Source organism: Toxotes jaculatrix, chromosome 12 (genome assembly GCF_017976425.1).
Source record: "Toxotes jaculatrix isolate fToxJac2 chromosome 12, fToxJac2.pri, whole genome shotgun sequence".
In the NCBI taxonomy this organism is placed as follows: domain Eukaryota; kingdom Metazoa; phylum Chordata; class Actinopteri; family Toxotidae; genus Toxotes; species Toxotes jaculatrix.
Genome location: NC_054405.1, coordinates 18,020,571 through 18,164,749, shown reverse-complemented (window position 1 = coordinate 18,164,749; position 144,179 = coordinate 18,020,571). Strand labels below are relative to the sequence as shown.

The following is a 144,179-nucleotide window of genomic DNA, read 5'->3' as shown; positions in this document are numbered from 1 at the left end:
GTAGGTGCTGACTGGAGAATGGTAAACAAGAGGCGGAGCACAGGAGAAGGTTGGCAGGTGTACGATGGAAATTGAACGACTAAGCTGGGATATTTACACAGCTGAGGAAACTGGCGTGGCAACAGAATAACTCACTAGAAAATCTTAACCTTGGGCTGCAAAAACATATGGTGAGGACCCCAGAGCAACTTAACAGAGGTCTGGCTGGAGACGATGCCTTAAATACTCAATGAGGAGGAGCAATGAGAAGCATCTGGAGAGTAATCAGGGAGATGTGGAGCAGCTGAGGCTGAGGCAATTCACTGTAAGATGACGAATTATCATGCACTGCAGAGGGGCCTCACCATGACATAAATGAGATTATATCATACAGGATGCAGAGTTTTCATCCAATAAGTCCTCCACCTTGATTTCCTGCACAGGCCACCCACATTTTATTAGTTTCTTTCCAAATGTGCAAGTTTTTAACTCAGGCAAAGAAGTGTTTGTTCCTCCCTCCATCTCAGATGGACCCCGCATACTGTACATCATCTGGCTGAGCTGTCTGTGTTGAAACATTGTCTAGCCTGAGGCAGGCATCCCACAAAGCCAAAACAGATGCTGAAGCAGCAGATGACAAATCTGCTTAAAAACAAAAAGCAAGGCTGATGTTAAGTTTTAATGAGTGCAGCTCACTGCATGTTGACCTTTACTGTTTGTTACTTATCACAACTCAATGCATAGCACCAGTCCTTACCCTAAACCTAATCTAATCTTAATTTAAACCCTAACCCTAAAACTAAGTCTTAACCCTCAAACAGCCCTTTAAAGTTGTGAGGACCGGCCAAAATGTCCTCACAATGCTAAAGTGTCCTCAGAACAATGGCTTAGAACCTAGATCCACCCAACCACTGACTTATACAGGCCTCTATTCTTGTTCTCTCTGTTTCTTCCTGTTTGCTTTCCTGTCAGTGTTCATCAGTCTCTCTCCTTTCTTTCGATCTCTGTCTCTCTCACATTAGAGAGCCTTCTCTCTCCTTGCAACACACATTCATTGTGTGTGTGTGTGCATGTGCGAGAGAGAAACATTGATTGATCCAGGTCCATGTCAAAAGAATAACAAGCATGCGCCCTATTGACAGCAAGCCAGTTCACCTGTTTCTTACAAACCCCTCTGCAGCTGCTGAATTAGTTTTGCTGCATATACAACAATTCAGCTAGAGGTAAAGAAAAAATATATTACATCAACATTGTTATTTGGTAATACAAGCACCTTACAGTACACAGCCCTTGGTTTTTCTGAATTTTGAGTTCAGGTTGTTCACCGCCAACAACAATTTTTAATTCAGTCTGCTTGGTTTAGTTGCTTTTTTTTAATATTGTAGTTAAAATTAACTTTTCTTTCACTGCATTTCTCCCACAAGAAACTAAATGGGTCATTTACCATGAATTGCCTCAGCTGCTCCACATCTCCCTTGCTCCGGAGTATTTAAGACACCGTCTCCAGGTCATTTAGTCCGTGTTAATGTCCACAAAGTATTTTCTGGCTAAAAAGTGTGAAAAATATAGAAGTGTTGGACAATACCAACACAAGGTGTTGGTAATGCTCTCTGCTCATTTCTGTTTAGTGAAGTTTTAACATCCTCATGAGTGGAGCTTTTGTACGACTGTGACAAGACATTGCAATTATGATTTTACAATTATGATTATAAGATTTTTCAATAACTTTTTCAAACAAAGCAAATGCAGCAAATACAACCAGATGAAGCAAAGCCATCACGTCTTTTTTATCAAAGTTTCTCTAACATTTCACACTACTTATGTGAGTTGAAATGCAGCTGATAAAGAAGTCATTAAGCTTGCCGTGTTTTCGGCTGTAAGGTTCTTCTACAGAGTCACACATCATTGTTTTTACCACAGATAATTACTCCCATTGCTGCCCTTTATTGTGGTCTCAGAGTGATGGATGCCTCTCTCCTTCTTTAGACAGCAACTCTATCTGGTTTCTTTTTTGCAGTATCGCCGCCATAATTCTTAAACCAAGTGATTGCAGCTCTGAAACAAGAAAGATGCATCTATAAAAGTGGCATGGGAAATGGTTGTGTGAGCAGCAGGATGAAAAACATTGAATGCATCAAAAAATGGAGAAAAGGCTCTCTCTCTCTCTCTCTCTCTCTCTCTCTCTCTCTCTCTCTCTCTCTCTCTCCACCTCTCTCTCCACCTCTCTCTCCACTTCACTGTGTAAATATACATGATAGATATGTAAATGATCTCCATATGTATGCAAAGCTCGGTCCAGTCATTTGTTTTAACTGCTTGTGCTGCAACAATAGCCGCGAAAAGACAGTACCAACCTTCCCCTTACCATCCACATATGTGCTATCTAATGCTGCAGTGTCAGTGTAGGTGTGTGGTGGGTCTACGTGTGGGTATATGCATGTGTGAAAGTATGTGTGTGTCTGTGTGGGCATGTGAGAATGTGCGTGCGTGTGTGTGACAGAAGTATCCCGTGCAATTAGGTCATTCTGAATAATTGGCCGCTGGAAGCCCTCATTAAAAACCGTCTCAAGTTTGAGGCCTTTGATCAGCCTACGGACCAAATGTAAATAGTTCAGTGAATGTATAGAAGGCAGAGGGAAGGAAAGTTCACAAGAAACATAACTTTGACTTTGTGGTCCTGAGCCGCATCATTATTAAGTGGACGTTTGGCTTCTTGGTCAGGTTTCTGTCTCAAGTTTTTTTTTTTTTTTAGAAGGGAGTTCAGTGCAGCATTGCCACAACTAGACCACTACAGTACAACAACTATATAGACCTGGTGTTGGAAATAATGCTTTTAAGGTGTTAAATGTAACATTCTTGGTTTCTGAAACTTCAGACAAGACTTAGCACTTACACCGTTTATACTTATCCTCTGTGCCAGGTTCCGGTATATAAGATAAGAGCAAACACCACTGCTTAACACAGGAGAACATACATTTCAACTAATATCAGTTTGCAACCTTTAAAGGATAAGGTTACTTTTTTCCAGTGTATCATAATACATCATGGCCATATGTACACTGGAAGAGTTCCTTGCTTCTCTAATTGTCTCTCCTGTTTATAGTGACCATCAAGAGATATCTGCCTAATGCATTTCCGATGTAAGTGAGCCCACTGCATCATCTAACAAATTTAAAGTATATTGTAAGTTATCACTCCCATTAAATCCTGCCTGTTTCAAATATTCCCATCTGAAAAGCCTGAGTGAAAACACCTCTGACTTTTCTCTGAAGGGTTCAAGAGGTCATGTGATGTTTCAAAAGTTTAACATTGGTGTAAAAGTAATTTCTAAATTGAATGTTATTGCAAATCTAATTTATATTTTCCTGGTTCCTCGGCTCGAGAGCACAAGAATAATAGTTACCCAGTTAGTTTGCAGCCTTCGATGTAGCTTCACTGTTGATAAGCATCATCATGAGAGAGATTTGCCATCACTAATTGATTTAATATGCTTGGAAATTAGCCTCATTTACTAGGGAGAAAATGCACTCTCACCACCAATATTGTCTGTTGCTGTATCTTGACATTGCTCTCACTTAGCAGTGGCTTGCAGAGTTGGTAGGAAGATGTTGTTTTTATATTATTAGACAAAGACTGCTCAGAAGCTTAACGGGGGAAGAACATTTGCTTTTCTTAGCAACCAAACTCACACTGAAAGGAGGTGTGATTGACACATATTTTTTACTACTTTACACCTTTCTGTCCATAAATTATTCTGCCTTCTACATGTGTTCTGGTCATTTAAAAAAAAAAGTACTGAACTAAATTTGCAAAACATGATCACAAAAAGGTTGTGAATGCACATGTAGCACGTGCACATGTGCAGATATGCTGTACATGGACACAAGCTGCAGCCAGTCTTCTAATGTTCTTTTCCTTAACACATTTTTTGCAGTAGTACCTTCACTAGTTGTGTAATTTTCCACTTCCTGTCTTCTCTCACAGTGGGATGTTGTGTGTGTCATCAAAACACTGGCAGTATCCTCATTTTTAGAGAGAGCTCACAGCTATTAGTTCCCTGCAAGTTCTCCTTGGGGAATCAATTCTTTGAAGACTGAACTAATAAATGAAAGCTGCACCACATCTTGCACTCCTTTCTTCCTCTCTTTCTCACTATTTCTCCTTCCTTTCTGCTTTTCTTTAGTGATGCACCTCAGCCCACACATATAGACAAATAAAAACCTCTGCCTAAACATAAAACCCCTTTTCACAAATATTGTGAATACTCATTAACATCAATACAAGTATTTAAGCATATATTTATGTTTTAGATATTTCCTCATTCTGGGCTGTTATTCATTATATATTATCCTTTTCAAAACTTTTTTCAGAAATTTAATTCATTTAAGAAATCACTGAATACTTGTTCTTCCCTCTGCATTGCCACTCCCATTGCTCCCCCTGCGACTGAAAATGCAGTAGTGAAAGGCACATGTAATCTCACATGTACACACAAATGCACACATACACAGTGCTGAAGACAATGAAAAAGTAAATTAAATTACATTTAATGTTTTTTTTTTTTTTAATAAAATAATCAGATTCAATATATCAAGATTTTATCAGTGCATGTGGATCTGTGATCTTCTGAGTGTTTTACTCTTAAGTGTTTAACTAAGAATAATATGAATGTGGTTAGGGCAGACACCAATGAGAAATCAGGACTAGAGCTGTCCTGCAAATGCAAAACACAAGATTTCTAATGTGCTATACAGATGGTTAAAGGCTGCCTTGCTAACACCTGCTGTGCATCAAGCGCCAGCACATTTAACAGCAAGTGTCACACCTCCTCTGTAAGAAAATTGTATAAGACTATTAAAGCTTTGGGAAGATGCAAATGTTTAAATAGTTCTTTATTTGCTGTAGGCATATTCACATTCAGTAATGGTAATATTTTCATAAACATACAGTAGTCATGAGTTTTATTTAAAAAAATTAGTACTGAGCCAGTTTATTCAATCATATCAGTGAATTCCTAAGACTAATTAAAAGGCAGTTATAGAGTTTCTTCATCAACCAACATGCATTTTAGTGAGAATGGGTGCTGAGGCAGCTGTTCTGACCACAGGCATTTAAACAGACCTAAACATCTAAAAACTTAAATATCAAAAACATGAATAGTTAATAATAAATTTCTTTAAGAAGCTGATGATTTCAAAGCTTGCACAGAGGATTTTCAGCAGCTGTAAACCTTCAAAGCTTGCAGCAGCTCTCTAGTGGTAGAGCAGATTACTATATTCTCCAGTATACTTCTACATAAAAGTAAGTCGCAGCAATATGCATGAAACAACCTATTTCCATACCGTGATTTACACTGTTTAATATAAAGCCAATCATCTGCTGTCCTGTGTCCCAAAGCCCCTGCCTCTGTCTCTCGGGGGGCAGACAGTCATCTACTGGCAAAGGACTAACACTGAACCGGAACAAAACATCACTGACAACAATTATGGGTCAAAAATGAGACTGGTACACCACAAAGTCCTATTTGTCTTGGGAGCTTCTCTCTGAGAGCTTGAGTCATCAGTCTGGCTGTCAACATTGAAAAATTAACTTTGAGTTTAAGAGTCAGACCATGGATAGAACCTGAAACTCTTTAAAATTAACACAGGCATGGAATTCAACTGGCATTCTGTGTCACTGAGACTTAAATCCACAACTACAGGCATTTGTGTTGACATTCAACACTTTAAGATGCTTTGATGGGTTTTTTCCCTCACAGCCTTCCAGTGTTCACTTACATGGGTGAAATTTACAGGACAGGCAGCGGATCCCAATCTTCGTCAACCATGCAAAATGTCCACCAACTATGAACCACCTCCCCAGGGAAGCTAATTAGTGAAATCACCTGGTATAACATTTGGTTGGAATGAAACCTGAGGTAATTGTGTATTCTAAGAGTGCCAAGTCAACACTTCCCTAAAGAAAGTTCCTCCTCAGTCATCTTAGGGGTCAAGGGAACAGAAGCATGACAAAGCATCTTTGCAGTTTAAGATGAGCTTTGTGCTCAAAATCGCACCATTAATTACACCACACAGGTGTTTCTTGCACCTGTTTTTCTGTGCTAATATACTATAGCTTTCTTTTGTCATATTGTCTTTTCCGCATAATGAATCTTGAGACCTCCCATTTGTTTTTCTCAGCTGACCTTCCATCTGATCCTACTAGGTAGTGCATCTCTATCTGGGCTCTTTCTTTGGCCGTCTGTATTTTGAAACCAGTTTTCCTTTCATGAAACATTCTCCCAAAAGCATCAAGGACACAGAAATTGGTGCTTACTAAAGAAGACTTTTGTATACCCATGTCATTGAGGGTAATAGCAGGAAAGAGCCTCGTGGTGATAAATTGCAATCTTTTGTGACATTGGACACTAATTCAACTAATGCGTGGATAATCAGCACAAGTAATAGTTATCTAATGTCAGGCTGTTGTGTGAGAGACAGACTTGATTGTTAACAACACTGCAAACTCCAATTACAGCCTAAAATGTAACCTAAAACAACCAAAAATCCTCTGACATTTTCTCAGTTGGTCGTCAGTTTAAATGTTACTCAAATATGAGGCGACCATAATTGTACTCTGCTGACTTATTTCTTACTTACTGGTGAGTTGGATACATCAGAGGTTTAAAAGGAAAATTGATTGTTTGAATTATTACTTGGATGTGTATTCATTTAAGTCTGTGCTTTCCACAAAAAAAAAAAAAAGTTAAAATAAACCCTTGAGACTTTGCAACAACATTCAGCCACTATCAAGACACAGAAGGATCAGTCTCTTTCTCTGTTCACCAATAAAGTCATGTACATGATACAAATAAAACACCTGCACTTGTGACTCCCCTTTTGGGAATACATCCAAGAGGAATCAATAGTTCCCTCTGAGAAGCACAGTGCGTATATGCAACAGTTTGTTTCAGAGTCTACAGAGAGAGCCTTTCTGTGCACATCCCACTTCTCTGGCACAGAGATCGACAAGGTTCCTCCCACAGCGTCTCTCAAATCACACACATAAAGGCAGGGGTTAATAAGGTGCAGGCTTTTTTGGCTGGACTGCTGCTGCTGTCTCCATTTACCAGCATTTGTCCCTTGTTCCACCAAAAAACATATTCACATCCAGATAAGACAAACACAGACAACAGCAGGACATTAGGCCATTTTAGAATCTGCTTTTGTTGTGTGTCTCCTTTTTGATGCCTGTCCTTTGCTCTCCTTCGCGCCTGCTATCATTGTGTTCTTCCCTCGTCGTTTTTCTCCTGTCCTTGCATAGCACCATCTTCTCTAAAAATTGATCCATTATCAAAGTAACCCCCTCCTCACTCCATGTTTATTCTCAAACAAGATCACACTCCTTCCTACGCACTGGTGTGTGTGTGTGTGTGTGTGTGTTGTACGTCAGTTTGTTCGAATAAATGTGTGTATTTAACTCTATATTCTTGCAAGAATACTTGTACCCCTGTTGCCATGGTGGCTTGGCTTGGTTAATTACCAAATCATTAACAGATTTTTTTTTTTTTTTTTTGTATTTTCAATTAAAAGTTAGTCTCAGTTGCCTAAGCAATGTCCTTACAGTATTTCTGATCTATTGTTGATATTTTCTCAGTTGTATTAATTGTTAAGGGTAAATCGATTTTGAGGATAATTTGAGGTAAGCAATGTGGCTTCTCAGAACAGAGAACAGCTTTTCTGCAAACCTTGGCACAGCTCATACTCTTCCACCCATGAGAATAACTCGGCAGAGGCAGCCCAAGTGTTCTGTTGCAGATAATCAGTCTTTTCAGCTTTAAGCTCTCTCCAGTAACGAAAGTGTTTTGTGACCGAAGCAATGACTGAACTACTGTGCCTCTTTCACTTGCTGATGAACCAATTGCCTGCTTTAAAAGTACCGAGAGCCAAGTGCCGTTGTCAAGTCACACAGATTCATCCCTTTTAAATTGGTCTCGGGGAGCGATGTGGCGAAGTGTCAATAAGTGTCAATGTGCATGCAGTCAGCTGTGGCTTCTTCTAGTGCATATGTAGCAAAGGTAAATGTTTAACCCACTTAAACGCCATTCTCAAGTGGGAAAAATGCCAGACCACCCACTGAAATGGTCGTAAGCTGTATTTGGCGATAATTTGAAATATGTCCTTTTTAATCCTGATGAAATATGATACTGGAGTTGCTAGAGAGGTAACAGGTCTTATAAAAGGTAAATGATTTTTTTTTTAAAAAGGCACTGCACATGTCTGTCCCTGGTTCTGTTTTCCCATTCAGGAGCTACCAGGTTTAAAGGACTAACTTCTCTTGTAGTTTGCCAAAGTTAATCTTCTTGGCTGTACAGAGAAATGTTTCTGGAGTCTGAGAGCATGTGTGAGCACTGAAACTTTGATGTTGAAGATCATACAGGGATCCTTGGAAGGCAGTATGCTCGGCCAAATTATTTTTGCACTGTCAGCAAAATTTCCAACACGCCATGGAATCTGGACACAGTTTTGATGCAGCAAATCCTGACTCATGCACATGAAAAGAATTCCATGAGTGCTATAATTTACAGTTTGAATTTAAATACTGTATTGTGGTGTTTAGGTACGAGCGTGACATGCAGTGTTTTCACGTGACTGCTAAAATTATTAAAAACTGTGAGAATTTTTTTTCCCAGTTATCCCTCCATCCACTAGTTAATCCACCCATCCATTTTCCATGGTTTATCAGAATCCAGAGTGATGGCTGCAAACCAAGCAAAGTAGCCTAGACATCCTTCAAATGCATCCTCCTCACTAAATTAAGTATGTACTCCTCCAGCAGATCTTCCCCAGGTGTCTTTTCAGTTGGACATGCCCAGAATGCCTCCACTGGGAGGCGTTCAGGAGGCATCCTGATCAGGCGCCTGAACCACCCCAGCTAGCTCCTCTCAATGCAAAGTGGCTCTAAAAGTTCAGTTTTTCACCGCTTTCTTTGTGGCCCCGAAATTGGAAGTGCTGACCCCCAACCGTACAAAATCATCTGAAAACTCTAGACAGCGTCAGCAAAAAAGAAAGTTACAAAATACTAAGGCCACCAAAGAGGACACAATTCAGTCTGTGCCTGCACCTTGATATTCTGTCCATGAAAATCACCAGCGGATTAAGTGGCAACACTGTCCTCGCTGACCCAACACATTCTGAGAATATGCTTGACTCAGTGCAAAGAGTGTGGACACAACTTTCACTTTCACCATACAGAGATCATGGACTATGGGATGCATCTCCACACAAAGCATATCAGTAATTTTTCCACCCCCTGATTCCCCGGCCTTTATGATAACATCCTCCCATTTCTGAGTCAACTGATGTTTTTGAGTACTGGTTTGTGGCAAACTCAAAGCTCAGTGTCTTCCTCCATGGCCTCTACTGGGACCTGTTTATCACACCAGGATTTCCTGAGCTTCTGACTTTCAGCCTGATGACTCTCTCCACATGTTCGTCCGTTGGCTGCTTCTTCTGGCCGCAACTCAGAGCAGCTGTTTCACCAAAGGAGGCTTTGATATAGGTCCACCTGGACTGCTGGCATAAGTGTTCCAGTTGAATGCTTAAAGCTTCATTTTATGATACATAACTGTGGTTTTCCTCACTAGATGATAAAGGAATGCATATAATAACATATCAGTACAATTTATTATATTGTATTTTGTAGTTAGGTTTATTTTTTGCTACATATTCTGTCATCAAACAAGACTGGAGTGGAAGGGAGTAGACCAGAGTTACTGCATGTGAGAGTTTGGCAACTGAACTCTGAAATAACCACAAGATAATCAGCCATCTGATTCTGTCTTGAAGCCAGCAGGTGTTCTTATTAAACAAGATCAATTTAAACTCTCCACTGGTGTGACCCTTATCAGATTGGGTGTGCAGGGTGGATATCTCCCCGTTAGCAGTCCTTAACGCAGAGTGATACTTGAATGACCATTACCCAGACATCAATCTCCATTCAATTGCCTTCTGGGGAGTATAGCTTGGTAATAAGTTAGGGAAATGACCGCTTTTGCCAGCTGATGGTAATTCACTACGTATGCAAGCTGTCAAATACATGGGCTGAGGTCTTTGATCAAAGCTTATGAAGGGTTTGATGGGGTTTGGTAAAGATAAAGGTAAGGGGAGGAGAGAGAGAGAGAAGGAGAGAGGTTTGGGTGGGTGGGTGTGGGGATGGAATTTCTCAAGTCACATGTTCCACACACGTGAATACTGTATTAAACATACAAAAAAAGACCCATTTTTAGTGGATGAAAGCTTAACTTTTTCTTTGAATTATGCCCAGATTCTTTCCAGCTGTTTTTTGACTCTGAGCCAGAATGCTCAATCCCAGCCGTCATTAATTTTATGATTTACTCCGTTGCTTCTCCTACTGGATTGTGTCAAAATGTCTTCTGTGAAAAAAAGGTCTACGTAGTATTGGTCACTGTCATTGAAGTGGATAGTTTACCAAAAATGTGCATAAGGTCAGTTAAAATATAACCTCAAACATACAATGTGTTATTCAGGCCAGTGGTGCAAGATTCAAGAGGCTGCTGGAGAAAAAAGGTTTTTCCCTTTGCCAAATATTTCATTTCTGCAGCATGTTGGTGTCACAGGTGCATCAGACCTCAAAATGTATCCCCCCTGCTTTCTGTTATGAATGAGTTTTGTGTTCAAGTGCAGGTGTGTTTCTGGTTTTAAGCTGTGCCTCAGTTATTTATTTATTTGCAGTTAGTAGGCGTATAACTTTTGTTAGAGTGGATAGCTGCTTTACTAGTTTCTAATTCACAGGCAAGGTCATATTGTCAGTTCTTTAAACAATGACGAATACATTAGTATGTGTGTTGTTGTGGTCACTTCTAAATTGCCACCTTCTGTAGCACACTTGCAAAGACGACTGTGATTACTGTATCACACAGATGCCATCCGTTTGGCACAATTTGAAATCCGTTTCTCTGTACCTTCTTCTCAAGAACCTCCTGTTCCTGTTTCTGACGAGACAATAAAATTGGCTTCTGAGTTGACAGTAAAAGCTGCTGGCTATCTCCCTCCATGTTTTGTGCACCAGCAAAAATCTATAAATACAACTCTCTAAGCCGCTAATAATCTCTCTATTGTCTGTGACAATAGAGCTGTCTGATCTCAATCATGTCTCAGTCTCTTTCTCTCTCTCTTTGTACGTCTGTGGTTCACCCATTTCTGTTGACACCTCCATACTTCGATAGCCACATTTAAATGCAGCGACCCATGGGTGTGTGTTGTGTTTATTTCGGTGTCACCATCGCTACTATTTGTCTTCAACAAGGACAGATCTCAGAAGATGGGTTTGTACTTGTGAAAGAAAATTAGGAAAGGATAAGGATTTTGGCAAAATCATGGGATGCATCCGGTGTCCTCAAAAAATGTAAAGTACGCTACTTATCACAGCTACAAAGACTGTACTACTGTGAGCCTGGAAAGTGCTGTGACGTTCACTCTGTTGGATAGGAACCCAAAATGAAAATGTAGTTCCAACACTGTTTGCAGCGTTTTGCGATTTATGTGATTGTTTCTAATTAACTTCACTTTCTCAATGCCATAATAAAAAACTGACAAGAAAGAAGAAGAGTGCCATCTGCCTGAGTTTGTGTAGCTTTGTGTGAAATGCTTACTCCCCCCTCTTTTTTTTTGCCTTAGAGTGAACAGATGCTTTTTCACAACCTCACTGGTTTTCTTCAAACGCTTAAATCAGTTTTCTGCCCAGCCATTTTTGACAGAACTGAATTATTGATGCATCTAGAATACCTTCTTGGGGTGCCTGCATTTAAATGGGAGAGATTTCCCTGTTTGTATTTCTCAAAGTTTATACAGTTTGGATCTTGCACATCCAGTATTTGCCACCTTGAGGAGAGGGAAAGTTTAAATACCTTATCTCATTACTGACATAAGTCAACACTCAGGTTCTACACATATATATAAGCCACACGCAGCTACTGTACGTTAATGCCAAATGAAGATAAGGGGAAATGAAACAGAGAGAATGGAATAAGACTGCCAGTTCTGTGATTAACTGTTGCGTTTGGACTCTGGACATGTGCACAAGTCCTTAGGAGGGCACTATATGAAAACTTGCACACAAAGGAGAATAAAATAAAGCAGAGAAAAATAAAGGGACATCTGGCCGAGGGAGCAGATCAACACAGAAGAAATAAAAGAAAGTCATGAACAGCACTCCAGTGGTCAAGCTAATGACCAAAAGAGCTGAGAGACAAAGTCTAGAGGTCACATAAACAGCACTTGTGCTTCAGTCATCTCCAAACGGCAATTAGGGCAGGAGAAATCAAACACATGCATATACTGACGTATAGTATACACATGATTACACAACAACAAAGGCACAAATACATTAATGCTACAAATAAGCTTCTGCATTTCTTTTTAGACACTGCTTTCTTCTCCCTTTGGCAATTCAGTTTCAAGAGGAACCAATTACAATTCTGTGGCCTGAATCTATCACATTATGTTGTCTCTAATATCAGAGTGATATCAGTGCCCAGGGGAAAATGAATCGGACAGTATTAAATATTGTATTTGTTCTGCTAGTTCAGGTAATCTCAGGATAAAATGTAATAACAAATCATTCAATCTCCATTTATACGCATCCTAATAAGAAATTTAAAGACTATGTATGGCCTTGAGTTATAATAGTACCTACAGTTTCCTTATCAAGGCGGCACTAATTCTAAGATCCTGTGTAAAACTAATTTGTTAACTTCCAACTTAGAATGTCAAATGAGCCATTATTTCAGCCTATGAGCGAACTTTTACAGAACAGCTACACAATCATGGCTTTAGTTCTATATAGTGAGTTGTATGTGTTCTTTCCAATCAGACTCCTGTAGACCAGAATGCAACATGAACCAGCTGCATATTCCATACTGTTTCCACATTTATGAGATCATAAGGGACAATGGAGGCAGAATAATGTGGGACACTGAGTTTATTCTGATGCTGTCATGTTTCTTGTGTGCTTTTGAGCAAATTATGTAAACCAATTTCTGCATGACTCTGATAACATTTGAAACTATAAACAGATTTTTTTGAAAAGCAGCATTTGTTTATTGATTTAGATGTTAAAAAGGTAGCTATTATTATTCATACATGAAGGATTTGTTTACATTTATATAACCATAAATAGAACACAATTAACAATTTTGGTGCTGTTGTGCTATTTTGCATTAATGCTTTGCTCCACCACTGTTGTCCAAAACTGAAATATCTTAGTAATTGTATTCTGGACTGCCAGTGAATTTTGTACAGACATTCATGGTCCCCTACACAAGGCAAAGCGAACCTGGACACTTTTAGTATTCTCTTCATCTGTGCTTCTTGCCCAAGGGTGTTAGCATTGACTTTTGCAGATCACTTTCTCTTGTAGAGAAATGATGGATTTATTTGAAGAGATACAAATAAACAGTGAACACAAACCTTTCTTGCCCAACCGAGTGTGATATTGTAATTGATATTGCAGAGTATTGCAAGGTGTAAAGGAGAGCGAGTGCAGAGATAGATGAGGCTTAGTGAGTGAGTGAGTGAGAGAAAGAAAAAATAAAATAATCTGATAAATCATGTTGGAAGCTTATTAAGATTCAGACTGATCAAAATGTGAAACTAGGGGTGTGAAGTTTCAAAAACAATCCTGGAAAAAAGGATGAGAAAATAGATGTGATCGGTATCTCCTCTAGAGACAAAATGCTTATTCATGCTGGGATGACCGCATATCTCTTCTGCAATCCAGTGTGACTTTGAAGAATCTTTGCAGACAGTGTTTTTTTCAGGCCAAACCGAAAGGACATTACAATCCAGGTCACAACGCCTTTGCACTTTACACACTCTGTTTCCAAAGTGTTTTCTAGCTCTGAGTCACGGCTAAGCTGACTAATCAAAAGGGACATTAAAGTGTTGCTCCTTTTGAACCAGAGTCATTAGCAGCAGCAACCTTAGGGACTAATTGCCATTGCTAAAAGTGCAGTGCCTAATCACAGGCTAGATTTAACTGAAATCAACAGAAGTTTGACAGTTGTGCGAGGTTTTACTCTCAGATTTCAGTGCACACACTTAGGTGTGGTGACCACCGCTTACCCTGCTAAAGCTATTAATATAGGAAAGACCTGATAAAAGCTCATTACAGTAGTCACAACAAATAGAGCTAAACCAGCTGTCATGATCATGCAGATTTGATCCCTTGAACATAAATTCAGATTCTTCCACAGATACAGGTTAGTTATTCCCGTCTCACTCATCTCGCATCTGGACTGGAGGGAGGAAAAAAAAAAGCTTGCTTCAGCCTTTTCCACTCAAAATGCTTCATTGCAGCTGTGAAAGTGTTGCCATCAACCTCAACTACTTCTGTCATGTCACTCATCCTCTACACCTTATCCACTGGCTGCTCACATCACTACTCACAATTGTTGTACAAGCATACGAGACCAGAAAAGGGTTTACTATATGCCAGCACATAACCGTGGCCAGCCCTGTCGTCTTCCACTTTAAAGCTCTTTGTTCTCCTTCTCACTTTACCTCGTTATGAATTATTAAATAATATCTCATCTCCTCTGCTGTCTGGACTCTACATCTTCATACTATTAGTATGAAGATGCACCATTAGTACCTGACCATTAAAGGTCTAACTTTCGCAGCTACTGTATAATGCATAGCTGCTTTAAGGGAATAGATATTTAGGGTCAGAATAACATGGTATTGTGGTTATTTTAAAAAAAAGAAAAAAAAAGGTAGAACTGCTCAGTTTAGGTTGGGGACCTATCATGGTCTCTTGCATCAAAGGATGATGGTATGTCGACCCAATCATCAACCCCAACCTCCTGCTGCGGCTCCATAACAGTGTCACGCTATTTCCTCCTTTTCACCCCCCAGGCAGTTAATATGCATAGAAAAAATTTAAGTGAGTCACTTATGATCAACCTTGCAAAATATATTTACTCTCAAATGTGACAAGAAACTTTTTTTTTTCTCTAGAAAGTGCTCATACCTAAAAGGCAAGATTTGTCACTGTCATTTGTCGGTATCTCCCAAATCGACCTGTATAATTGTTCCAAAAATGAATGTTTTCACAACTGCAGACTCTTTTGCAGCTCTGGTTTGGTTTTGGCAACTTAAGCTTAGGGACAGATGGTCTTCTAGTTCAAAGACATTAAGGAACTGTGTACCATTTTGTACTGTCATGGATGGTAAAGCCTCAACAGGTCGCTTGTCAAACATAAGCATGGGTTGTTTTAAGCTCTTGAATGATCATTTCTTTTTTCGTGTTGAGAGCAGCCTTGATTTTTCTGTTAAGCACACATTTCTCTAAAAAGTGGCAATTGATGACACCCTTCACGCTAAGAACTCATCATAATGGAGTCCCTGCACTTAATTTCCCGGAGATCACTTTTTTTTATCCACCGTAAATCAGTACAGACGGTTGTTTTAGCGTGACTTCCATCCAATTAGTTACAAGGGGTTTGTATAATTTGCTATTATTCCTCTTGCCTTCCCCTTGTTATTGGTCTTTCAGATGGAAATCGTTTCCTGACAGTGTCATTACACACCATTTTCCCCAGGTCAGATGAGTTCCTGTAATTATGTAAATCACCCCGGTTTCCAGGATTGGGAGTTCAAGTTGGTCAGGAGGTTAGAGAGAGGGATCATGGGTACAGCTGCGGTTCAAGGTACTGTCAATGCCAACTTTTTGAGTATGTATGTCAGTGTGTGTGTGTGTGTGTGTGTGTGTGTGTGTGTGTGTGTGTGTGTGTGTGTGTGTGTGTGTGTGACTTTGTATGAAAATCGTGTACTCTATTATTGTCCTGTGAGTGATGCACTGGAGCTAAGTACTGTGCAACATAAAACAGTCCTCAAATACATAAACAGGATCATTCATGACAGAGTTTGACATCTGCTTTTCTCACAGTTCACTCACTAAAAAAACATTTGAGCATCAGTGTCTGCGCAGACACTGTTGGATTATATGCTGCTGAGAAGTACTGGTGGTAAGAGGTAACTGTTCAGGTATAGTCAGATTCTTCCAGCTGAAAAGACAACAAAAGCTCTTACTCCACAGATGAGACAATAGCATCAAGATATTGGAGAAGCCTTGAGAAAGAACTGCTATTACTGCAAAAGTGAGAGCAACTTTTAAAAGTGAGAACCACTGTATACTACTGCCACTTAACACAATATCTGAAGCTAAATTAGTCAAATAAAGCATAATCTGTGTTGTACTGAACCCCATCTTCAAAGAAAGGAAGACATAATTTAAGCTTTATCCTGGTTTACAGTACAACTCTGTTTTCTTCTCTTTTTTTGTTTATTTGTTCACAATTTTGGCAGATCTGCAGTTGCTGTTCATACTGTAACAATCACCTGGATTAGTGTCGATAAGAGCTCTTATCTTTATCTCTCTTGCGCATCCCCTTCTTTTCTTTCAGTTTCTTCTTTTCTTCTTTCATTTTTGTCCAGAAACATGTAAAATCGTATGAAGAGTTCTGTCGTGGCGTTTACAGTAAAAGGCTGTGAAAGTGTTGTCATCGACCTTGTCATCTCTGGTCTGGCTCTCCCGCTGAAACCTCCCTCCATCTGTTTCTCAGGTCTGAATATAGGCTTGTTGCTTGAGCTAACTGGCATTTCGTCTTTTTCCTCTCTCTCAGTTTCTCAGTCTGCTTTTTTCTTCTCGCCGTATAGCCATTTTATAGCCCCACTGTTCAAATACTCCACTCCCTCAATAGGATTGAAGATAAAGATGAATCCTTGAGGACATCCAAACAATTCCATTCCACTTCTCTTAACTCACTTGCTACAATAAAGGTATTGTGAAACTCACTCTGGACCAGATTGATCAGACGTGTGACATGAGAAAAAAGGTGAATTTAAGCACAGCAGTTCTGATTTAAGCCAAGCACAGCTTCATTAAAGAGTAGAATACCACACCAACATTGCAGTGGTTTGGGAATTGCTCACCTTTGGTTCGATCTTTAATGTCGCTGAAAGGTTTCCTGAACGGAAGTCGCTATCTAAATGTCATAGAATATATGGGATCTATTTTTAGCATATATTGGAATTTGCTCTGTATTGGCTGCCAAAGAAATGTCTTTTATGTCTCAACTCTCTTGTTAATAGACAATATGTAAACATTTGTTCAGACAGTTATTCACACATAAGACAATTTCAGACAGTTTTATTTACATAAGAAAGGTTTCACTGAAATACGCACGATTTGAATTTAGAAAATAGCCAAAAGTATTAAAGAAAAGAAAATGTTTTCCTCATGATTTAAGTAATAAATAATATTGTTCCATCATAGGACACAAATCAAATAATTTTGAAAGAACATGCTTTTCTGAACCCAAACACCAAGTCTTAACCCTCAAACAGCCCTTTGAAGGTCTGTCAGAAGGTGAGGACCAGTGAAAACATTCTCACTCCATATTGTCTACAACACAAAGACAGGAGTACAACACAGAAATAAAAGTACACACACACAATCACACTTTTCCCTCACATTCACCATTCTATTTCTGTAAAGCAATCAGCAATGTACAACACCACACAATAGCATTAATCCAGATAAAATATATTCTCTCAGTGATGTATTTTACCCTTTATTATAGGTTATGGATCAGTGACCAATCCAGCCTTGTTCAAAATGACAGAAAATTACCAGTTTCTCCTCCTTGCAGCACAGCAAGGAACTGGGCATTGTGTTGCTCTCATCTAAATCCTGGAGAGATGAAATGACAGCCAGTCTTTTTTCCTTCCACCTACCTGTCGCAGACATGTTGTTCTGCATATTTCTATCACCGGGGCATTTTCTGCATTCTGCTTTCCCTCACTATACCAAGGAGATTGTAATTATTTCCACACACATGCACATAATGTACACATCTGAACAAGAAAGTGTCTGCATGTGGTCATTTTCTTTGCTCCTTTCAGTTCACCATCACTCCAAGAATAGAGGTGAGATCTTTCAAGCTGGTTGTGATTGGCTATTTCAAAAGCAGCACTGTAAATATCACTGCAACTAAAAACCTGTCTCTGAGGTATAGAGAATATAGGTAATGAATGAGAAAGGAAGGAAGAGGCAGAGGAAAGTGAGGGAAAGATGACGGAAGAGATGGAAGCAGGAAATATGAAAGTCAGAAGGAAGCAGGGAGAGGCGGGACTGAGAATTGTAAAATGGAGCGATGGAGAAGGAGATCAAGCGACACAAAGAGAGGAGGGGTGATGGATTGAAAGAGTTAGATAGAGAGGGAGGGAGGTGTTCAATTGAATGTTAGTATGGATTTCTCTGTGTTAACACAATACCTTGTCATGTCATGCCTGTCCGAGGGCTAAAATCTATCAGATCTATAATCCATCATCAGCTGCAGAAATGACGATCAATACTGCTGCAGCTGGTGGCCGTGGCCTAATTAAAACAGTTTGTGCTTTTTTTGAGGTGGTTAATCAAGTGGTTCTGAGTGAGTGAAAAGACCACACCGAATCCAACGACGCTGAAAAAAAATGTGAATGAGTCTCTTTTTGCGCCACACTGTTGGATGTATGCACTCGTGAATATTTTAACCTAGATGACTTGAAAATGCAAAGCTGCTTTTCTAGTGTTCAACATTGTGGAATGAGTCATCAGCTCAGTCAGTGGGAGAGTAATGTTTCACTGTAAATAAAATAAAACAGTGCTCCTGCGCTATCACTTCATAGCTTGTGATTCGAGTGGCAGTTTGTCAGTCATGTCAAGATTTCCTTTATACCTTGTGAGGAACTGTATGTTTGTTAAAATGTCAACATAACAATGGAACAGTGGTAAAGCCCCTTGTATTTCTTTAGTCTTAAAATGCTTTTCCAGCTAAAAGTTGCTTTTTGAGGTGCACCTGACAAACCTAATCTTTCACTTTAACAGCCCATGGAGAAGCTGTTGCTTCCAACACAGGAGCTCTCACAGTATGTCATTTGCAAGGTTTAATTTTTGCTGACACTGTGTCCGAGAGGTCAACTCATTGCAGTTTTTGAGGCTGCTCCCTACAGACCGTTGTTTTTTGACAAAATTTACAAAAATTGCTGGAAAGTTGAATCAAGAGCTCACTGACATGGTGTCAGCAAAAACTAAACAGTCTGAGCTTTTTAGGATTTATTGCAAGGCTGTTGTGTCCTAGCTCAGTGTACCTCAGAATTACATTCATATTGGGCAATTCCACATCTCACAATTTATGTCCAATGCCAAGGTTCAGTGCCAATACAGGAAGTGGTGTGGCCTGTATGTAGCAAAGGATATGGAGGTCAGGGTGGTGGATTGGCATGTAGCTTGTCAGGTTTTTGTGCAGGAGACCAGAGTCCTAGTCTCATTACCTTAAACAACTACAACTTTTTTTTTTTTATTTTCAATCTTAATAACAATCTGACTGTAATCATAGTTTGTTCACAATATTTCCCCACTTTTTCATACACAGATATTTTAGAAAGTGAGAATTCTTGGGTTTCATTCACGTTAATAATAAATCATACATTTACATTCCATTTAAACAGTGTAATGAATGTCTGTCACATCCATTAGTATTCCGTTTAATCAGTGAATATCCAAAACTGTTGGGATTTCTTATTCTGAACACGACGTGGGCTTCACTTTGAGCCTAGGTGTGACAGGCGGAGGTGTCTGTGTTGAGAGCGATATAAGTAGCCTTGCAAGCTTCTAAAAGCAACTAATTAGACGTAAGATGAATACCCAAAGGGGATTGGGCCAAGGTTAGGCCCCATCTGGCCCTGTTTCACACAGATAACAACTAAAATAGGCCTTCAGTTTCAAGTAAAGATAGCTATGACCTATGCATCTGCCCCTGAGACTGAGTACACAATTGTTTTATTTAGTGGGTATGATGTATTTCTTGCATGTGCAAGTGCCATGCAGTGAGCAAGTTCACTTAAGTGTCAGTGTGGCTTGTGTTTAGGGTAATTAATTTGCACCCACAGCCATGCTCAAAGGAATATAGCAGCATGCATTAAATGTCAATTACAAGAATGTGTTGATGACACCGACAGAGGGGCTGAATCTATTTGTTTTAAGTTTAACATGGAAACCCTAAATTCTACATGCTTATCTAAAACATGATTCTAAAGAGTACAGGAGTAATAGACCAGCTTAATTATATGCATAGACAAGTGTATAATTCTAGACAAAAGACTTTTACACAACGTACCATATTGTTCCTGCATTTAAATTCCCCACGTTTAATAAAGAGCCTCCACTTTGAGCAAAGACGCCTTTTATCTGAAAATTACAGTGATGCTCTATAAATGCTTGTCAGGCCAGGAGCAGTAAAACAAGCCAGGTTGGCCATTTGACTGGCAGCTGGAATAAAGGAGCGCACCAAATCACTGAGACAGCGTCCAAGTGACCGTGACAAATACACAATCTGTAAAACAAGAACAGCTGAGGTTTTTATGGTGGGCGTTCGAACAGAGGAGGGTGAAAACACATTTGTGTTTCTGCCAGCAGAGACTTGAGTTCTCACACAGCCAGATGGCTGGTGCTGTCTTCATTCGCCTATCTGGGGCAGCTAAAATAGATAATTACACACCTTGGTGCCAGAAACTACACATCAGCAGAAGTGGGCGAGTATGACGGCTACGCATTGGTAGCAGTTTAAATGAGATATCTAGCTGAGTTGGTTAGCAACACTTAGCAAGGTGTTTTCAAGTTAACGTTTAATTTACATGTATTGTATATTAGCAAATATCCATGACTAAAATGGAGTTTATAATGATTCATAATAAAAATGTGTTTGAGTCATTATTAAAGCATTCAGGCATTTTAGATTAAAGCACAGCCAAACACGCAAACTCTCTAATGCTATTTCTCGATATGCAGAGAAACTGGTCAAAAACTACCTACTATACCTTCAAAAGAAACATAAGGGGAAATATTTACAATGCTTTGCCTTAGGCTGAAGAAAAAAATGACTGAGCTGTCAGACAGAACATTACATCAGTGCAGGAATACGCCTCCAACAAAAAAAAAAAAAAAAAAGCATGTCTATTAGTGGAAAACGCTGGTCACACTTGTTTTTTCCTCCTACAACAGAGTTTTAGATATTTTTCATATTAAGCATTGTTCACTTGAGCTCCATGTTTCTTCAGCTGCAGCCCTGCTAGCAGTCTCTCTGCATAGAAACACGGGTCAGAAAGGTGTTTCTCCAAGTCTCACTGTGTGGGAAACAATAGAGCCTAATAAATGGTCTTCTAGCCATGTGCACCATCTTTATTATGACTCCGTGCATCCAAGGCTCTTTTTAGGAGTGTAGCCCATCAAGCCAAAATGAGCTGCAGGTCAGGAGGTGTTCAGTGTACTTTCCCAGTGGGGGACAATACAGAGCTTAATAAATGACTTGTTAACCAGTGAAGGAATCTTGTGGAAAGGAACAGAGCGAGGAAAAAGCCCGGGAGTTCATCACTTTGATGGAGCAAAGATCAGGAGGTCTGTGGCTAATTTTCCTACTGTGTATAGGAAATAAATGAGGAGCTACTGTGAAAATAAGGAGAAACACAGTAAGTCAGAGGACAGAATATTACATAAGCCTGCTGCGTTTTGGCAGTTTTATTTGTAATAACTGCAATAACTGCATTGTAGACTGCTATACCAGATGCCAAACTCTATAATAGAAAAATGAAACAAACACATGCGGGGGAAGAAAAAAAACATTCAAAATTCAAGAAGATTTAAAAAGAATGAGCCAAGAACTGGCAGAAAAAACACTTCCAAACAAACAACCAGCCGACTTGATAGTTTCTTTTTATTATTATTATTATTATTATTATTATTATTATTATTATTATTATTATTATTATTATTATTATTATTATTAGCGGTTCTTTTCAACAATAGCACAGGGAGTTCTACACCAGGACAAGCCATAAAGACAATGCATCGGTCTTCAGCTCAACAACACGACAGATTAAAGTTTAGTCTCCCCACCTTTCAGTGATGTAGTGTCTGACAAATCACCAGTCGACCCAATGCTCCGTCTCACTTATGAGTTCGTCTCAGAGGTGAAGTCACCAGAAGGGGACGAAAGGTTTCCAGAGAGCCTTCATCCAGACATCTGTCTTGCCAGGTGTGGCTCATAATGCCTCTTTATTTCGCGCCTCAAAGGAAATAACACAGCTAATTGATAAGGCCTTCAAGTTCAAATGCTTCTTCCACCTCAGCGGACTTTAGTATGGGTATAGATGCATTTTTACCCATTAGAGATGAGGGAAAGCACTGCGAGCATGCTATTAATTAAAGCCTGAGTCGATGACTGTAAGGATGATATATTACGGCATATGCCTGACCACAGGCTGTGGAGTTAGAGGTTGCATTTTCATTAAAAAATCTTTCAAAGACACAAACTGATAATTAAAACTTTGTGCAACATCTGAATTGGATTTCTGTACGAACACTCACTGTGAGTGCAGCTGTAAGTTATAGTACTTATAGCTAATATAAAATATGATAATAACATTGAATTTTACCAGTGCCATCACTTGTACTCCATTGATGACATTTCAGTCTTTAGACTTTAATCAGGCAAAATCAAAACATACACATGGAGAGCACCAGATATACACTCAGTTTATTAGTAACACCCTACTAAAACTAACAGTCTAAGCCCTGCAATAAATCCAGCATCAAGGTTATAATATTCAGTTTTTACTGACACTGCTGTAAAGAGGTGGTGATTCAACTGTATGGCGATTTTTGGAGGCTGTAGTTTGTGCTGTTGTTAAACTGTATTGCAAAATACAGAGAGGTGTTTCTGTTATATAACCTACTCCCATTGATATAAATGAATTGGACAAAAAAAAATAGAAGCACCTGTCAACATAACAGACCTGTAGGATAGTTTATAATTATCCAAAGTGAAACAATAACCAAGCAGAAACAATAACCATTAATTACAGTCATACAAAATGTCCACAAGGGAGGTGAAAGAGAAACTTTCAAATCCATGACATTTTAAAGTAGAAATATTCTTCATATTGTAATGTGCTGTCATTACATCTAATGGCTATTTAATTGTTGCTGATGTGCAGTGTAAGTTTTCTGGTAGATTTGCCCACATAGCACAAGCCACATGGGTACTGTTTTAGACACCGTAAACCACATGTGTGGAGGCATGTGTGATAACTGAATTAATAAACATCTTTATTCCACTGTGGGGTTAGTTAAATTAATGCATTTTTAGGTGTTGGTGCATTGTGCACAATTGCCACACTCCTAATGACCACTGGAGAGGGGAGAAAGAAGTGTTTGAACAGGAGAAGTATTGGGACTACTTTGAGAGAAATTTGCATAAACTGAATGATCCCCCAGGTTCTTCTCCCATTTAAAAAATAATAAGAGGACCAGTGTAGGTAGTTGAGAGCTTGGGGTCTGATGGTAAGATATTCCAGTGCTTTTTAAAAGTTGACTTAATGGCCTGTGAATAGGGAGAGAAAATAGTTATGCAGGTAATCAAAAACTTTTTTTTTTCTTTTCTGGTACTAGGACACAAAAGTTAAATTCTGAATTTGTTCAGAATTTGATTAAAAAGCTAATGTATCCAAGAAGAAGGATAAGCACACTGGGAAAACCTCAGGGTTTTTTTTTTTTTTTTTAATCTCTGAGAGTTTAAAAAAAACATCTTCTGTTGAATGAAAAGACTTCTTAGCCTATAAAATTGACTTTTCAGAAGACCTCTCATGAGAGGGACAGGATGCAAGCTTAAGGCCAACAGGTGTTTTTTCGTTTTTGGGGGGGGGGGGGGGTTCTGTCTTTGAAATGTAGTGATTTTGCTCAGAGCTCATCACCCATCTCTTCATTAGGTGCTACAGTATTTAAATCTGAGAGAAGATACAAACAATGCAACATTTTTTCACATCAGTATTTAAACACTATTTATAATTTATCTAATTAATTAATATAGCAGTGAAAACAGAGACTTTCTCTGCTGATTTCTACTTTGCCATAAAAGTCAAACCTACATCCATTTTGCACAAATCGTATTTATATACTTCCTTGTAAAAATAGTCCTAATTCAAAGTCTGCTTACTAGCTTACTACAGACCTTTTACTCAAATCAGACCTCAATATTATATACTTGTTGTAAATTGTATGTTTTAGTGTTAATATATTGTGCTGGCCAGACAGAAGAAGCAATATGAGGACATCTTATTGGAAACTGCGAATTGAGCTTTCTTATTCAGTTCATTCTTTGCTATTTTCTGATATTTAAAAGGTCAAATAATCAAATGATTAATCTGAAAAAGGATCAACAAACAAGCAAAATAATAATTAGCTTCTTCCCTAATGTATATAATGTGATGCACTAATTTTGTGCTCTCTTTAAGTGTAGAATAACTATTGTTGTGACATCAATTTATTTTATTTTATCATACTATTTTCATTTTTATATCAGCTCTTGATAGATGGTTATCTAGTTGTTCCCATTACAGCTGACAGGAGTCCACACTTTGCTATCACTGGATATTATCTCCCTCAAGGTAAAATTTGTTGTGTGCAGGAATAAATTGAGAACCATGCTGCAGACCTTCTCCCCTTTTCCCAAACTTATTGGTGACATTTTTAATTCATGTACCTCGCTGCAGTCTCCCTGAGGACATCTCGCTTTCTCTCTTTTATTGATATTTATGGTGTGATGCTGTCTGGGTGCAGGGACGGTGACAGCTCACTCTCCAAAGCAGCACTTGGATTGTTTGCTGCTGTGCGCAAAGCAATAATGTATTTGTCACCCACTGCCAAACACCATACTCTCCACCGTTCATCTTTTTGTGTTCCATTTTCTGTACAACAAAGCAAAAATATGTCCTACTTTCCCATGGCAGGTATGGGAATATATGGGGAACTGAAATCTGAAACCTTTGGTAAAACTGCAAGCCATTATTAGAAAAACAATTGGCTCGCCGTTCTCATTCATGAATGCCCCGGCGCTACCTTTAAAATGGCCTGACATGATGTTTCAAAAAAATGTAGGACACACCAAACAAATGTCACATCAGAGGCAAGAATCATATTAAAGTTTCAATATTACATGAGCTAGAGTGAAAAATGTGTGTGTACTGCCCACAAGTAATATATTGCTGTTATTTAGGTTTAGATTCCTTCATGATTAAAATTTGAATCGAAAGGATAATCAAGTTTATTAAAACTTGGGTCTCATTTTCATATTTTTAGTAATTACTATTAGAAATAATAAGACAGCGCTTAATGGAAGTTACATAACATCCAGGAACAGGGCATGAAACACAATCAGTCGGACAGTTTTTAATCAAACCCCAGGGAAGAAGAAGAAGTTGTTTGGAAGAGAAAACTAAGATGGACAGTAGATGATTGCCCAAATGTGGATTTAGAACTGGATCCTGTGTTACAAAGTTGCTCACAGGGTGAATACACTCAAAATGCGTTTAGACACAAGAATGGCACAAAAACATTTGCAGTTTCTGTACTTGACCTTTTTTATTTTTTGGCACTAGTCTGGTTTTAAAAAAAAATCATATTTTACAGCTGTTTTTGTTGGAAAATGTGTTTTTGGGGTCAGTGGGCATCATGTAAGCTGTCATTCTGGTTGTTGCCACTACACCAAAATCCCCTCACAGCCCAGCACTCTTCCTTGGGGGGCTTTTGTTTTTTTTAAAATATTCATCTCTGTTTACTAGCCAGCTTTCTGGTTCGGCTGACCATACGCAACTATACTTTAGGACACTACTGTTTATACTGTTCACAAATTCTCTTTATTCACTCTGAGTGTGCTTGGGCACTAACTTTTGCAGCCTTTGTCGTCATTCAGATGGTTGGAAGCAGCTCTATCTGAAATAAATCTATGAAATCATGGATAGATTAAATAGAAGGCTATTTATAGAGAGCTATATAAGGGGGGTATTCTCTGTGTGGCATGGAGCATTAGTCTCTAACAATAGTTGAAAGGAGTAGATTTGCTGGAGCAGAAAGACTGGGACTTCCTCTGCGATGGCTTGGAAATGGACTCAGACCCGTGACGATGATGTCACTGCTGCGACCCTGGCATTCAGATGGAGATCATGGGGCTGGGCCTTGTTAGAATATTTCTCCTGTAAAAATGAATCCCTGTCAACAGAAATGGCTGTGCCATCCGTTCCTGTCTCTTTAGGGTACGGACCTAATCACTGAATTCATTAAATGTGATTGGCTGGATGCCGATGCGTGTAACCTCTAGTACATCTCATTCCTGTAATGACTGAGCCAATTTAATTGGATGGATGAAAGCGAGAGCTCTGCCACTGTAGCCTAATAGTTAGAGCTATTATGTCCGATTTGTCACCCAGTGGAAGCAAGAAAGCATCACACGTTTGAGGTGCCTGGGGTTGCTTTGCCAGAGTAAGACGCTTCCTTTTTTTCTGCTGTTTTCCTCCGTGTAATTACTGAATATGAAGGCTGAACTGTGTGGCTCTGTAGCAGTCCAGTCTTATCTAGTTTCAAATCAAAAAACACATGGCCATTTTTTATGTCAAAAGAAATTAAGCTGAGTCATGATCTGACTTTACCAAACGACAGAAAACACTCAAGGAGTTTGTTTTATTTAATTTCTGTCGAACTGTGCAAAGTCTTAAGTCAAACAACTCTCAAAGCACTTTTCTTTTACTTTTTACATTTCAGTTGCAAGTGCTCTGAGTGGGAGGTCCTGTGATTTTAATGCAGTATTTTAAACTTGGAACATTACATGTAAAATGCCTTTTTGCTGTTCTGCTATTTCTTTTTAGTACTGAAAGGGTTTAACTGCCATATCCAAGTAATCCTGTCACAACACTCTGTCCTTGATCTCCTGTTCATATTGAGAAGCACAGCAGTGCCAATATTTGCAGATATTTCTTAGTGTTTCTTTTAATAGAGTTGCAGAATAATGGCTTACTTTTAAGTTTTTGTTTTTTACATAGTTAAAAAGTACATCAAGTACTATATGCAAACTAGTACAAGCAAAGTAAACAATTCTACACATCTCTTCCAGGTTAAAATAACAGTACAGAAAGCTAGAGGCAAACTTAAAATGAATAAAATTTAGAATGAATAAAACAAACATCTGCTTTGCTATGACTATTATGGTCATACTTCCTCCAGCTATGGTATATACAAGTTAATAATAAATGCATGGATTGCTGCAAGACTTTCTATTCCATTCACTGGGTTAATATTGACTTTCAATAAAATAAAAATCAGCACTGAATCAAAAGCAGTTTCCATTTCTGTTCCTTTATTGCTTCTGAGAAGACGCAGCAGAGCCACTTACAGCCTGCGCATTAATTGACGGGCTTCAGTGATGGGTGGGTGGATTTAATCATTTTTTGTTCTTTTTTTAATATTTGAAATGAACAGTGCAGTTTACATTATACATTTAAATTTCGAAGTTACGCATAAAAAGGTTTTAAAGTCAGATACCCTCTTTTTTTTAGATCCAGAGCCATTTCATTTTATTAAGGGAAAAAGAAATTTAGACACATATACAACGCATAAATAAATCAGTTCAACAATTTTCCTAATTGGAAGGTTGCTCAAACTTCTGTAAGTCTGCTGTCTAGATGGAGAAAACATAAAGACAGTGCCAGCTACCTGACTGAGGACATTAGCAGATAACACTTTACAGCAGACCTTACAAAACTAACACATAGGTACAGAGTCTGTACGGGGAAATCACAATTAGAAAGTGAAGACTATTCACGAAGAATGCAGTCAGTATATCGAAGAAATGTACGAACTAATCATTACGTAATTATTTATTAATATAGTATCACCCGGGCTGTTTCCCAGTATTTCCAATTCATTCCTCGCTCACTCCTACACAGGATTTTCTGTACTTCATTGTAAAGTGTGAGGTAGTGGTTAGCTGGCTAGCTGAAATGTCGCAATACATGGCTGATTGACAAGTGCCAAAAAAGAGCTGTCAGCTAAACAACTGGCTGACAGTGTGCACACAAAGCAACAGGCTGGTGTTCAGTGGTGAAAAAGGATTTTGTACTTTACCTTGATTTAAGCAGCAGTTATTTTGTGTGTGCTGAATAGCACAGAAGTAAAAGTATAGCTCAGGAACAGAATGAAGACAGGGAGGAAAAGTACAAACTATGGGAAAGAGAAGGCACAAAGTTAATGACATTCAGTGCTGTGATTTTAAATGCATGGGGAGAGAAGAAAGAGATAGAAGAAGTGCTCAGTGTATCATGGGAGTTCCCCCAGCAGCCTCGACCTATAGCAGCATAACTAAGGGATGGTTCAGGGCTCACCTGAGCCAACCCTAACTGTACTCTTTATCAAAGAGGAAAGTTTTAAACCTAATCTTAAATGTAGAGAGGGTGTCTGCCTCCTGAACCCAAACTGGGAGCTGGTTCCACTGGAGAGGAGCCTGACAGCTTAAGGCTCTGCCTCCTTTTCTACTCTTGAAAACTATAGTACCCACAAGTAAACCAGAATTTTGAGAGCAAAGTGTTCTATTCAGATAATGGGGTGCTATGAGGTCTTTAAAATACAACAGAGCTTGGTCATTAAGGGTTTTGTACTTAAGGAGAAAGATTTTGAATTCTGTTCTGTACTTTACAGGGAGCCAGTGCGAAGAAGCTAACACAGGAGAAATATGATCTCTTTTTCTATTTCCTGTCAGTACTCACACTGCAGCATTTTGAATCAACTGCAGGCTTTTCACAGTTAATGGGACATCCTGATACAGTATAATTACAGTAGTCCAGTCTATAGATAACAAATGCACAGATTCATTTCACTGCATTGTGGTTGCAGTGCCCCTTCGGGGTTGCTGCAGTAAGCATGCAATAATCACCAGGTGTTGCAAAGTAGCTCCCTCATCACTACTTTATGTGGATGTAGAGAGGAGACCCACAGCAGCCTGTGAATTGTCTCACTGTATTCCGTATCATACAGGGACTGCGCTGGATAAATAGTCATAATCTTTGCACAGGATTTCAGGCATTAAGTCAAACATCTATTTTGGTATCTACAACCTCACTAAATGCCACTAAAATCTACATACTGGTCCTTTAAATTACTAGACTACTTCTTGCTTGTTCAGTAGTCTTCCAACAAAAACAGACAAGATATGTAAATGAGAATAACTATGTAACTATGCGAATCCAGCAGTCTTGAAACACAGTCTAGATGACCAAAGAGACCATGTGGAAGGAGGGGAGAATGGAGGTTTAATGGGCTGACGCATATTAAAGTACAGAGTTGTCTCTGCAGCTTTCTACTTTTTTTTTTGGAAGAACAGCCAGGGAGTCTTTTTTTTTTTTTTCCTCATCCTGGATTTATATTTCATTTCAGATTTCCCTTGTGAGGTTTGCTCATTGCTCATTTTCCCTTGTAATGCAAGGTTTAAATGAAACACTCTGATTGTGGTTGTTATCCACGTATGAGAAACTCAGACAGACTCAAACTCTGAGCTCCCCCGAAAGCTTCAAAAACTGATAAATAACCATTAGTATTTCTAATGCTGCAATGATATAAGAAATATTGAAATTCAAGTTCACCATCCAGCCATCAGTGATTGTAAATGTGTGTTCGGCTCTGTCCTGGTCAGTGCATCTGGCTTTATCTGTTTTTTATCTATCAAACTGAGCAACTGCGCTCCCTCCCCTTACCTCGCCTCACCTCATATTTCAAACAGCTTGTGAAAGCTTACTTGTGGAAAGCGGTATGTAAGCTGAACACCTGCAGACATTATATTGTAACACATGTCCTGCTGTGGCACAGATGCTCTGCCACCGTGGTAGGCTGTGACACTTCTTAGTGCGACCACAGTAACTATTCCAATATCAACATTATGGTTCTCACTGGTAGCTCAAAATATGAATGCTTTTATTTAAGTCATAATGTGGAAACGTCCACTTGTGCTGTGAATACAGTTTGTAAGGATTTGGAGATGGCATTAATTATTTCATACCACTGTATTACAGGTTAAAGGAACCAGTTTGACTAATGAGCTCTATGCATGAAAAAGTAACTCATTTGTCTGCTTGCACCTGTCAGCCCTGAACTGCTGACCCTGGTTTGATGCTTGGGGAGTTGAGCGTCTCTTAATCTCGACAGCACTCACCTTGCCAACTTCATGCTCAGGCTTCATACACGATAACAACCTGACTGCCATGTTGGCTCTCTCTGGCGTTCTCCCACCATTTAAGTAACTGGTGGCTGCACTGGCAGCAGTTAACAGGTGTCCATATAAAGAACATGCTGTTTAGAGACCTCTGAAGTCATACTCTCTGTACTGCTTCTTTGTTGCTGTAACATGGTGGTTTTCAGGCTTCACACTTCATTGTGATCTTTGGCTAGATTTAAATTTTATGTTGCTGTCACTGTTCCCAGGAGGGGAAAATCATCTTTTTTAGAGTTGTTTTAGGTTTTTTTTATGCATTTTCTACAGCTCAGAAATTTACAATGTGACTGCAAGCAGTGTGAAATGGATCAACCAATGTTGAATATTTTGATGATGGCGAGTAGTGTAAGTATTTTTAAACACAGGAACTTTGGAATCAAATCAATCAAAAACAAAATGTAGACATGGACATTTGTAACCTTGTAAGGGTGGCAATGTTTTTTGGTCAGTCAGCTGGTCTGCCCAACACCCTGTTGCACAACTACTTGACAGTAGTTGTCTTGACAACTACTGAGCAGGCTGCCACGGTTCCCAAAAACTGAGCCTCCAGTTAGTTCTAATCATTTGGTCACTGTCTGACCATCCATCCAATTACTGACCACCTTTTTCCCATGCTGTTGCTGAGGTTCCAAAATAACACAAATGTCAGTGTTTCATTTCACCCAATACTTACATTTGGAAAGTAATCAGCCCATAGGAGCTGCTTTTTTGCTTGTTTTTATGTTTATATTTGCTATTTTCCTGTAGTGTGTCTATAAAATATCCAGTTTTCCTGCCAATGTAATGTACCTTTTTCACCAGCCTGTATTTTCTACATCCTTTCCTTGAAAGGTTTTGTTTTTCCCATCAGCAAACTCAAACCAGGAAAGCAGAAGTGGAATATTTTTGAGTCAAAATTTTTGAACATTTTTGACACATAAAATTAATTTAATAGAATTTTGGAGGCAACATAGAGCATACATGTGGAGGTTAGGGCAAAAAAAGAAAAAGTGGAGCCTTGACATTACAGATCTAACGTGATATATTTTGTAAGACAAGACTATACTTATCTGTGTGTTGCTGTGTTTGTTTTCCAGCCATGCCATACATAGTGCAATTAATTACAGTGCTTGTATTAATGAGCATTCTCTATTAATCCGACAGTGTTACACAAATAGTCACAGCCTTGTAGCATAGCTAACAGGGCCTGATCACAATGTGTAAAACTAACACTAAACATATCATACAGTAATGCACATACACAGTAACGGTTAAACACGCGTGAACACAAGAATGCACAGACCTTGCTGACTTAAGAGATTTAAAGGTGATTTTGCACCAAGTTGATGAAGCATGATAGATTCTATTCCCGCAGGGCACTTTAATTAACACGTTAAATATTCCAACATGGTGCAATATTAATGTCTCACACATAGAGCTACTTCTGATACAGGCTGTGAGTGCATTTAAATGCATGTAAATAGAATATGTTTGTGTATGTTTGTTTATGTACACCGATTTTGAAGATTTCTTTTATATTTCCGACTAACGAGGTGTTGAAAATGTGTCGACTGCAATTACAGCAAACTGCCAGAAGCACAGCAGAAATGACGGCTAATTTATTTATTTATTTATTTATTTATTTATTTTGGGCATTTGGCGTTCTGTATTGGGATGGAATAATACATGCTTCTGGAGCACATTCTTTAGAATCACAATACAGTCCAATATTCAAGGCCTACAAATGCCGATAATGACACGTTTTCGTGATTGAGCTGTCATGAGCTTATTTGCCTCGTTGATCCGGCATCAGCAGCAATGATACACAAGCTGTTTACAGCAGAGGCAGCCAAATATTATGAATCAACATATCTAAAAATGTTCCAGGTCAAGAATTAGATAAAAATAGATACTAGTTTGGAGTGTGCCTGGAGAAATGACTGTGTACTCTCACAGTGGCTTACTTTTCCATTTTTGGGTTGACATCTTCTCAAGTTTTGTGAAAGCATTCAAACAGTAAATTAAACCCTGAAAGCTAATATTACAGCTGACAAAGCTATTATTGTTTTTGTTATTTTTTTAATTTATTTATTGAGTCTTGACAGTAAAATAAATTTACAGCAAGGAACAAAGCATTTGCAGTTATCCTCAAATCATCAGAAGATGTGTGCACACCTGCATCTGCATGTATACACATTAATGTAATTATAGTTACATTTAAGTTGTGTGTTCAAGTTTTTTTTTTGTTTTTTTTTTGTTGAACTCAGCACAAGAGTGGGGAGAGATGATGATGAAGAAGGAAGTGCAGGACAACCCCCATCTCTCCCCCCACACCCAAGACACTAAATAAAAAATAAAATCATCTTGCATTTACACAACACCAACACTGCAGATACATTTAACACAATACACATCTCACAGCAACAAGGCTGAACACCGGCAGGCTAATGGACTGAGGCTGTGACTCCTCTAACTGGAAATAGTTTTCCCTTCAGCTGTGGCAGTGCACTGTAGAAAGAGGCACTAAAGTGATAAGTGATCCTAACTGCTTGAAACACAGTAATGAGAAACATTAAAAATATTGGCAATTTACAGGTAAACATTTAAATCAATGCAAACCAACAGCGACATCAGCCTGTTAGACTAAATTAATCCTTTAAACGAATGAATTAACAACAATTAAAAAAATATATTTTTTCAGAGTTGCCGACTGATATATTATCCAGTCTGGAGTGTACCACTGGAATAATTGCATACTTTTTCAGAATTTAATTATAATAAATTAATAAATTGATTAATGAAAATTACCATTTAAATGATGCATTAAAAACACAAAGTTACGTCATTACATTTGCCAATAATTATTCTATTCTGTGTCATCTTTAAATGACAAATCATTAACACAAAAACTAAAATGGAATGTCAAAATTAATTTTAAAAGGCTTTTACATTGCATTTATTTAATATCCGTGGCTGTTATATTCAATCCACTCATCTAACTCCAGTATTTACAGTTTCTATTTCATGACTTCTTTGAAGCTTTCTTTAATTTAAAGATGAGCACAACATCAACTAAAAATGAAGTCTCCAACCCACAGAGCAGCAACAGGAGGTCTGCTTGGCAAACTGTCATTGCTGTTATCTGTCGGTTTTATTCACTGTTATTTCCTTCTTCTGTTTCCATGTGTTCCTCTGAGATATATATCATATAGGAGACAAGTGGTAGGGAGGGAGGATAGGAAACTAGCAGATGAAAGGACAAAACTGATTTAAATATGCTTTCTGAAATTACCTCTGTCTTCAGCTATATATGTACATGACTACACTTTATTCTCTGTAGTTAATCAGAACCAAAAATATCCCTCATTAATATTTACAAAATAAGTTGGTTGTATTTGTTTATCATATGTTTCTAATCAGTAACAATGCCTCCAATGTTAGGGCGATGTGGAATATCAGAGATAATGAAACATACAATTATAACCTTAAATCCCGCAGTAGACATAAAGGGCATGTTAAAGGTTCCCTGTGGAGTTTTCTTGCAAACAAACCGTGTTATTTAAATTCACAGTTTCTAATCAAAATGCACTGTGTGTATTATGAAGGCCTAACAAGAGGTTTTCCTGATTCATAAAGACATTTGCAAACCTGCTTTGTTTAAATCAGCTAGCACTTTGCTGGTGCATTACTGTGTCTGCTGGAGTGTTACAGCTGTCAACTACTGTAGCGTGAAACCAGTGGGTTTCACATGTGCTATGCTGCACATGACAAGACTATGTATGTCTCACAAGCCTGCTGTGGATGTACGTGTATGCTGTTCTGCACATCTTTTTTTAAGCAATAGATAGAAATTAAACAAGGACCCCTACATCAAAGTATTACTGCATGGTACCATTAGTCAACTCTGTTAGGAACACCATACCAATACTGGGGAGTTCCTCCCTTTGTTCTCTAAACAGTCTCAGTTCTTTGTGGCGTGGATTCCAACAAATGTCGGAACCATTTATTAGAGTTTTTTATTCATGTTGACATGACTTCATCACGTAATTTCTGCACATTTTTAGCACATTTGCCTGCTGCACATTCATGCAGCCAATCTCAGAGGTTTTACTACATCTCAGAGGTGGTCTGCTGGATTCAGACCTGGTGACTGGGGAGGTCACGTTGTCAGCAACAATACTCAGATAGGCTGCAGCATTCAAACCATGACTGATTGGTATTAAGGGGCCCAAAGTGTGCCTTGAAAACACTCTCTGTAGCATTACACCACCACCACCAGCCTGCACTGTTGACGAAAAGCTAGCTGGGTCCTTGGATTCATGCTGCTAAAACTAAATTCTAACCCTACTATCTATGTGCCTGGGAAGAAACTGAGATTCATCAGAGCAGTCCACGCTTTTCCAGCCTTTAACTGTCCACTTTTGGTTAGATGTCTGTTCTTGGCTGACAGGAGTGAAAGGTTCAGCATGTTGTGCATTCTGAGATGCACCACAGTTGTAAAGAGGCGGTTATCTGAGATACCGTGGCCTTTCTGTCAGTTCCAGCCAGTCTGGCCATTCTCCTCTGACCTCTCTCATCAACAAGACGTTTCTGTCCACAGAACTGCTGCTCACTTTGATATGAACATCAACCGAAGCTCCTGACCTGGATCGGGAATAAGCAGGTGTGCAGAAAATGTCCTATTCCTGTGCCTAATATCTGATACTGAAAAGATGGATAAATAGTTCAGCAGCTCTCAAAACTCATGCTTCTGGTGTTATAATTGCTGCTGTTAGGCCTACACTGACACGTCTTCTATACCGTATTAACAAGCTTACTGTATCTGTTGTGTGACTTTCATCGCACAACAGGACCTCAAGTAATGTTTGGCTTGGTTCAGTTCACAGAGAAAAAGAGATAATGCATTAAATGTCCTTTTACTAATCTTGTCAATGCGATGGTGGCTCCAGGACACAGTTGAAGCTGGATCAGCCTATTGTGCACAAAGGCTTGTACCATTGTTTGCTCCACAATGCCTGGCATTGTGCATCATTCAGCTGTGTTGCTGAGAAAATCATCCCAGCTAGTGGCAACAATGGCGATACACATGGCTGATCTGATTGCAGTGCAGGAGCGCTCGCTTTCATCTGTAATGCTGGAAAACAGATCATGTAGCTGGAGCTCTTATCTTGGAGATGAATGCTGACAGCCAACACAGTCTCTCCGCGCTTCCTCCTTTTTTTTTCTACCAGCTCTTAATCTTTTATTTCCTCTTTTGCACCTCTCTCCCTTTTGCTCCTTACTGCCCTCCCATACTCCTCCACCTGTCTCTATACATGCTTCTTGTTTTCTTATATGCTCCTTCTCTGCCTACAAAGTGCCTTTTCTTATCCATAATTTCTGTCACTTATCTTTTACTTCTCCCCTTTCCCTTTCCTCCCTTCAATTGTCATTCCTTTCATCTACCTTTCCTCTACCTGCTTCCCATATATCTTTTTTATCCTTTAACCTATCCCTCCCTCCGCCTGCTGCCTCAGCCTCATTTCCCTCCCTTTTCTCACCTTTCATCCTAATTCAATACCTTTCCCTCTTTCAGCACTCTTTGTCACCTCTCTCTTACACTTCCATCCACACCCCTCATCCACCAATTTGTTATATCAGTCTCGTCATTGCAGGCTCAGGCCAGCTCCAAGAGCCACATTCAGCCCCCACTGCCTGATCTTGAGAAGATAGCTGATCCCACTGATGCTATTTTAAGCCTGTCATGCATACTCTCCCTCCCCTTCCCTTCCACCGAGAGCTGGCAGCCACAAAGAGGGACATGAAACATGCATTCTTCCCTCACAACCAGACTTTCTCTTCCTGATTGTGACTTTGAAATCAGTATAATTAACTGTATTGTCAGGGGACGAGCCAGTCTGACAGAAATAGCAGATTTCTCTCCATATGCCGTTGCTAAATAATGATTTTATTGTCTTGAAGTTTTGTCAGAGGACTTGGAGTAGGCAGGAGAAGAACAAGTTTTTTTTTCGTTGTTAATGTGGATTTGTCTTTGTCATTCACTTCGTAGAAAAAGGTCAACACGACTTCCGCTTCATTCCCATCTCCTATGTCTGATTAGTCTCTGGCCCAGTCCCATTGGCCACCTTAAGAAACCAACCCTTGTTGACTTTAATAGACATCATCTGCATGATCAGAGAAAGTGTTTAAGTAGAAGACACCAATGCTGGAAATGATAAACAGCGCTGTTTATGAGTAACACATTATATTGAGCTGTATATCAATGGGGGTTTTAATCCAGCGCTGTTTCTGAAAACTTTCATTATCATTTTGTATCATCACTGATAGGTGTCGAGTCAAACAGCGGTCATTTTTTGCATTTATAAAATGAGGTGTTTACTATACTATATAGTAAATACAGAATGATTTTGAATGCAGTCCACAACTCCTTCCTAAAAGTAAGAGTATGCCTATAGATTGCAGTAACTCAATTCATTACGAATGTCAATGCTAATGTTTTATTTCATGAAATGATCACACTCTCTGAAACTCATAAAAACCTTTTAATGTGACAATATACAGTCAATCAGTGTAGTGCTAAATAATTTAATGTGATGCCATTTGAAATGCAACTGAGGTGCAGCTGATCTGTCTTCCAGTCGTCAATTAAGTATTTCATCTCATATGAATAATGAATAATTTTCTAATTTTACTGTCTTACCTGACCCCGATTGTCACTGTTACAGCAGAAGCTGACAGGATTCAAAACAAATGAGCTTCCACTTCATAATACATTCAGAATAAATAAAAGCCATAGGTCGCTGTACAGAATGTCTTGTTTATTGGTTGTACTCATACATTTTCAAAATTACTATATGCTTCGTATCTAAACACTCTCAGATGAATCATATTGTCTCTAAAGGCAGACGTAGTAACAGGACGTCACACCTGGAATACAGGGCAACTCTCACCACGGATGTTTGGTTCTTGACAAATCACATTCAGTTTGATCCGTTATGGAACTAACTCTATGTATAATTTAAAAGTCAGAAAAAACTTTTTAAAGACAGGTTTTCATAATTCTACAAGTGCCAAAATAGTATTTAATATTTCCTTGGTGATTCATGGTGAAAGGTGTTCCATGAGCTCTAAACCCCTGGTGAGAATCGCTCTATTTTGCAGGAGCTCGGTCACGCTGCAAAGTTGACTTTTTATTTGATAATGTTATACAACTGTGGAAGAACAGCAGACACTATCAACACATTTGTGCTTATCTTTTTTTTTTCTTTTTTTTGCAAGTTTTCTTTTTTTTCTGTTAAATATCAGTTTTTGACATGATCTTTTTCACACAAACAGACTAAGTTAGATCTGTTATAAGTTTTGTATACCAACATGCTCACAATGTTTCTGAACCATTTTTTCTTTTTTTCTTTTTTGTGTCAGAACAACATACATCAAAACAGACGCCCTTTTGTTTCCAACAGTATGTGCCGGGTCTACCTTGGTGGTATCAGAATAATGTGATTTTCTTTGTGGTGCGCAGGCTCATCAAAGGCAGGAGGAACATAACAGGGGCCTGCAGTCATGTGCACAGGCTTCGGTTGCAGGACATGACTATAATTTCAGGAAAGAATATCACAGACTGTAGCTGGGCACTCCAAAATAACAGAAATTGACAAACTCAACATCAGTTCAGTCTCTCTACCTTTTCATACACCACATTTGACTTGACAAATTGCAGTCATTCTTTATCAATAAGATTTACATCATCTGTAGTTCATTTCATGGCCCAAAGAACTGAATCTCATCTCACATGCTCAGAAGGTGAAAATTTGTTATCTTGATCTACAACACAACAAATATTTTAATCTTTCTCTCTCATGACAGACACATTATTTGTGGCTGTACTGTGCATGTAAGGTGTTCATTAACATATTCATCTCCTTTTCAAATACTTGTTTTGTTTGTATTTCTTTATTAACTTTATACATTGTGCAAAAAAAGCTGTAGTCTACTGTAGAAGGCCTCCGGGTGTCTTGGTATTCATTTTCACTGTTTGTCTGTTCAACAGCATTTCTAATCATGTCTAATCATTTCCGCGACTGAGCCACCTTGTTGTTGAATCATCTCAAAGTAAACAAGTCCAACACATTTTTAAAATGGCAGGCAGAGTCGAGCAAACACCTTCCCTACAATAACAGCAACTTACTTTCTCACTTAAACTGGGCTGAATATGAACAGCACAAGACTAAATTCTGCAGATGTGAAAAATAACTTCACAAAAAAATATGCAAAGAGCTATGCAACAGTTCTTTCATCTTTCACATGAATCACTTTTCCACCATTTTATTCAGACTGTTTACTGTGTTTGGATCATTTGGCCACATAATAATTTTACCAGCAACTTAAACCACGTTTTTTTTTTTGTTTGTTTGTTTGTTTGTTTTTGTTTTTTTTTTCCTTTTTTTTTTTTTTACTGGAAAAGGGGACAAATCTTCTGAGTCTACTGTGTTTAATTCAACACCAAAAATGTGTCAGCATGTGAACATTTTACAGTCCGTCCGGGATTTCATAGGCCACCTGATTTCACAGCAGCTTTTCAAAAAATGAAGATGCATGTTATGATGTTTTTTGGTATTTTTTGCAAAGCAATTGCAGGTGGAGTAAAAATTGAAAAAAAAAAAAAAAAGTTTTGATTTTTTTCTTTCTTTCTTTTTTTTTTTTTTAAAGAAATCATGAAAAATTAAAGGCCAACTTGCCAGTGAGAATAAAACTGCACTGTTCTGAGTGTTCTAAGTAACTTTCCAAGAAGAAGAAGCAAAACAATGGCAGCAGCTCAGGATAGCAAATACTAGAATATACACATCAAGCATAACTCTAAATATCATCTTAACAGGATCACAACCAGAAACAATAAAGTGGGTTAGGTGACATACATGTTTATGTCACAGTGTTTTGCGCAGGGGACTGCTATGATTGGTGAAACTTGAAGGAAACTACGATGATTGGTGAAATTTGTGGAAAAGCTGCGGTGAATCGACAAAACTGTGAGCTTTCACAGAATTCACAGGGATTGTTTGAATTTGCGTTAGTTGTTGCAATCGCTGACATCGTAGGGACTGATTTCACATTAGGTTCAGACAAAGCAAACTAACTGAAAATGCAACCCACCTTTACAGGACAGGATTAATGATAAACCATGTAGCGTAGCCGATTTTGTTGAACGTTGATTCTGTGCTCTTACGTGGGAAATTTGAAGTTCCAATTCTCAGCTTTGCCTTGAGGGTATTTACATCTAAATGAGATGGACAGTGTCATAAATGTGGCCCTTAAAGTCCCCCAAATTAAGTTGTCATATTTAGTATTTAGTTGCCAATTATTTGTAGTCTATGTCTCAGTCTCTGCAAGGCCTGTACTGCAGCTGTCTTCACTTCATGCTGGTCTTCTTTAGTAAAAGACGTCACCTTTTGGACTGAGGGCAAGTGTTCAGCTTGACCAGGCAATAAAATTGAAGTGTTGTGTTTGGCCATAGGAACTCCTTTATTGCTTCGCCTTAATGTTTAAAATCATTTTCTTGCTGCATTGTCCTATAATTGGGGGGAAAGTCCCACACTATTTGGACAGTATGGATGTAAATACCCTCAAGCACTGTTAGAAGCTTAAAGTCAGCACTTTCATCCCATAGTCACTATTTAATTTCAAATCCAATGTTCTGTTCTGGAGTACAGAGCCAAAACCAGGAAAAAATATTACTGCCCCAACACTTTCCGATCGCGCTGCACTGTAACAAAAGGTTTACAGTTGAACAGTTTGTACCTTTTGAGTTTGTAACAAGTTTTTCTTTTTGTTTCGGCTGTTTTTGTTTTTTTTGTTTTTTTAGGGCTAAAACATAAATTTTAAGATCTATTGACTGCAGTTCAGTCACTGAAAGGTCTTAGTCACCAGTGACTGCCTCTGTGGCACTATCAGACAAATGTGCTGACAGTCCACTGTCAGCTTATCATTTGTTGTTGTGGTAAATATATATATGTTATAGGTGTGCATTATATTTTACCTCATCCCTGATGGCCCAGCACTCTAAAGGAAAAAACAAGAATGACTGTATTACATTAGCGTCAGTCTACTGCATCACTAAGAACAGAGTAGCAGCCACGCCTCATGGATTTGCGTGTTATATACAGAGAGTATAATACATTATTCTGGTTAGGTATGATTTATGGTGTTTATTTACATATGATGTGTGGCCTGAATTAACATATTTCAACTTAAACTGATAAGATAAATGACTTTAAAATGAAAATGTAATATTCCAGAAATGTAGAAAAATAAGTAATATTCATTGTATTGACATGAGGAGAATGGTTGGTTTGTCTCTAGCACCTATCGCCACCATATTACTGTTGACTATAATAAACCATAGGAGTTGAATCTAACTGGAAATCTCTTACAACCACTTCTCTCACAGGAAATACATTTTATGGGAAAAATAGGGGCGTTTGATTATATAATAATTTAAAGGTCTTTGGATAGAAAAATAAGTATAATAAAACATTTTGTGATTATCCATATTTATTAACATATCAGGGACAGTTTTAAATAAAGTAGTCTTTGAATAAGTATACTCTATATTATGCTTTTTTTTTAAATATTTGGGTGTGCTTTTAATTAAACTGTGTACTCTGTGCTTTGGAAAAAAAAACTGTGATTGTTTTATAAAGCCAACTCCTCTGTACTGTCGTAAGCATTTTTAAAAAATATTTAAGAACTTCAATTAGTGTTCTCGGTGAAAATGATTTCCACTTCCTCCTTTGTTTTTATTTTCCTCCTGCTACCAAGAAGGTCATCAACTTTCATCTATAGAAGCCAAGTATTTAGAGCTTAATAACTGAAACCAAATTTTTCATCATAGCTGTCTATCACGGCATAAATACCTTGAATTTTACCTGAAGCTGTGATCAACAAACACATGTATGTAACTAGTCGATTACCATTCTTCTACTTCAGCTACGTCCTCTTACAGAAACTCAAAAATATATCAGATCAAATTTGCCTCATATATTGGACATGATGAGGGTTTGGAAGCCTCCTTCCACGGCACTTGTAACCTGTGTGCTTTTTATTTACCCCTCACAAATAGTTTCTTTTTCCAATAAGGGATTTTAACATATTGAACTCTAAAGCTGTCATGCATTTCTTTCCTTCCTTCTGACTGTTGTATATGTATATGTATATGTCCTCTCCTAAAACAGAGATTGTGATAATAACACTACACTGTTTAAAGAAACAACTAATCTAACAACAGTTTTGTTTTTTTTTAATTTTCCCATCATGACTAAAAGGAAACGTATTACGATTCCAACATCAGTGGATGTTTGTGTGCTTTTGTCATTTACTGTGGTCAATAATTTAATTTGCACTGTGAAATAATTCTAAATCATTCTGTCAGTAATATATGATCCAACAAGAACCTTGAATAAATAACAATCAGCCTACTAGGAAATTAAACTGTGTTCTTGAACTGTGCTCTTTTGAAAAAGCTATCTGCAATGATTGCTTCTGTAACCACATTGCAATACATCCCACTGACTCTGACAGAGCCAAGAGTACATAAATGAATACATGAATAATGGCTTATTTTCACGGAATACATGAACAGCTTGTCTTTGCGGGTAACCCAGGGGCTTCATTAATAACTGTAAACAACAGCCACATCTATCGGCTCTATCACCTGACCCTATCATCAATAAATATTGATTACCATGTCAACAGTCAGTGCAGAAAGCATCCATCTGTCTTGACAGGGTTAGCAAATGTAGCAATCCTGTCCCATTCTGTCTGTATTTACTGCAGGTGTCATATTGAGAATGGTTTAAATGACCTCACGATTAATTGCGCTGCGTGTTTGTGGGAATGAGTGTGAGTGTTCTGTTCACTCTGGTGATGTAAATAGTGCTAAATGCCTGTGATATAAATAGGAGAGTGTGTGTATAGGTGTGAAAAATCAGGACTTTTCTTTATTGAACCTCTGTATTTCCCCGTGGTTTGCCCACCAAATCAAATCCTTCACTTTTACTTATCCTTCACACCGTAACCTGGGTATTGCTCTACATCTAGCCAACACAGCAAAAATCAATGCAGTGCAGGGTGGTTTGATTCACTTGGGGTACGTTTGCACTATAACTGATATTAGAAGAAGAAAATTAATTGTGGTGCCGATGAAATTGTACCTCCTCCTGCCTCAGAAGTCTCCGAATGTTGCCTAAAAGTAAAGTAATTGACCCAGCTGTTTACACCACCCTGGCAGCAGAGAGCTCTGGGTGTATTTATAGTGAGAGCACTGTCGGGACAGCATGAATTATTAATGGATCCTGATGCATTTTTATCTGTGACCTCTAGGCCACCTGGGCGCGAACACACTCACCCACATAAACACACACATTCACATACTAAACCGGAGTTTGTCTTTGTGGACTGAAATGGTGGCTCCTGTGATGGTTCTACAGTGAAATGACGACAGTGTGTGCAGTCCAGCAACCCTCAGTAAATCCCACTGTAGCCATCTGCAAGCTTTCGGTTGGTTGATGGGTTCATAGAAGATATCTTTCGCCCATCTTGATTGGTCCTTAGGGATAAATTATTCAAAGCTCTGAAGCATTCAGCAAGGTACAGCACATACTTACAGTACATACAGCAGGCCTAAACTACATACACACACATACATACTACATACGTCAATAAGAGAACAGTCTTTTTATGCTTCTCTCTGGCTTCTGTGTAGACTTTCAACCTACTGACATAAAGGTGAAATTTCCCTCAGAAACTGGATTCAAATGAGTTTAGTGTTATCTCCCTTTTGTTGCAAAAGTCATGATCAAAAAACATGTAAACTGATCCTTGGCCTCATGTGTCTGCTCCCTCTCTCCTGCTTCCTGGCTCAGAGGCGGTACTTTCTCAGCAGGTCGGCCTGCCACATGTACTTCCTCTCAGGGAACCTCTCTGGGATCTTGATCTTGCGGAAGTCTTGAATGCACTTTTCCAACTCCTCCTCGACCGTCAGCTTCTCTTTCGCCGGCCTTTTCTTGCAGGTGCTGGTGTCGCGGGAGCTCGCCGTAAGAGTGCGCAGCAAGTCACTCTTACGCCGCTGTTCGGATTGCTGGAGCATGGCGACGGGGCCCTTTTTCAGTGGCCTGTCCAGGGTTTGGACATTGGCGTGGGGGTGTGGCTGGCGGCTGACCGGGCCACAGATGACTGTTCCCTGGGGAGAGCTGGCCTCTGACTGGCTCTCAGAGCTGGAGGTGGAAAGCTCGTTAAAGGAAGTGCCGCTCTCGCCTTCGCCGTCGCCCTTATGGTTCTTGCAGCAGCAGTCACATGGAGGGGAGGACCAACGTGATGGACCACCTGGAAAGAGAGAGAGGGAAGCAGAGAGGGAGCTAACATTAGATCCCATGCAGAGCTATTTTTTCCACCTTTTCTTTCCTTCTGAGCCAATCATCATGAAGAGAAAAATGAGACAGTGGCACAAAAAGACGCACAAATTAGTCAGACAGGAGAAGAAAGGCAAAGCAAGAACCACTGAAGACAGACAAAAAACGAAAAGTCGGCTAATGCCAAATGACTATCACCTAGAACAAAGTGACATGACATCAGGACAACTGGCTTGCTTCCAGTGTATTCATAGGAGTGAGCTGGCTGACTGTGTGACAAGGCCGTATTGTTCAGAGAGCTACCCTCATAGATCCACGCTGTCACATGAAACAAGCAGGAGAGCTAAAACCTTTTGCAAACACACACACATGCTCTACATGTATTTACACTAAAACACTAAAGTCAGTGGTATTTGAACTTAGTTTACCAATCACTTTTAAATAGGGATGTCTAGGTTACATATATTTTTCAGCAGCATTTACATGGCTTCATTTCAGTGTAGTGCGTCTCCTAGATACACATAGTCTTTTAGATTAAATAGCTTTAAGTAACCTGGACTTTTATAAACATCTAGACCTGACACATTTTGACCTGCTAATCGCCAAATGAGTACTCACTTGGCAAGCACACCAATTCAGGTTAGCAGTACTTAAATACCAGACATTATAACCTTTTCTTTCTTTGAATCTTCTGGAGTGTTTTCCCTCGCCCTCTAAAAGGTTTTGAAATTCTGTGCAATGCTTGGAATTGAACTGGTTCCGGACAGAGGAGGGTTTCTGTTGAGCTGCTTTAGCTTAATAGTACAGTAAAGAGTAGAGTAAGTGTTTCACCTGAAGTGCACGGAGCTTATTTTGTGTCATAAAAGGTGCAGAATATCTCAGTGTTGAGCAGGTTGAGGGAGCTGCCTCGTAGTTTTCGTCTGGGCCAATAACAAAAGCAGTGATCCATAATTGCTGAAAGGAATCAATTGTCCAGCCTAACCTCAGTGTGAGAGTACAGTAGGCTGAAAGATTCAGAGGAACCAGAGCGGCACCACACCTCTTGCTGCAGGAAACAGCCATTTATTTTTCATGCTAACCTCCTGAATAATTGAAGGGGTATCTGTTGCTGATGGACTCCTCTCTGTTTAGTGAGGGAGAGAGATCAAAACCCCTGAGGCAAATACACACATGCAATGCTGCCCCCACCTCTGATTCCGAGGCCCACCCCTCACCATCCACACCACCACACAGACACAATCACAGGCTTGAGCTTTTCAGGCATTTTCTATTCATCAAGTTCAATAGTACCAACGTTTCTTTTCATGTGCTTCTGAGCATTTCACTTCAAACAAGATAGTACCAGACTATAAATAACACTGCTTAAAATAAATGCCCCCCGCTTTTAATTCCCTTTGTCCTCAGCAGCATATTTGGCTTGTTTATAGAGAGGCAGCAGAGCAGAAATCGATTCATCCGACCAATATTTGTTCCTCCGAGCACCACTTATAAATGGCTACCATGTATTGCAACTACATTTATGTGAGTATAAATAGAAGAAATATTTTTTGGACCGCTTTGACACTGACTCCCACTGTTAGTCTAAATGGCAGGAGGCCTAACATTCAGTACAGAACTAAATATACACACACACACACACACACATAAACTGCTGCCTACTGTATGTGAAATAAACATCACCCATCAAATGAAGTGACAGAAATGGAACACAACACACTTTGTCACCTATAGCAGCTCTGGATCTCCTTAATTACCACCAGCCTTTACAGCTTTCACATGCACACTTCTATACACACACACACACACACACACACACAGGGCTAATATAAAAACACTAATAAAATGTACCAACTTGCTATGAAAGTGTCATTTGCAAGTACACACAAAATTAGAAATACATTCACCTCAGATAAAAAGATGTATTCATTATACAGTAGAGTTGTAGGCAGGATAGAGAACGTAACCCCATGATAGGTGCAACGGCGTCCTTGTTTAGGGACACACAAGTTAATTTATGTCCCTCTGAGTGAGTAGGGGGGCCCCATGATTGATGAGATGCAGACTCATAATTGGTGTCTTCAAAATTGGCCCCAGATTCTGGAGAATTGTTATGTCTGTTAGTGACTAATCTGCCTGACTAACATGATGGGATGGGTGAAGCTGAAATAACAAAACCTTGCTTTGTGTGCGTGCGTGCGTGCGTGCGTGCGTGCGTGCGTGCGTGCGTGCATGATCTTGCATCTGTACATTTATTCTGATTAAACTTTGCCGTTCCATAATTACATCGACCTCCATTTAGCTCTTTATGCAGCAAGTCTTGACAGTGACATGCTGCTTTGATACACAGGTATTGTGAGTGGCTGTTTGCCTCACTAACACTAAAGGCTGCCAAGGAGCGATCTGATTTATCATTCTGACCAGTTGGATTTCCTGTCAAACCTTTAGCTTCATGACAAATAGGCTGGCAAATAATTCAATTTAGGACACCATTTGCAGAGACGCTCAACCACTGATAACTGAGATTTGTATAATAAGTCACTAAGGGGTGTCTCTACCCTCATATACCCAGTGATACTATAATTACGTTCCTAATGTATCAGTATGCAGTGTTGATGCTTAGTAGCACATCGAGTTGTGTTAGTAGTAAAACCAATTTCCCCTGCTAATTGAAGTGGAAAAAAAGTGTAAATGTGTAGACCTTCATTTTCTCATTGATATTTACTGTACTCGGTGTGGTTATAATGTCTTGCTAATTGAGTTGAAAATTAAACCACTGTTTATGTTTATTTAGTTTTTTTTTCTTTTCATTTTCTATCTGCCTGAACTAATTTCTATCTTTCTTTATTGCACCTGCCAGACACTGTAGTTACTTAAGGTAAATTGTTCTATGGTTCACCATAACTCCTCTTCTCTTCTAAGAAACCATAACAGAAACTGTCTAATAACTCAATCCCAGTCCGGTTAAAAGGCTTTAAAGTTCAGGCTGTGCTCACGTCTCTGGTAATACTGTAATGATGCCACTAATTTAATTCTGAAACAAATAATACGCTGTTTTCCAGTATTGGCCCGATGCAGCAATTAAGGCTCAAAGCATTTGCCTCAAACTTGATATATCAGACACCTCCAGTCCAATTTTGCTTAACCATGGCTGAATAATGCATTTTGGCAGTGTGCTCTGGAGCTTCAAAATTTACGCTCACGGTGGTGCCATAATTAAAGGTCAAGGTTTCAGAGTTTGAAAGGCTATAGCTGCTACACAAACTGTCTGATTTTAATTATACTGGGGAAGAATGATGCATCTTGTTAATGAGTGGCACAAGGGATGCCTCCATCGCTCAGGTGGACATTTGTAATTGAAAGTTTGCTTGTTCTTCTACACCTGAGGTCATTTAAACTGCAGGAATTGTGATAAATTTCCCTGCATCATGCCTGAGCAGTCCATTTAATGGGCCAATATCTTGTCTATGTACTGTTTAAGTCAGTGGTTTGGCATAATATGTTGGTGGCTTTGCAGTATAACAGGTAGTGTTGGTACAGATTTTACACTTCTGACTAAAAAGAGCCTAATTTCCTCCTATGAAAAAAGAATATATAATTATTTAATAAGCACTGTCTAGTCATTGTCACAGGTGAGATGTTTTAGCTCTAAATGCCACCACTTTGACAGCTTCTCTCTATGACAGAGAGACGACTCTCCTGAATGATCCACTCACTCAAAAAATAACTTGAGGTTCATCGTTCATACCAGTCAGGACATGTCTTGGGGGAGAGGGCACCCCCTCCCCATTCCTGTCAATCACGCCCACGTGCATGTCAGCATTTTTAGAAAGAAGTAGAATAGATCGCAGGAGGCGAAGAGGAGATGTAGTTACTGTGGCAAAAATGTGTCTGAATTTGAACTAAATACTTTTTTTTTTTTTTAACTTATGACACTTTAACATTTAAATGTGAAAATCATGGTACCCACTCATTGCTTGTTTAATCAACACGGAGCCATTGAGGCCTTCATGTCCTTACATGTAACTAGCTAATTCTCATTTTAACAATAGTTTGCATTATTTCATTAACATGTCTGCTTTTTGGGGGCGGCACAGTGGAGACAGGGATGGATCCAGGCCACAAGTACTGTGCACTTTTTAAGGCAGACTTTTTTATGTCTTTCTCTTTAACGACTTCCTTCAGACACTAAATTGCCCCGCCGCCTCTTGCTATTATAACCTCACAGACTAATATATTGGTTAATTTATCAAATAAATTAAAATACCAACAAGCCAGAAAACAACGTGGGCTGATAAACAGTACACGTGTTCTACAGTAACAAGAATACTGCAGGCAAATATGTCCTTTGACGACAGTTAACAACCTTGCAAATGATAATCTATTCAAACTACTCTGTAAATAGCTATATATTGTGCAGTAGTTTGTGTTGGAGCAAACATTCCCTGCATTGTTTGATGCAAAAACAGCAGCCTGAAGGTTGAAGAAGTGGGCTTGTGACTAGAAGGCAGCCGATTCAAACCTGGACCTTCAGGATAAAACCGGTCAAGGCAGTGATTCAGGAGCGTTTGCCTTGAGCCTTGAGCAAGGCGCTTAATCCTCAAACTGCTCTGGGGACCAACTGAAAAGACTTAAGTTGTACCGAGCAGCTCTTGTGTGAGATTGTCTTCACTGTGTAAATTTGAGGTAGGCAATACTGAGAACTGGAAGGGCATTTACACTCATCAACCCTACCGTACCCTGGCTTAACAAAGTCAAGTCTGCTACAGACTTTATAACATGTAGACTACATTTATAATGTGCTTGTCACTTGTGTTTCAGTGTGTTAATTTTATGCCCATCTAACTAACAAAAACGGTGACAAAAAGTCACTTTGCTCATGATAACTTTTCAAAATGAATTTGTTTTTCCGTGCTCCTCAGTCTTTGTTAGTATATGTGTGCAATTCCACACACGTGTGATATGTGTGTGTGAGTAAATGTATATGTTATCTGTGTTGTGGCCTAGTAGACAATATATGTGGCATCCTGTGTTCACATATAAGGGTAAGGTCATGCTTTCCTTCAGGGCTGATTGCGTGTTTTTCTGTATGTGTAAGTACACATGGGAATGTCAATGTACATGCACATACATGTAATGTGTGAGGTGATGCAACATATGCGAGAGCATGGTGTAGGTCAGTTTGTGTGTTTCGCTGCTACCTCCTTTCCACATACATCATGCATGTTGTAGTGAGGCACGTGTGTGTGAGAGAAGTATACACTGGCTGTGTGTGTGTGTGTGTGTGTGTGTGTGTGTGTGTGTGTGTGTGTGTGTGTGTGTGTGTGTGTGTGTGTGTGTGTGTGTGTGTGTGTGTGTGTAGACGCCTGTGGTCATCCCTCAGTGTGTAAGTGACATTGGCCTTGAAACTATTATCTGTATGCCATTGGGCAGAGAAAGGGAGGCTGGTGTCAGGTGGGGTTCCCATTCATGTCATCAGAGGTGTCAGACTGTCGGCCGTGCCTCTGGGCAGCATCACTCAGCACGCGCTCCCTCTCTTTGTGTGTGTCCGTGGTCGTCGGTGTATGTGCATTGCATTCTACTGTACGGCATGTGCAGCATTTGATTCATGTGATCTCATGTTGTTTCTCTTCCAGGGAGGTGGGCAGGAGGTCTGGCTGAAGTCTAATGATTGTCACATGCTATTACACACACATGCACACAAGCACACACAAACAGACAATGCTTCCTGACAGGTGCTCCTGGCTCTGATGTATTGATCTCAGCAGGGACCTCAACAACTTGTGTTAGCTCTGGTCAGAAAAAAGGCATGGCTGACTCACACTGCACACACAACAAGCACACACAACAAGCACACACACACACACATGGTACACTGAAAAAAAAAACACCTATACACTCATATCAACCTGATTTTCTGTTCATTTGCTTGAATGAGCAGTTGTATAACATGTCATTCCATATATAGACTATATATACATATATATGTAGAGTGCATATAGACAGTTTTATTCTGTGTAGGTATTCATGATGGTCACGCAAGTATAATATAGGCCTTCGCATTCCAGAAAAAAAAAACACAGACACTACATGCTTAAACATGTTGGATTGTTCTGCCAATCCAACATTTCATGTTGGACTGGCAGAACCCAACCACTGACCTAACTCTGACCATAATATAAGAAACATAACCATTTCATTTGTGAATCTTGTCAGCAGCAGCGCACCCTCCGGAGGTAAGCGCTGACTCATAACATTAGCAAATCAGTGACCGAGTGTGTCTTTAATTCTGTTATCTTCCTCCATCCCTGTTTTAGATGAAACACTGCTGAATTTGTAAAATCAAACAGAGTAGAGAACCAACAAGAAGATATTTTCTAAACAACTCATGCAACATGATTCATTGCTTTTGTTCTCAAAATATTGTATGGTGAGTCCAAACAGACTCGGATATTTACCTCATTATGTTGGCTTATTCTGGGGAAACAGACAGAGCAGAGCTGCAAGCAAAACAACCACTACAACTGTTACAGTGTCTGGTGGTCATACAAACATGAAAGGACCTTTGACTGACACTTGACAGTAACAAAACACATGCACAACATTCGTTTTGGGGTAAAAAAATGCTCTTTACCTCTTTTCCTTCCAGTCCTCTCTTTTCATTTTTTTTTCTTGTACCATCTCTATTTTTAATCTTCTCTTTTCACCACTCTCTCTACCTCTCCCCTTCCATCTCCTCCACCTCACTATTCCTCTCCTAATGCTTGTATCGATGGGCTGGCGCATCAGTGGAAGTGTATGGACGATTGCCCTCTGATTGATTTCTGTCATACAGCCTCTCAGCACTGGGAGGCTGTTCACCGGAGATAAATGATGTTGGCACAACAAAAGCAAATAAACCTTTTCTATCTATCACTCCCTCTCCCACTACAACTCTGCTGTCTGCATCTCTCTGCTCTTGTGTCCCGCTCCCCACCTCTTCTCCTCCCGCCATCCTGTCTCTTCCTCAGTCTCTCCCATCTCCTTCTGTCTTCCTCTCTCAGATTAAGGTTCCTGCTCTCCATTAGTTGCTTTCCACTTTTTCTCTCCTACTTTTTTTCAGTTTACTCTTACTGTCAGTCCATCTTATTTCCATCATCTTGGCAGGTCAACAGCCCTGACGGATGGTTTCCTATGTCAGATTCCTGTACTGCCCCTCAAACTTACTAATACAGCACTTCAGTGACGTATTATAGTCAAATTAGTACTGAACAGACAACAGCTCAGCTCATTAACTATTTCTGAAAATAATGTAAATTAACTTGGGAAATTTCTGGTCAGAAAACACCAAGAACAGCTCTAAATGAAACCTGAAGCTGTGCCCGCTGATTGGAAAGAATTCAAATTGAGTCATTTCAGCATTTGCTTTGACAGAGATTATCGTCTGTGCACCAGACCCAATTATAGACCATCAAGTCTTATTTTGTGATGAAGTGTTGCAATTAGCTTTTTTTGTGTGTGTGTACCCACCTCAATTCAACCTGCTTTTTCCTCATCTAATTCTGTTCAGTTAGGCCCTTCATTTCAAGGAGTGATTCCATAACATGATGGTGTTTCACATGGTTGTACATTTTTATGACTTATAGACAGTCTGCTCCATCAATATACAACAGCCATGTGAATGCTTTCCACACCCAGGTTCACCTGTTTTAAGACATCAGTTCAGATATTGACTGGGAATGGATTTGAATGCTTCATATCAATAAAACTGTCCATTCCCCCTCCCCTCTTTTCATGTCAACTGCATGGGAATTGATCAGACTACAGTCCATAAGGTCTTTTGTAAAAGAGCCATAAAAACATAATACCGCAAGGATAAAATATAAGCCACAAGCCTTTCTGTATAAGCTTCTGTGTCGATACTGCATAAGCCTTAAATCGTACAGTTACAGTACAATACAGTTTCTGTTCTATTTTACAATCACTTCCGTACTACAATTTAAAACTGAATTACAAATGGATCTCAAACTCTCATATGCTTCCACTACAATCCCAAGGAAAGCTGAGATTATGTGACTGAGGGTTCAGACTATACTCGGAAAAACAAAGTGCGAGAGAGAGAAAGAAAGAGCATCAGACCGATGAGTAGCGCCATAGAGAATCAATCAGAAAAGAGGGAGAATGAGACGCTGGCTGTACTCTGTGTGATTTTCTGGGCATATGAGTCTATTTTCTGGTTCAGAGCTGATATCGCTGCCATAAAATGGATGTTATTTTAGTTCAAAAGCTCAGACAGACGCTCTTTGGGTCCACAAAGTCAGTCTTCTTTTCATTGTTAGCTGAGCGGCTCTCATTGCTAAGGCCCAGCCTGATGTCTTCACAGGTTAAATGTAATAAAATTCTGATAATGTGTTTATCCCTACAAGGAGATAGATTCTGTTTTTTTTTCACATGCCTTCTTCCATGGAGAGGTCAAAAGAGCAGCAATTAAAGTTGGCAGTGATTCAGCGTCTTGCCCAAGGACACTTCAGCATGACAGATGCTGGTCCAGTCAGGAGTCTGAGCCTGCAGGACCTTGCTTTACATCCCAGCCCCCTGGTGCTTTGCTGTGGGAAGATGCTCGGTTGGTCAGATATTGATTAAACTGTCCCCAGCCCTGGGAACGAATTCTGGACAAAGATGTCAGCCGTCAAATGAAAATTTAGCATATTCAGAACGCAAGAGGCGTATATTCCTAAGCAGATTGTTGGTTCGAGCTATATTTGCAAGGTTGGCATAATAGATAACAAGAATTATGCATTACTTCTCCCCCCTTCCCCATTCTCTATCTCTTCCTCTCCCTGTCTTTCGCTTGATGCCGCATAATTAGTCCCTTGCAAGGCAGCGTGAAATGATGTGTTTGACTGTTCAGCTTCTTAAAACAGCCACTTCTTTTATGCCGGCATTATCTCACCGCTGTATTTAAAGACCGCGTGCCTCGGTGAGTGGCTGTTTCTGCATTCACACTTGTTTTGTTTCTGTTGCTTAGTGAAAACGTCTCTCCTCCCTACAAGCAGGTGTTACATTACGATTCGGAGAGTGACACTATGTGGTGACAGGAGTTTCCATTTCCCGTAGCACACATTTCTTTCCCCCTTTCTCTTTCCATCCCTTATTCTTTCTGTCTGTTGACTTCCCCTCCATCTTCTTCTCTCTGTAGTTTAGAGTCTGTACTGTAAATCTTCGTGCATGACTCATTTAAAGCCAGGGTATTCCAAAACAGGAATATCTAAAAATGTATATAATACATATCAGTGCATGTATAATTCACCATATGTTAGATAAGCACACTGGCAGGCTTTCCTCAGAGATTACAAGCTTTTCTTTGGCAAATTGGCACAACTTCCAAGAGCAAACGTGATACCACTGGCACCGGCTTTTATTCTCATTTAATTCTAATGTGTAAGAAACTATTAGTAGTTGTTGGGGGAGGTGCAGAACAGTAGGATTCAAAGCAGCAGGGAGAAGAAAAATACTTCATAAGAGTTTGATCATTTTGATGGGAAGTTCTACATAATTTCAACATGAAGAAAATAACCAATTACTGTCTTATATAGACCAGTAGTGTCCTGTCCTCATGTGCACTTAAACTAATTGTAACAATAGAGACTTTGGTAGTTTGAAACACTTCAGCAGCTTAGCTGATGCAGACTCAGTGAAACTTTCCTCTTGAAGACCAGTCCTGCTGATTACTAATCAAGCCTCCTTTCCAAATGTTCAAAAAAGTTTCCATTTCAGACTTTTTCTTTTTTTCTTTTTTAACAAGCACCAGCCTCTGTTAGCATTCATTAATAATACTTGTGCAAATTATCACTTTCAAACTGCCACATTCAGACTGCTCTCTTAAACATTCATCATGATTCAGATTAATGAAGCTCTTCTGAGAAACCACAAACTCTGGTCTGGCTGTCGCAGCTCACGCTGAATGCCACCCCATCAGTGCTCACACTGTTACTGTTTATGTTTACCACTTCCCTTTAATTAGCCTGTTTATACGTATATTATAAATGTTATAGAAGAAAAACTCAAAGTAGAGACTTTAGCATTTCTTCTGTCAGTTGCAGATATCCATCAGCAGCTTTGTGGTCATACAGAATATATAAAGGTCACACAGAGGGGTGCCACAGTCTTACAATACATGCTTATTGATTGTCAGCAATATTATTTTCACAGTATTACTTTCACATTAGTAGTTCATTTTTTTTCCTTGTCTGGGGGTCAGTTATATTATCTGCAGGTCTATTTACAGCCATACATTAATCCACAGAGCTGTCAGTCAATCCTACATCTACTGCCTCTCCATTACAACTTTACCTTTGATCCATTCATTGATTAATCATCCATCTATTCATTTCTTTTCTCCTCTCAATCCTTCTAAATATAGTTTGTATCAGCCTTTGTTTATACCTTTGGGACAGCGCACATCAATGCTACTTAAAATGTGTAAAGAAAACAATAAATAGCAACATAATATTGATGTAAAATGCTGGTAAGATTGAAAATGGCGATGAGAAAAGAAATGAATGATGAAGGCATAACGCAGCCTTAGCCTCAGCCTAGTGCTGCCTTGACAATAAATATAACAACTGAACTTTACACTCAAGGGGTGGAAAGTATACAGGGTATTCTTAGTGTTAAGGCTGATTTCTGTTTTTGGATACTGTTTTAAAAATTAAAAAAAAAAACAATGAAGCTCACACGTGGTGAACATTTGTACAACATGTGAAGACATGTGTATGCACTACAGTTCTGTAAATTGACACGTTTGTGGTTATAAAAGTGCACACTGCATATTGCTCCTGACAAACAGAGATGCTCTGGCACAGTGTCCAGTGATGAATTATCTGCAGATGATGTCAGCACGAACATGCAGGCTGTAATCTGCAAAACAATTGCACAAGCATTATCGCTGCCCAGCAGAGCTCTCACCAGCCACTATCTCTGTCCCTCTGTCACACACATTTGCTCATTATCCATCTGTAACACACACGTATACACACACACACACACAAGGTTGAGAAGGTTACTTTCAAAATGTAATTGCTTATAGATTATTGCATGTTTCCTCATGACTGTAGTAATCCTGACACTATGCTGACTCTGTGATGGTTTCAGTTATATCTGCACGATTGCTTGCACACTCTGGAATCTGAGGTTAAATGGCTTTCCATTACATTTTAATTCCACTATTATCATCATTTGCAAGAATGATCATTCATCTTTCATCTTTTAAAAGATGACTTTATTAATTTTTCTCATGATTAGCAACATCGAGCCTTACTGTCTCTTACCCCTTACTCCCAACACGACGGAGTGCCTCTACAGACTTTTCTGTCTCTGTCTCTTTTTTCTTTCTTTACTCTCTGCCTCACTTTTTAGTTCCTTTTCTCAATATCTTTCCTTCTTTCACAGTCACTTGTTCTCTTTCTTACATCATGCATAAGTAAGCCTAACTGTCCTTAGTTACGTTTTATTGTTCATTATTTATAGGTGACCTCTTGCGGCTGTAGTAGTTACGACAGGAGCAATGTTTAGGACATTTATATGTAAGACTGCTTTGTTTCCCGTTTCAAACTGATTGTCATCATTGTTTCTTTTGACCATGGCTGTTCCACAGTATTAACTGTATGTTTATTCTCGTAACCTTAACAACGTACTTATTGTAACCCAAACCATGATCTGTCCCAAAACTTAACCAAGCTGACAAAAGTCCAGGAGACTTTCCTATGTGTTGTATCAGACGCCAGGGCCAAACGACCTATATAACCTGAACTTAGACCCAAGAACCAGTATCCAACATAGTCTGTGCACATGATGTAAGACTTCAGCTGCGTACTGTACTAATCCATCTTATAAAACATTCATGCTTCCTTCTATGCTCAGTGGCCCATGTATCAGTTACACCTACTTACTAGCAGCTAGGACCCTCTTTTAGCCTGCAGGCCTTTCTGAATTTTTTTGAGGCTTGGATTCAGCAGTGTGCAGGAAAGGTTCAGCAAGAACTCCACTTCTGACATTTCTCATCCTTTAGACGTTTTCATCCACGATATGCTACTGTTTTTGTTTATTGAAAATCCCAGGAGGCTGGTTGCTTCTTAGCGGTAATGATAATACAATGTTCAGCTAATTAAGTCACACATCTTGTCCGTTGTAATGTAACTGAAACTCTCAACACTGTCTGCATGAGTGTCTCCATGACTGAGCTGTTTATAATTACAAGGAGGAGGTGGAATAAAGTGGTGTGTTGGTATTAATTCATGCAAAGAATGTTTTTCTCTTTTTTTTTTGCAGCAAAGCATTTTCACTGTAACTGATGACTTGGCATGTTCAGCTACACCTGAAAAAAGCGTATTTGCTTGCTGAGCTAATTGTGAAGGATAATAGTTTGATGACGCGTTATTTCTTTCCAAGCAATACTGGAAAGAAACAGCCTGACTTGTAAGAATGATGCAAACATTAAATCTCTCTCTGAAAACTTTTGTCTGTGCTACATCCTTGTCACATTCGTACACGTCAGGTAAAGGCATGTTGTGTACGAATATGTCAAATGTATCATTGCAGTGTTGCCTTTTGGTGAATACAGCTCTGCAGGAGTTCATGAACCATGGCCCCATGTGACCACTTGAATTTAACAATTCATGGGACTGGCACGGATTTCCCCTGAGGAGTGTCCAGCCAGACATCTCAAAGTGTTCGGGCAGTGAATGTGTTGTCCATTTTGTGGCCTGGATGCCTTGTGTGAGCATGGTGCATGAGGCGACTGCAAGGAGTGGTGCACTGTCAGGCACAATCTAGGCTGACATCTGAAATATTACAGAAAACAATCATTTCAGAAAGCAAACTGCAAAGAAGCTCTCTGAATCACAAAATTCAAAGAGTTTAAAACAAAACTAAGCGATTCTGGATTAAGACAGAATCGATGCGGATGTCCAAGATGGATGGTTGGAGTGTTGAAAGGATTGACTGAAAAGCAGAAGAATCAAAAGATTAAGAAAGGCTGTTGTTGGCTCTGAAAGGTATACAGACTGAAAGGCGTCTGATCAATACAACCTTATCATGGTGTTAAATCCTCTCACATCCTGGCAGGACTCTCTGTACTTGGCCTCTTTATCTCTGATTCCATCATGCTCTCTTTTTTTTTTTTTTTTTACTTGATCTGTTTTAGTTTTTTTTAAGCGGGCAGCCACATGGCCCACAATAGTTTTTCTTTATTGAGAGGAAAAGCTGAGAGGAAACAGATGCGATGAGCTCTACTGAGATTTGGTCTGAGGCCAGCAAAGATAGTTTTCAATTTAGGCGTTTAGGCAGGGTTTTTAGCACTACACCGTCTTTCGGTGTGAATCTCTCTCTTTTATGCTTTTCCTCTGTGCAGGTGGCTCTGAGAGTGCACCCTTATGAGAGTTTAACATCTCATCCCCATGAACTCCGCAAAAAGAAAACACTACGTGAACTTGAGAACTGCTTTTCCCTCTTTACACTCCACTCCAAGCATCTACTCCATGTTAAGTGCCCCAGTCTGGAGCATCATCTGTAAATGGCTCATCGCAGTTGTCCCATTTCACCTGGAGTATTCCCAGCAGGGAGGTTTTAAAGAAAACAGCACAGGACAGGATGTGCAAGAAAAAAAGCATGGTTGGTGAACCAAAAGGAATAAGGTATTCCCTGAGGGGAAGTGACATTCTTTAACATAACCTACTGTAAATCTCTGCATACTAATGCTCTCTCTCTACAGCTAGAACATGAGGGGAAAAATGAACAAGTAACAGCTTGGCTGTAAGCAGTTAGTGTGTGTGTGTGTGTGTGTGTGTGTGTGTGTGTGTGTGTGTGTGTGTGTGTGTGTGTGTGTGTGTGTGTGTGTGTGTGTGTGTGTGTTAGCTCTCTCAGTTTGTGCAAAAGTATCTGTGTGTGTGTGTGTGTGAACAAATGGGTGTGCAACATAATTTCAAACACCATCAGGGTACATAGGCGAGATCTTATGGCGTTAATGTCAGTAAGGACCATGACAAAGCTGGACTGCTGGTTATCAACCATGGCAGTTCAAAGGCTGTGGAGACTTGAAGGCAACAGCTCTGAAATAGAGTTGGAACAGGAGCAGTTTTGGAAAAGCACAAGCCTCTGGACAGCTTCCCAGGGGCCTCATTAGGGACTATGCATGATGGGTAGATGGAGGAAGTGGGCCACAGCGACACACCAAACACACATACACACACACACGCAACACGAAATCACAAATGTTGTCACACACGTAAGCACGTGAACACACACATATGCTGTCTTCTCTCTCTCACTTGGCCACAAACATTCATACGTGCAGACACATAGCAGGGGGCGAGAGTGAGCCTCAGAGCATGACAGAGAGCAAAAGTAATTGGCAGTAAAGTGATGTGTCAAAACTACTGTGTACACCAAGCATCATGCAAACGGCAGGGAGAAGTTTAGACAAATAAAAAGAAACAAAATTGACAATGTACGCTTGAAATTTCTTTCCAAGGAGCTAATTGAAATCTCAGTGCTATGCTGTTATTTTATCCGTTTAGTTAATTAATTGCATGGGTTTTTTGTGTTCATGGGTGTGGATGTGCTTACATTTGTGTGTCTGTGTGTGAGTGTGTTGGGCCATTAGCTACAACAGCTTTGGCTCATTGTGACTTTTAGAGCGTCTCCAGAGTTGATCTCACACTAAGTGTCATTAAGCCACTCGTCTTTTCACACAGTCGGTGAGTGTGCATGTGTACATCTCAAAGTGTGTGTGTGGGCGCATCTGTGCATTTTTACGGCTTCTGTGTGAGTGTGAGTGTGTGTGTGTGTTCATATACTGGGAGCAGGCTGTGTTCCCGACACCCTACATTTAGCTCTTCTCCAGCTCACTGACGGAGCTCCATATGGTGTCTCTCAGTTTCTACCTCATGCACCCTTCACAATGTGTGATTTATGCTTTTTTAATAGGCAGACACCTATACACACACACATATACACTCGCACACAACTTATGAATGATGCAGTAAAAAGACAAAATCCCCACCAAAAGTAATCATTTTCCCAGGGAGGTGTTGGTGCTGGTGTTGGTGACGCAAAAAAGAGACAAACTACCACATGTATATCCAAGACTGTCACAGCTGAGGAGAAAGTCAAATAAGTCACAAAGTCAAATATCCTAGATACTGTGAAAAAAATATTACATATTTTAAATATATACGACATGGAGTTCTTTTGGCTCAGCGAACTAAATCGTGACTGTACGGTACCATTTGCTCACTATGTCTAAATATGTCTAAATGTCCATTTGCTCACTAAATCCAACCCATATAATCATCTCCTCACTCTTGCATATAATCCCTGTCACTCTTCACTTTCAGCTATGCTAGCTAAATGATAGATAGAAACGTCATGTGTAATTCTATTTAATAAACCCTAAATGGACACACTCAATTATAGATTTGTCTCAACATGGATGCATGGAGTATATGTTGTTTTCTTGGCCAGCAGTACAACATATATATGACATACTATTTGACAACAGAATATGGACACTTACTCAAACATCATTTTGACATGCTATCAAATAGTTATGTCAGTTAAATAAATTACCAATCTGTCTCAGATTGAAATTTTGAATGAAAACTACCATATTAAAACAAAAGTGTCCAAATATTCCTAATAGTGGTTTCTACACTGTGACTTAATATGTGCTATTTAAAATCCATGTGATACTATAATTTGAACTGCTGCCATTTTAGTATGTTAGTGTGCAGATGGTGAATTTTTCTATGTTTATCTTCAGTCTATTAATTGATCTATCCAGCCATACCATGCGGACTGACTGTCTGAGAATCTTGTACCTAAGCATCTGCGACTGAGGAAGAAGCAGCTCAGAGGTTTTTTATGCCTCAAAGCTACTCACATAGCTTCCAATCAAGTGGCATTCAATCAGATCTGCAGGGTTAAAAAGACACACAAGTGTAGTGTGTATGCAAATACATGCTAATGCATGTATATATATGCAACCAGTTATTTCTGGTACACAGGTACAGTATACACACAGTTAAGAATGTCTGCCAGTTTCCCGTAGGTAAATTCCTGCTGTTCAGTAACACACAGAAACTGTCCTGTAATGAGCCCACATAGCACAGTAGGAGGGTCTGTATTCCTCCACTCCCCGCCAGGAGTAAAAACATTTACAGTATATCATACCACCCCAAGCACCTGCAGCGTACTCTGAGGGAGGTAGACAAGCAAAACAGTTTTTCTATGCTGTCATTAAGCAAGCATTTAGACTTATTGACTGAAGGTGTCTTTGCATAATCATAATGTGACACTGATTGAAATGTAGGCCTTTTATAATATAACCTGTATGGCTGCTCCATCATAGATATGCAACACACAGACACATGTGATTTGTAATTTGCTATAAATTATCTTTGTACTGTGTCAGTCATAACATCATTAGAAAGGCTATGTGGATTAGTGCTGTGTTTATCTTTACTGAGTTTCACTGTTTTATCCCCTTCCTGTATCACTAGAGGATTTATTGATGAAAAACTATCACTACAGCTGCTTCTACATGTCTACAAGCTTTCAATACGCATAAGAGAGAAGGCTGAAGTTTGCTGAGACTCGTAAGAAAATTGCAGCGTGAATGTTGATTACAGGAGGCAGGTGTTGGTGGCTGTGTTTGCATGTGTGCTCGAAGGATTTCATGTGCCAGATGTCAGCTCCCTTTAGCAATACTTGTGACTCAGCAGGACAACACAGGGACTGAAAATCTCTCTGAATCACTCCCGTCTTTCTCCTTTACTGTTACGCTCTGTTAACCATATGTTGCTTTTCGTGTCGGATTGGATTTTGAGGACTCTTACTGGCCTCGATTCCAAACACAACTCTCCCTTTACCCCTCCACTCTCCAGCCATCCAGCTGCCTGTGTGAGATATAGCACATCCCTAATCTTCTAATTGGTAGGTAGTCTCGGCCATTACCTGAGCAATGACAGGGTGGAATCGATAAGAGGCACAATGCTAAACGATGTGTCCTGCTGCTTCTCTCTCTTTCTCTATTTCTCTCTGCCTATTTCTCAGTATCTGCCCATTTTGCTCTCTCTGTTCCCCTCTCAGTTTAAATTCACGGTATCCAAGGCAACAGCCATTTAATCAGAACGCAGCGGTGAAATAAACACTCCTTTAATTTGTCTTTATTACTGCCCCGTTGCTCTTTTTTCATCTTCTTTCCATATTTTATAAACACTCCATGCAAAATAGTGTGCACGGTTTGCAAAATGTCTCTCCATGCCCCATCAGCTTAGAGGTAATCAATGGAAACTTGGTTCTCAATCAATGCCACTAATTTACCTCCACCAGCCCCCTCCGCTCTCAAATGATGCATTATTCACTGTGTGTCACTGCATGACATAGTGCAGCCTGTGTAATGAACAGTCCTTTAATGGACTATGATAACAGATGTAAATAGAGAGAACATCATGCTGGAGAAATGGAGAGGAGAGGAGCTTGGAAAAAAGAGAGAGAGGGGTCAGATAGCATATGCCTGTTCTTAAAATTATGGCTCTATTAATTTTTTTTTTTTTAGCCACCAGAGATAGAGAGAGAGACAAAGAAAGACAAAAATGTCCATACTGGCTTCAGGGTTGCGCATCATTTCCACTCTCTGCTCATCCTACTTTTCAGTGCGTAATAAGCAAATGAGTATCATGATCATCATCATCATCAACACCATCATCGTCATCATCAGACAGTTGAGCGGCATTCATTTAGACGCAAATAAAAACAGTCTCGGAGCAGCACCTCACTCTGGGTAAACATTTATCTGTCTTCCTTTGCAATGCGGCACTTTACACATACCATTTGAATAAAGGCACCTTCATTCCAAGCTGTGTGAATAGACTGCACTTCTTGGACCATTGTCACGTTTCAGCTTCTCGAATATGTGCATGCATAGAGAGGAGAAAATGAATAAATTCCCCGGGGAGAATTATGTAGGGTTGAAAATCTCATTTGAAGCCTGCAGTGAGCAGTACCACCAGATTATTCTTCTAAGCAGACCCAGAAAATGGTGACAATCAGTGATTTCTAGCACAGGGCTGAACTTCATACAGCTCTGTCATGGTCGACCAAATACCAGTAAACAACAACAACAAAAAAAAATAGATGATGGATGTTCTCTTTCTTGGCAGAAAATGAAAAACACACATAACTTCACACAGGGAAAAAAAACATAATGAGAGTGAGGGAGAAATTCAGAAAGTTTATAAAATGCTTTCATCCTGTCGGTCAATATCTGTCAGTGTCAACTGATTTGACATCTTGTGACAACAGTTGTTGAAAATATATTCTTTGATTTACCTTTGTTTAAGCTAGATCCTAAAAACTGTTATTTAAATGTCAGAAATAACATGGAAATAAATAGAGGTGGACAAGCTGTAGCCCTGGAATAAGAAACACAATTTAGTTTTTCCGCTCCCTATTCACTAAAAATGTGATTTTGTCAATCAGTCTCCTGGTATGAAACGGCACCAACCCTTCATTACAGATTGTTCTCCATATGCTGAGAAAACAAACGGCCCAGGGACGAGAAATGTGCACGATTCCCTGCTTTCAAAACCAGCAAAATAAACACACTGAGAGGTCCCGATAGAACACACCGCTCTGTAAAGTACTGTAAAATGAGCAGATTTCTCCAGCAGTGGAGGTATTACCTTTTTCTTGCTCACGAGAATTACAGTTGAACCACGTGTAATATCTCTGCAAGCTAAGAATAGTAGCTCATTTATTTGGAACAGGCTGCTGAAACTCCTGCTTGCATGTTGTCTTTTAATTAGGACATTTTCTGAGTTTCAGCCTGGTAATCTGTGAATATTCCTGAAAAGCTCTCACTGTTCTCCAGACCAATTAAAACACAGCGCACAAAACGGCCTCGAAGGACCCCTTAGGTAGTCTCGCCTTGTGCTCGACAGGCTCTCTGTCAAAACCTGTCTGAAAGAGCAGAAGATATTTACATATTGAGCACGGAAACAGATATTATACTGATACTGAGTCAGTACTTCTGTATTAAGAGGCGGGGGTGGGGTGGGAGGGTTAATCACAGCAGCTGGATCAGCCCAGACTCACTCTGTAGCACTTGTAACCTACAAAAGCCCTTACTCCAATTTTCAAAGCAATGTCACTTTTAGACAGCGGTACACGGGGGATTTCTGTAGCAGAAGCACTTCAGATTTTTTATTAGCATGAGTGTTGAGAACATTCTGACAGAATGTGATGTTCAGTCATTAAAGCTCATTAATTGAGCTCTAATCACCTTGTCAAAACTTAACAGTGGATAAATGTTGAGCTGGGTGGTGAGCTGACATGTACGCGTCACATCCTGATTTAAACATATTTTGTATATTTCGGAACATTTGTGTCTTGTGTCATGCAATAGAGCAATACCCAGTGTTACTTTTAATAGTTTTCTCTTTACTTTTAGCTTTACAGATTATAGTTATTTATTTATATTTAAAGGAATATTTCAATGGTTTTGGGGGAAAAGTGGTTTATTTACTATTGTTCTTGACCAATGTCAATCTTATGTCTGTGAGTTAAATACACTGAGGCAGTCAGGACATGTTTAGCCCAACATGGCCCAAATTAAAGATATGCCCACCAACACCTCTAAAACTCACTATTTATCTTCATTGTTCAACTGTACAGAAATGAATATTATGTTATATTCCGGAGCTGTTTCTTGGCGAACAGCAGCTGTAAGGAGCTTCCTAAAGTTATGTTGTAACAGGGAGGTTCCCGGGTATGCTACAATTATGTCACGCTGCACAGAAACACAGGATGGATGCATCATCCATAGCTTGTCACACAGCTCCAAGCTGTTGTCTTCCTACAATTTTCTATACACATTTCGTTTCCCATTTCCAAAATGTTCAAATTTCGGATTTGAGGAGCATTTTCAATACTTTATCTGTAATAGCATCCGTAGAATAATTCCGGAAAGCCCTAATCTAGAGCAGGTATTAGAGAAAAGGATTTGTGAGTGTCACCATGTAGAATAGGTAAACAGGGAAGCACTGCTGTCTACACACAGCCAGGCCTTCCAGGCTGATGGATGAAATGGCTTACAGAGGACACAAGCGCTGTGACATTGATGGACAGTCTGATATTGCCTCCCTAATCTTGCCTCCGCTCAGTCTCACACTCACTCACTCACTCACACACACACACACACGCACACACACACACACACACACACACACACACACACACACACACACTCTTCTCTGTTCCTCTCACTCCTCCATCTCCCTCTTTCTTTCGTGTTTTCTCAGTTCTGCTCTGACTCAGACTCTTCGTCTCTGCTCCCTCTCATTTCTCTTTTCTTCCTTTTATTATCTCTCACTTGCTGATCTCTCGTCTCGTCATGTCCTTCTGGGGTCTTAAGTTGTCTCATTTCTTTGTTTTCTGACTGTTCCTCTGTTCTTGCTCTGCCTCTCCCTTCAGCTCTGCTGCTGCTGCTCTCTGTCCTTGTGTGCACTCACCAGCCTGCTCGCAAACATGCAGATTCCTGTAATCATCTCATAGGATCAAACAACCACTACACTGAGTGAAGGACACAGAGGAAGGACGTCAGCCAGAAAACTAAAAAAAAAAAAAAACAAGAATAAAAATCAAACAGTATTTACCCAAACACACACATATACACAAGTAAAAAAGTAACATGTTTCTCCTTTGGTCCAAAAATAATTCAATGATTGAAATCTCCCCAGACAAACTCAAAAGTTTGTCTCTCTCTCTTCCTGGCTGTCTGTCTCCATTTGCTTGTTTATCTATTAGACTGTCTCTTTGGTTACATTCATAGTGCAGCTGAAAGTCCTCCAATGTACTTTTTTTTTTTTTTTTTAAGTTTAAGTGCACCCTTTCAAATCCAGCATGTCATATGTAATATCATATACAGAGGTACACCATGAGACATTTATACTCAAACACTCAAATAAGAATTTGTCAGTTCTGCACGACATTAAAGCTGAACAAGTCTGAGCTTTTTTTTTAGCCTCCTTTAGCTCACTGTTTTCATTCTGCTGAAAGCTATGAAAAAAAGAAGTGGGAAAAAAAAGCTCTGATAAACCCTCTGCCCACCCAGCACCAAAGGACAGACAGACAAAATTAGCTGGTGAACATAGTGGAGCATTTATCAGCTAAAGAGCTGGATAGTTCTCTAAGGAGTTGGTGGAAAACAAAACACAGCTTCAGGACAGTGATTGTTAGCATCACATGTCAAGAAACATGACTGCAAACGAATGTTACTGCCACTCTGAGTCTGCTGTCAAAAGGAAACTGTGTGCTAAAAAAATTACTGTAACAACCTTAAAAAATTATAAAGTGTCAGATTTTGTGTTTACAGCTTCTTTAGTCGCCGTTGAAAATGAAAGAAAGAAAAGATTGTCTGTACACATAAGTCATTTGTAACTCTGTACAGTAGATCATGGCATGCCACTTTTCATTAGGTAATCTGAAAATGTGCATAAAAACAGGTGAATCTCTAGGCACACAACTGATGTGCAATTTTACTACTACTTGCGTCTTTGTTTTAAATGTGGTTTACATCATAGAAAAGGCCCAAACAGTCTTCCAAAGGCATCAGCCATGAGCTTAAGTCTGAACTGAGCCTGAAGGTCTGCAGGCTGAATGTAGCTTTTGTCTGTTTCTGCTGTTAAGCAACTTGTCTGCTCTGACTTCCTATCTGTGCCTGTCTGCCAGCTTGTCTCTCTCTGCCAGCCGATTAACCTGCGTGCTCTTACTGTCACTTCTCTCTCCTCATGCTGGAAAGGGATATTTTCTCTCTTTCAGAGAAGAAAGAAACACTGCATTATGTGATGGAATATAATAACTACACGGCAAGGCCTAATCGTTTTTGCAGTTTACCTTGTCTTTGGCGTTTCGTTTTCTCTGCCACCCACATAAGCTCTGTCAAAAAATATCTGTCCTAATCTTTTGCTAGTGGGAATGGTGTTTTTTTTCCATGGTGATCCTTTTGTGTTTGCCTTTTGTTTTCCCTTTTACCCGTAACTGCATTCACTGGGTGACCTGGTTGTGCAGAAAATGGGAGTATTCCACCCAGCATGGGCTGGAGAAGTGGAAAATAGCATGGCACTCATATTCGACCAGGCTACAGCCCACTGTTTGATTACAACAATCAATCGAGAGAGATAAAGAGAGAGAGAAGGAGGGAGAAAGAGTGGAGAGAGAGTGTGTGTCAGTGTGTGCACATGGGGGATTGTGGGTCAGACAAAGCAGAACAGACAGTCACAGAGGACTCTCGAACACACTCCACTCCGCTCTTGTGCTCATCTGAAGAACATGTGGGACGAATATCAAAGAGAACACTGGGTTCTCCTGAAGGGGAAATAAAAGAACAACAAGAACATGTTACATTCCTACTGGATCACATTTTATATCCCTGACTTTCTGTTCTGCTTTGTCGAGGGTCGGTCAGTGTGGGTGGTTTTGGTTTGACGCTGACATGCTCCAGTGCTCTCTGTCGACATATCATTGGTTTCCAGTGATGCATTACTTCCCCACTCCAATAACAGCTCGAATGTGGAGCACAGATCAGGTAAACCATTCGGGAACTGAAATCAGATCCAGTATTGGCAGGCTATGGTTGAAGGCTGGTATTGTAAACAGGAGGAGAAAGCATAATTAAATGAATGACTGAGGTACGCTTCAGAATGTTTTCTGAATAAAAAGTTTCTAATATCATATATGCCTCTCGCACCTCTGCAAAGGCTGTTGCCGAAGTCCAGTTAACGGGGCTCCAAATTAATTAGGACATTACACAACACTTTCTTCAAAGGCTGTCCTCAGATAACTACACAGCCAGATGGAAATAAATGGACCGACTTGTTTGAAATGCATCTATTTTGACCAAATGATTTTGTGAAGCATAGTGATGCAACTTAAGGTTCAGGGATGAGTTACATATATCTGTTAGCAGTAGCCTGCCGGAAAACAGCACCTGAATCAGAATGACTGGATAATGATCTCAGGGACAGAGATTGATCCAGCCCTCCATCACTGTAATGAGGAACTATAAGACACTCAAAACACTCTGACTGGGGTCCCTGAAGAACTGGAAGAAAATGTCGGACAGTTTCTCCTACTGACTACAACAGAGATTTTTAAAGTCCCAGTGGAGGCTTTGAAAACGGAGAGCCTTTTCACATACGAGAAGCCCTTACATAATTTCAAAGTTGCTGATGAAGCAAGGGGTAGGGTTTTCACATCAAACACCTGGATCCACAGGGTTTCAGATCTGGCCTCTAACCACCAATGCAATCCTGGAGTGACCATATATAGACATACAGTAGACATACATCAAATTATTGTTCTGCACTTAGTCATAATTATCACCTACAACTTGATCACCTATCCCAGAATAGGTTCTGCAAGCTGTTAATCTAAATAAGCCATTTTGTAATCAACTTTGTAATAGCAGGGACCCCATCACACATCTGACCAATATTATTAATTATAGATACAGTGGACTAAAAGTACTGTGGTAAGTTATTTATGATATACAGCAGTTAATGTCAGTATAAGATGAATAGTCCATCCCACACTTTGATTGTAGTAGTTATAAAATGTTATGACCATTAGCTTGCATTGCCTTGAAATCTACCTGCGTCAAAGTCTATTTTGTCCTTTAATAATATTGTCCCATGTGGCCCTTTGCTCTGCCATCGTGGTTGTGGTTGGGTCTTGGCTTAGGTGTCTCAAAGACAAGGGAAAAGTTGGGACAGTGTTAAAGAATAGTGAAAGAGAGAAAAGGCTTATTTGCCTTCTGGCAATGAGTTCGATGAGAAGATTGATTCCACTCTCGTGTCTTCAGGAAAAATACAAAGATTAAACCAGCAGCTGGTTAGCTCAGCTTGGCACAAAGACTGTAACCAAGGGGGAATCAGCTACTCTGGCTCTGTCCAACTGTACCAAACTTCGTCTACCAGCACCTCTAAAGCTCATTAATTCACGTTATATCATCTTTGTTTACTCTAAAACCAGAAATTTGATGGATGGTTATGTTCAAGACTATTTCTTGGATGGGAGCAGTGACCAGGTATCCAGGCATAAAGAGCCCTGCCAAGAAGTTGTTATAACAAATCAGTCATTGATACTATTTTGATATATTATTAGTTACCTTAAAAAATACTTGACTATTTTCATTTTAATGAGGGAAACTTAATCAAGCCATTAAAACAGTAGTGAGTTAAAAGAACACTCTGGCATCAGGATGATTGGCACCAAAATAATCTGGGCCCTCAATAAATGTTCAGTGTCTATGCCTACAATCAATCATAGTGTATGCGTAAGTACTATTGACTGAAGACTGAAGAAATTATTCAGTCACTGAGGCAGTGATTTGCATGAACCTGTACAGCAAACCCTGCATACTATTATTCAGCCTTGTTTGGTCATGACTATATGTTGCACTCACCATAGGTTGGGTTTATTTGCAATGCAAATCACTGTGGAGTTCAAGGGCTTTATTCAACATCAAAGGCATGCCCAAACTTTTCACTTCAGACATAGATTGAGGTGCTTGTGGCAGCTTTCCATTTTTTCCCTGTCTCATAATCACCACCCTTTCATTGGATACATAGGATCAACAAAAGTAAGAGGCCTCCATGAACTAGCCAGCTGTTCATGTGGGTTTCATTTGCATAAATGCTTTGCAAACAGCCTCATAACATACATAATTGATGCACAAAGATGAAACAACTGCAGCAAGTGAATAGAAGTACAATACATGTAAACACCATTAATATTTCTTCCTCAAGTATATTTTTGTGAAACAAAAAAATAAATAAATAAAAAAATCTCGTATCCTGTACCTATTTGGGTTGATTGTTTCATGATAGGCACATTGTCTTCTGTGTTGTGTACTACCTATGTACAACTATCCTATGTTTTTTAATACTACACAATTTTTAAGGCTGTGTATTAGCTCTGTCTAACTTCCAGCTTCATAGAGTAAAATTCCTTTCACATGTTTCAACTCCAGAGCTTTTGTCCTGGGAACAGACGTGAAAGACATGCATAAAGCTGCAGATTATACAAAATTTTGACATTAAGAGAATTTTCTCCATGTCCAAAAACATTTTTTTTAAGTAGCTGAACTGAAAAATAAGAGTGTAATTTGTGTGGCTACTTCCACTCTCTTCCTTCTCTTTGAACGTTTACAAGCATCAGTTACAGGAACATTTTGTTCCTCGTATTTTCTTTTGCTTATATATTAAATATTTTTGTGTGTCGAAATAAGATTGTCGACCCAAACAACATTATGCAGAACTTAAAACGATTCCCAGCAGCTTGGCATTAAATTTATGAGGATAGACCAGTGTGTAGTAACATTGAAGACCTGTCTAAACAGCTACTAAAGCTGTTTCACAACAATTGTTAGTTTAAACTGAATATTTTATGGGTTGTGAAGAAAAACCAATCCAAAAGCCGCTGAAAGCAATCCAATTACACGTAAGATTGTATCGCTGATTCGCTAGACTTCAATGCATAAGTAACAGGCTGACAGACAAACTGCCTTTAAAAAGTGAACAACCTCACTGAGCCTCCCTCTTCCCTCCTTATCCTGACCCTCATCACTCCCTCCACTCTATCTCTTCATCCCATCTTCCATACACTCCTCTCCATCACTCTAGTCTATGCATCACCTATCCCTGGTTCCCCAGTACTGCACTGGATTATTTATTCAGAGGGAACTCTATAAATCATGCCAACCTGAGCAGATTGTGATGCCTGCTGAAGGAGAGAGAGAGAAATATGAACATGCAAGGGAATTTTCCCCATCTGGAACAGTGTGACACTCGGGCTGTTAGCTTCAGCGTCGAGCTGGCCTCTTCCTCCAGAGTGAAAACCTGAATGGTGAAAAGCGTAAGAAGGCCAAACATGAAAGTTTTATGGTTTGTACTGCACACTGATAAAACTAGGCTGATGTACAGAGCACATGTGGTGTTATAATACAGTAATGAGTGAAGGGGTGTATTGGAATGTATATAACAGTTTAAAATATTTATGCTAGATATGAATAATTACTGTAATGAAAAGGAAGATGGAGAAGGTGGGAACAACATTTTTACGCAGGCTTTGTTCAGCCACAAGCAATTGTGTTCAGGGTGAAAGTATGGCATTTCTTTTTTGCACCCCTATTTCCTGATTAAGATTTATAACAAGTCTGTATATTTCCACCACAAAGCCTGTCAAGTGTCACTTTAAAGGCCAGCTCCTATGAAACATTATAAAACTTTTCTTGAGATGGTGACAATTTGAAAATGTTTATGTCTCCGGAGAGCGCTTTTTAAAACTTCGGAACGAGTTCACTAAAGATGTCAAACAATGAGCCAGGTGATGGTTGATGACAGTGTCGCTCCATCTGATTGGTGTCATGCACTCTGGGATTTTTATGTCATTGCAACAGCAGTGTCAGTGTGGCTATAGATAGTTTAGCGGAAGTGAGATAACTTAGAGCCCTCGCTCCTCACCTGTCTGCGCACACACAGATGGTAGAATGGACTAAGAGAGAGAAATTGAGAAATGGAAGAAGAAGGTAGAGACAGAGATTAGGTGGCTCTCTTTCAAAGTGAGTTGAAGATAAAAGGACATAGTCAGGCAGAGAGATGGAGAAGGGAGTGACTTTGTGAGCCAAATGAGAACATGGCCATATATATATATATATAATTGCAGCCATTACCATCATTAGTCTTGTACTCAGATTCACTTGGCGCACACTCTGCCCGCACTCTTGCCAGGCAGCACAATGCCCCTAAAATAGCCCTGTGTTTTAAATTATGCATGGTGATAGAAATAGACAAATTGCAGCAGGACAGTTCTCTTCCCTCTCACTGGCATATTGCTGCTTTACAGAGTTGGAAAACAATGAAAAGTCTTTTGTTTCTCCTCAGGAACAATCACTTTAAAAAACATAAAAATCGGTTATTTTTATTTCAAATATTGGGCCATTATAAGACAGTCATTAATACAAACATAAAATGTTTGAGTGCATACACTGCAGAGTACACACTCTTGATTTATTACAGGTAAAGGGGGCCAAGGCTTCCTTCCTGATTAGATGGGCTCTGGGAAATGGAGTGGAAAAAAATTTGTGCAGAGGAGTGATTAAATCTTGCTAGTACTATTTACATATTTGATGGTTGTGCATTTCTTACTAAACAGCCTCAGTGTCATTACCACAGATTATATTTCTACATGCAATTTGGTGTCATTAATTTTGTAAATAAGCGTAATATCATAGCGCAGAAGATGCCTGAAAGAAGTTATTTTAACTATCTTAAAAAAGCCCAAATACCACCACACTGTGAAAGGAATTTCAGTGTCGTCCTTCTGAACGCATCCATTTAGCACAGGGTAAATAAGAGCAGCTGTGCCATCAGAGCAATACCAGATTTTAAAAAGACGTTTTCTACAGTTGCTTAAAGCTGCATTAGTTAGTGTCTTTTGGCCCCTTGGGGGCAGTGGAAACAAGCTGTAAACACAACACTGACATATTATCGCCTTAACGATCATGTCATGCCATGTCATCATCTGCTGCTTATCTGGGTCCAGGCCCAGGTCGCAGGGGCGACTACTGCCCAGTCCACAATTCTCCGAAGCTCAGAGTTTGGTTCAAACCCACGACCCCGGGAGAGTGAGTCTCGTGCTCTACCAACTGAGCTAACAGGGCGGCCCTCCTTAACGATGACAAGTCAAATTTGTTAGCAAACAGTCGCCTATTTACACATATCTCAATTATATCTCTAGGCCTTTGCAGAGAAAGAAAAGAGCTGTTTAAGGTCAAGCAATCAATAATCAACCATTACGTCACCTTCTTAAATTTCGGTTAAGTATGTTAGAATATGGCTCCTGGTAAGCGGGTGTTGTGCTTTGACATGTACTGTAGACACACAAATGAGTTGCATCCTATCATAATAATCTCTTGAACAAGTTAAGCCTGCTTCAAGACCTATTTAAAATAACAGCAATAAAATGGAAGACACCTATAAAATCACTCTAGCTAGAGTTTACCACAAAATCTAGAGGAATTTTATGAAGGAGACAGGGCTTAACATTCACCATGTCTGGAGTAATCCCATAAAGTAAGCTTAGTCGGGAGATGGCATTGCTAAAGTGAAATCTTAGAAGGTTGTTTACCACTGAGTGTGGTGTATGTTGTCTGCTGTTGCGTGTGACTCACACTGTTTTCTTTGATAGGCTTGAAAACTGAGTTTCCCCTGGGACAATGTGAACATTTTGCATCTTGAATCTTGCAAGCCCGCCGAATCATTCTTCAGGCCTCTGCAGCTCTGTTTGTTACAGAGTATTGTGATGTAAATGAGGGGTTTGGAGGCTGTAAATCAAACAAGTTGGGCAGCAAGATGGACAGAGATTATTCTTGATGTGCTAATTTGAAAAAGGATAGAAATTGATTGTAAATGATCACCTCGACACTGCCCCTCCCCTTGTGACTCATTACAGAGGACTTTCTCAAAAAGAGCAGTCTACGTGTGTATGTTTTTGTTTATATTGTATTTTTTATTGCCAGCCTGTGCTGTTACAGCAGAGTGCCTTTCAAAGAGCACTCATTAAGAATGCAAATGATGTTAGGTTCACTTCAGCAGCTACACAGAGGCCTGAAAGCAGGAGGGTGGGAGAGGAAGAAAGGTTTTCATATTCATTCCAAACAGAATTTGTGAGGGAGCGAGAGAGAGAACAAGAGAAAACGGAGCAACAGAGGTAGAAAAAAAAAAGGATCCAGCAAATGGGAAATGGGGGAAAAATGAAAGAAGAAAGAGTGGGGCAGAGCTCCCCATACGGACTTTAACACACCATTGAAATTGTTCATTTACAGAGGAAGTGGCTTGAAGGCAGAGCAGAGATATTATGTTTGTGGAGATACAGTGGCACTGTTAAATTGCTCAAGGTATTTTCCATTTAGATGTACTGCATAGTCATGTGCTTCACCCACTTGTCAGTTCTGTGATTCAAGCCACAGTGAATTCTACTCTTTGATGCATCGGAGGTGCAGTGTTTTCACTGCAGGAGCCGCTGGAGCACAGGGATGCATGCACTCTTCTTTGTGGTCATGCACACTCGCTCTTTTTATGATCATTACGGCATTGTTTATTAGTGCTGCTGCAAATGGCAACTCAGTCCTCGCATACTGACTGCCGCACATTTTCTTCACCCACAGAAGCATTAGATGATGTTAGTGGTCACCCACTTTTTCAGTGGTGTGTTTGTCATCTTACCACATCAGCCACTGTCCGTGGCATAATAGCGCAGCAATTTCGAGTATGATTATAGTAATCTACTTTCTCTTTTGTAGGTAATGGTGTAGAAGCACTTCTGCATACTATATAATTAAAGTCAATGTGCAGAAAGCTCTTGTTGTACAATATATATATATATATATATATATATATATATATATATATATATATATATATATATATATATATATATTTGTGATTTCTGAGGACTCAGTCTCTTGAGCTTTCTAGTGGCCTCAGTCTCTCAAGCTGGTGTACAGTCAAACAAGCGATTAGACCCTGAACAGGTTACCAGTTGTTCATGATGTTAATATATGTGACTGAAAGCCCTGAACTGCAGTTCAGCTTTTTGAGAAGGAGTGAATTTGCAAAACTCCAGTTGGAGTATGCAAAAAAAAACTAAACACGTGGGAACCAAGACTCTAACTGCAGGTGGTCTTCAACAAACTGACCAACAGAAATGTTGGCGGTGCATCGCATCAACATGTGTAGGAGTCAGTTTGAGCAAAATGGCAACGTGTTTCCACAAGAACAGTCATGATCTCCATCAACAGATGGAGGGTGCTCAGTTGTCCGTGAGATGTGGTTTAAGGCTTAGGATAAAAGCTAGTAGGAGGATCATAATTTAGGATTTGTCTTTAGTCCACCTACTGTTCCCAAGGTCAGAAATAAACTTTCAGGCGTAGAATTCAGTGTGTTAGTTGAAAACCTACACATGTATATATCTGAGTGTAAGCCACCAGATTTCCACATGAATGGTCTCTCTGTGGAGTATTTGTGTCAGTTTATTAAAAAAGATTAGCATCTATGGTTTTTCAGGCCTGTCTGAACTGCTAAATGAGGGCTGTTCTCAGCTTTGGAATATTATTGTTTTTGTTGTGATAAACAAGTTCAATCAGTCACAGGGCTGCATTTGATGGATCTGCAGGCAGATACGTTTCAACTGCTCATTAGAAAGCACAGCGAAGAGATGAAAGCTGTTCTTCGAACAGAAACCTCGGCTAAGTACGTATGACATTTTCACCGTGACGGCTGTTCATCTGCTGCTTTGTCAGGCATCTAAACTTTCTAGCTTTCCATCTTATTTTCCTCCACAGGCGGGGGGCGGGGTGGGGGGCGCGTCCTAGATCCTTGATTCTAGAATTCTGGAAATTGGACTTTCCAGCACTAATTGTGAAAATAAAGCTTTTAATGCAAGTTCAAGCGGTAAGGGAATTACAATTCTAATTTTCTCATCATGCTGTTCTCTACCTCTCAATTACTGTGTAGTTAACTCACTGGGTAATGTGCACAAACCAGCCTAGTTAAATGGTCTTACATCTTAAGTCTGTTTTGCTGTAATTGCCTTAAAGCAGCACATTGGAGCAGGTCTTTTCTGCCTGAGCTTCAATTGCCTAGCATCATTCAATGCCAGCATCTAGTATTATTCAATCATTTTGATACTTGACACACATTTTGATTAATTATAAAAACATATCCAATGTCACTGCATTTTTACAGTGTGGCAATGTACGTCATGGGAAATCTTTACAGCACAGGATCCTGTTTCTGTACTCTGTAAAAGGAGCGTGTTTGCTTTTGATAAGAGAAACAGAAAACCAGTAAAGGTTATTGGATCAAATAAAATTATACTTATATGAGGACAAACCATTGTTAAATTGTACATTTTCATCAGTTTTGTTACTATTAAAACAAAATCTTCTATGAAACTGGGGAACTGAGAGAGAAATTTGTTGAAAAAAATCCAAAGAAATTTTTATTTGGATTTACCTGCACAGCTTTTCATTCTAACTATGCTTAAAGGACTCAAATACATAGTAAATAGGGCTATCAGTGTGAGTGTGAGTGTGTGTGTGTGTATACCCTAAAGGACTCGGCCATTTATCAGAAAGTACTCAAGACCCAGATCAATGATGAGAACATTTAGGAAATGGACTGAGGTATTCCTTCACAAGGCTTCAATGTGAAAATTGATTCTTGTGAGGCAGCTACTGCTGGTTATAATGATGTTTTTACTGCGGTAAGGAAGTACAGGGAGTGTGTGTATGTGTGTGTCCGGACAGATCAGTGTGAGCGAGGCCATCGACTGACTGCATAAGACTGAGTAAACCTGCCACTGTGATCCTGTCTCTCCTGAGTCATCGTCTTGCTTACCTCTCCACAGCCCTGCCGAGAGCCAGGCCCCTGAGCTCATCTCCAGCTCAGCACACCTGGGGTATGGCTGCAGACGCAGCCTCCACTGCCGGTACAACATCCTCCTTGACCCCAATATGCTGCCCTCAAGAAGCTATCAGTGGACCTGGGGAATCTAGGTTACAGTGATAATAGTAAGTGTTCAGATGTCACACCTGCGGGTTTGCTGGGGGCAACTCGATGAACCATGCAGGTCTTTTAGTCCATTTGTGTCCCCTTCTGTCTTTCTCACTTTTTGCCCTGTTTTAGCTCACTGTCTTTTTGTCTTCCTTATTTTTTTCCCTTCTTAACTACCATCCCTCATTTGTTGAATTTTGCCTTACCTTAATTACTTCCTTTCATTTTTGCCTTTATCCATATCATTCCTTGCCACTGACTTACCAATGAGAGAGGCAAAAATCTTAGGGGTTATTGTAGGAGGCACTTGACCTTCTTAATTTCCTATTTATTAGGTGATGCAATTGGTGAGGAGAGGAACGAAACAACAGCTATGCTTAACAAGAACTCCATTCAGCCAGCTGCCACCACAAAGCTAGATATCAGTGTTTTTGTAATTGGAACAGTGCTCCTAAGTAATTGGCTTGCTTTTCTCAGAATATTACAGGGGAATGGGAAAACTGACTAAAATACAAAGAGAAAGTAATAGGACTGTTCATAGTTATTATCTGTGTGTGTAATCCACAGTGGCTCTCTGCTTTAAAATGCCTGTGCATGTATGTTTGTGTGCCCACACAGACAAACACAGCAGTCCTGTAATTGGATGCGCATTGCTTTCAAGCTTAAAATAACAAGTGTTTGAAAAGCTTAGACATCACTTACAGTATACAAGCAGACATAAATGGGTCAAAGAGCAGTTGCGAGACGTGTAGAAATAAACAACACCAACTGAAGTTCTTGCCCTGTGTTGTACCAGACGCCTCTGCTCACCTCCTGTGCTTCATCCTTGCTCTCCATAGATGAAAGGAGCTGCTGACTCCTTTGGCATGCATTAGCATTCAGACACTCACCTTCCACCTTATCTGCTGTCAAAACAGCCACCTCTAACTTCCACAGAGAAACACTTTGACCACACATCAATGACAAGCCTCCTTATCAATGGCCCAAACAAGCTTGGTGCACGTCAAAACCACGGACAGCGGGAGACAGGGAGCTGGTAGAAAGGAGTGGGGAGTGTGCCTGTGCCGAGAGAGAGCCGGACAGACATACAGAGCGAGGAAGAGAGAGAGCAGTGAGCGTGTCTGACATTTCTAGTGCTGGTATTTTGCTATATGAGGAGACCTAGAGGGAGTGGAATTGAAGAAGCCTCCCCTCCTCCTCTTCCATGTGCCCACACATCCCTCTCTAACATTTGTTGGGGCATCTTTGCAGTGACTTGCCTGGACCAATAAAGCACACAGGGGGGTGAGGACTTGTCATAGAGTGGTTCAGAAACACGGAGCAAGCAAGCGAGACAGCGAGGAGAGAGTGACGGGATAAGACAAAGAGACAGCTCAAGTGATGGCAGAATAATTGCAAGGGTCTAAGGGCTTGTCATGATGAAGCACACATCTTGTGTTGCTGCAGGGGGCAGTACCAGCGTTTTAACATTTGTATGCTTGCCATTGGTAGACACTACGTGGAGTACAGTAGGGGAAAATCCTGAGAAGTACTTTGGACATTGTGTTACTACAACATGCCTCACAGTGGAACACGGCGCCTTTATGTAAGAGTAAGTGTTCCTGTCTTTCGATTTCCTCTGGGCAACCACTGCAGTCTCACAATCTTGTGCCTCTGTACTCTTCTTTGATTTTGATTAGATGTTGCACTAAGAAAGAAAATGGCTACACACAATAAAAAAATAGCCTCCACTGCTTATTTCATCAGTCTAATTTCAACCGAGATGCCCTGTGTTAGTACCATACTGACATTAACTTATAAATTTATAGATGATTATTCCTAAAATAATACCTACAAAGTAGTACTCATCCAAGTAATATTGCACTGAAGGAACTTGAGCAAGCCCTCAGAGACAAATAAAAAAAAAATGGTTGATACAGCAGAAGATGAAATCCAATATTCTGACTCTAGTGCGGGTCAAGCACCAAAAACACTGGATCCTGCACTTTCCATAAAGCAACTGAAAAGCCTCTTTTTGTTAGAGATCACTAAAGGCCACAACTTTCAAACTTCACACCCCGAGTTTGTAACACAGACTTTATATTATCAATTTTCTCCAGGCCAAAACTACTGACATTCTCTCAGACTGTAAAGTTCCCTCCGGAACCGCATACAAAACACTGTACAGCTGTTCACACAGTCTGAGTAGTAATAACCATGAGGAGTAAACAAATTTTGATGTGTAAAATCAGTGGAGTTCTCTCCCTTCAGAAACCACACAGGATAGAGGAACTGTAGCCGATGCAGCCGTGGTTCCATTGTTTCGTTTCTTTTTTTTTTTTTCTCTGTGTGCCATTCATTAGTAACAATGTTCAAACAACACTTTTGAGCCATGTCAAGACCATTCGTGTAGTCTGAACAGCAGACAATGGGAGAACACCAGGACTGAGAGGCTTGTGTTTAATGACCACAGTCCTCAAAGGTTTCAGATTACAATCCAAATTGAATAAATGTATAATTTCCTTGGATGCTAGACTCATGAAAACACAATGGGGCTCTTAAGATACATAAACTGACAACCAGCTAACTAAATAAATCCGATAACATAGCTCTTATGACTGCAAAATGTATGCCTGCTACCCTTACGCTTGATTCAGAACTATTTTTGATAGCTTTTTTTCTGTTGATGCTTTGCTGTCTGACTCTTTCATCAGCAAACTGCTGACATTGATCAATGGGTATGGCATGAACTTGCCCTAGCTTATAAACCCTTGCCTCTGAAGTTGCCACCTTCTCGTCTCTTTATTTCTACCCTCCCTCCCTCTCTGCCTATATATGTGTTGTATCAGCAGAGTAAATATGCCGGCGGTGATTGAGAGTTTAAAGGTCATCTACAGTCCTTGCAGAGATGGGACGGGGTGGGGGGCTGAGGGCTAAATGTCATTCACAGTCTGGGCATTGAAGCCAGTGCATGGCCAGGGGGGAGGTCACAAGGTCTGATGAAAACAAATCCATCACTTTGCTGCCCGGGTAACAGGCCAGAGAGCTGAAGGGCTACAGGGGTGCAGAAGAGTTTTAGGTTATGGAGACAGAGGGAGGGATGGACAGGAATGAAAGGAGGTTGTGTATCTATGAGTGTGTGTGTGTGTGTGTGTTTGGTGGTGGGATGATGCTAATCAAGGCTGAGCTGGCCGGAGAAGGCAGCAAGCTGTGGATGTTTAAAGTCAGGGATGGAGAGGGATGGAGATTATCACAGCCAGGCCAGCGTCTTCCGCCTGTGATCAGCATTTTCTATGATCCACAGTCTGGGATAGAAAGAAAAAAACGTGTTATCAAATCCACTCTGTAACACTATTCAAACACACATTGCACATTGTCATAGTTCTGCACAAAATATATTTATGTCTGTCAGAGATCAAAGAGTATGGCCCACATTCACAGAGAAATTGCTTCTTCAAATGAAAGCTCAATGTCTCAGCCCAGGGTCTTTTTTAAAAAGCATTATTCAGCTTCAGAGTCTGTCTCTTGAACCAAAATCTTAGTGGTTTACAACACACAATTTAAAGCTGCCAAGAGGTTTGGCTCTATTCTACTCTAAAGTCCTGAGATTGTGATGTGCAACCAAATGTACATGTACAGTACATATGGATCAACGCTACAAACTGCATCTCTATAGCTCATGTAGAGTACCTTGAGCTCTGACCTTGCTGGAGGGCTGTTGAAGGGAGGAGGATCCCTGTAGTGATCACCAAGGTATCACATTCTCATTACTGAGACAATATGACTCATTCAATTCACATGTCTTTGACCAGTCTACCTCATTTTGTGTTACTCTCTGCATATTGCTAGATGAAGCAGAAATGCTTTATGTATTATAATTATGAGGAATGCATCAGGGACAAATGAAGGATAGGAGTATTGTACAGTTTTTAAAGGAGGCACGTAAAGAAACATAATGATAGAACATGATGAACATAATGAAAATGACCTGCACAATCAAGCCTTGGATGTAGGTCTCCACTTTTTAGTTTGAAACACACTAACACCAACCACCAAATGCTTAGTCACACTGAGGGAGAAAACAGCTTCATTCTGATATCTGATTGGGCAAGAGTGCTGACTCCATCAAGTCCCAAGAAGTTTAGCCAGACAGTGTAATTGCAAATCGTTCAAGCTTGAGACACACCTAACAAGGCGTGCCCGGCCCCTCGCCTCGAGTACACGCCATTCTCTATGGCTCTCTGGCTATAGTGAAAGTGATAGGCTGGCCCCTGAGACCAGAATAATGTACATCTTGCTGCAGCTTCTAATGGGCTAATGGTGTGAGTGTGGAAAAGAATGGAGAACATCCTCCACTGAGGAGTGGTGAGGATAAACCCGGAGAAACAGAGGTGGTGGTGGGGGACCAAAAAAAAAAAAGAAAAAGACAAAAGTGCTGGGGATAAAATTGGGAGAAAGAAAGAAAGAAATGGAGTGAGAGAGAAAGACAATTTGAGCCAGATGAAGTGACAAGGAAAAGAAATTGAAAGATTTAGAAGGAAGAAGGATGTGAGCTGTGCCCCAGTACTAGAGACAGTATAGCACTAGTAAGAGAGTGAGAAGGATAAGGAAAGAAAGGGAGAAAGATAGAAAGGCGAACAGTAATTATACAGATAGAAAAGGGGTAAGGCAGATACAGAGAAAGGGAGAGACGGTGAAAGGAACTGAGATAGGGTGTTAGGGGAGAGAGAAACTGTTAAAGCGCTAAAAGGTTGAGCGGAAAAGCAATTTAGAGCTCTAATCAGATTGCTATTGAATCTGCAGGAATTAGACTTTGGCCCCGAAGCATTCTTGGCTACGACCAGACACACTCAGCATCCAACACCCAAGTACAGTTGGATCTGTGTCAGCCAGACAACACAGCAGCTAAGAACACCCCAGAAACCAGCCTTGTGTGTGTATGTGTGTGTGTGTGTTTGTGTGTGTGTGTGTGTGTGTGTGTGTGTGCACAAATACATGACTTTGGGGGAATGAGTGTGAGATTGTCAGGTGAACCTGTGCCGTTTCAGCGTGTGTGTGTGTTTGTGGGCACCTGGGATCCTCTGTGTTTTTGTATTTGTGTGTGTGTGTGTGTGTGTGTGTGTGTGTGTGTGTGTGTGTGTGTGTGTGTGTGTGTGTGTGTGTTGTGAGATGAGAATGCTGCTGGGGAGATTAGCGGATTATATAAATGAGTTTAGCGTATTTGTAATGCTTGTGCAGAAAAAGAGATAAGATGCTAGTGGTGGAGTACATTGTTTTTCAAATGTGCAGAAAAAAAAGCTACAGTAAAAAGAAATTCAATTTATTCATCGCTCAGTGTTATTAATTTTACAAAAGGGTGTCTTGTACAGTATTTTATTTTTGTAAAAGATGCCATGAAAAGCAGGCGCTAATATATTATGCATTTTGCAGTTACTTTTAATAAAGAAATATGTTGCTTTAAAGCTGATTTTACTATAAGAAATTGATTTAAAGTATCAATAAAGTAAACTGAATTTAGTTTATAAACACTATATATTTTTGTATGTACTGTACCAGGATCTAGCAGAGTAATTATTTGGCCGTGTCCTGTACTGCCTCTGTGTTTTCCCCAGCCGCACAATTTCTAGGCTGGCGGCCCTTCCCATCATGTCCTATCTGTCTGAACCTCAGCCCAGGACGGACCGCCCAGCAATGGGAATTATTTTCGACACAATTCACTGTCAGGGCAAATTTGTACAGTGGGCTGAACTTGAGCATCATGGGTGATGGAGAAGGAGAAAGGATAATGAGGAGACAGACGCAGTGGGAAAGATGGACAAAGAAAGACAGATTAGATGATGGGGTAATAGAGAGCTGGAGAAGGGGTGGTGCAAATGGGGGCAGATCAAATGGGGACAGAAAACATAAAGAGAGAATGGACAAAAGTTAAGAGAATGGCAGTGGAGAGGAGGACAGGGAGACCTAACAGAAGATGGAAGACAAACAGTCCTAAATCTCTGAAGACAGTTGGAGATGTTGCGTCTCAGCAGAACTCTACTTTCTGTCCACACTACTACTGATGAAGTGAATTTATGACACTATTTTATCCTACCATGCAGCATGTTTAGGTGTGTATGTGTGTGTGCGTGTGTGTGAAGGAGTGGATGGTGTGAAATGAAGAGGCGGTGTGCTGTTCCTCAGCATGTGAATCAATGTGGAAACAGAAATATATCCAACTGACTTACAGTACATTCTCTCTCTCACCCTCTCTTTCTTCCTCTCTTTCTGTGTGCTCTGTCTTTCACTTTCTTCCTCTACCTGTACGTAACCTGACTACTTTGATGTGCATGAGACTCAGAGGAAAAAAAAAAAAAAACTTCAGCTCCTTCCAAAGGTCCCAGACAGGGGAAGAAACGTTTGAAGAGAGAAGGCAAACTTGCCTAATGGTGTGTGGGTGGGTGGAAAGCACAGATCCCGGCTATAAAAGCGAAATGATATTCCATAATGTAAATGCCGTGAAATCCATGATATAATTGCATTGCTCACCTGAAACATATTTTTATTTTAACATTATGAATGAGGTTCATAATACATATTTGTGTGTGTATGTCTGCTCACACACCAAGAATGAAAGTCTGGGGCTGAATGTTTCGACACTATGAAGAAAGGCATGAATGTTGAATGTTTCAGCACCACGGAGAGAGACAGTTTGAATATTTCAGCACCACAGAGAGAGAGAAACATGAAGTAGCTGTGCCCCAATTCCAAACTGCAAAGTGATTTCAAATGGGGTTTAGAGTGTGTAGTGCACTCACACTGGTAAACAATGATGATGTGATGTCAGTGATAGCATGAATGACATAACCCACTTCCCAGCAGACTCCAATGAGTCCCATAACAAGAGCTGAAAAAGTCTGAAAGCACCATAAAATCTGAACCGATCTCACAAAATGTAGCAACATTTTCAATTAATAAAGCTCAAAGGGAGGTAACTTGTTTAAAGTTTGAATTGTGATTCTAGCTCCTAGCGTATGACAAGGTCTGAGAATTTCAAAAAGCAGCGGTTTTGGTCACTACTTGTAACCGTTTCCCATCATTCTCTGTGTCTCATTGTCTTTATGGGGTGCTTTAATTGTGACAGTATCCAGACAACATCATAGTTTTTTAGGAAGAAAATTGTTCTTATTATTAATAATGATAATATCTGTGTCTAAAGTCTGGCAAAATAATAGATGCTACTCATTCATCTAATGAAGCAAAAGAGCATTGTGGCATTTATAGGAACTTCTGTCCCATTGTTTTCTGCTATGACTCAGAAATAAGTAAACAAAGAAGATGGAAAGGATCTCTCTCTCGCTCTCTCTCTGGATGGATCCTCTCCAGTTGGCTGGTTTCTGAATCTTTTCTTTCCAGTGAATTTGTGCAGTATTCAGATCTGTCCCTCTGAAGTAGTTCATGTTTTGCCAGGTTGCATACGTCTGTGTTCATTATGCTTTCATCTTGTGCAGGGAACAAGTTAAGGTACTTGTCCCTCTGAGGAGAGAGTGCTCTCCCAGCATAGTATTTTCTATGTCATTATACTGACCCCTTTGCTTTACTGGACATTTGCTTGGAGGCAGCATCCCGGAGAGCACTGAGCTGTCACTGAAGAATACTCTGCATAATCTGCATTCCTGTCAATCAAAATGGGACTCTGGGTCCTTTCAACCCACCCTGGTAATTCACCTTGGCAACCCACTTCACTAAGTCTGAGCATAATGTTCTTAGTAACTACTAGCTAGTTTCAAACTAGTGATTTACTAAATCAGGTTGCATCATTTAAAAGCCTTAACTAGCAAAGACGTTGGTAATGTGAAAATTGTTTGCTAGGAAGAACTAGGTGAGGTAGATACCAGGCAAGTAAGAACTAGTTTGTGTGGTGCAATCTGTTTTGAATTAGTCATGGATAAATCTCCTCTGAGTCAACGCTTTAGAACAAGGCTGAGTTTGAACTCACTACCAGCTGGTGCAACCAGCTCCTGGTGTTTTAATACATTTATCTGAAGCTATCTTCAGATAGCTGGTATCAGTGGCACCTTGCTTAAAAGAGGCCATAGTTACTTGTTACTTGCAGGTACAGCTTTTACATGAGATAAAAGCAACATAAAATACAACAGCTTTTTTTCTTTATCTATCTCTCTCCTTCATCAGCTGATCAAAACATATGAAAAATCCTTGTTTTCAGCTGGAATTACAACCAAACTCCACTTATTTATTTTTAAACTCTCTGTATTTTTCTTTTATTTTAACATTACCTTATTGCTTGGTATCATTAGCACTTCAAATTAAGCGTCTTTCTACTCTGGTAATTGTACTTAAGATTTCCTGTACTTCTTCCACATACAGGAAGATAGATGGGACATCTGTCCCACAGTCTGATTGTTTCATAGATGCAGGTTTTTAGGACATAGCTCATTGGCAAATGTGCTGTCACCAAGAGTCTATTGACACAAGAAAATTCTCACAAAGCGCAGTAAGGAAAGGATATATATAAATTCATCCATCCACATTCTAATCTAGCAAACACTGAATTTCAGAAGTTCCTTCTGTGCATTAAGAGCTAAGCAAACAAATTCCAGGGCATGCTATATATCAAATTAAGCCCCAAAGCCTCAAACAGTCTTTCAAGTCCAAGTCTTTGAAGTTTCAAAATTCTGAGTTTTCTATAAATAGCAGTTGAAACAAAAAAGCTTCACAGTTGTTTGAGTGAAAGTGGAGGTGGCTGGTCTTGGACTACAGGACATGATTTTAGTCATGTGGGATTAACAAATCAATGAACAGCAGATAGAACACAGTGACTCGCACTTATTATTTTATTTTTAAATTTCCGATTTGTACTGTGGTTCCATTGAACAGCATCCTCGACCAACACCCACCCAGTTGCCAGGTTTAATTTGTTTTACCTGGACGTGAAGCCTAAAGGTTAGGTGGTTGGTCGCACTGAGGGTGCCCTCGAGCCAATCACATAGCCCCCGATTGCTCTACTGAAGCTGCTCGGCACTGAGCTATCGTTCTGGAAGTATGTTGCTGTGAAGAGCATGCTTGAGAAGGAAAATGAATATTAATTTCCTGGATAAATGAAGGTTGCTGATTATAAAGAGACAACAGCTTCGCTCACTCTTCACTGTTGTAGAGAGAGAAGATTCGCCCTCCAGTCACAAAGGCTATCAGTGACATTTTGCTTAAAAGAAATTTAAACTCGCTCTCGCTCTCTCTCTTTCTCATTGAGAGCAGTCTCTAATTAATTAATAGCATGCGACTGTAAAATTGCTTCCACCCGGAGTTCTCTGTTGTGTGCAAAGCCAAGTCTCTGTAGCAATTGTATTTTCTGTGGTATTGTCAGAGAAGTGATTGAGCATTAGCTACATTGCTATTGTATTAACTACGTTCTTTTATGAATTCTAATACGTGCTAAAATTCATCTTTAGAGCTTTTTTTGTTGTGTCTTATGCTCAGTGGTTGTGTGTGTATGTCTGTGCACATGTGTATGTGTGAAACAACATAACATGTATGCACTGTATGTGAGTAATGGGAGTAGCACTTGGGCACAATAAGCCGTAAATGCAACCTTGATATATTATCCCATTATATAAAGTTGATGTAGTGAACCTGTTGCCTGCAGTATTTATATATCCTGCGGTCACGGAGTTCTATAGGTAGTGTACAGTCAGTTAATCAGAGCTTCTTTGCTGAAAACAGCTGCCTTCAGCTGCTAGAAAGCCGTGATGAAAGCTGTGAGATGGTATCAGAGCGGTAAAGTTGCACGCCATACAACAAAAGTAAAAAGCTGAAAGACACTTTCAGACAAAGAAAGACAAATTCTGGATAGCTGAGGGGAACTGCAGAGGTGGATAAGTGTTCCTTGTGCATTCTTTACACCTTTCCATTACAAGTATCCATTTGACCTCTTGTCAGTATAAAAATAAAATACCAAACACTCAAGAAAAAGTAAAGTAAAAAAGAAGAGAACATCTGTAAAAAAACAGCTCGGGCTTCACTTTGAAATCTCTCTGACAAAATTATTTTACAATTGCTCACTCATCTTCACTTCATCTGCTTTCTTAACACATCACCACTGTCTGGTTTCTCTCTGTGATGGTTCTAAGGTGATGTCTGGCAATAAGGGCACCAGACTGCATTTTCTAATTGATGATCTCATGTGCTGTGTAATGCTGACAAACAGTCGGGGGAGTTAGCAGTCAAATTCAGTTACAGCCAAATCTAGTACTGGTGTGTCTTAACTAGGCATTGATTGATTTAGGCATTGATTGTCTTTCATGTACGGCTGGAGGATTTTATTGTGAATCATCTGTAGGAAATGTGATGTGTTTATCACATCATGTTAGTGGAGCTTTCATTAATGGCGTGCTCTTCAATGAAAATGCAAGAGGACAGGACATAATAGGTGCTGTTTGGTCCCTGGATCAGTTTTAAATATTGCACCCACAGTGAGATGTTGAGGTGCAGACGACAGGCTCTTACTGCAGTCTGCACATCCTTCATTGAGGGAGCTGCTGATTTTTTGGAAATCTAATATTGGCCGTTGCCCAGGAATAATTAGGCACTAAATACCTATGACAGGTTCTGTGGCAATTCATATTCATAAGTCATATCCCTCTCTAGCCCTCAGTACTGAATAAAGCAAGACCTATATTTATATATATGATAATATATTTATTTAACAGCCAAAATGTGCCACTGCCTGTGATCTTTATCAGTTTGACAATGCATGACAATCTTGTAATGCTCTTCATGATTTATTAACAGCTATGGGAAAGGAAAGGAAAAGAGAAAAGCTCATGAAGGGCATTCTTCAGTTGAGTATTGATAAGTACCAGTGAGCGGTAATCATCATTCAAGTCAAAGTCAAATGAAGAAGACATTAAACAAACCTTCAAATACCACGCAGAGCCTGACAGTCTGTGCCTTTGACAGAGGTTGAGCTGCCGCCACTTTTTTCCCCCTTAAATCACACTGACAGGGTGATGGTTAGACTCCTCTTTAAGAGACAGCCAAGACTAACTACCCTTCACCAAGTGTTGCAAAAAGGTAGACTCTCTCGCCGAAGAGAGCACTTCAGACAAGAGGGTCAGGTAATTGCACAAAATGTCTCAATCAAGTCTTTTCTTGGCACTACAGACTCACACTGTGGGCTAACATTCATCAAATGTGATCATCTAGTCACTCATTGATGTCAGGCAGAGGGTCAGTGCTTAGCCAATCGTGTATTTACATGCAAATTAGTTTGTCCATTGGTGGCAGTGGCTTGTATAATTTTGTGCTTTTATGCAAATCAAGTTCACATGAAATTCATAAGTTGAACCAACCTCTTAGTTCAGCAGGCATTATACAATCACCAAATACAGAGGTGACGACATGTACAGTAATTACAGCTTACATTTTTCTTCTTGACATAGAATGACTGAGGCAACAGGCTAAAGCATACAGTATATTAGGTGCACTGTCGGACTGTACACCTAATGTACTAGACAGACTGCGGAAAAAAACCTCTTTAATTCATGAGACAAGCAATGAAATTAATAACCCACTTAAATAGTTGCATATTCTGTCTGAAGAAATATGTTTTTAAAAAATGGAAATAAATGAGAGCAGTCAGAGTGCATAATGGCTTTTCATTTCACCTTAACAGCTTACTGATTGCAGCTGTATGTTTTAGGATGAAGTATAGCACTACTGCTACAGGACTATCCAATCCAATATCCACCCTCAATCCAATATCTGTCTCTTTCCCTGAATCTCTCTTTCACACGCTTTCCTTTCAGAGCACCTTGAAATCGATTATACAAAACCGCAGGTCTAAACAGTTCACTGAATTAATGGGAGCAGAACGGGCTTTCCTATTCAAATAAATAATGGAGGACCTGGCACTATCAGGATGGTAGTTATATAATGTTTGCCAACGCTTATATGTGTTTATTGCAAAAGGCAAATTTTAATGTCAGTATTCAACTTTATTGGGACGTGACATTTTAACTCGACAAAGCATAATTGTCAGACAAACAGAGAATGAAGTAGCCAGGTATTTTATTGGTGTTTAGAGTGTTTCAAAACAATAAAGACAGATTCAGAGGTTCAAAGGCATCTGCAGCTTTTCTGACACTTGATTTATCTGCTGTCAGCACGAATCCCTGCTGTTAACCTCCTGCAGGAGATGCTCACGTTGGGCCCAGGAATTTAACTTCGAAAGGAATGCATGTGCATGTGTGAATGGAGCTCATTTTCGGTACCCTTTATTTTGCAGTGCTTTTATAACATTATCAGACGTTATAGACTGTTTGTATTCAGCTTTTAATACACTCCATCTAATATTACGAGGAATCTCTGACATGAAAGAGGGGGACAGTTTTAAGCTGTAATTCTGTAATGACTGACTGAGCACAAGGTTGATAGAGAGATATTCTTAATCATTCATGTAAAAATCCTCACAGCTGATGTTCAGGGGATTAAAAATATCAAAGATAAGTACAAACTGAAATTCTCCCTCAGTAACTCTTTCTAACTATGTGCTTACTTACACACCAAACGATCTTCTTTCTGTTCATTTTTATTCTGGGCCCCGAGCTGGACGCTGCAAAATCAGGATGAAACATCCGTACTATATATCTCTTTCACTGTACCCTATGAAGCTCGAGGTCCCTAGAGCACACTGAGACACACATAAATTGAATTCAATAGAGAATTCCATTTGGGACCAGACATTTCCTCGAGCCATCAGCACTGGTATCATAATGTACAAAAGACACCCAGTATGTTTCAACCAGAACAATCGTGACTTCAAAGGCCCCCACCCTAACAGCAACTGTGAAAAATCATTTTCAGGCAAACCTCAAGGTCACATCTTCCTGAAAGGTTCTATACCAAAGAGTTTCTTTTGGATGCTTTTAGACTGCCTTAAAATGAACACTGGTGAAGCTCATCATTTCTCTTTTCATTTTCTCTTTTCACAATGTCCCACTGGATCTCTGATCATCTGGTGTATAGTAAGAAAAGGAGGAACATTCTAAATCTCCCAGCAGCTTCTGGGGGCAGCTCATCGATGAAGTTGGAATTTTTCAAACTTGAGTCTCACCTCTGTTAATCTAGAGGTTTAAGAAGATCATGTCTCTCTACTCACCTGACAGATGCCATTTGCCAACAACTCACTGTGTTACATACAAGGGCTACAACTAACAATTTTTTTCACTATCAGTCAATCTACTGATACGTTTTTCAATCATTTGATCAATCATGTTGTCTAAAAAATGCCAGAAGATAGTGAAATATTAGTTGCCACAGACAGAAGATGATGTCTTCAAATGTACAGTTTTGTCAGACCAACAGTCCAAAGATATTCAGTTTACTATTGGGAAAACTTACAGTTTGCCTCTCATTCACCAATTCACACACCAGTAGAAGAGAGTTAGTGTGCAAGGTGCTGGTATAACCATCGGGGTTGGGTTCAGTGTCTTGCTCAAGGACATTTGGACACGTGGAGAGGAGGAGCTGGAGATCGATCCACAAACCCTGTGATTAATGCATGATCTGCTCTACCTCATGAGCCAGAGCCCACTTGTGTGTACATTATATACTGGAGAGAATTTTAAAAACGCAGAAAGCGTTGTAATATGATTATTACATACAGTTATTCTACATGTCTGTCTTTCTGTCACTGCTGTCCATCTCTCTGCATTGTACAATTGTACATGCAATTCATCTCTGTATGTGCGTGTGTGTGTGTGTGTGTGTGTGTGTGTGTGTGTGTGTGTGTGTGTGTGTGTGTGTGTGTGTGTGTGTGTGTGTGTGTGTGTGTGTGTGTGTGTGTGTGTGTTTGTGCATACAGTATGCGTGTCATTTCTGCTGCCAGTGTGAACTGTAGAGTGGCTGAGTCTCCAGAGGCACTGTCAGCCAATAGCTTCCCTGTCAGAGTGCTGCCTTATCTGATGATCCATGAGCACGTAGAGGCAGCAGTGAAAGCCAGCCCGTGTAGTGGAAATATCACTTGATGATACTAGATCAGATCCCCTATTTCATAACTCATGACCTCACAATTTATGATGTATATAAAGCTGGGGATGCATGTGGGAAAATTCCAGGTGAGACAGAGATTATATAGCTTGGCTTGAACTGATGTTTGTGTCAGCTGGATAAAAAAAAACCTAAGAGGTGGAAGTGAATGAGTAATTCTCTCCCCCACTGTTGCGGTGCCTTTGAGAAATACTTGTAACTTATAACTGCCCTGGTGGAGTGCCTTAGATGCAAATGGCAGAAGACTGTTGACTGCAGTCCTGAGAAAGAGTTCTTTCTTTGGTAATAATAAAGACTAAAACTTTTTCTTTTGGCAAATGTGCCAAAGACAACACAAACAAGACATCATGTTCTTGTTAAAATGAATCACCCATCTTGCCAAGACTTGATCATTGTGCTCCCTTGGTGTTAAATGTAAGGTTGAAACTGTGCACAACTTTCTTAAAAAGCCACATGGCAGATTCAGAAATCCAAAGCACCTGTAGCGAGGCAGCAATATCCCATCATGCACTTTGAGTGGTTGCTAGGTGACAGTGCTAAAATGTTATGACAACATATACTTTTTTTTGTCATTAACATGACAAAAAAAACCTCTTTAGCATATAATATTAGGCATAACTGAGCTTTTCTGTCAATATTTACAGCACACATTTTAAATGTGATTTTTTTTTCTTGAATTTAACTTTATCTTTATACAGATAAATGTCTTATTTAACACGTAAGTTCCATATCTGGCCACAGAAATGGGAAGATCAAGCTCTCAGGTGCTTTAAAGGCTTGGACACACAAGGATTTGAAACATCTGCTTGAGGAGGCGAATTAATCAGCTTTGACTTTGGTTCAACTTTTGTAAATTTTGACCTGCAAGTTTGCACTGTTGACTAATAGCGAGCCGCCTTGACAGTGCTGACCTTTAAGGTGACAGGGAGCCAGAGAGTAACCTATTGTAGCTTATTAGCTGTGTTGCACCATTCATTTCACAGTATGAGTCCCAGTATGTTTGTCCTGTTAGGACTGGTTTAAAATACTTCAAGCTTGGAAAGAACAAGGACTCAAAGATCTTATATCGCTGTGAGACATGCAGCAGAATACCAGTCCAACCAAGCCAGGACTAAGCTTTACCATAAACCATTTTACTGATGAAAGATACCCTTGGATAAAGTGTAATTTAATATTCCAGGCATGTAATAATAAAGTATGCATCCATAGATGTGAAACAGAATGAGAACCTGCAGCCATTCTGTCACTTTCAAAGTTATTCTCAGCTAAATTCAAAAACATATCATATCTGCCACAAAGGCTTCTAGCAACTCGCCTCCCCAAAATGAAGTCATACTGACTCGCATTCATCACACCGTAACCAAGTTGATCACAGGAAGTCCTCCGCTCAGCGTGAATGCACAAAGTCATCACTTCATTGGCTGGTAGCTGCATGCAGTATATGAGAGGCATCCATTCACATTAGCACCCCATCCACTCCTACCACATAACTCACACTCTCTCTGGGCTACACCATAATGGATTCCTGTCTTACCGTAAGCATTAGGATGTGTATGCGTGTGGATGTGCGTTTCTGTGTGTGTATGTTTGCGTGTGTTTGTGTGTCCGTGTGTGCTCAGTAAAGCAATGTGTTCCCAAATGTCCTCTCTTATTTTCTGGATGTTTGGATGCCAGTGTAAAATATTTCGATTTCAATATCTGGATGTTAATGGTGACTTCTCCTGTGGTCATTCCATGTGTGACTAATAAGAACAAGCACATGAATACACTTGAGCACAGATTCAAACAGAAATATAAACTACAGATGTAGTAAATACAAACAGACAGGAATGAAACATGACTAACACAATCTCCGGTCATTTATTTAGAGTATGCTGCAGACAGACGCACGCTAACGCACAGGGTGACAATTTCATCCTGAGATTGAAATTTACAGTAGGAGGCATTTCGATCTGCGTTAGCAGGAAGGCAGGAATAAATCACTGCAACAGAGACAGAATTGAAGAAACACCCACACAAAGTGAAATAATCCAAAATCCTAAACTTGCATTCAAAAATCATAAGAGCAATAACAGAACAAAATCCACAAAGCAAAACAACAAAAATGTACATGTTCACCAGGAGAGAAAAGAAAAGAAAAGCAACAGAAATGACAGGATATTAACAGACCGCATCATGCCAGCTCCATTGCTCTGAGCTCTAGTTGAGATTTGTCTGCCTTCTTGCCAATAAGTTGAGTGCATTCTCAAATGGTAATGGGCTCCACCAAGACTGTGACAATGTAAAGCTATGGGAATTTTCATTCTCGCCCTCATCAGTGGTCATCAGTTTTGGGTAGTGATCAAATAAATAAGGTGAAGATCCAACAGCCAAATTTGTATGCATTACTTTTGTGTATTAAAAGAGTTCTTTACTCATTTAGCATTGCACTTCAGAACCAAAAACGTACATTGTGTATTTTTTTATTCCACACATTGTTTTTCTGGTGAGCTCACTTCTTTCTAAATTCACATCTCCTCAAAAATAAAGCTTCACATTGTATCTACAGAGATACTATGCGGAGACTGTAAGAACTGTGGCTGGTCAGCTTGGGCTGCTTGTGTTTTCTCCCACATGGCTCAGTCGCGGAGCTTGTTAATAGCGACAACATCAAGAATGGAAGCCTCAGTTACTCCTTTTCAGTAACACAACATATTGAGTTGGGTAGCAAGGCCACAAACCTGCTCTCTAAGAATGTAAACAGTTATTTTGGGGTACAAAAGCAAGTTATGCTTAATGATGTACAATACATCATTCCAGTGTTGCAGTGGTGTTATCAGTGGGTAAAATCCAGCACTGTATTATAAATAAACTTGTACACTGAGGGTGTCTGTGGCATGTACACTGCGACAAGCAAATATATTTTATAGTGTGTTGGAGCTTTCCCTTTAGAACAGTGCAAGAAACTATATCTACTATATCTAGAAATATCTAGAAAGAGCTCAGAGTAGAATTGCTGCTCCTTTGCATTAAAAGGAGCCAGTTGAAGTGGGTGCGTATCTGACCGGGATAGGACGCCTCCCCGTGGAGGTATTCCGGGCACGTCCACCTGATAGGAGACCCTGGGGCAGACCCAGAACATCCTGGATGGATTACATCTTAGGATCCCCCATGAAGGGGTGGAGGACGTGGGTGGGGTAAAGGTCATCTGGGCTACGTGTGTAGTTTGCTTCAGACGCACTGGATGGATGAAGGGATAGATCTATTGAGATGCATTCTTGATCTTCTTGTCCTCCATCAATTCTGCAAGTGTTTGTGTGTGTGAATGAGAACGACAAAGAAATTAAGCGCAGAGTATACACGTTCATCTCTGCTTGCATGTAAAAAGTCCCTCTTACATACTACACAGAAGCCACCAAGGACTCATCATGCCTTAGTTCTTCATTAATACTAATGTCAAAAGTTAAATATCAAAGGCAGGCAGAGGTCACTTTCCTACAGGGTCAAAGGGTCTGTAAAGAATTACTTTCTGTAGCAGGAGCTCCACTGGAGGAAGATGCAGTGGGGAACACACAACTTCTAGCTTTTTTTAAATTATTTTTTCCTGTTTTCATGAAGGCAGAATGTACACCAGCCTTTGAATGATGGAGGCTCACACTGGGCTGTGATTTCTCTCTACCAAAACAGTAGCTTTGTGTTGTAGAAATCAAAGCTGATGAAGTTATTTTTCAGTGGAAGGTGTCTTAGCTTGCAAATACGCTAAAATACAATAGGACAAACTTTGGCAGTTGCTGGAGGGACCTGAAAAATTGTTCTGATGTGACCTTTTTTTTTTCACCAACTTTTCTCTTTTCACACTTGAGCAGTGGCGCCTCCTAATTGAGTGCAGAAATACACCTAACAAGGAACCCAGCCTCACTTACAAATGACTCCCAGTCCCACTCATCCTTCTTGTGCTGACCTTTAGAGGTTTATTTTACGGTCTTCTGGACAACTGAAATGTACAGTCGGTTAGGCCAAATATTTATGTTATATAGATTTTAATGTAAGAGCAGCAAACAGCCAAGAAGTTCATCTCCCGTGCTGAGGGTAACTCTATTTCCATTTTTCTTGCTTGCTATAAGTCTCTGCTTCTCCCTCTTTCTCTGGTATCAGTAACCAATGAGGATCTGATGAAGAAACAACACAAAAAATGGAGCCAATAGTGCAGAGTGAAGAGGAAAATAAAATAAAATGGAACAGAATAAAAAGCACCAGCAGGACTGCTGTTTTGGCTTGTTGTTGACTTTACTCCTCAGGCGCTTGGAGAGAAAAAGAAGATAGAGAAAACAACCAAATAAAGAGAAGATAAAGACAGAGCATTGAAAGCAATGGTTAGTAACCTCACAGAAAATGAGGCTAAATCACAGCAAAACCCCAGCTCTTGCAGGAAGGAAAAGGCAGAGAAGAGGCAGATACAGAAAGAGGGGACAGACAGAAAGAGACAAAGGCCTGGAGCAGTGAAAACAGCACCAACCAAACTTTCCACTCCCAGCTGTCAGGGGGAGATATACAAGGAAAGAAAGAGTGGGATAGAGGAGGGTTAATAAGAGCTATAGAGTGAGACAGAGGCTTAGAGCACTAAGGGCAGCGAAAGCCACAGCAATCTAAAATATCTCCTGGCAGCTCCAGAGCTGGCAGCTGTACAACTCTGTGCACCTCCAGGTGAGATGTTTGAAATCAGCGAAACACCAGCCAGAGATTGTTTACGAAAGACAGAAGGCTGAGCTCTCGGCACAACACCTTGATGCTTTAAATGCTCCAGAGTAAACCAAAGAATATCTGATCTGCACATCTGGCAGAGAAAGGAATGCTCAAAGCAGCAGCAGATACAGAGCAGGAAGGTGAGGCCCAAGAAGAAAAACAACAACAACAAAAAAAAAACAGAAAAACCATGCTCATGGCTTTCATGCTTGATGCCTACTTGCAAATTTCAATCCAAAACATATTTTTCTGCTGCCAGTGAAATCTAAGCATATATTTGTATTTTTGCAAGCCTGTTTGTTATCCATGATGGATCTGATCACACTCAGCTGTCTCCACTGCCCATGGCATAAGAAATTTAACCAACAGGCATATAGATACACTGATACTATCACCAGAGATTAAGCTGTGTTCCATGCTAGATATTGTGTGTGTGCGTGCATTCGCGTGTGTGTGTATATACGTGTGTGTGTGTAATGTTATTTTCTCCTCTGCTCTTCTTGCTTCTCTTCTTCCTTTTACCACCATTTATTCTCCCTCTTTCTGGCTCCTCTTTTAAACTCCTTAGTAGCACATAATGTGCCATTTGGTGTCATATAATATTTTACATGCTGTATGCTGGACACTTTTGCAACAAATACCCAGAAGGTCCATGTGGTGTATTTAACAGCACAGCGTTGTGATGCTCTAAGTGTTGCAGCAAGAACACAAACCACCTGATCAGTAAAACTAGCTGCAAATCAAAAACCAAACAAGGCAAAGCCCTCTAATGCCCTTGAGGAGTTAAGGTATTAACAAATGAGCCAAAAAAAACTTTGTAAAGATTTTGAGTTCCAAAGTAAACTCTCTTCAACAAACACACCCTGGATAATTATTCTGAATCTTTTAGTTTTGGCTCATTGGTTGACAAACTCAATATGCATATTTTTCTTTGACTTTGTCTGTTTTTGAAACAATTTTTGGTTTGTTTGCCCGCACAATCTGGCAAATCTCTTGTCTTTTGCTGAGGAAAAAAACAAAACAAAGCATAGCTAATAGTGTATTCATGAGGGGAATGTACATTGGCAGGGATATGAATGAAAGAGAAGAGAAGCTGGGTAAAGTAGAGAAGAAGAGCTTCTCCAGAGGGTGAGTGATATTTAAGAAGTGAAAGCAAAGTGACATTTGTTATTGGGTGTTGCATGAAAACAGGAGAGTGAGATCTGGAAAGGCCAGTGTCCTCTATTCCACCTCACACACACACACACACACACACACACACACACACACACACACACACACACACACACTCAAAAACATGCAACACACAGTGTCCTAATCAAGATGAATGAGATTTGCTCTACAAGGAGAACATGTCATTATGTAATGAGACAACTACATTATTGCTGTGATATCACAGTTTTAACACATTGAAGTGTAGTGTGTGTGTGTGTGTGTGTGTGTGTGTGTGTGTGTGTGTGTGTGTGTGTGTGTGTGTGTGTGTGTGTGTGTGTGTGAGAAAGAGAACCTTAATGATTAAAGGGGATCATTGCACCTAAATGTCAGCCTATAACAGCTGTAATTGGCTAAATGAGTTTCTGAAGTGATTGATGTTGATAATTGTCTTGCTCCATTTGCTTGTTTCTCGTCCCAGCACACACGAGTGTGTTCATGTAAAAAATGAGGCCTCGCGTGCCCCAGAGATCAGATCTAGACCTTCAATCTGGCTAAAGCCTGCATGCAGACACAAATATAGGTATGCAGATTGGACAGTTGGTTTGTGTTGGTACACTGGTTGTTTTGATTTAGAGAGACACACACTGCTTACTAATCCCTCTAAAGCTTTGGCCAGGTTAATCTTTTAGTAAACAATGTGTCTGAGCTAGACTGTGCTGTCCGATCTTATCTGCATAATGCGTGAGTGTGCATGTGTGTGTTTGTGCCATCGAGTATTTACGCCCTGATATGCTTGCTGTTGTCCTGCAAAGCCAATTTATGAACATACCTCCTGTCTGCAGACCATAATCACACAGGTTCACAGCCAGCAAATGATTCTCTACACACAGCTAATACAACCTTGTGTGGTTATGAGGCCATTATACAGGTAGTATGTGTACATAGGAACCCAGGTAGCAACCCATTGCTTATACAAACAAACAGCTGGGACCCCTGTGTGGCTGCCACAGACTGTGCAGTCCTCTGTGAACAGCACTCAATAATTCATTACACCGTGAATAGTAAGCAGTTTTCTATAAATCATCTTCACAAGCATCTTTTTGCACAGAAAATAACTGAAGAGTCATTAACCACACACTCCTCAGATCCGCTGGATTTTTGATTGAGCATAGCCCAATGACCCCGACCAATCTGATACTGATTCCTTCTTTATTTGTTAAGGTTCCCAACTCTTTTAGTAACCAAAAAGCCAATAAGTGGTCTCTCATGTTTTTGTTTTTGTTTTTGTTATTACTATTACTAACGTGTACAATAGAAACAATGACTACTTAGTTTTATATTGCCCTGCTTACCCCCTGTTCACTTTTGCAAGAAATTCAAACAATTTTTCAAATTTAGGGGAAAAAATAATATTCAATCTGTAGCAAACTTTTCTAATTTAAAGTGAGTAAGCACAAGAGGCCACACCTTGTATTCTGGTGATGGGGCTTTCCCAAAACACTGCACTGTTCTTCTCACTGCATACCTTATTACCCATCAGTAAACTCAGCAGTTATTGTTTTCTTTTTGATTATATAGTATATCTGTGCGTTTTAATGGACAAGGAGCTTCACAGCCACTTAGGAATGAAATGGTGATGACAGTATGCTCTAGCAAGCAGCTGAGCACTCTGAAATGACACTGAGGGACTACTAATGAGATGTAGTATTGGCGTCTGGAATCATCCTCTGCAACTTCAGGTGCTGCCTGATGTCATGCTAGAGACCATTTAACTATTTTAACAGTATAAAGCTCTTTTTGAGTGCAATTAATAATCAGTCTCAGGTTTTAGTTGATTTATGCAGTGTCACCTCAACAGCCTTAGATCACTTATTTGCCAAATCCTTGACAGCTTCCCCCACCTATTTTCCCTTCTCTTTCCTCTGTATCTGTTAACTGCAGCAAAAATGCTAAAAAAAAAAAAAAAGTAAAAAGTATGTGTCTTTGTATGACCTGTATTTGTATCCCTCCCTGTCTCAGTAATGAAAATAAATTGAAATTGAGGCAAATGTCCCTCTCTCCTTTACAACAAATAAGAAAAAAATGACCATGATATTATATTTTTATGAAACAATAAGACTCATTAGGCTTTTATCGCAAGTTACCATAGGTGGTTTCAGTCATTTTCTCTGGAGTTAATTTCCTCTGGAGCGCCTCTAGCTTTCTTAATGGACATAAAGACTTTATTTCCACTTACAAATGAAATGCCACTGACATTCTGCCCTAGGAAGCTATAAAGCACTGTGGAATAAAATTCCAACGGTATGACCGTATGCTCAATCAAGCTGTGGACCAGTGCTGTCTGAGTGACAGTGTGTGATTCTAATAAGGAATGGATCCAAAACATGATCAAACTGTGAAGTTTCATCATGAAGTTTAAGTTCTAACAGTCTGAATATTGACCAGCTGTTTCATCAGTCACACTATCTTCAGACTGAAGAGGATGAGTGAGGTAGAGGTGGGTAGATGTAAATGTTTATTTAATCTTTATTTAACTAGGAAAAGGCTCATTGGGAATAAAAATCTCTTTTACAAGAGCAACCTGGCCAAGACAGGCAGCAGCACGATTAAAGAGGTGTTTGTCACAAGTTATCAGCATTAGGTAGAAATTACATTAAATGCATCCAGAGAGACCAGCTCCTTAAGATTCAAGTAATTTTACAACTGAATCTAAGCAGAGGGAGCAGCATATTTAAATGCCCTTTTTCCTAACTCAGGACAGGCTTTTGGGGCAGATAGTAGGAATAAGTCCTGGGAGCAAAGACAGTAAACATTTTAGCAGGTATTAGCTACTTTCCCTTGAAAATAGTTGCTTACAGCACTTCCAGTTTCTGTATGTGTCTGAACTTTTTATATATCTTATAGTAGGAAGATAAAATGTACCTCCTCTGTGCCAAAATAACAAGTGAGTAATACTCATCCACAAAAATTCTAATTTGAGCTGATTTTGCCAGTAAAAGTTTAGAAACATGTTCTTACCACATTTAGAAATTAGGTAAAACTTCAACAAATTGTGAGTGGCCTGCACATGTGAATACTGGTGCCTATGTTTATTAATAATTATTATGTAACTATTATTTAATTATTAATAATGCCTGAGACACGTTCACATATCACATGTATAGGAGCTCATCTATTATTCTCTGAGTTTCTCAAACCGGATATATTTCCTTTTTTGTATCAGATCCTCTGTTTGAGAAACTTTAACAAATGACAGCAGGCATTAATCTGAACTGTGACACACACTCCCACAGTGGAAACAACCGCTAGTATGATTAGGCGATGCAATTACCGATGTGATAGGAATTCTGTGCATCCTTTACATTGTGTTTCCAGCCAATCTGGACGCGCACATAGAGGGGCTATTAAAGCATTGATGCATTGCAGCACCCAGCCGGTGGGTTGAGCGAGTGAAGAGGCTCTCCAGCTGCAGTTTCTGTCATTATGGCAACGCTCCACACCTCGTCACACCGCAGAGCACTTATTCCAACACAACAGAGGAAGAGCATCAGCATTATATCAACTGTGCCTACCACTGCAGAGAGAATAGAGTGTCAAGAGTCACAGAAGAGGAGAAAATGGGCTGATAGACGGCAAGGAGGGAAGGGAGTCGCAGAGGGCTTAGAGGAGCTTGTTGCTGATGCTCTGGTGTTCTCTCTCTTTCTCTCTCTTTCTTTCTCTCTTTCTCCCAGAGCTCTGTAGTTCCCCATATCCCCCAGAGGCCAGGGATTATGGGAATATACGCTACGTAGCTCCATTAAGCTTCAAGGGGAGAAGGTCAAGGGGAGGCTAGACAAACAAGAAAGTCTATCTTCTTTCCATATGACCCTCTTGTCCTTTATTCATTCTTTCTTCTATTGTGTCCACCCCTTACTTTGATTGAGCCCAACCTGCACCTCCTACTGTGGAGCAAAATCAATCAAAAGCCCACAATGTAAATGCAAACAAAGGTATTGTTTTAGGACAAAGTTACTCTAAATTGATTTCCTTGAAAGGACTCTATTTTCATCTAACTCTCTTATTTTCTTTCATGTTGAAACGGGGAATAAACTCTACATTCTGGGTTTCAGATCATATCTCTTTTCACATGCTCATTTTCCCCTTTCTATTGCTGTTTTAAAGTAGTCATCCTTTCTTTGGAGAAACATGATTTAACCGCTACTGTAGTGAGTTGTTTTTTTTTTTTAACCAAAAAATATTCCCATTGTAAAGCAGTTTTTTTTTCCGTTTTGCTAAAGGAAAGGAAAGGGTCATCTGTGCTTTCATGTTTTCACAACTCTCTTTGTACTCTTGCCTCAGTCAGAAGTCTCTTCCTCGCCTACAGCTTGTACAAAATGCAGCAGGTCAGAGTTTTACTAGAAAAAAAGGCAAACTCACACTGGTTTTTATCTCTCTGTACTTCTGTACTAACCCTCCAGAGCAACATATCACTGTGAAAGGCAGCAACAAGAACCATATGTGTGGGTTCCAAAAGTCCGAGACCACTTTCCCATTCACTTGAATGGGTTGGAAAATAAGGTCGGACATTGTGGTCAACAGAGCGCGTTTGATGACTGTGATGCTTGTGCATTATTAGTGCGATATGTAGGGAAAAACAGAAGAGCAACCCTTCTTCAGGTGACTGAGAATGTCAGTGCAGGACGTGATCAGACTGTGTCAGCAAGAACAGTCCATCAACAATTACATAGAGAAGGATATTGCAGTGGGGCTGTAGTGCACAAACCCCTCATTACAAAGATGAAAGCACATTTGAGAGTTGAGTTGTGAAAAAAAAAAAAAACATAAGCTCTGGTCTATAGAGAAGTGGGAAAAAAAGTGGTCAGGTGAGTCATCCTTATTCTCACATATTCTCGACAAATGGGCAAGTGCATGTGTGAGGTACACCAGGGAAACATTATAGGCCTGAATGCTTGACCCCTACAGTGTGGGAATTCTGTGAATCTGTTATGCCGTGGGGAGGGGCTTTGCTGGCATGGTTTGTGTCCACTTAGAGGGATGGGTCACTGCAAATCAATACAAAGTTCTTCTTAGTGATCACCTTTATCCTGTGATGAAACATTTCTAACCTGATGGGAGTGGTCTCTTCCAGAAAGACAGTGTCCCATCTATGGGGCATGAGGGGTCACTGAATGGTTTGATCAGTATGAGAATGATGTGAATCTTATGATGTAGCCTTTGAGCTACCAAGCAACCCAGCTGAACACCTATGGGAGATTTTTGACTGGCATGTTAGATAGCACTCTCCACCACCATCAACAAAACACAAAATGAGGGAATATCTTTTGGAAGACACACTGAAGCTGTTCTGATGGCACGCAGTGACCCAACATCTTTCTGAGACACTTGGTTTTTCATCTGTTTGAGACTACTACATACACTACAGAAGCTGAAAAGACATCATCAAGGTTGCTTGCAGGGTCAACACATACTTAAAAGGCTAAATTTGCGTCATCTTTTCAAATTCTCATTTTCAAATATTGTACGTGTAAATAGTTTGAAATTAAGTCACTTTTATGGTTCTGGCCTTGCCATTTATACGCTTAACCTTGATTTTATTGCTTTTAGTGTTGATTTCATGTGGCTTTTTTATACTCCTTTCCAAAGTGCAACATAAATAAAGATAAGCAGTAGTAATACCAGTGGTTGTATTAGCAGTAGCACTGTTAATGATACTGTAGCAGCAGCAGCAGCAGCATTTGAAGTGGTATTAAGTAGGCTGTAGCAGTGCTTGAATTAACAGTGTGCTAGTGGTTGTAGTGGCATCTAGTTGTATAGCAATAATAGTACCACCAGTAGTAGTAGTGGTAGTCAAAGGAGTAGCATCACCAGTAGTCAAAGTGTTCTCCTCCTGCTTCCTCTCTCCTCCCTTTTTGTCTCAGTCTGAATAATGCATAGTTGAGGTGTGTGGTGGTGGACTTCCCTGTGGAGCTGAGGCCAGGGTAGCAGCTGTCCCTATCAAGACTCTCCTCAGAGCTGTCACGGCCTGTCTGCTCCACGGCTAATCACTTCCTACAGGCCTGCAGCTTGGGACCACTGCTGCTAATGTCGTTACCCGCCTGGGCTGAGAGAGGCTCGCAGGATGAGCGTGATGTAGTTTCTTATGGTGATGAGTATTTGCGTCTACAAGTGTGTGTGTGTGTGTGTGTGTCTGTGTGTGTGTGTGAGGGGTTTGTGGAGTGCAGGTGTGTTTAGCTAGCGGCTCAACGGGTGTGCAAATGCCTCAGGTAGCGCAACATGGGTCACATATTAACACACAGACACACAGACACACATACACACACACAAACACCATAACCGTTACCATAAACCCTTTCTTCCCACCTGCCAAAACACATTTGCCACAAAAAGAGTTACTCATCTGTGTGTAACAAGCTAATGGCACGGTGTGTCACACACCACCTCCCATGGTCATATGAAAGTGGCGGTTTGAAATGACACACACTTCACTTTGGCATGTACAGCTGAGGTAAAAAATAAAGCCTGGGGAAATACATCCTGAGCCAAATATGATTTTTTTTTTTTGCTCTCAGCGGATTTTGGAGATGTTTTTGTGTTTTTTGAGATGGTTTTGTTGTAGTAGGCTCTGTCGGGCCCTGCGGTGAATACGACTGAACCAACCGTCAGCGGAGATGATTAATTATCAGTCACAACAGCCGTGCAACAAATTGGTAAATATATTTGCCTTCTAGGGTTTCAGACGCCATCTAGAATTTGAAAAGCCAGAAACAGAAAAGAGATTGATAGGTACAATCAGAGGAGTGAAGAATCCAGGGCAATAGATAACGAGCAAAAAGAGGTTTGAAAGAGATAAAGGAGGTTCAGGCTTCTGGCAAGGCTTGTTGGCAAAGTTCTGTCAATCAAATTGGGAACAGAAATGATTGAGACCCTCAGTTACCTCCAACAACTGCTGTTGTGGTGCCCTTAAGCAAAGTACTAGTGGTTGTTATCTGGCTCCATTACAGAAGCCCCCATGGAGAAATGAATGCATGCTAAATGTATAATAACAATTAGATACCTTTTAAAAAAAAATCCTAAATTTAGCTTTTTGTGGCACAATGGACTCTGTCCAGAAGGCTACTGTAAAGCAACCAACTTGAGAGTTAATAGTAGATGACTCATAACCACAAATGCTAATGTAATGTTTACCAGTTTTAGCACATCAGATGTGTCAAAAGGCAGACACACAGGTGAACGTCACACCCATATGTGATTGCTGCACATCTCATTACACATCAGTAGGCAGCAATATGACACCATAACAGCCTCTACTTTTCCGGGAGGCTTTCCACACGATTTTTGAACCCGACTGCACAGATTTATTTCCATTTAGTCACAAGAGCACTAGTGAGTTTGGCCACAGAAGTTGTGATAAGGCCTAGCTTGCAGTTGGTGGTCCAATTAATCCTAAAGATGTTCAGTAAGGTTAATGTCAAGAGTCTGTGCAGTTAAGACATGTTTTTCCACACCAAAGCATGAAAGCTCTGTTCTTTATGGATTTTTCTTTGTGCAGAGAGGCAATGTCATGTTGAAACAGGAAAAGAGCTTCTCTAAAATGTCAGCACAATGTTAAAAGCCTACTATTTCCCTTAACATGCCCAGACCATAAAAACAGCCCCAGACCAAAAGTTCACATACTTTTGGCTATAATAATCAAGATCCAATCACAATGCGTGAAACACAATGGCTTGCAAAAATTGCCCAAGACCTTAGGACCTCCAATTTGACCAACAGAGGGCCAAAAAATAAGAAAGACAGACACGCTGGCAGTGTATAAAAGGAGAGGCAGAAACAGAAAGTGGCAGATAAAATACCTAAAATGTAGAATGAGACAGCTGAAGATGAAAGTAAGTAAACAATCATGAAGACGGACAGGCAGACAGACAGAGATATGAATAAGGAGCGAGACAGGAGGCGTGACGGTGCACTGAGGCATGTAAAGGCAACTGGTACCGCCGGGCTGCTCCTTGCCCCTGTGGCGCACAGAGTAAAATGAAGCTGGAGAGAGGGAAGGCGGGGAACTGAGACAAGGGAGAAAAGCTGGGTATGATTGACTAGAGCGAAATGAGAAGACATGAAAAGAGAAGAGGGAGAGAAAAGACAAGGAAGGTGCAGGAAGAGGGAAGAAGATGTGGGAGAGGGGGGAGAGGGGAAAGACGAGCGCACCAAAAATGTGACAGGCAGATAAACAAGAGACTGTCAGTGACTGCATTTAATCCACAGGATGACTGCAGCCTTTAACAAACTCCCTGTGTGATTTTGTGTGTGTAAACTCTTGCCTCTGAGTGTGTGTGTGTGTGTATCTTTTTTTTTTTTTGGCTTGGCTTGGCTGTATGTAGGCTTTTGTGTCACCATGTGTGTTGAGGCCCAACACATCTTCCCCTATTTATGCGCTCGCCTTTGAGTGTGCGCCCTCTAACAAGCTGAACATTTGTCAACAAAGCCAGGAAGCAGTTGTTGTTTGTCAGTAAGCAAGAAGAGGTCTGCAGAGGCAACCCACAGACACACTGCCGGATATTGCATAAGGTAGGTGTGTGTGTGTATGTGTGTGTGTGCGTCTCTATACGAGAGTCTGAGAGTGTGTGTGCCACCAGCCCCCACCACCACTTGATTTGGCTTGTTAGCGCTACTTCTGGGGGTTATGAGAGCCAAGAGCAATCCAGTCGTTGTAGCTGCTTCATGTGGGCCATTAATGCAGAGCTCATTTAGCCTGGAGCCAGCCCAGAGAATCATTCTCTTGTGTTTTTTTTACTCTTGTTTGCTCTGTAACCATGTGATCATTTGACTTATGTGATTTATGAGGCTGGCAGTGGTTTTCTCAAAGGCACTGCTCAGTGATTTCTAACCAGCGGTCCTGGACACCATCCCAGTCATTACAACAAAATCTTGGAACAAGTTGAATAAAATATATTTTGGGGTTGTGAAGATTTTTGCCGACAATTCTAGAATGTCACAAACTAGCTAACTTTTAGCTTTCTTTGAGTCACATGCCAAAGTGAAAATTAGTCCTTTAAGGATGTGTGCATATCAGCCTATAACTATTTTTACTTGCCAAACATCTGGAGGCTTGGGCACTTCAGTGAATGGGCAAAATCAGAGGAACTTGGTTAGATGTCCTTATTGAACTGAAAAGCGTTTCCCATGAATATGAAACAGTGCCCACCGCTTCATCACAACCGCCAAAAGTACCAAAAATGTCTGCTCTGTAATTACAAATTACTTGCAAATGAGGATGGAACAGGAATTTAGAACTAACATGGCTGCAGCTGAAAACTGTTTTGTATGGTTGTTGCGTTTTGAAGTTTGGGACTCCAGTGCATGTTACAGATAAAGTCTGCAGATAAGTATTCAAATATAAAGGAAAGCCACACCTATTCAGTGCTAAACACCTGACCAAAAAAACTAAGATTTCCATATTACAAGTATTACCAGAGAGACGAGTCAGTATCACGTCTCTTGTTTGAATCACAGTGGCCATATTTTACACATCTCTTTAACAATGAAAGTAGAAACTCTTGCTCTGTGTTTTTAGTGAATATCATGATAGCTGCCTTGACACATTGATCTCAGTACTCTTGGCAGCTTCTCAGGTTTTATTTGTAGCAGTAGTCAGCACATTGTGCATTGTTGTCTCACTTATGTAACAAGACTCCCGATTTAGTCTTTTGGGATCTAAACATGTAGTAAAGTATGTAGTAGCTATGAGAACCAAATGACCAAAACAGGGTCCAGCAGTAGTTTCAAATATTCATAAAGCTGCAGCGTATTTGCTATAGAAATTTTAGTAGACAGTGAAGAGAGTTTAGATAGTCTGCGATCACAAAAAGCCAAGTTTCTTCTTTCACAAGTCAGAATAATACGTTTGGCACTTATTCATCATCCTACAGTATTCTGTCAGACCCTATTGATGTGGGTCTTCATACAGGTTAAAGTAATAAAATACCACCCAAAATGGAACTGTGCTTTCCTTTTTCAGTGCATGGAAAAGAAAGAGGGTTTTTTTTCAAGGCCTTATTTTCTGACATTCTATGGAATGTGAGAAATGGCTGCTGCTACTGATTCAGGGATTATTCTGTGGAAAGGTTTGCCTTATAGCATCCAATTATATGGATAACTAAAACCTTAAGCACATTCACAGTTAATCTCTTACACTCTGTCTTTTTTATGGCAGCTTCCTTGTGCCAGCTATCTAAGAGTTTGTGATAAATTATACACTATCAGATCAGAGAATATGGATTATTTTGTTGCATCATAAAATCTTACAAGGGCCAACATAAAAGTCATGATGATCTCTTCTTCACTGCCACTCTCTCACTGCCAGATTCCTGTCAGCTAGTGAGCAGCAAATATGGAGCAGTAGAAGGAAAGCAACAGGGAAGCCAGAAGGATATGCAAGAAGTTGAAAGGATGGGCTGGATAAAAGCAGAGAGGAGGTGGTGTAGAAAATTTCACCATGATGAGAAACGGCAAGCGCTGACAAATCATTGCTCTGACGATTACTGTGGCTCAGATGGGAGTGAAATTAGGCTATTTTAATCTGGTTAAATCTTATGAAAAATAAACTAGCCTGCGAGAGCATACTGAATGCTGCAACATGCTGTAAGAGGTTTGAACACACTGAGATAAAAATGTGAACTAGCCTTTCAGTTATGTGTTTGCTGCTAAGGTTTCATCACTTTCGGGGAGAGATAACAACACCTTGGCTTAACCCCCAATCGCCAGGAGTGATCTCTAATTGGTTTTGTTCCACAGGTCTCAGACAAAACTTCAGACACTAACAGAGCGTGTAAGTTTGACTGTGCTTGACTTTTAACAAAAGTGGTGCAGGCTTCCCACAGTGAAACTCCTGCAAAGCCTTTCTATAATCTCTGTGTTTGTGCTGTGTACAGTGCTGCTTAGTCTTTTTGACTCTGCCCAAGGAAAATCACTGACAAATTACAAGTAGCAAGTACTCTGTAGGTGTGGAAAAAGGTGGAAACAGCTCTGATCACACTGTCCCTAGCAGCCACCACACTGAGGCGTTCACCCACACATTCAAAAGAAACTGTCCTCTGCCAGGAACGCCCTCCCATCCCCATTACCAGATGTTTCACAAACGCCAGCACGAGCAACAAACCAAGCGCGCCTTCTAGCGGTGACTCCAAGTTTGTGTGCGCGTGCGTGTGCGTGAATGTTAAACCAATGTGTCACTTACGGTAGAAGACGTATTCTGTGTAGCTGGACCAGATCTTGTCCTCTGTGTGCTGGTTGACAAACGAGGCTGTGACTGATGAGTTGCAGGCCACCATTTGGAAACCACACTCCGACAGCATGTCAAAAGCCCTCTCCAGGTGCTTGAACTTGAGGTAAAACCGGGAGGTGTACCGATCCGGGGTCCTATCCGGGTCCCGGCTCTCGTTCAGGGTCTCCCCAAAAACTTCTTTAGCCAGGGCCACCCGCCCGCATATAAGTATCCGAGGTACCCTCCTAAACTTGGCGTCGGTCTGACTCTCTCGGCCCATGGTGCACGACCCCCGGTACCCCACCGTGATGAAGCCGCTCTTTCTGTCCGCGGGGACGAGGGAGGGCGGCGGGCACTGCCGGTGGTCGCTGCCCTGGGACCCATCTTCGTAGTCGCTGTGAAAGTAGTCGTCCGGGCTGTGCTTGATATCCTCGGGGGTCAGCAGCTTCACTAAGTCGGGCAGCTGGAAGTACTCCGCTTCTTTCCTGAGCCTCCCTTTCTCCGGGAAGTGGTCCGGGAGGACGACTTGCTTGTCTCGGAGGTAGTCCAACACATACCGGAATAAAAACCCGTCTCTGTCGATGAAATAACGGCCCTTGGGGTCTCTCGCCAAATCATTTGATGCGTCTTTTTTGGAGGAGAATAGCTTACCAAGCAATGAATTTGGGTTGCTCACCAAAGTTGAGTGACGCGTGTAATAAACCTGCCCCCCTACGTTTAATTCAACAACATCTGGGAAACTGTTCTGAACTGATGCCTGCTCTTTGGGGTTAGTCCTACAGTTTCCACTCAGAGCCATCCTTTCCGTCATGAACAGCTACAGACAGGCTACACACCTATTTCTACAGTAAGTTTAAAAAGAATCGTTTAAAAAGAAAACGATGGACCAGTGTAAAAAGTTACCTAAGCTGTGTCCTCGTTTATTCTGCGTTGCATGGCCTCCAACTTCATCTCACAAAGATCTGAATAAGCATTGTTCATCGATCCATATAGCCATTATCACCTACCAGTCTTTAGCAAAATGGGGGAAAGATGGCAGTCCGGGGCGTCCCTCTGTGAATGTTAAATGAAACACGCTGAGATGAGTGACTTGGAGGAGGAAAGAAGCAAAATCAGTGCTGCGAGAGAGGTGAAATGTATCCGGACGCATCAAAGGCTTGCATCAGTAGCTGTAGGACTCCCATCGCTGCTGGAATAAAAAGAGCATTACAAAGGGAACCGGTGGAGGCTGAGGGAAGCCTATTGCACCGAATAAAAAAAGAAACTTGCCTTGCTTGCCTTTTTTTTTTTCTTCTGGGATAATTATCCAATAAATAAAAATCCTTCCGCATACACGCGCAAACCCAGAAATGTACGCATTGGAACTGGGTAAACGAAAAAAAATTAAAGTCCAACAACTTCTTTAAGGATGTAGTCCAAGCAGAAGAAGGTGCTGATGTGGCGTTGACACTTTTGTTATCTCTTCAACTTCCCTTGAACATCAGCAGATTTTCCGGACTGTGCGGACCGGCAGGAGGAGGCAGAATGCCTTTCAGTGGCGAGAAACTTCGCAGAGATTGCACACGCAAACCCCGGGAGTCCTGTAATGGTTTTGTCTGTAGCCTGTCACTACAAATATGTCGCATGCTCGGGATTGAATTAAACTAAACCTCCTCCGCTGTTCTGGAGAGGTGTTAAAAATCTCAGTTCAGATTTTTTTTTTTTCTAAATTAATTAATTAATTTATTCATTTATTTATTTATTTATTCAGAGCAGCGGAGAGGAGCGACCCGCTGCTGCTGGCTGCTTTCACCGGAGCTGTCCGCGGTACTGAAACGAGCATTCCCCCCCACCCCCCCACCCCTTTTCTCACCCTCCCTTCTACACATGTACCGCCTCCCCTGCCCTACAGAGCTGGGTGGTGTCTTCGCGGCTGCCCCCCTTACACACTCACTCTGACTCACACACACACACATAGGCTATCAAAGGCATATGGGGCGATTCCAGGCTACAGTCGCTGCTGGGTGGTGGAAATAAAACAAAAGTCTCTACACGATCACCTTAATCAGTATTTCTTGGTATAAACATGTATGTAATTTAGCCTATGCTATTACCCTCCACTGCACTCAAACGCGGAGCCTCGCTTCTGTCAAAGCTTAAAGAACGCTTTAATTCTGTTTGAAACCAAGTTCCAGGCTCTCACAGCAGCTTACAGTGCATTGTCAGGAAATTGCTGCATCCATCTTTGTACCATTATTATAATTAGCTAAACACTCACAATGCTGCAATTTGACCCCCAGCTTGAATCGATTTGCATGACATTTAGTTTGAAAGCATAAATACGGGACATACTTTGGTTTCCAGGCTACAAACTGTGTGTAGGATTCCCAGTTTAACATTTTTTCCTGCTGCATAATTGTGAGTTGAGTTTGGAACCATTTTCCAAATTAAAATCTTTAATGCAAATAGTGTCTTCAGGACTCATATAAATGGCTGTAATTGCCACTGAGTTGTAACATTATGTGATTTCTGTCTTGTGCTTGAAATGAACAACAGCGCCTCCCTCTGTTTGTATTGTGGCATGGCCAAGATTTCTTCTTTCAGAACCATGGACAGAACAGAATTAGTGATTGGTAGTTGCGCCTTGTACCTATTGTCTGCAGGACGTTATGCATTAGATTTCTACAGAATTCAGTTTGGGATGAAAATAAATATAATTTAGTGTAATCTGTAGTCTCACAAACACACACCAGCTGCAGGGCTAAATCAGAAAGTGTGGTTCATACTAAACAGTGTCCTGTTTAGTATGAACAACTTTCTTTTGTCTTTCATCTGTCCATCTTCAACCAACCTTGCCTAAAGCAAAACTGCATTTTTCAGCATTCCTTCACCATGTGCCTTTTACCTCTGAGGAAATAATGTTACTGCTTTAAATTTTAAAGCTAAATTTGATTTGGTTTGCAAAAATGGGTTATAGTTTACAGAGACATGGAGGTATTCACTTGCATCGTATTGGTAGCAGAATCAGTAATGATTTGTTGCTCTCACTCAAAGACACTTCAGCAATTTTGGACATCACTTTTACAGGGACATTAGCAAGCAAGACTTCAGCTCCTAGATGGCCTCTCAAGATGCCCTGCCTGTATGTTATACAAATTGTGAACAACCCTTGTCCGTCGCAAAGTTTTCTTTTCTGTAATTCTAATTCAAACCATGTTTTCAATGTCTGTAAAGTCACACAAAAAAAAAATACAAAATAAATGCCACTTTAAAATTCAAACATGCACTAGAATCCCTTGACTTTTCAAATTGGAGTTGACGGACACTCAAAAAACTAAGTTCTGGACCCAAATGGTGGTGAACTGAACTTTTAAAAGGACCAGAAAAATATTTTTTAGTTGCTAATGGGGACATTATTCTGAAGCTACAGCTCAACATGACACAAACCAGCACACACATTGCATTATAGTACATTATTTTCTTGCATAATACACAGTATATACTTCATAGAATTAGTAAAATGAAGGTGGGAAATACTTTGTGTCAGCTCGTGTGCTCTTACTGATAGTAAGATATATATATATATATACATATATATATACACTATAGCTCCGGTCTTCCTCAAATTCTATCCCTGGCTATTCATAGGAAGTCCAAGCAGACAGCGCTGACATTATAGGGGAGAAATGGAGCAAAAGAATGAGTGATAAAAACAGAGTGAATAAAAGACAGAGAGAGAGAGAGTGAGTAGGTGTGCCTGGATGGGACCTGAGCACTCACCCAGAAGTAGGCCATAGTTGCAGCTTCATCATAAATACATGTAGTCACTACACCACTCCCTGCTGCGCTTCTATTTAAAGACCAGATGATTGACCACCTGTAAGGCGTTAAACCTGTTTGGGCTGACACAATTCATTTTAACTCAGCTTTCTTCATCCCCAGAGAGCACTTGGTTTAATGGCATAAAAGCTTGCAAAACACATAGGACCATCACCAAAGCAAACAACACATTACCCCGTGGATTCTGTTCTGTGCATGTATTTTAAAATATGTCTACATAAACTGTAACACATCTTCGTCCATGGTTGTGTAGCAGAGGAATTCCAGAAGAGACCATTTGGAAATTTAGTTTTCAGAATTTCCCTTTTACTCACTCAGTGAGACAAAAATGACCCTCAGAGCTAAAATGTTTACATCAAACAGGTTGTGACATCTGTTCTACTTTCATGGTTTCTTTGTGTGTTTTAGATCTTTGAAAACTAATTTCAGTTTCGTATTAATCTGTACAAAATATATAATGAAATATTTACTCAACAAGCACATCAGCAGCATTCATAATTTATCGTTTTTCCAAGAGAGACACAATATGAGAGATTTTTAATTTTTGCAAAACAAGTCCACTTCTTACTCTCCAAGTGAAATCATGAGCACTTCACTTCCTTGACACAGACCAGCTCACAGCGCAGTCATTTTCTTCCTGTGCCGTGCAGAGAAGACTATTAAAGGGAATTTTCAGGCCAGTCACAGATGGTTGAAATAAACAGCATACTGCTTCCACTTCGATCTCTCATTACAGCCACACTGAATGATGCCAGGCCGTAGATGGGAAATCTGCAAGTACAGCAGGCAGATATTCAATGCATAAATTCAGTCGACTCAGAGAGCATGAGTATTTACCAAAATGAGCTATCCCTCAAACTGGGGCGTTGATTATTTTTTATTTAAAGTTGGTCAGCTATTTATAATTTGCAAAAGTTTCAACAACTCTGAATGTTAGCTTTGAAGCTTTGTAAAAAAAAAAACTATCCAACCAATCAGGGGAGAGGAGAGGGGAGGACACTACGGCAGAATAAGGTGTTTGTCAGGTGGAATAAGGTATTTGGGGAAAGTGACTGTAGATGTCACGGAAAAGACATTGTTGATAATGTCATTATGCCTATTAATTTTGAACTCATCAATGCTGCCAATAGGGAGCCATCAAGTATTGTGAGTCACTGTGTGATTAGATTGTCTGAAGGCAAGCTCAAAGGGGCGTCTGTCTACGTGTGTGTGTGTGTCCACATACGTGGTTTACATAAGAGCTTTGAGAGGGGAGCAATGGGAGGTTTGGTCTCTGTCAAGAGAGAGAGAATCAGCTTAATGAGGATAATGACGTCATACATGCTAGTCATCAGTTATATCTGTTTATTTCATATTTGGCCACACTGTCAGGAGTCCATATTTGGCTAAAATACTTTATGGTTAAAATCAAACCAATCACCAACACATGTGCCTGCATGTATAGAGGGAATAAAACTCCCAGACTGACAGGATGGTGAATGCACCCCACATCTGTTGTGCTTGAAATATATGATTATTTTCTAACTGTGTCTTTATTTGTGTATACATTTTTTTTTTTTTTTGCATGAGACAAATATAACCAACTGATGCTCAGTCCCCATGAGATCATCATAGCACCCTGGTGACCAGGCTGAGCTCCTACTGTCCTACTGAGCAGGTACACTCCAACATCTCTTGGCTACTAATGCAATGACTCATCAGTCTCAAGTCTGAGTCTTTAAAGAGATGCTCAGCAGAGTTTTCAGCTTATTACAGAAGTCTGCCAATGAGCTCATTATCAGGAAGAAATGTCTCGTCTCTGCGTTATTGATCTTCAACCATAAACTCCGTAAAGTCCTTGTGGGAATCAGCAACAAGTCCCAATGCCCCAGATTTGGTATCAAAACAAGATTTTAGCTGATTGCAGTGAAATACAGCCTCTCACTACTGCCAGTCAGACCCACTAGAGGAGTCAGTTGAATTGAGGAAGCAGATTTAGTTGCCACATTGTAATCATCACATCTCAAATGTTGGCATCAATATTATGATCTACAAACAGTTTCTTGTAGAAAATAATTTCCTCCATGGCTCAAAACACAGACTAAATTCCAGCAGACTGACAAACGAAGGGCATATTTCTTATCAACATTACAGTGTGATATTCTTTTGGCTACCGAAGAATAAAATTACAGTATTTCTGGATTTCTGCCTATTTCGGCAGGCCGAAAACTGAGTTCCTTCTTTCTTTGTGTCGTTTTGCTGCTCTGCCCCTCAATCCCCTCCTCATCCACTTTCTGCACAGGCCGACACAGCTTTCCCTGCTAAACTAGGCCCACTGCTTTCCCTGGAGACAAAGATATTTAACAGAAAGCCCACTAAACATTAAGGGCTTTGGCAGCTGAAGCAGAGCAGGGCGTTGAGGGACAGGCAAGCGACTCTTGGAGCCAGGATAAGTAGAAGCCTCCAAGACACCACGGCGAACCGGAAAGTTGAACGTCTCAGCTTGTCTTCTGGCCAGCAACAGAGCAGCAGAGCTGTCACCCCACTCACTAACACTGACTCTGCAGGTGTCTCTGTGTGTGTGTGTTGTACAGCCTACTGGTGAAGGCATCAAGAAAGAGGGTGTATCCTTTGAGCCAAGTCTAAAAAGAACAGAGAAATATGGATCCAAAGCTATTTTGGATGCAGCCAGCTGAGCCAGGAGTTATTCTTATGTTTATATGTTACATCTAATTTGTGGAGCTGACAGCAGGAATGATGCTGGATGATGAAGATGCTAAATGAAGAACATTTCTGTGTTTTGGTTTGTGGATTCAGACCCAGTTAATAACTTACTGATAACGTTCTATGATTTACATGTTTGTTTGGAGCACAGTAGTCACAATTTCTTTTTTGTATTGATGTATTTGTTTTCTGCTTGAGGCCTTTCTCAGATATGAATGAGCTCTCAATGCACTTAGATCATTGATCTAATTGCCTTAACGTTATGATTTCAAAGCGTCAAGGACAACAAGGGTGATGTTATAGCATTATATAACTTATATAACATTATATAACTAACCAGGCTTGTTTACTGGTAGACAAGCTAATGGGCTACCCAAAAAGCAACTGCTAATTCATTCATCCAACAATTTTCTTAACCTTACATCCCATTAGGGGTTATCCCTGCATGCATTAGGTCAGAGGTGGGGTACCTTCAGATCATCACTCTCACAGCAAAGCAGAGGGAAATTACCTTGAAAAGTCCCTTTGCTACATGCTTTTTATTTTTTAGACACATACTGTAGTTTGTTCTTGTGTGTGGGCACGCAGTACTTGAGTCATGATGAGGAAGAAGCAGTAAGATCATTATCTTCTCTACAAATAATTTCATGACAACCCGGAATGTGTGTTTTTGCATTCGTGGTTAAAATTCACTGTCGATGACTTTAAACAGGAATGTGATTGTGTGAGATGACTGCAAAGCCCAGGGCAGATGGATTGTGATGCATCATTTACTGACTCAGTGATTATGCTTTGGGGCCCTGAGCTTTGGCCTCCTTGGGGTTAAAATCAACTAAGTATGGTATTATAATAACACATAGTAGGTGAATGTGTTACTGTGTTGTTCCAACTTCCCAGATACTGACAGGTTTACTCTTCCTTTCTGCATCTGTTTAAAGTAGAAAGCCAACTATGGGATTTAGAAATACAACAGAACTGATTAACCAGCAAAATCAGATCCTGACATCAAATTCTGCTTTGAACCATTCCTTACAGAGCAAAACCATAGTCCTAAATGTGACAAACTTAGACAGGGGACGGGTGTTCAAAGAGAACTGAAAGATGTTAGCTTGGACAGACATCCAAACATACATGAGTCTGTTGATTCTGTCTGGTGTATACAGATCCACCTCTAGCTTATGGTTTGCAGAGTCTGGACGGGATTTTTTTTTCTCGCCACCATGTCATCGCAGACCTTTTATTTGTTGTCTCGGATGATCTGTTCAGACAGAAAAGATACCTGGCTTGGACAAAACGCTTGCTGCGGTCCAAGAGGTTTTCCCACTCAAGTGATATATGCCAACTAAATACGTGATCAAGAATTGGGCAGCATGTGATGCCAGGACCAACTATGTCTGAAACATGGTGTGCACAAGCAGACCTGCGGGTAGAGTGCCAGAGGAGAACCTGGCCAAGCGTGTGGTCCTGGTCATGACAGCAGGTCTCTAGGGGCACAACAGCACATGTAATAATTTCTTTACCCCATATGCCTTCAGCCAAGAGCTGCTATGAAAAATGTGACCATGGTGGAGACAGTTAGACAGAACAAGCCTGGACTTCGTCCTGCATTTCTAACCACTAAGGACGAGGCTCAATATTTTATGGATTGATTGTTTCCCATTAGTGGCAGATACTTAGGTAAAAGAATGACTGCACAATGGGCCTTGGTGGTGTTTTTCAACATCCTAGACATGTCAGAGTACAATGCTCCTCAAGTGTGAAGCCAGACTGGAATCAGAAGGAAAAATTCAGCAGGAGGCTGTTCCTAGAGGAGCTGGGGAAAGCCATAGTGCCTCTCATTCAAAGGCGCCAACACTTTCCTCAAACACCAGCATCTGCCAGATGGATGAGACACACAAGACCAAGCTCTACACCAAGAGATGTAAGAGCATCAAATGCCAAAAGTGCAGCACACACATACATAACAAAAACACCATGTAATGGCTGATTGATTGAAAGACTGTAAACCTTGATGCATTTTTCATTTATTGTGACAGTGTTATTGTGACTGTTGCTGTTTAAAGTTCAGAAGTGAATTTTGTACCTGGGTTAAAGCCTGGGAATAGTTTGGCTCTATGTCTGTTCTTGATTAATAGAATTCTTTTTGACCAGGAACGCCACAGTTGCTTCCTACCGCTGTTTAAAAATGTTTCTTCTGGCATTGACTTTAGTCAGAATAAACCACAAATATTTATTTTATAAAGAGAACAAAACATCAAGTTGTAATCATGTTTTATAATAGATTTATAAACAGTTATAATGGATCGGCCAATTTTGACCAGGAACGCAAACAGATCCTTTCTCCAAATGTTCTTTTTTACTTTGTTACAAAGTAAATGACCTCGTTTGCACTAATAAAGAAAATTAAACTTGTGCGCAGTGTTAAAACCAGTAGGTTTTGTGTGTATCAAACAGTAGCTGGTGTTTGATTCAGTTTGCACCATGTGGGACTCAGAAAGCAGTTGGCCAGGATCAAGTTGTGGGTGTACTGAAAGGATGGGAGGGGGTGGATGATCTGACAGCTCCAGGAAGAAATCTCTGTCCATTTGTTAACCAAAAAAAAAAAAAATCCATTGAGTCACATTGTTTGTAAGTGTATTTTGACTCATCCTTCTATCTGGATTGCATCAGACACAGATGAGCAGTGATGACCATGTACAGAGTAACCATTCAGTCAGATCCATGTCAAATCATATCTGCTCACTGCACATTAAACTCTTCCCTAAAATAAAATGACATCTTCTTCCTGTTCAGTAGCATGTCACACAACCCATTTAAAATAAAAACACATTGTACGTGTTTCAATTTTAGTGTGGTACTTTAGGACACATTTGACATTATGAAAGCACATTAGTACTGAACTTAACTATTGCAGTAGTTACGTTAAAAGTAAACCCTGTTATTCTTGAGGACCTGTGTTTTATGTAGACCATGGTATCAGCTGAAATGATAGAAGTTGTGATGTGATGGCAGGCTGGTACAATAATTTGCTTTTACACTAGTCCCCAGTGTTTCCCTTTCAGCCTTGATTTGGAGACTTAAGCTGTTATGTTTGAACGCAACTCAAAAAATAACTGTAAAAAGATAATTAAGAGGAAGGAACTTGCCAGGGGAAAACCGTCTTGACCACTCATATGGTGAATGAAATATAAAAACGAAAATATTACATAGCTGAGGTTAAATCAGTCAAGCTGCTTCTAATCATTTCAATTTGTTTCAAATCATTTTGAATCAAGTTTAATTTTCCTTAATACTGACAGCAATCTGCTTCCAGTTTAGACACAGAAAACTGTGAAACAAGAGAAACTGCACTTGAAACAGGTGCTCTCTCGTCACTCCACATCAGCAACCTGTTTTTCCTGTTTGAAAAAGAATAAATCCTGAAGGCTAAAGACTGAGACTAAGCAACTAAAGAAGGGATTTTTGCCAAGAAGAGAGTAAGCCCATATCTGTACCGTTCTCTCCATCTCTCAGGCCACCCCTTGGCAGCGCACAGCACTGTGAAGTTCTCCAAGCCTAAAGGGATCTTGACCCTGTTGATTTGGCAAACCATGCAGATGAGATGTTGCTAAGCACCCAGTCTCCCTCTGCCAGCGTAAAGGCCATGTGGGAACACTGTGGAGGGGTAGATAGCTGTGCTAGTTTACTGCCACAGTCAGCTCTCCTGCGGTGTGTATTTCTGTCTGTGAGTGTGTAGGAGATTGTGTGTGTGTGTGTGTGTCACAGTGCATCATCTCTCTCTCTCTCTCTCTCTCTCTCTCTCTCTCTCTCTCTATCTCTCTCTCTCTCTCTATCTCTCTCTTCCCTTCAGTATTTTCCAGGCATGGATCTTGGGATTAAAGGGTGGTTTCCACAGGTCCTCAATGTGTGACAAATCTCTTGATGGGGCCAAATCTCCAAAAGTCCTTTGAACTGTAAAACCCCTTTAAAGGTGTTTGAAAGGGATTTTAGTTTTTTCCTCTTCAGCTTATCCCATCAGCAATTTTCTGTAAATCTTTTAAAAGATGGGCAGTATTTGATTAATGCTGCAATTGTGTTGCCGAATCACAGGAAACATTCATTTATTCATTTTTCTCCTAATCAAACATGTATATTAGCAGAACTTAGATGCACAACTTTCCAGAACATCCCTCCATCTGCTATAGCTGACAAACTGAGATACACTGTAAAGAAAGATGAATGAAGCGATAACTCGAGAACTGAATGAATCTCTCCACACACACACAGTGAAAATGAATAATTTCTGCCAGAGTGAGAAAGCAAAGGTGACAGATACAGAGTAGAAGATGTATAATTGAACAAGTGGTGGGTCTTTCCTGCCATCAGTAATTTCATCAGGAAAGCAGAGTGTCCAGTGGGGAGTCACCCAAACAACAAACGGCAGTCAGCAGGAATTACAGGTCTTGGCTATGTTTGCAGCTTCGTTTACAGCTTGAAATACATCTCATTTACTGTGCATGTCAGGAGTTTTTGTACGTACGTTTTTTGTCATCTATTTTATGCGCAAAGGACTGACTACGCTAAATATAGATACAATCTGTTATTTTCAAGGTTATTTGCATTAAATAAAATCTTACTGAGATATTAACACTACAGCAGTTGTTTAAAACCAAAACACTAATTCAAGTGCAAGGGCTTCTGTCTAAACTTATCTTTTACCACTGACAGTCAGCAGTCATACACAGACAAATCCATAATTAAAGGACTGATATTTACTTCTCCATTGACAGTAGCTTTAATAATGCAACAGTACGATGAAACCAAGAGACACTGTGCATCCAGTGAAAGAGGCTGTCATTTTTTCTCAACTGCCACTTAGTTAAGCGTGGAAAACACAGCTGAAGGCAACAAGATCGGGCCGGTTCTCACAGGAGTGTCAAAGAGCATTCTGGAAAATATAGGATGTGGAAGAAAATAGAGTAGACGGGTTCAGGGAGTAGGCCTACATCAAAACAGAAGAAATTGCAACGCTTCATCATAACTTCTGTAACCTCTGAAATGCATTAAACGTCCTAAAGAGATGATACAGGGCCATGTGAGAGGATCTGAGGGAGGGTTTTTCTGGCATGGAGTGGCCACACTGATGATCAGTTGATGTAAGCTGGCAATTTTGCTGGAGTTTCATAAGAAATCTCTGCCTCTTGGACCCACTTTTCCCTCTGTCAAGTCATTTGTTTCAGTTAGATGGAAAAATACACCCAGGAAGAAGAGAGAAACATTTCAGCTGGAGAGTGGTACAATTAGACTGATGGTAGTGGCTTTTTTTTTTTATCAGCCTTGTCACATTTACTGAATATTATTTTTTATAACTGATTTAGGAGCATTTATCTTTTGCATTATTTGTGTGTGTGTGTGTGTGTGTGTGTGTGTGTGTGTGTGTGTGTGTGTGTGTGTGTGTGTGTGTGTGTGTGTGTGTGTGTGTGTGTGTAGGTAATGTTGAAACCTTGTGAAAACTGCAAGTTTAAAGGTATTACAGTAGTAGTTCTCTTCCCAAACGCATTGAACTTGGCATCAACCTTGATGCTGAGATCAATCTTAATTGATTTTTGCGTCACCAATGTAAGAACTTGAATGATATGGGATTTTAATTGTAAGATATGGATTCTGCAAACTGGAAATACCATAAACAACAGCCCCTGAGATACTGTCATGTGGAAAAAATATTGACTTTCCTTAATTTGATCTGCAGTAACAAAATGCTATGGCATTAATCCACTGGGATAAAACAAACTTACATCCAGTATGGCATACCTCACAATAGATGGAATAAGTATGGCCAATATGGCCAAAGTTTAGGAAATTGGGGAGTGAACCTTGGCAGAGTGGCTGTAAGGGTAGGATGGAAGGAGGAGAGCCAAGGCCATGCAACTGTTTATAATATAAGACTTATTATAGAAGCTTCTAAATCTGTTTTGACAGGTAGAACACTCGTGGGTCGACTGGTGCTGTCCCTGATGCCAGACAGAGGCAGATAAGAAAAGGATGGCAAAACTCCACAGTATCCTCCGCCAAAAAGCATCAGTCCTGTATTAGGACTTACCTGCTATTTCAGAATCAAAGGTTTAAATGAAATGACTCTTAGTTAATGATGCATGTGTTCATTTAGGATAAAATGTAGACTAAGAACCAAGGCTCAGATGTCTCAGAGAAAACATCATCTACATTCTGCACTTTATTGTGTGTGTTTTGAGTAATGCCTCTGTTCCGGCAAGAATTAATCAGAATTATTAAATTACTGAAAAAAACAAAACCACATTGATTCAAAGAAGAAGAAGAATTTCTTCTTTTCGGTCCAAAACTGTTGTTACATAAAAGCAAGTGCACCTTAATGTTATACTTTTGTCCTGTCTGAAGGTTTTGGTGTTACCAGTATCATCAGTAAATTCTAGAATGACATGTATTTTCATGTTGACTATCATTTTGTCAGAAGCTGTTAAATCTCGAGTGGGTGGAAATCTCGTTTTGGAACAAACTTCACAAACTCTTCAGCTGCCGATTGTTATTTTAGTGCTCATGTAGCTCACTCGCAGAATGAAGAGAGCTGCTCCAGAGAAAGGACCGCACAAGAACCAGATGCCTGTTAATTTATGATCTGTGCAGCAGTCATGTCAAGGGGGTGGCAGGAAATTGAATTAGATGAATTAAAGGAATTTAATTTTGTTAATGTTCTGAGGAAATGTGCATCCATTTCTGCTATAAAAATAGAGCTGTGTGTTTTGAGTTCATTCAAATGCTCAGTACGTTGTGTGCAGAGAGAGAAAAATTATTTCTTATCTGCATCATTCTTTTTTTTTTTGTTCAGAAGAACCTATAAGATAGCTGGATCCCTCACTTTTTCCTCTCTCCTTGATCCCGGAGACGCATAGAGAGAAGTCTTAATTGAGGCTACAGTAGGTGTTTGGAGATGAGAGGTTGCTGCAGTAGAGGAAATTCAGTAGTTTTAATCCACTCATCCACCCAGGCAGTGACAGCAGGATTACAGCAGAGACTTTATAAAAGAAGGCAATTATGACAGCACATGGCAATAGACTGCCCTAAATTCAATTACCCTCTCGGGCACTTTTCAATTTTCTTTCATTAAGTGGATTAAGAAGAAAGACATGTTCTTCAAGTTTAGAAATGATTAAAAGTCTAAAGAAAGATGAGAGGCAATGGAGTGGAGGCAACTCATTTCTGCTTATGATTAGTCATGGGTGTTTGCTGTAGGAATTCATGTTTCGAGCATCAAATTGATTTTCTTCATCATGTAGCGGAGAAACGATCCATGTCGGGCCTTTCACAGCCGAGAGGTTTGTTAATGATATTCTTCTGTTGTTTTTTCTGTATTTTTTTCTCATCCACCCCAACTTTTAATGCTTAATGAGTTGCATTTGCCTGTCCTTGAGCATAAAAACACACCTTCAATAGAACTGTCTCGGAGCTATCTTGGAACAAGTGATTTAACATGAAGCCTGGGATCTAGTTGCCAGCATTGCCTTCAACGGGAAACAAAATGTGACAGATGGCCACAAAGTTTCCTGGCAAGAAGATTTCCTCCTAACTCGTACAACCTTGCTGAGGCAACTGCTTTATTCAGCTTTGCCCAAAAGGTTTCTTGGTGTATTTTTGTATGAGACCCATAACTCGATCAGAGTTTCTCTGTCAAAGATGGAAGAGGCTCAATATGTCTCCTATAAATTATGAGAAAGTTTCCCTAAATGCCTTTTCCACTGTATTGTTTTTTCCATTTCTCCTCGTGTAACTCCAGGCTAGGAGCAGAGCCAAGTCTATGTAATTTACTTTCTTTTAACACTACACCAGTTAAACTATGGCTAAAATTCAAGCATTTTGTTGCTATGAATGCCAGAGGTGGAAGAAATATTCCAGTTTTAATAAGCCCTGATTAAGATGCCAAGATAGTAGGTGTTACAGATGTACAATTCTTGTCTATTTTGTTGTTCCCTATTTCTCATGTATTTTCTTGACTTTTAAAATACAAAGATCAAAGAGTTTTGTACTGCAGAGGGGATCAACAATGATTTTTTGTTTCTGCTCCTCATTTGTTGTCTGCCATTCATTACAGGTCACACCCACATCTGTGAATCTGTCTCTGCCTGTTATTTCCTCCTGTCCCTGTTTCCTCTCAGCAGAGGTCATCAGCCTATTATTTTACATTATCTGTCATCGTCAAAGAGGATGGATCCGCCTGCAGTAGTTGGTAGCGGCACAGCTCTCCCGCACAGGCAGAGTGATCGATGTGCTCCTCTGCTTCCTGATGAAAGAGACTACCTTTGTTCTTGCCTAGAGCTCCACACTTGTCCTGTTAAATCATCTTCTAGCCTCTGTCTCTGTTACCATTAGACCATGGTTTTTCCAGACGATGAGTCAGAACCCAGTAGGGTCTCATACCTACCTGTGGTGGGCAAAACAGACAGTACTTTGAAATGTCGGACCATATCTCTTTGTAAATTCAATGTGTTTTTTTCAAGTCTTGTTTATTGATCATAATCGTGCAAAGAACTGCACATAATGCCAGTAACTCATGATGTTTCTGTACACAGTGGCATGTGGCCTTTTAGAACCTTGTTTGTAATTTGAATCCATTTTGTATGCATCACTATAAAATCACTTAATAGCCTATTCCTGTGACATTTGCAAAGCATCCACAATCTTCTAAAATGTATTAGGCTCATTTCTGTTCTTGGCAGACAGGAGTGGAAGGTTCAAGGTTTGACGTGTTGTGCATTCTGAGATGCTATTCTGCTCACCACAGCTGTTAAGAGTGGTTATCTGAGCGAGTGTCCTGTCAGCTCCAACCAGTCTGGCCATTCTCCTCTGACCCCTCTCATCAACAAGGCGTTTCCATCAACAGACGTGCTGCTCGATGGAAGTTTTTCACACCACTCCGAGTAAACTCTGGAGACTGTGTGAGAGGTTTAGAAATACAGTTTTTTTTACTGTTACTGATTTTTTATGTTAACATTAACTGAAGCTCCTGGCCTGTATCTGCATGATTGCACTGCACTGCTGCCACATGTTTGGCTGATAGAATAGTATGAATATGCAAGTGCACAGGTTTTCCTAATAAAGCGCTCGGTGATTTCACATTGATACATTAGCCCTACTGGTAAATTCATGCAGTGAGTGACTAAAATGTAATTCCACTAGTCGTCTATAGGTTGCGCCATATTTTATGCAAAAGGCTGTTTGTTTAGTGACCCCTTATGGCTTCCCGTCGACTACGTATCACCCCGGAAGATAAAGCTTCCTCCTGACACGTAGCAGCCGCAACCAAGTTGGCAGAGCTGTGGGTTGATTTGTCAAACATCACAGGTAAGTGTTAGCGTTTACGGTGCCTTTATAGCTCAGGAATGATTTTTTTTTTTTTTTATGAAAAAGTTAAATGTAATATTAAAGCCGCAGCTGACATTATGGCCCAAATTTGCATGCCAGGTTTCCACAACTGTAATATAGCTAGCTTTAGCTAACCCACTAGCCGCATAGTTAACGGTACTTTAGCCATACAAAATTAGCAGTTTTGGGTATATTTTGAAACCATAAGTTATCCTTCTATGTAGGTACGATTGTCGAGTCATTGCATGGTAAATGTGGTCTGCAATAATAGGCGATTAACGTACAATTTTGTCTCGGTGTTGTGTTGAATACGTTAGCCGCTTTAGCTCGGAGTTGTGTTAAAATCACAAGCAGGCAACGTTATCCCAGTGACAGTGGCTGGGCTGTGGTTTGTAGTTAGTAAGAACGCTCTCCCCGGCTTTAACTGTATAAATATAGATGGTTTATAAGAGACAGCAACTCCTATCATGTTATCGTGTAGCCTTAGTTAATGTTAGTTCAGATAATAGTTTCGGCCACCGCCCGAATGTTTTCATGGCCTTTTTTTTGTAATTTATTACGTGATTTCATTCGATAGAAATGTTAGTTGGAAGATGTTAGGCTCCTTGTTGTGGTTTCAGGCTTGTCAGACTGCTTCATCATCAGTGAAAACCACACAAAAAAACCCACTTCAGTGATGATGATTTCTGACGACAGCGAGCCTTTCGTTTTCATTAACTTAAAAAGAAAAATCAGAAAACTATTAAATAATAATTATGGCATGTGCATAAGTCTGGGCGCCCCACCAAGTCAGTATTTAGTTAACATGTATTTAGTTAACAACTTGATAAACAGCAAATCTAGGCCACATAATCACGTACTTACCTGATCAGATGTATTCCTGTTTCTGTCCCTATGGTTCTGCCAGAGTGAGACATGTCGGGGTTTGACAACTTCAATACAGACTTTTACCAGTCAAGCTACAGTGTAGATGACCAAAGCCAGGCTGGCTATGGCTACAGCAACGCTGAAAATCCCTACAACAAGTAAGAGAAGAAAGCCCTCCTTACCTGTTTCTTCCTCAGCTGTTAACACCTCCAAGAGCAGTATTTATGTGCTGTTTCAGCAACTGAAAATAACATAACCTTTTCTTACATGTGTTAACGCTTGATTTAACATCTATTAAGTGTTAAAATGAGTTTTAAAATGGCACCTGAATTGGTATTTAGGATCAGGATGGGAGATTGTTTTGTGTTAACAAGAATCGGAAAAGTCAAAATGAAGTTGAATATGTCAAATGGATGTTAAATGAACAAACCTTCTTTTCTAATGTTAAGACACTGAAAATCATCTTTGACAAGCAGCTTGAAATTATAAGGTAGAGATGGGCAGTCTTTCAGTCAAAGAGTCCTGTTGAGCATTATTTTTATTATTATTATTATTATTTGTTTTCCAGGCCATACGGTCAGTATGACTACTCCCAGCCCATGGGCTACTCTTCCCCAGGGATGATGCAGCCTCAGCAGCCATACACAGGACAAATCTTCCAGCCCACACAGACCTACACCCCATCGCCGTCACAATCTATGTATAGTAGCAGCTTTGATGACGAGCCACCGCTGTTAGAAGGTAAGTGAGCTTGGAGGCTGTAATCTCTACATAGTTGTTGTAGTACCTCTGACTTTGCTCATGATATTTCTCCTTGTGGATTGTTATTGTTAACTGTGCCAAAGATATTTGCTTGTCATCATTCTGTTTAAAGCTTTTCGAGAGTGAGGTTTTTGGAATAACTTCAGGTTACTTTTATAACAGCACCTTTTGAACTCCTAAAATATTAAAATAGTGGTCCTGTTGGAATCAGTGCAATAGCACCTCTAGGACACTGGATCTGGTCTAAAGGCACACAATTAAAGTTTTTCCACTGGTTGCCGTTAGTAACAGATTTTTAAACTGCAAGAAAGTTTTGAGAGAATAGATGTAATTACACACATGAGAAAGCTTTTCACTGGCATACATGCTGTGCAGTTGCACACAAAACAGCAGCATGCTGATTTAAAACTGAATTGTGCAAGAGATGATGGCAGCAATCTAATAACTAAAATGTAATAGCAGTTTTTCACTGTTGTGATTGTGTGTTTGCACTGTTGCAGGTTCAGTAAAGTGTTAACGGCTGGGAAATAAGAACCATTTTACTGTTTTCAAATTAACTCTGTCGCTATACTGTTATCAGCTCATACAGATGTATTTTCAATTTAGTCTTTTCTTCTGCAATTAGTTCAATTTAAAATAATGTTGATAAAACTAATAATATTTTATTTACAGAGTATTTTTCAAGATACTCAGACACTTTATACAGCAACTTAATAAAATATCCTAGAGAACAAGAGCGGTTTATATAGTCCCAAGTACCATAATGTGCTGTTTCCAAGTTCATATATATCTGATGTTGGGAGCCTGCATATCATTAGAACTCTGACTGCTGTGTTAATGAAAAAAGCTGTTTGGTGTGACTGCACCAGAGACATGTGCTTTCTCCTGACAGAAGTACTGTGCTGTTGAAGGAAGTTAGCTTTACGGAAAGGCTCTAATTCTGAAAGTATTAAACACCTGCGGTCTATAAACTAACACTGAGTCTACTACATTGTGCTCTTTGGCCTTTCCAGGGTTCCATGTACAGCACTTACACCTCCTGCTTCTCCCACTTTGAGAAACTGAAAGCAGATGTTTTTTTCTGTTAAACTAGATTCTGTATCAGTTGCATACGACTGAGACCAGGCTGACCTAGAAGTCAATCTCCATTGCTCTTGCTGTGCCTTGTCAGTTCCCATGCGTATGTGTACATGTGTGGCACCACGCAGTAATGTCTCAGTGACAGATTGACAGCTGAGCTGCAGTAAATGCTCTGAGGCCATGAAAATGTTGATTGCTCAAAGCTAATTCACACTCTTTAGACTAAAATGAGTGTGACCTGTAAAGATGAAGACATGTCAAGGCTGTTCTGACAACACAAGCTCTGTCTGAAGAGTATTTGTGAAGAGGTTTCTGGTACCAAATACTGTACACAACTGTATTACTATCAAGCTGTTTCAGTACAACTCTTTCTGGATTTATTTTACGTGATTTTTTTCCTGCTGACTATGTTTGATCATATTTCTAGGATCCAACATACCTAATGTGTTTCTTTTCCTCTTTTCTTTGCCTTCCCTTAGAATTAGGAATCAACTTTGACCACATCTGGCAGAAGACTCTCACAGTGCTTCATCCAATGAAAGCAGCAGACGGCAGCATCATGAATGAGACAGACCTGGCCGGCCCCATGGTCTTCTGTTTGGCCTTCGGAGCAACACTCCTCCTGGTAAACCATTCAAGTTAACTGAGGAATAATATATCTTGAATACTTGATTTGATCCTGCTAGAGCTTTTGGTACAAACACACATAACCTATTGAGTGTGTGGATGTGTTTTTTCCCCCCTTTCCGTTCACAGTCAGGTAAAATTCAGTTTGGCTATGTATACGGTATCAGTGCAATTGGCTGCCTTGGCATGTACTGTCTACTCAACCTAATGAGTATGACTGGCGTCTCCTTTGGCTGTGTGGCCAGTGTGCTGGGATACTGCCTCCTTCCCATGATCCTCCTCTCCAGCTTTGGAGTCCTCTTCTCTTTACAGTGAGTACACAGGAAAACAGTAAAATTTCTAGATGTTGATATGACCTGTTAATCAAGCAAAGGCTTTTCTTTGTATCTAGACCCCACTACTAGACACTGTCTAGTAGTATAAACTTCCCAGAGAGGGTTTTATTGTATTAGTATTGTGCAACCTCTCTATGATCAGCTAAACTGTGATATTTCCCATCTTGACTACTGTCTAACTTTTGTTGGATGTTTGTTGTGCATGTAGTAAAATTGCGTAAATTCTGGTTTCAGGTATTTGCTAAAATCATCAAAGATAACTCTCTGCTCCCTTTTTGTCCTCTCCAGGGGAATGATGGGAATTATACTAACAGCAGCTATCATTGGCTGGTGCAGCTTCTCAGCCTCAAAGATCTTCATCTCGGCATTGGCCATGGATGGGCAGCAGTTGTTGGTTGCTTACCCCTGCGCTCTCCTATATGGGGTCTTTGCACTCATTTCTGTCTTCTAAAAAAATCATTGAGTAACAGTTTAAAATATCTGCTCTCCAGATTCTGTAATAGCAGCCTAATTAGTGTCAGTGTAATTAGTGTAATTATTGGCTAATTATACTGTTATTACAGAAAAATAGGAGCCGCTGTCTAAAATGGCACCAAGGTTTTTTTTTCTTTTATGAGCCTCCACCTATCACCTACATTCCGACTTGACCATCTGCAGGCTGGAGTGTATCGTCTCACTCATCTCTTCTCTCCACCTTGCTCCCTTCATGCATCTTAAAGGAGAGGGCTGTCAAATAAACCTGGTGAAAAATAACTCTCCTGTGGACCACGATGGGCCTTAATCGGCCTAGTACAGTCCAATGATTTTAAGGACAAGAAGGGGAAGGAAGTGAGCAAGTACTTCACACAATGGAAACCCAAGGAGACATTTAATTTAGACACAGATGGGAAAACGTTCTCATTTTCTGAGATGGACTGAAAGGCTCATTTAGAGGCAGTGGAAATGCCACGTATCACTATCTTTGCAAAAGCTGTTGTGAGCCATTTCTGGCAACCATCCCATCCACCCATTCTACAACTGCAAGACTAAGGGAAACATCCACTTTCATTCTGCACAAGACCACAGCAGCTCATTGCGCTTCTCCACTCAGAGAGAGTGGTGGGTGGGGGGGAAGGGGCATCTCCTCCTCAATATCTTCTTTTCTCCAGGACTGAGGGGCTATGAATCCCATCATCTGCTCATCACAGCAGCGATCCGATCTTTGATGCTATGTCTTCTCATGTATTTTATTTTACCCTTTGAGATTCATTCGCATTTTCATGCCTTTCAAGGAGACAAAAATACAGATTGCACATAAACGTTTGAATTTTCAAAACCAAACCAATTTGATTAGATACTGAGAGTAGTTTGAGAAATACTGTATGTGTCTAGGTACAGACATCTAAGGTGTTGGTATAGTTTGTATCCCCTTACATTTCTTAAATCTTTATTTTAGAGTCGACTCACTTTGTATGCTTTGATGTGTCATCTGTTGTTCATGTCTTCTCATGCACATTAAAGTTGTCTTTGAAGGTTATCTGCCTTTTGATGTTAAAAGGTGCATCGTATGGTCAAGCAGATAATTGTAAGAAGTGGCATAACCTCTGTTGTAGTGTTTGGTGCAGAGCAGAAGAAAGGCCGGTGTGCACTGGAAGAAGCAGGTGTATGATACATAATGACAGGGGAACCTGGGGAGATTCTGTCACCGCTGGTTGGTTGATAAAAGGAAATAATCTGCCCGCTTTTATCCAAATCATTGTCATCTTTATTGCTTTTTAGATCTTTATTACTGGAAGACCTTCAAGTTTTAAAACAAGGTATGTAATTGCATGCAAAGTGTGTACAGATGCTGGACAGATGCTCAAGCTTGGTCAGGTGAAGGCAGCATTAACCATACCTCACCTCTCCCTGCTAAACAATTGTTTTCATCAACCAGGGAACAGTGGCATGCAAAATGTTTTCAAGTAAAAACATCACCTTCTGTGCACGCTGACACATAAAGGAGCTAAACATTCCCAGGTTATCATAAAAATACGTTAACTTGATAAAACATTACAGGATTCTTCTCTAACAGTGAAATTATGATACACACCATTATATGAAATCTGAGAAACTACAGACCACCAGCATCAGTTGAGTTTGGTAGAATAAAAACCACAACTCTGACTGTTATTGAACTGGTCAGCCTATGGTAAAAAATTAAGTGAATGACTTTGTTATTCATAAGCTTTAAAATACAAGAACTCACATGATCTTAACAGAGGGTTGACAAGAAGAAATGTTGAGTTTTTTTAGGGTTATGGGAAAAAAAACACAATCCTCAGTTTTTTCTTCTTCCCTCTGGATTTTCTTTGCACTAACATACACAAAACACATACACAGGGGAGCTCCTTAAATGGATGATAACCCACTTAGGAGGATGAATAATTCAAAAAATTAAGATGGAGTGCTTTTTCTGTTCCAGGAAACTCAACATCAAGGCGATACTTTGCATTTCAAGCAAACCTAGCAGGAGCAGTCGCTCGCATAGGCTACTCTCCCATATAGCCATGTGTTTATATATGCATCTTCTGTATGTACAATGTTTTGAATATCAATTTAAAAAGAAGGTAAGATCAACCTATATTTTAGTGTCACATTCTCTGCCCAATGTCGCTCTTTCACAGGGATGAATTTGGTTTCTCTATAAAAAATAAAACCTTGCTTGTATATGTCAGAAATAATGTCTTTTTCAACTCATTTTTTGTAGCACACGCACTGTGGGGAGTTCCTCAGGTGCGTCTTCTCAGCTCCGGGAATCTCTGAAACAACTGATATACAAGTAAGCAGGATATTAACATTCATGCCATTCACCCTTTGTGTATGTACAGTATCTGGTTCCAGTCAGTTTGCAGGGCTTGTCAGGTTTCAATATCTTGCATCTGTATTCACTTAGGGGCATCTCACATTTTCCCTCTTGAGCCTAGAGAAAGAATTCATTCCAGAATTCCATGCTTTTCCTCTCCACGCGTCCCTAATCATCTGACTGTATGAACCCTGGGGTTCCTGACATTTTTCAGTCAGCGCTGATGTGAGAAAAACTCTTCAGTATTTAAAATGCATTTACTCTGTGCATTGCTGTGGTAATGTGTGATGAAGGAAGATCTGATGAAGGAAGTACCTGATTTCCTGTGTGTAAAATAATAGTTTCTCTTAATTGCTCTGAAATTGTCAAGTTGATTTAAAAATCGTGTTGAGCTCAAAGTTTTTCCCGTTGTTTCTTTTTTTCCGGAGACTGCTCATACATATGCTTTGTAAACCTTATTTTCATAATCAATAGAGATATTTTGTCACTTGCTTTCACACATATTGCTCTATGTTAGTATTTCATCATTTCATGGGACCAAACTGGTTTCAGAATTTGCTGAATATGCTGTTGTGAGCATCTGCAGAACTTCTTATCCCTGCTGTTTTCACAATATTACCACAGAAACTTGGGTTATTTGTGTTTTACTTAGCTGTATTTAATGGATTTGACAGTGCATATCCTTCCATTTATAACAGATGATGAGTCAGTGACTCTGCAATTGTGGTCGCAACGCAGATTAAAAATAGCAGAGGTGGATTCAATAATAGAAGCTTGGAGCAGGCAAAATGAGACTAGTTGATTGTTTGGGATTTTTGTTTCTTTTCCCGTGTGGAATATTTACTGTGCTGAAAGTTTAGAAATTTTGATGGGAGCCAGATGGCTGCTGAAACGACAGAGAAACAGCACCAATACAAGAGCAGACCTCTGTCTTCCTGTTTTTCATCACCTCCTGAAACATTTACACCCAAGTGCCTCCAGATGACAGTGTTGAGTTACATATCGTCTGTCCTAGCGGCTGGCTAAATGTGTTCATTGGCTGTGTTCATTGGCTACAACCTGACATTTCCCCTGGAGCAATGACTACAACCCCCCCCCCCCCCCCCCCCCCCCCCCCTTTTTTTTTCTTTTCAGGGGATTTATAGCTCACTCTGGAAGGGATCAACATGTGTGTGTCGCTTGAGCCTCACCCACCCAGCTCAGTACTCAGACTGTTTTATTAGTTGTTTGTTTACACATTTGTTTGCTTAGCTCTTTGTTTGGTTGTTAGTTTACAGGCTCACCGCTTGTCTTACATAACATAGAGTAACATACCATTTGGTGGACACATTTATTTTAGTGCCTCAGGGGTCCTGAATACAAATAATGCACTTTTAACATGGGTGGGCCCTGACAAATCCTGTCAGTGTCTAATTTTGGCCCTGTAAACACCTACTGCACACAACAAGGCCATTCCTGTTACTAAACGGACCCTTCTACTACTGTTCCACTCGTCACTACTCCTACTGATAGTATTAAGAATGCAACTAATCATAACAGTCATCATCAACGTCCTTGTCATCATCCACAAGCTGGTTTAGAAATAGCAAGTTGACTGCGCTGCTCGTGAATAAGGGCCACCGCACCATTATGTTATCTAATGGAGGATAATCTCACCTCCATCTGGCCAGCCTGAGCCACAGTCTGCTCAGCCCAGTGAGCTGGCCCAGCTGACTGATGAGTAGCAGCTAATGATGAAATCGTCTCCTGCTCAGCTAGAAAGAAATACATGGAGGGAGGCAAGCTGTAAGAGTGGAGGCAGAGAGAGGAACAGACACTTAAAATTATTTTTTAGTAATAAAATGTGATGTGCACGATAAGTGAGTCAGAAAATATATTCCTTGGTGAATCATGAATCTGGCATGAGCGTTAATAACAATAAACAATATTGCCCAGTGGTGTTTGTGTAACTAGTTTCTTAGACTTTTACAAATGGAGGCTGTATAATTCCTTTGTAATTAATATTTACATATGTCTTTTTAATTTGAGCTCAAAGTTAAGAGCATATCATGGAGGATTACAAAAGGGATCATCAGTCTCTTGTTCAAGTAAAGACAACAATAGCCTTTTATATTTACGATGACATTAAATTATTTTGTAGTACGGCAATAGTATTGCATTCTACTTTTTTTTCTTTTGCTGTGCCACCCTATTTCTCCAGCATACAGCTTAAAGCAAAATTATATTAAATATATAGTTATAGGCAAGTCACGGCTTGTTTTATGTCCACTATGAGACTTAGAATATGTAATTTAAAGTGAATTCAATTCTGTTTTATTTCTGTAGCATCAGATCGTAGCCTACATTTTCTCAAGACACCTTAAAGAATAAGGTCAAGACCTAACAATATTATAGTGAGAAACCCAACAGTTCCCACCACGAACAAGAATTTGGCTACAGTGGAGAGGGGGGAAAAAAAACTTCCTTTTAACAAGAAGAAAACTCAGACAGAAGAGGACACAGGGTGGGCGGACGTCTGCCTGGACTGGTTGGGTTGAGAGAAGAGAAATGGAGGAGAGAAGAGGGGGGAGAGGTGGAGAGAGAAGAGAGAGAGAGAGAGAGAAAGGAACAGCTGTATATACTGTTGTATTCAAGCACCGTCAGACTGCTTGTTATAATGTTAAGAATAAGAGAAAAAGAATAAGAATAATGACTGTTGACAGATCTGGATTCTGCAGATTCTGCACTGGAGTCAGATATACAGAATGAGGACAGAGAGAGAGAAGACAGAGAGGAAAAGCACAAACTACGGGAGAGAGGAGACAAAAAGTTAATGACATGCTGTGGTGTGATATAAATTCATGCAGGAGAGAGAGAGAAGAAAAAGAGCTAAGAAGTGCTCAGTGCATCATGGGAGTTCCCCCAGCAGCCTCTGCCAATAGCAGCATAACTAAGGGATGGTTTGGGGCTTACCTGAGCCAACCCTAACTGTACGCTTTATCAAAGAGGAAGTATTAACCTTAATCTTTACTGTAGGGAGGGTGTCTGCCTCCTAAGCCCAAACTAAGAAAACCTGTATTTTGAGAGCAAATTGTTCTATTGGAATAACAGAGTACTATCAGGTCTTTAAGATGTGATGGAGCTTGGTCTTTAAAGGCTTTGTACGTAAGGAGAGGGATTTCGAATTCTATTCCGGATTTTACAGGGAGCCAATGCAAAGAAACTAACACAGGAGAAATATGGTCTCTTTCACTACTCACACTGCAGCAGTTTGGCTTTTCACAGAGATTTTGTGGCATTATGATATTAAGGAATTACAACAGATGAATTGTAACAATGCATGGTCTAGTTTTTCAACATTCTTTTGAAACAGGATGTTTCTCATTTCCACAATATTGCTAAGGTGGAAGAAAGCTGTCCCAGAGACTTGTTTTGTATGTGAGGCGAAAAACCTGGTCCTGGTAAAAAAAAAAAATGACCCCAGAGTTCTTTACAGTGGAACTGGAGGCTAAAATAATACCATCCAAAGTAACGTTATAATTAGATTTTTAATAGAGATTTTTTATTTTTTATGTCTTGTCTAAAGTTTGACTACCTGATTAGTTTCATCTGGCTTCCTAGATAAATACAGCTGGTTATCTAAAAGACAGGTTAATGGTTTAGAAGACAAAACTACTGAAGTTAGCTCAGAGAGGTGTAAATAGTTTTGCTGTATGATTTCTGAACATTAATTCACTAACTCATTAAAGTCCAGGCTGTAGAATATTTGTGTCTGTGGTAACTCCCAGAGGTAGTATCAAAAACACAATGTCAAAGTGGTCAAGCAAAAAATTCAATGGGCATTTTCATTAGGCTTGTCTGATTTTTAGACACCGGAGGGTTTTAACATTTAAAAAAAAAATCTCAACAGGACGAAAGCATAAAATCACTTCAAATAAAATTATATGGTCCACTTCATGGTGTGACATTGTCTACTCGATCCCTTTAATTATTTTGTAAAAGGTGAGCAGGTGCTTCTCTTTTTAAATGGTGGACGGCCGCAGATGTTGCTGGATTGGGTGACAGATGTGCTTGAGTGGAGATGTGCTCCAAAAAATCCGAACAGCAATGAGGCTGATTAGGATGTTATCTTCAATGAGGTAGCAGACGAGCGACAGGTGGAAATGTAACGATTGGTATTCAGCAACGCAGCGCTGCCTTTTAATGCATCTGCAAAGCCAACAGCACATGAATATTCACTGAGCAACTGTTAGCACAGCACTGAGTGTGATTTGCTCCTGCACTTCATTAGTCTAATTGTCCCCTCTCATGGCACTGGCACTCTTCTAACAGTTGATTCAGAACTCAATGAACTAACGCAAACACTGCAAGGGATGATAAGCAGAGTCCAGCTGAGGGGAAATGAGTGGTGTGTGTGTGTGTGTATGAATGCATGCTCATGTGTATTCATGAGTGGGTGTGAATTTAATGTGTGTGCATGCACTGCTGTACAAGCGTTAAATTTTAAATGTACCTCTATGTACATACAGTGTATTTGTGTGTTTCTGGTGTGAATGCATTCAGGAAACAATCATTCTCAGCTCAACAGATCATTTAAAAGATGTTGACCTCATTGCACTGTGCAAAAAGAAACACTTAGCATGTTAAAAGACACAAATACACACAGAGACACAAAAACACACATACAACATCAACATCCAACTCATCACACGTCAGAGCAAAGTCAGACCAACGTCAGACCACAAATTGGATGTTGTGTGCAGGCCCCTTTCACGGCAGACAGTGTGGCATGTCATAGCAGGAAAAACAGAGGCGTAAATATTAATGTTATCAATGGCTGCGTTCAATTTAGGTGTTCCAAGACATGAAGAGAAAAAAACCCAACTATATCTACACCAGTAGTTGTTTAAAATACATTGGTTTCCTTATTCTTTTCAGTACAGTGTTAAACTCATTTACTTAAGATTCATTAGTAAGGACCTTGTAGAACTGATAAATGTGTGTAGCATTTTTTTTTTCAGGGAAAATGTTAAATGTTAACTTGAATTAAAATACTTTTTTGCAACTGTAGGCAAACAAATTGATGAAAAACATTACTGCACAGGTTTGAAGCCATGGATCAATAGTCAGTTCAGCTAGACAGATTTTCAGGCGCTCATTTCTCCATGCTGAGTGAGAAATATAAAATGTAAGAGAATTCACTCCTGGAACACCAATCCAATTTTTGAAAGAAAAAGTACTTTCTCTTTCAACTCCCTGTGCTGCTGGGAACCATCATCTCCAGTCTAGGTAGAAGAGATACTTCACTCCTTTGCTCGATTCCCTGACCAGCATCTCTGCTGCCTTCTCTTGATGCTTCACAAAATGTGTGTTTTTGATATGTGGTGTGTGGTTCTGTGGTTGTGTCTGTGAAAGTACTCTCCTCTCTAACAAAAATGGGTTTTCAGTGTGGCAAAGGAAAGAATTATGAAGGGATCATGAGATATAAAACCCAAACAGAGGAATAAAAAAAGATAATCTAGATCTCCTAATGCTGAATAAGCCAAGCAGGGACTGATGGATGACAAAGGAACATTGAAAACACAGTATTATGTAATCATTTGTATTACATAGCTGTATCACTAGGTAAAATTTTTGCTTTCACAGACATAATTCTGAGAAGTGAAGAAAAGAACTGAATGACAATAATCCCCCTCCCACCCCCCCCACCCCCTCCACCATCCCCCGCCATTAGAAACTTTTTGTCACCATTCTTTGTTTAACATCATGAATCTGCTTGAACGCTTTATAAAAGGATTTTACTGTTCACTGTGGGCTGTAAAGTTGTGTGCAGCTTGATATTAGAGCAGCTACAAAGACTGGAAACCCATCTGGTCTTGCTGGGGGCGTTCTTATTCAGTATGCATGACATAAGCATAATAATTCAGAACATCAGCTTACCACAGCAAGCAGCAACTAACGTCATACCATATTTGAGCTTTCATTAGTAGAAATGTGACTCATTTATTTTCCATCCTTGTGTTTCTCCCTGACTTTTACTCAGATATTTATGGTACCTAGACCAATGTGAGAGAGACAGATGCAAATATCAGTCAATGGAAGGAAATCAGGCAGACTGACACCAAAATGTCAAAGGTGTCATGTTAAAATGATGTCAGTTTGATGCACTGTGTACAATGCATGTGCAATTTTTAACCACAGAGATTAAGTATTTAAATTTTATTCCCTTTAAAGACATGTTGGAATTTGTAAAGAAATGAGTGTTGCCCATAAAAACACCCCTGGCTCTGTATTTTTAGTGGATAACAGACTTACATTAAAAAAGCTTAGCATTGCTTATCCATGTTTTGAGTTTATAAGCTCCAAAAGCTGCCGTTATTTATGAATCTCTTCTTTTCTTGCACCAGTGTAATAAAATTGAAATGTACTTAATCATTTTGACTATTTATTTATTAATGAAAGCTATTCGCTGTATTTATGAACAGGGTGGTGTGTCTTTGTAAATTATGTAACAGCCCAGTGTCATTACAGCTGAATGATCAAAATCTCAGATATACAGTATGCATAGAGAGAAGAATGAGCAAACTAAATAAATAAGAGTGTCCACACTGAACTGACTCACTGGTCTATAATCAGGGGATCTACTGGTTACTCTATGAAATGTTATACCTGTAATCTTCCAAGTAATCCTTCCTAGCTAAATATATTCTGACCATGCAAAATATCACAGCATACATGTCTTCATTGTCTTATTGATGGAAAGTTTTGTTTTTTGTTTTTGTTTTTTTACATTGAACTCATTGCACCATTGGTGTACAGTGGTATGACCCTGCTGCCAACAACTTATATAATAATGTATAATGCATGAGGTCTGCAGTGGCTTAGAAATGCTCTATAGCATATAGCAGACATGCTGCACATTGTAAACATGGCCTTCAGACAGTGTATACATCATTTACTGAGTAAGCATGCACATTTCATGTTGCTCGCCAGTAAATATGAGGTACAAAGCTTTTTTTTTATTCTCTGGGTAAATGACTCTTGCCCCAAACAGTTTTTTTCTGTTATTCATTTTCTCTGTCATTTTTTTCTTGCCATCATACAGCAGTCAGTTTAATTCTACACTGCTCAGTGGGGTAAGGATAATATAATGATTATTTCAAGAGTCATCAGCTCAGTAGTTAAAAGTAGCACATGTGATGGCAGCAGTAGTTTGAGCCACTCTCTCTTCCCTCCAGAAACCTGGAAGTAATTGGCATCATGTTGGAGAGCTGCAGAGAGATGTATGGACCTCATTGCAACTCAAAGGGAAGAGCTCAAGCAGAAAAAAAAAATCTTGACAGTGCCTTGTATAACCTTGTGGCTTTAATGATTTATAAAATGGCCAGGCACAACTGTAATGCTGGGTTTGACACACTGGACCAAGAATAGGACAAAGGCTGGAGAGAAAAAAGACAGAAAAACTGAGACAGAGAGAGGAAAAATCAAGACTAAAAAACAAATCAGAATATTTTTGCGATGTTATTAATGTAAAAGTATGCAGCGTAGAGCCAGCTGTTGCTCCATGGGCCATCTTTCATTGGATAAACATCCCATCACTGATGTATCTTGTCATATCAAGTCCAGTACGACTATTTCTACAGGGTTCCATTTAGTTGAGGTGGTACAACCTGATCTGCTGAAACCCCATTGTGTCACATAGCCTGACAGTACTCATTAACAGTATTTTTATAAAGCCTTATCTTGGTAGTCATTTCACCGTGGTCCTAAGTCCAAGTCTGCTAAGTCTTGTTGTTGTGTGTTATGCTTCTTGTATGTTATGCTAATAGGACCCATTTGTGCCTGTCATTAACATGTGTCTCATATCCAGATCATTGTAGATATGATAAAACTGAATAACCTGCAATGTAAGTGTACCTATACTGAAATCACTCACCCTCTTCAAATCCACATTTGGATCTAACAAACCACTGTTTCCTTTTTTTAATTCCAGGAAATATCATTGTGAAATGTAAATAGCTACAGTAACAACCTTTGCTCAGCCATTTGTAAGCCATTTGTTTCCAGTATGTCAAGGGGTGTTCAGATGTGTTCAGATTCAGATGTAGCACATACTGCACAATGAATGGAGAGTTTCCAGACTGTAGTGGAAACAGGTCACTGTGACGGGCAGCTGGCATTCACTTTGTTTAATTGTTTGAGTTTTCTAATACTAGAAATTTGTATGTATACATTTGTGAATATGAATTTAAGATGTGTAATGCACAGTATGTATACACCATGCAGAAACTGCACGCACAGATCTATTCTCCATTGTGAACGCATGTGCTTGAATAAAGATACGTGAACACTAAGTGGTAGCACAATAATACAAACTCTGCATTCCAATCAACCTGTGAGAGACTGTGCAAGGTCACTAATTAATGTGAAGAGACAGTGCTGAATAAATCCCTGATATTTAGTGAGTAATATAATGTACCAAAATAAAAACTAATTATACTCTGTGTGCTGCAGGTTATATGCTTGTCAGGGTCTTGGCATATAATGTGCTTAAAGTTTTTTTGTTTTTGTTTCTTTTTTTACTTAGTTTTATTTTGTGACGTACACTTCTAATGTTTTTATCATTTACTAATATCACCTTTTTTTTTCCACCTACAGATACGCCCAGGAACACCTAGTCCACTGAACTGATATAATAAAGGACTGACATATGGTCACAATCTAAAAATAATACTTGCACTTACAAATGTGATTGAGCACTCTTATACTTCTGTCGTGAAGGTCGACCTATCTAGCTTTCTTACAAATGGCACCTTGAAATTGGTTTCAACTCAGTGATATAACAGTATGAAACATGCACATTCTATTGTGGGGATTTCTTATGGAATGCATACAAAAACAGCGTTGTGTACAGCTTCAGAAAATATTTCCTACCAACACTTTGATTGCTTAGTAAAAGCAATATGACGGAGGAAACAAGTGTGAGATGAAATATAGAACAATTCAGTGTTCAGGTTGTTCTTGATATTTAACATAATGCATAAATGCAATTATGGCAATCATTTGACTGTTTCACTTCCTCATCCTTATCCCTGTCTCTCTCGTTGCTCTGTCCTCACAGCACTGTACAGGCAGTGCCTCTCTATCTTCAGCCACGCATGCATGATGCACAGCTTAATAGCAAATTAGATCATTGTGCTCTAATTGTTAGGGCACTAATCACTCAGAGCAGAGAACTGTCATGATTTTGAGTTTCAGTCTGCTCATTCATCATTTTGTGCATACATGTTCTAATTGTGCTGTCATTTCAGACCCTGCCACTCCCACCTCCCTCACTGCCTTTCCCGCCATTGGAATCACCTGACCTGTTCCTCCTCCACACTCACCTGCTCACCTGTTCCCCATTCCCTCATTGGTTCTCCAGCATCTATGTCGGTTTGTTTCCACTTGCTCTCTACCAGGTTGTGTTTGTACCATGTACCTTAGCTTTCCAGTGCTTTGTTCTTTGCCTACCTGTTTTGATCCTGGTCACGTTTTTGACCTTGCCTGTTTTTTAGATTTTGCCTCAGTCTGACTCTTTGTACTTTGTTTGCCCACCTGTCTGGATTTTTTTTTCTATCCTTGTTTTTAGTAAAGACTTTACATCTTATTCCTGAGTTGTGCTCTTGGGTACCTTGTCTTTGAACTATGACAAGAGCTGCACTCAAACATGACATACTCTGGCTTAGATACTGGTTGTAACATATATCCAACAGACACTTTGCCATAAAACAAGTAATTTACGACCTTAGGGCTCTGCCAAGTCTTTTGCTCTGCAATGCTGCACTGCTGCACTGCTGCTGTTAGTTCTGCTGTAACACCGCAGCAAAAACTTGCTGCTGCTGCTGCTGCTGCCACTGAAAACCTGTTGCATTTCATAAATGTTAGCTCAGAAAGTCTTTGCGGAGGAAATAGTTGTGCCCATGTTCTGCAATTCCATATCTGTTGGCCTCAAATATCTCTTGAATTGAATTTTCATGTTCTGCTATGAGCAATTTGGAGACAAAGGCTTTATTCTTTGCTCAGTTGCTAGCAACCGCTGCTTCACTCCACAGAGCTTCAATGAAAATTGGAGTATAGTGTTTGGTCTTTTATACATATAATGAGTCAATGTCTTGGCTCCGTGTGGTTGATGTTTGCGTTGGGGTGTTTGGCAATGGCTACAGGAAAAATAGTGCTATGTAAATAAAGCATATTATCATAATGCTGTATGTTGGCTTAATCTTGATGTAAACATAGCTGTTGTCTTTCACACAGGGCAGTCATACAATGTAATTATTGCATCTAATCTTGCTTTCATGATTAATTACAATGGCTTTTGTCACACATAGGTGTGACAAAAAAAGACATAGTCACATTCATACTCCATCAACGCTATTTAACAATTCATATGAAAGACTTGTCTGCTCTAAGACATGATCTAAATACGTGATATAAGTATGGGAAAGTTGACAGGTGTAGCAGATTCCTCGGTTCACAGGACACACAGAGTATTCCCTATCACTGTTGGAGGTGCTTTGCTGGAGAATGGCCACACAGCAGTTGTTGTTCAGACCACCCACAGTACATTATACATAATAGCTGGAGTTAGGCTATAGGCTTAGGATTTAATGTGTTTTTCAGGTATTGACTTGGCCATTGTCATTGTATGTTTGCAGGGAGCACCAAGGACAAAGCCCAGGCACCAAATATTAACTCTATACATATTGTATTCTATATTCACATAATGCTTTCAAGACCCTCACTCTGTTAATAGGTAGTATAAGTGCTGCAATATCTTTTCTGTCCACTAAACGCTCAGATTAGAAGCACTCATCCTTCTGCCTTGGGGCAAATTGTGCGGCGCATCCTTCATAAAAGCTGTGTCCAGCCTGGAGTAGGCATGGGTACATTCACTCTGGCTGCATCCTAATGGCAGATTAAAACACCATGGGTGTAATTGATGCTAATTGACACATCTAATTACTCCTTCTGGATAAACAAGCTTCGCATTAGTGCAATTAGCCAGGTAATGAAACCCTTGTTTTTGGATGACTTCTCAGTGCCATAAATGATAAAATGGAAGGGACGGATCAAGATAAAATACACTTCTTAGGTAACAGGGACATCTCTGAACAAAGGGCGCATGAGGGAAATGTGTTGACTCTGTAAGGGACTCTTATTTTTAATTAAATTGTTTTCTTGCATGTTGGGTTCTGTGCAACCACAGGAGCCTTGATTGTAAAGCAAGAGTGTTCAATCTGTCCATCTTCAGGAAAATTTCAAACGAAGAGACTTTGCCCAATTGATTTTGCTCAGTTGTCAATAGAGGGTCTCAGATTTATGAAAATACAATCTGTCCACACGGAAGTTTTACCTCTGACTCAAATATAGCAAAGTCTACAGTCATATCAGCAAGACCTTTATTTTGTTTGTTTTTACGGTGCAGTTATGGTGCTTGTGATGTGTGCTTGTGATGTGTGCTTGGGGCACTAGAATGCTATGACTGACTTTCCCTTTTTACATTTATCATACTGTGTGTTATTTGGGTACTTGTTATATTTACAGCATTCTTTGCTGTGTTTTTCTGAGACTGAATTCAGTGTTTTCTTGCTCCTTATTGTTCTTTCACTTTCTCAGATATTGATTTCAGTTGGACTTTGCTTGAATCTTCTATCTTAGAGAAGCCTTTAGTGTCTTCAACATTTTTTTTTTTTACGCTCACAGCTCATTTACTAATGTGTTAGGAAATGGTGACTCACCATAGATATAAATATAAATAATCACTATGAGACAACAATAGTCTTGGTTGACCAGAATATTTCAGCTATTTATTTTTTTCATCTCCACTTCATGTCCAAAACATAGAATTTTCAAAATAATCCCAATTCCTAATTTATTGAAATCAAGGCAGTATAATGACAGAACCCACTACAGCTTTAACCAACACAATCATCTTCATACACAACACCCTGATGAGATATTTTTCTGTTCTTTTGGAAATCATCTTTTGTGGTTATTCTTGTGGTTGTTGTGTCAAAATACTTGTAATTGTTCAGTGAGCCGGAGGCAAGCGATCTGGATATCACTGAATGTATTCATTAGCAATAAAAGCAGTCGTGTGACCTCGTCATGGGTCAATTCCTCTTTAAGCTGAAAAATGTAGCAGGGTGTATTTTTTTGGTCTAATAACACATTCCTAAAAAAAAAAAAGAAGATGATTTTCAGGAATAAAAAAAAACCATAGAGGATACATTAATGAATGGAGCATGAATAAACATGTGAAACACATTAGGTTTTACCCTTGGGGATGAAAGGGTGTGTGCGCACTGAACTTGAAGCAAATTTTAGAGGCAGCCTCTCTGCATATGAAGTCAGGGCAAAGAGACAAGTTTAAAATGTATCAGGCTGAATAAAAACTTTGCACTTACGCCCAGGCTTTATGACTCAAATTCATTAATGTGTGGAGACGAGAAAAAAAAGAGAGAGCCTAAAGAAAAAAATCACAGAAAAAGTTTTTCTGACATTATAATAAAGTTAAACTGTCAACACACAGACACATCAATGAGTACATTGCTAACTAGCTTACGGCTAACATCTGTGTTGTTGATAGTAGCTGTCTGAATAATAAGTTTGCACAACTAACAAAATCTCAACACAGAACAAGCAGCAAGAAAAAAGAAAACAAGACAAATATTTTGAGGACCGTGTGACAGACAAAGACCAGTTTGTAGAGTGTACAACAAAGACTGAAATAACAGTACGTGGTTATTCCATTAATTCCACAGCGTCAGATGAAAAAAATGTGTGAATGTATTGGAATCGGTGGAGCTGAGTATGAGAAGTATTTTGATCCATGATGGAAACTGTGGTGTAAAGCTTCGGCTGATGTGGGTTTGCCACTGCGTGACTCATCACATTGCACCACCCCCTCCATCCCCACAGCCCCCACCATTGCCGCCACCTACCCGCCCCTTCCAGCATCAGTCTCACTCTCTCTTTGATGACTAATATATGAGATCTGCGCATTTATAATGCAACAGATAGCATGAACAGAGAGGGGGGGGAAATCATGACATACATAGAAAAATAGATTTTTAACATGTTAGAAACACAATAAGTGGTGGCATTGTTGTCCCATTACATAATTATGTTGTGTAATTTTTTCATAACATTTTTGGTAAATTTTCCCCTGAGCCCCCAAAACTCCTTGACCTTGTATCATTACAAAAAGTGCTGTTTTATGAACTCATGAAGCTGCATATGAATCAGTAAAAGTTTTTTTTTCCCCACTCCAATAAAAATCTAATTACTGAAATGGAAGAAGAAAGAAACTGTACATGTTTATTCACAAAAGAAGGACTGACAGATTTCTGGACTTCTCAGGATTTTCTATTCCAACTTTTGAATGCAGTGCTGAGATGATGGCTGACTCATTGATACATTATTCACGGTTTATTTTTACCTTTTTGAAGCAGTATACTGCGTGTGAACTAACACCCAGCTCATTTCTTTCTATAGATCCTTCTGTTTCACTGAACTCTTTCACCTGCCTCTCATCTTCCAGGCATTAGACGTAGGCAGTGATGTACTGGAGAGTACAATATAAAGGTAAAAGAATGAGTCAGAGTAGATGGTCAGAATGTGGAGGTCAACCACCAATACATTCATTATCAGTTAACCTTTGTGTTATTTTTTTGTTGTAGAAAATGTATAGGCTTTTTTTTTTTAACTTAGGGCAACTTATTTCACATTTGTCTAATACCACTTAATATAAGTTAATATGTGTCATAGAAAATGACACACATGAACACAAAATCAACAGACTGTGAAGAGTCCACTCAAAATAATCCTCCAGATATGAGTCTTGAAAAACAATCTTCTCTCTCTTTCAGTTTTTGCTAACAGCGAGGTAGTTCTTTTGACACACACCTCTCCTCCCTCTTTCTGAATGTTTTTTTTTTTTGTGGTGGGGAGGGGGGTTGAAGCCGTAGGCTGCATTTGCCAGCCAGGGCTTTAAGATTCAGAGAGCGGAGACAATCGCCTCTGGCACATTGCAGTCAGCTCAGATCTTTTGGTTGGAAAAAGTTGTGATTTTTTGTGCCACTTTGTTGTGAAACCTGTGAAACCTCAGATTGGTGTTTTCTAAAACAATATCTACCGACTTTTCAAACAACTTCCTGTTGCTTACAACCGGTCTAACTGGAAAGATTTTAGCATGCAAGGATGACAGTTTAATGCTGTAGTTTCATTATTTGAATTTGTAAGCACTGCTAAAACACCATGGAGGTTAAAGCTTGGCCTGTCTGTGCATGAGTGTGTAGCACTTTGGATGTGTGAGCAAACGTGCTTGTGTGTGTGTGTATATACGTGTGTTCCTTTGTGTGAACACAACCCTGCACTAAGCCGTATCCTCAGTGCTTAGTGTATACCAGCCACTTAGCACATGATAGGTCGACCCCAAAAGGTCACAATACTGCATGTATCCATGGTGACAGCTTTGCCAGTAGAAAAATGAGCTGGGATCAGAGCTGCGAAATGTGTTTAGCCAAACAAAACACACAAACACATGCACTCTGCTGTCAGGAGCAAAGGATGTAGGAAACGAAGGAGAAGAAGGAGAAAAATTACTGAAGATGGAGAAGGAGATAGAGTAAGGGTGAGAGAAGAGTGGCTTAAACTGAACATTCTGCTGAGATCCTCTATTCACTCTTTATTTTTGGTCTCACTGAGCTGCAGAAGGCAGAGGGACCAGCAGGCGTGTTTGCTTCATTGACGCATGCTCTTTTTTGGGTTTTGGTAATTGAAAAGATGTGTTAGCTGTTCCCCAAAACGATCTTATTAAATGATTCAGTACATGATTTTTCTGTTTCTCTTTGTGATCTGAGCACCTGGGTGAGCTTAGCCATCAGTCTGGATAAATACTATAAATGGCTGTTGTGACAGAGAGAGAAAGGTAGACACTCATTTTTCTAGCTTGCTTTTGCAATGAACACACATTTTGTCACCATGGTTACAATGAACTGTTTGGCTTTTAAGGGCCCAATCCTTAATCCAAACATACATAAAAGCTAGTACAACTGCAGGAATAAAAAGACACGGATCTGCTTGTGAAAGGTTCATGTTTGGATTCATTTTCAGTCTATTTAAAACTGTGCAGATGATACAAAGATATGTCTTCACATCCACTGAATTTTCTTTCTTTGCAGATAATTGTCAGCAGTTGAACCTTAGCTCACCAGTTATCAACACCCTAACACAAGACACTGTTCTCCTCACTGAATCCGGATAACAGGGTGTTGTATCAATATACAAGCTCACACAGAAAATGCTTTAACTTTTGCCAACAAAATCATCGTGTCAGGATAAAACATTGCAGATTACTGTAACTGAAGGCAGTAGTGTTTAGGTAGACAGACATTTCTCAGCAAGAG

General features: G+C 39.9%; 2 protein-coding genes across 2 annotated transcripts; one reads left to right on the top strand and one right to left on the bottom strand.

Moving 5' to 3' along the window:
- Nucleotides 1-43,061: 43,061 nt before the first annotated feature.
- On the bottom strand, nt 43,062-107,170 carry kctd16b (potassium channel tetramerization domain containing 16b). The gene is made up of 2 exons (XM_041051852.1): nt 106,333-107,170; nt 43,062-43,525 (listed from the first exon to the last, which is right to left on the bottom strand). Exons 1-2 carry the CDS (start codon nt 107,168-107,170, stop codon nt 43,062-43,064), a joined length of 1,302 nt encoding a protein of 433 aa, XP_040907786.1.
- A 14,986-nt stretch (nt 107,171-122,156) lies between these two features.
- Nucleotides 122,157-127,440, top strand: yipf5 (Yip1 domain family, member 5). Its single transcript, XM_041052222.1, has 6 exons — nt 122,157-122,232; nt 123,161-123,278; nt 123,689-123,861; nt 125,442-125,587; nt 125,719-125,900; nt 126,213-127,440. The coding sequence occupies exons 2-6, from the start codon at nt 123,169-123,171 to the stop codon at nt 126,373-126,375; spliced, it is 774 nt and encodes a 257-aa protein (XP_040908156.1). The 5' UTR covers nt 122,157-122,232; nt 123,161-123,168; the 3' UTR covers nt 126,376-127,440.
- The last annotated feature ends 16,739 nt before the right edge of the window (nt 127,441-144,179 follow it).

What these genes read in the sequence shown, in the direction of transcription:
- kctd16b (XM_041051852.1), bottom strand. Translation starts at nt 107,170, where the DNA reads ATGACGGAAAGGATGGCTCTGAGTGGAAACTGTAGGACTAACCCCAAA. An exon ending in CACAGAATACGTCTTCTACC is followed by an intron (nt 43,526 to 106,332) that starts GTAAGTGACACA and finishes CTCTCTTTCCAG; the next exon opens with GTGGTCCATCACGTTGGTCC.
- yipf5 (XM_041052222.1), top strand. Translation starts at nt 123,169, where the DNA reads ATGTCGGGGTTTGACAACTTCAATACAGACTTTTACCAGTCAAGCTAC. An exon ending in GCTGAAAATCCCTACAACAA is followed by an intron (nt 123,279 to 123,688) that starts GTAAGAGAAGAA and finishes TTTGTTTTCCAG; the next exon opens with GCCATACGGTCAGTATGACT. An exon ending in CGAGCCACCGCTGTTAGAAG is followed by an intron (nt 123,862 to 125,441) that starts GTAAGTGAGCTT and finishes GCCTTCCCTTAG; the next exon opens with AATTAGGAATCAACTTTGAC.